The sequence below is a fragment of the Nymphaea colorata genome, chromosome 11 (genome assembly GCF_008831285.2).
Source record: "Nymphaea colorata isolate Beijing-Zhang1983 chromosome 11, ASM883128v2, whole genome shotgun sequence".
Taxonomy (NCBI): Eukaryota; Viridiplantae; Streptophyta; class Magnoliopsida; order Nymphaeales; family Nymphaeaceae; genus Nymphaea; species Nymphaea colorata.
This window is the reverse complement of record NC_045148.1, coordinates 14,122,735-14,244,660: the sequence shown is the minus strand read 5'-3', so window position 1 is coordinate 14,244,660 and position 121,926 is coordinate 14,122,735. Positions and strand designations below refer to the sequence as shown.

At 38.7% G+C, this 121,926-nt stretch overlaps 9 protein-coding genes and 1 pseudogene across 15 annotated transcripts; 7 read left to right on the top strand and 3 right to left on the bottom strand.

The window, feature by feature from the left end:
* The first annotated feature begins 14,091 nt into the window (after positions 1–14,091).
* On the top strand, positions 14,092–48,601 carry LOC116264385 (nuclear pore complex protein NUP107). 3 transcript variants are annotated; one of them, XR_004174833.2, is made up of 26 exons: positions 14,092–14,280; positions 15,237–15,616; positions 16,508–16,577; positions 17,867–17,982; positions 18,181–18,212; positions 18,295–18,420; positions 20,252–20,410; positions 28,020–28,112; positions 28,200–28,367; positions 30,101–30,199; positions 30,521–30,756; positions 30,837–30,894; positions 31,297–31,388; positions 31,562–31,693; positions 33,736–33,858; positions 34,499–34,597; positions 34,683–34,874; positions 35,115–35,289; positions 35,694–35,850; positions 36,325–36,527; positions 38,116–38,257; positions 38,353–38,513; positions 46,026–46,142; positions 47,382–47,505; positions 47,642–47,704; positions 48,178–48,601. XR_004174833.2 is itself a non-coding variant. In XM_031644554.2 (25 exons), exons 1-24 carry the CDS (start codon positions 14,201–14,203, stop codon positions 47,454–47,456), a joined length of 3,285 nt encoding a protein of 1,094 aa, XP_031500414.1. In that variant the 5' UTR covers positions 14,092–14,200; the 3' UTR covers positions 47,457–47,505; positions 48,178–48,601. The 3 variants fall into 3 exon arrangements, 1 of the variants encoding a protein (XP_031500414.1); XR_004174832.2 differs by having other exon boundaries at positions 47,642–48,062; XM_031644554.2 differs by lacking the exon at positions 47,642–47,704.
* Positions 43,751–44,620, bottom strand: LOC116264386 (uncharacterized). The gene is made up of 2 exons (XM_031644555.2): positions 44,148–44,620; positions 43,751–43,860 (listed from the first exon to the last, which is right to left on the bottom strand). Exons 1-2 carry the CDS (start codon positions 44,530–44,532, stop codon positions 43,832–43,834), a joined length of 414 nt encoding a protein of 137 aa, XP_031500415.1. The 5' UTR covers positions 44,533–44,620; the 3' UTR covers positions 43,751–43,831.
* A 1,539-nt stretch (positions 48,602–50,140) lies between the features above and the next one.
* LOC116264119 (protein PHYTOCHROME-DEPENDENT LATE-FLOWERING) lies at positions 50,141–57,874 on the top strand. 2 transcript variants are annotated; one of them, XM_031644128.2, is made up of 12 exons: positions 50,141–50,483; positions 50,752–50,833; positions 50,915–50,979; positions 51,079–51,159; positions 51,651–51,731; positions 53,112–53,270; positions 53,351–53,449; positions 53,540–54,867; positions 55,105–55,331; positions 55,415–55,572; positions 55,656–55,694; positions 55,795–57,874. In XM_031644128.2, exons 1-12 carry the CDS (start codon positions 50,340–50,342, stop codon positions 57,268–57,270), a joined length of 3,939 nt encoding a protein of 1,312 aa, XP_031499988.1. In that variant the 5' UTR covers positions 50,141–50,339; the 3' UTR covers positions 57,271–57,874. The 2 variants fall into 2 exon arrangements, with proteins under 2 accessions (XP_031499988.1, XP_031499989.1); XM_031644129.2 differs by lacking the exons at positions 50,141–50,483; positions 50,752–50,833; positions 50,915–50,979; ... (1 more) ...; positions 51,651–51,731; positions 53,351–53,449 and having other exon boundaries at positions 53,135–53,270; positions 53,495–54,867.
* A 2,207-nt stretch (positions 57,875–60,081) lies between these two features.
* LOC116264520 (peroxisomal (S)-2-hydroxyacid oxidase GLO4-like) lies at positions 60,082–67,265 on the top strand. Of its 3 annotated transcripts, none has more exons than XM_031644797.1 (13): positions 60,082–60,236; positions 60,373–60,462; positions 62,739–62,883; positions 62,978–63,102; positions 63,175–63,221; positions 63,301–63,378; positions 63,746–63,870; positions 64,754–64,811; positions 65,172–65,234; positions 65,473–65,542; positions 66,003–66,103; positions 66,298–66,402; positions 66,920–67,265. In XM_031644797.1, exons 3-13 carry the CDS (start codon positions 62,741–62,743, stop codon positions 67,097–67,099), a joined length of 1,095 nt encoding a protein of 364 aa, XP_031500657.1. In that variant the 5' UTR covers positions 60,082–60,236; positions 60,373–60,462; positions 62,739–62,740; the 3' UTR covers positions 67,100–67,265. The 3 variants fall into 3 exon arrangements, with proteins under 3 accessions (XP_031500657.1, XP_031500656.1, XP_031500658.1); XM_031644796.1 differs by having other exon boundaries at positions 62,711–62,883; XM_031644798.2 differs by having other exon boundaries at positions 62,711–62,883; positions 66,924–67,067.
* A 1,820-nt stretch (positions 67,266–69,085) lies between these two features.
* LOC116264651 (uncharacterized) lies at positions 69,086–78,482 on the top strand. Its single transcript, XM_031644985.2, has 10 exons — positions 69,086–69,381; positions 69,495–69,556; positions 70,353–70,496; positions 72,041–72,151; positions 72,285–72,486; positions 74,286–74,344; positions 75,719–75,777; positions 75,873–76,098; positions 77,367–77,475; positions 77,802–78,482. Exons 1-10 carry the CDS (start codon positions 69,171–69,173, stop codon positions 78,062–78,064), a joined length of 1,446 nt encoding a protein of 481 aa, XP_031500845.1. The 5' UTR covers positions 69,086–69,170; the 3' UTR covers positions 78,065–78,482.
* A 1,330-nt stretch (positions 78,483–79,812) lies between these two features.
* Positions 79,813–88,210, top strand: LOC116265029 (proteasome subunit beta type-5-like). The gene is made up of 8 exons (XM_031645544.2): positions 79,813–79,971; positions 80,578–80,696; positions 80,838–80,967; positions 86,083–86,189; positions 86,316–86,450; positions 86,541–86,644; positions 86,723–86,823; positions 87,739–88,210. The coding sequence occupies exons 2-8, from the start codon at positions 80,586–80,588 to the stop codon at positions 87,855–87,857; spliced, it is 807 nt and encodes a 268-aa protein (XP_031501404.1). The 5' UTR covers positions 79,813–79,971; positions 80,578–80,585; the 3' UTR covers positions 87,858–88,210.
* Positions 88,211–89,010: 800 nt separating this feature from the next.
* LOC116264038 (uncharacterized) lies at positions 89,011–90,110 on the bottom strand (annotated as a pseudogene).
* Positions 89,592–105,437, top strand: LOC116264033 (DEAD-box ATP-dependent RNA helicase 17). Of its 2 annotated transcripts, XM_031643936.2 has the most exons (11): positions 89,592–89,716; positions 90,561–90,977; positions 92,447–92,519; positions 92,737–92,846; positions 93,688–93,831; positions 99,157–99,265; positions 100,841–101,205; positions 101,304–101,377; positions 103,349–103,650; positions 103,798–104,041; positions 104,783–105,437. In XM_031643936.2, exons 2-11 carry the CDS (start codon positions 90,815–90,817, stop codon positions 105,029–105,031), a joined length of 1,833 nt encoding a protein of 610 aa, XP_031499796.1. In that variant the 5' UTR covers positions 89,592–89,716; positions 90,561–90,814; the 3' UTR covers positions 105,032–105,437. The 2 variants fall into 2 exon arrangements, with proteins under 2 accessions (XP_031499796.1, XP_031499797.1); XM_031643937.2 differs by lacking the exon at positions 89,592–89,716 and having other exon boundaries at positions 90,346–90,977; positions 103,499–103,650.
* Positions 105,438–107,509: 2,072 nt separating this feature from the next.
* Positions 107,510–112,148, bottom strand: LOC116264034 (zinc finger CCCH domain-containing protein 62). The gene is made up of 9 exons (XM_031643938.2): positions 111,840–112,148; positions 111,604–111,716; positions 110,509–110,623; positions 109,930–109,991; positions 109,731–109,782; positions 109,353–109,464; positions 109,057–109,155; positions 108,718–108,848; positions 107,510–108,212 (listed from the first exon to the last, which is right to left on the bottom strand). The coding sequence occupies exons 1-9, from the start codon at positions 112,049–112,051 to the stop codon at positions 107,675–107,677; spliced, it is 1,434 nt and encodes a 477-aa protein (XP_031499798.1). The 5' UTR covers positions 112,052–112,148; the 3' UTR covers positions 107,510–107,674.
* Positions 112,149–113,089: 941 nt separating this feature from the next.
* On the top strand, positions 113,090–119,209 carry LOC116264039 (DNA repair protein RAD51 homolog). Its single transcript, XM_031643945.2, has 11 exons — positions 113,090–113,328; positions 113,806–113,880; positions 114,972–115,107; positions 115,257–115,340; positions 115,461–115,552; positions 116,102–116,196; positions 116,268–116,381; positions 116,993–117,122; positions 117,576–117,679; positions 117,919–118,047; positions 118,302–119,209. Exons 1-10 carry the CDS (start codon positions 113,227–113,229, stop codon positions 118,040–118,042), a joined length of 1,056 nt encoding a protein of 351 aa, XP_031499805.1. The 5' UTR covers positions 113,090–113,226; the 3' UTR covers positions 118,043–118,047; positions 118,302–119,209.
* The last annotated feature ends 2,717 nt before the right edge of the window (positions 119,210–121,926 follow it).

Here is a 121,926-nt window from a genome sequence, read left to right as displayed (position 1 = left end):
ATGTAAGTTTGTTGCTTAAGCTTTGTAAAGCTTGACTATCACAGCTTATCTTTGCTTTACAACTAAAAAAGTATAATTAGATTGTACATTTTAGTTAAACATTGCGAGGTAATCATGAACTAAAACAGAATACAGCTTTGCCCTTACATAATATCCACACTAAGAACGTATATTCTACCATCCATTAACAAAGCATAATTGCCATTCAAACAAGGGTTAGATCCACATATCTTGGTGTTGAACAATGAGTCTTAGTCTTTGCACTCATGACTCAAAATTTCTTTGCCAAGCCACGTGATAAAAGGCCGTTAAAAGTTTGAGTTGAAAATTTTTATGGGTCAATGTTGTTAGATGGTTAAAAATTATTGTATAATAATAAAAAAAAAAGAAGTTAAGGTACCATAACCATATATAAAATAGTTCCCTATAATCGTTAGTGAAAAATAAAATGACCAAAATACCCTTTTTCTTTTTTGTAAAAAGAAACCTTTTGAGAAAAGTTTTTAAAATGACTAAAGTAGTTTCTTTTTTGAAAAGGAAAAAAGGAAGATGAAATCGAAGATGCAAGTGGGTGGTTTGAGCACAGACATGATGGAAAAATAATTCACTCAATAATGTGACGAGGGTGGAAAACACAGTTTTTACATGAGAAAAGTGGGTTGGTTTCTGCACAGAGGGCCCACAAACTGTCCTAAAATTACCGTTTAGCGTTCAATTTCTTTTTTTTTTTTCTTATTTGGGACCCACCATTTTTTTTTGTTTCTGTCCGCCTCCCCTTCCCTCGAGAAACTAAAATTAGTTTTTCTTTTTTCTTTTTATCTATAAAGATAAGGGAGTGTAGAATTACCGTGGAGCTGTCGAATTTTACATTATTTATTGGAGATCCCCATTTTTTTCTTCTTTGTTTATTTCTCTTTTTCATTCTGTAAAACTGCGGATTCTTCTTTTTAGTTTTTTTTTTTTTCTAATGAGTCGTGGGACCCGCGACTGATCCGTTGATCTTGTGGAATTGACAAAAATTGCATCCCATGAAGATGGGGACCCAACCCCTCATGCACTTGTCTCCTTTGACCACAATAACAAATGCTGTCTCTGGATATAATGTGTTCTTCGCATCACGCTTACGTGATGATCATTCTTTCCTCTCTTTTTTTTTTCGGGTAATTCAATCTACAAAAACCCTTTCTATCGCCAGCCACATGTTTTCCTGCCGCTGCCCTTCATATAAGTCTTACCACTGGTGAGTAAACTTTGAATTTAATTTCTTTATATATATATATATATAACTAAAATCTTTTAACCATTGTGACCTCCGTTTGATCTTCTCATGCAATGTATTGGGCAGGTGTGACACTGATTAATGCGTTTGTATCATCATGCCTTGCATGTGCAGTGATAGGTTGAAGAATTTTTCTGTCTGATTCTGAATAGAGAAATTTGCATATCATCGATCGATTGCGTGGCGGCAGAATGTATCTTTTAAGCTCCTCTGCAAGCCGGCCGGGGAAGCACTCGCGTTTTATTAACAAAAATTGGTTATGTATCTTTTAACTGGTTTTCATCTATCTGAAAAAAAAAAAAAACAACCATCTGACCAACAGAAGCAACATCCTTTTCTGTTTCTTACATTTTTTTTTCTGCACAATCATGTTAAAAGTGGTAAATCTCCTACAAAATGTGATAACATATGTATATAATTCGAGAGAGAGAGAGAAAATAATACGGTCAAAGCGAACGATGAACTTGAAGAATGGCGGTGATCCATACTGTCAGATACATTTGACCACCTTAGAGAGAGAGAAGAAACAGTGATGGCTTGACAGACATGATTGAGGGGTGGTGGATTTTAATGTCGACAGGCCATATGTGATGAAGAAGGATTTGGGAGATGGAAGCCGATGGCGTTGAGGGGTACCTGCAGCTTCTGTGGGTTCCATGCACGCAGCTGTTTATGATCGATCAGCCAAAAAAAGACAGCAATAACTCAGTCACAGAGAGAGAGAGAGAGAGAGAGAAGTAAGGTGGATCGATCTCTCTCCTTCTCCACCGCCAACCACGAAACACCAGCTGATCAATCGGCCTCTCATATCACAAGATGAAGTGCTTGGGAGGGCTCCCCCTCTGCCACCAGTCCTGCCATGACGCAATCAACAGTGCACTTTGTCTCCCTGTTTATTGCTCATTCGAGGGAGAAAAAGTGAGAAGAGGGAGGGAGAGATTACACTTACATAGATAAGCGTCGATGGCAGCTTCTTTCCACAACAATTGTACAGAAACCAAGCAATAATAGTTTGAAGATCAAAGCTTTTACTTTTCTGTGGTTAATTATATAACCCTGCTGTAGCTGTGATCTTTACTGTTCAAAACCCACAAAGTTCAATCTAAGGTTTGCTTTGTGAAGGTGTCGCTGGGTCTTCTCTAATGACAATTGAACGATGCCTCTAATTAAGTTCTTAGAATCTACTTGTTCAAATAAGTACAGCTGCGAGGAGTGAATCTGCAAGTTTTGTACCAAGAAGATCGCACCTAAGTGGACAGAAAAACATGAAAGAGACTTCAAAAGCTGTCCTTTTAGAGTGCGAGTTAATGCACACTCTTATTGCGACGTCCTAATCCAATCGTTGCTCGTCACGACCTTCATCTTCGTTCAACTGATCAATAGAGAGAGAGGGAGAATTTGAACCAAGCAATCACATTGATATCGAAATTGCCAGCTTTTTGTTCTTCGGGGCTCAAAAGGAGAAAACAAGATCTTCCATTAAACTGCCACTGCTGCATGCCTGATAGAGACAGCATCAGGAGAAAGCTCAGGCAAAGAATTACAGGCACGATAGATTTGGAAGAATCATTTCAATGATTTCACATCAGGGGCTAATCACATAAGTAAAATGTACCCCTGGCATAAATTTCATGATTTCTTTAATATACTAAGTTACTGTGACTTGCATAGAAATTAAAGAACAAATGTAAATTAAATAGGTTTTTTAAGACATGAAAATCTAAAAATATGCAAAACCAATAATTGTATGTTATTATAAGCATGTTCTATCGAACACGTCAAACAACTCATATCTTGTAACAAAAAGTAAGTATGAGTTATTAGTTCTTGATTTCTGAGGAATATTATTATTTATAATATTAGTACAACTATGACATCATTCGATCAGCTTGAGCGGCTACCAATATTTTTCCAATTTGTATGTTTCAATTCCAAAAAATTGAATTCGCGGCCTTCAATAGAGACTATATATTGAGATAGAAAAGAAATCAGGGTGTGATAATCATGATCGCATCCATAGGACCCACGCAGTCGATCCATGTTTCTTATTGATGCCACACACCATTGCAATTTGGGACGTAAATTAAAAAGCAAAAAGAGGTAAGGTCTTTTCAAAGCATAGGAGAACGAAAGTGGCCTAATGCCATAGTGGGAAAGCACATATAACGCCGAAGACTTTCTTCTTTTTCTTGTTCGTGCATCCCTTGGTTATGAATATTCCACCTTGGTTGGTGGTCGGACCCATGAAGAAGTCTTAGCTATCCTCAGCCTAACTATGAATTATTGGATTTATATCTTGATTTTGTAAGTTGGCCGGATTGATATGCTGAACATTTAGTTTCCTTTTTCAATAGTTCATCTTTTGACCAGCTAATTGTGGGTTGTTGGTGTAACGCTCCTCCTATATTGAAGATTGTGAAAGATCTTCAAGGGCTTATAAAGGAGGGTTGAGATGATTGTTAGGGTTCATAGCCTTTTGAGGCTGGAGCCGAAACTGATAGGAGGCAGGTTGGGATCCGTCGAATCAGGGGCCCAATCACAAGAGTGAGTTGGGTTGTTATAGTGATATCAAAGCAGTTTCCACACTCGGACCTGGGATCCCACACGCGCAGACGCGTGTGCTTTAATAAGGGGAGTGGATTGTAACGCCTCATAAGTTTAGTCATGTATTGAAAATTGTGAAGGATCTTCAAGAGCTTATAAAGGAGAGTCATTAATGAGATGATTGTTCTGGTTCCTAGCCTTTTGAGGCTGGAGCCAAAACTGCTAGGGAACGCGTTGGGATCCATTGAATCAAGAACCCGATCACAAGAGTGGGTTTGAGTTGTTATAGTTGGTGAATCTTTTTCCCATGTAATTGTAATTAACAGTTTTAGCTTTTGTTTGAGAACAAATTCATCCACTCCTTTTGTTATATCTTATCTTGGTAATGTTGCATGTGAATAAAACGAGTTTATAAATGTAATATAAATTTCATGACCGAATCACATTCCATTTAGTTCTTTGTCCTCCGTGAATGTCTGTATATATGCCAAGTATGGCATATCAGTCTACCGTCTTGTGGTTATAAGATAGGAATAAATATGTCATTTTCCCATGAGGTAAGGATGATGAATAGGAGAAAAAGGAAACATTGAGGAAGAATTTATGTGTAAATGATTCACTAAGTGGTCCGTGTGAATCTTACTTTCTTGTTGGGGGAAACACGTTGTCCTTTTAGTGTTTTTCGGTAAAAGTTCTTGTGTTTTATAACTATTGAAAAGTACGGGCACTTGCTTTTCACTTTCGAATTTCCACCTTTACCGTATGCATGCAAGTGGTCCTAACTCCTAAGTGTCGGTAATACTTTTTAATGAAGGTGGCCGTCAAATGACAGTTTTAATTGTCTACTGGTAGGTCTGTTTGTGTAATATGCCATAAGCTTCACTTCTCTAAGTAACCAAATATATATATATATATATATATATATATATATATTCTCCATCCCCAACAGAAAGAGCTCTACAACTATAATACACTCTATTTAGTTGGTTGTCACTTATTTATTTATTTATATATATATATATATATATATAGAGAGAGAGAGAGCCGATAAAATAGAAATTCATAACAAAATTTAAAGACAAGAAGTCTCTTAAATACAAAACCAAACCGTAAAAACAAATATACAAGACAATCACACAGTAAAACGAAAATAAAAAGAGGTGGAGAGAGAGTGGAAAGATAGCGCAGCATAGTCACCCAGTTGCAGACGAAAGACGGTGTCGTAACCAAAAAGCAAAATGGACATCCCCATACACCAGACGAGCCACAATATCCGGTGAAGAGAAAGTGCCCTTGAAAACTCTGTTGTTGCGTTCTTCTTAAATACGCCACCACACAACCTCCAGACTCGCCCTTAAGAAACACACAGGTGGGTAAAGGTGAAGAGAGAGAGAAAAAGAGGGAGAGAAAGGGAACTCATGAGTGAATGAGTGAAAAAATGGGCATGTGCAAAGGTTGTTGTGGCAAAACCTAGAAATCGACGCTCATATCAGTACAGTGGAGCCCATCTGGGGCGTACCTCTGGGCGAGTAATTAAGATTCAACCTGCTTCTTACGCCAAAGTCTGGATCTCCTGACCACATGGTCCTGGCCAGATGGCTAGTTCTGACCCAGCATGATAGCCCATCCCCACAACCGCTGCACCACCATTCCTCTGAATATCTTGCCCAATTATCCCACCAACTTGCAAGGACATGAATTCTTGCATTTAATAATTCGATAATGTTTACACGAACCACAATATCTCGCCTTTGGTATTGTCCCTGTCACCTTGCCCTTGAAGTGTCAGCGTTTCTCTTTTGGCAGCTTTACCCAAAAGACGATTTCTTTAAGGGAGGGTGCTCATCTCTCCCTGGTGACGAGAACCACTTAGATTTTATGTAGTTGACAAAGATTGCCACAATGGAAAAGCTAAAAAGAGGGCGAACGGAGAGGAGAGAATTTTGATATGATAGAAACCCTAGAAGGAATCAAGCTCCAAAACAAAATGGAAAGCCAAGAAATGACCAAGCAGTTTTAAAACAATATATATGACTAGAAATTTCCATCTTATAAGTGTAGGATTGGTCGTCCCTAAGTATTTAGGAGTGTATTTTATAACCTTGGAAAATTTTATAACATGTGAAACTTAGGCAAGGCAAGGTCGATCGCCTTGTCCGGGTCAATCTATTTTAGCTGAAAACTTTTCAGTTTCATGCTATCAAATGCCCTGACTAATTAACAAAATAAAAGTTAAGGTAAAGACAGTAAAGTGTTGTTTGAAGATATGAGCTCTTCATTTCTTTAGAGAAATGAGGAACTAGGACAAACGTGTCTCACTATAAAATCAAGTGAACGACTGCACTTGATGATATGATCTGCAACAACTCTTGTTTGGATTATACCTGATCAAATTCGGCTTTCGTGTTTGTAAGACAGAAGCTAAAAGACTGATCAAAAGATTCTGGATTTTGTTCCTGAACAAGCTACTAGCTAAGCTAGTTCATGTCTGTTCTCTAAGTGCATGAATCAGAAGTTCATAAATAGCGATGCTGTCAGCAACATAGAGGAGGACATTCAGATGCCCAATAACTTCTCAATTTCATAGCAGGTTGTGTGGCTCCCAAGTTGTTGTAGCAGAGAATTTCTTCAAGATATAGGTATCTCTCCTCTCCACAGGTGCTCAAAGGGTACTTGTTCCTTGTTCTGTGACAAGTATAGTGATCCCGTGCACAAAAAAGGGGTTTTAGGGCATGTCATAGGTTCCCTCGGCCATTTGCAGCTTTTGGGGCATCCACATCCAATTGTCATTTTGTGAGACAAGTGCTAGGACCCTTGTTTCCCTTGTCTGCCAATAACAAAGGGCCCCATGATCCAAAAACCCAAAAATCCTTTGCAACAAAAGCTGGTGCCCATGTCCACTGCAATGGGGAAGATGTATTTTTGTGCATCATGAAGCCCTGATTCAGTGTCAATCAACAGTTTATTGCATGATTCTAGAAAAGTTATAGCATTATTATATATGAGATGTTCTCATTGTTCTAAATAAGAGAAAAAAATATTTATTTTGTGATGATATCGATAAGCCAATATAATGCTAACCGAATCATGGCACTTTCAATTCTGTACTTATTCTAAGAGTATTGTGTTTCTATCCATTCCCACTATTAGCCAACTGTAAAACTCTTTTTCTATATGCTTTCTATCATTAAAGAAAAATATTTCTTTCTAAACTTTCAAATGGTGTACCATATCAATGTCTTCTACATTTGCTACATATGCTCACAGTCTATGTCACAGGGACACGGCAAAATGGGCCACATACCGGTGTCGACACCTGGATATGTTTTGGATTCGGCCTAGGTCAGACTCGATCGGAACCACTTTACTAACCCGACATTCTTTGTTTTGTTTGAGACTTTCTTTCTTATAACTTATGAGATTGGTGGTGAACAATGTTTTGTTTGAGAATCTGAGACTTTCTTTCTTATGAATTATGAGATCGTAAGAGTGAATTATTAATTTAATATTTTTTTATTTTATTTTATTATCCTTTTTAACTTTTTAGAATATAAAAATTCGCCTTGCCATGTCTGCGTACCCATACCCTTATCGTACCCGTACTCGTGTGACATAGTCACATTACATTTTGCTACATCATCTTCAAATGCCAAAATCAAACTTTGACTGATCCACAACTCTCAGTTCAACTAATTCGGACCAACTTTAGTCTGCGAAATCCATTTCTTTGACATTATAGTGTTAATTTTTTGGTAGCCCATTTCACTTATTCATTTGTAATAATTTAAAATATGCATGGCTTGAAGAAGTCGTGCTATTGCATCATATCGGAGCTGCCTTCATTGAGATGAATCCATGTATCAAGGAACTTGTCTCAACCCAACCAGCAATTCAGATACAATACCAAGTGAAGGTTCAACTGTCCGCACCGTTGATGCTTAAATTAATTGTCCGTACCTTTTAGGACTAGAAATCTAATAAATATTATAAAGCTTCGTTCAATGAATAAAAATATAAATTAGTTGTAACGTTTGCTTGATAACAGGTTACCTAATTTAGGGAAGACCTGCGAATAGAATAAGGTAAACAATTTATTTGGCTAACTTTATTTACATATGACCATTAAACAATTGTTGCGATCAACATGAAGCCCTCTCTCTCTCTCTCACTTTATCTAAGAAGTGAGCAATAAGAAAATTGGTGCTTTAATTAAAGTGCGACAAAGTGCATATGGGAGACCATTAAATATAACGGAAAGAATTATTATTGTGTTACATAAAGCAGCCAATCTAAATTACATATAAAATCACTCCGTAGCACATCGTTTGATCAAAAGGAATGTGAAAAAGAGTTGAAAAGTACCGGTAGGCGGTAGATTTTCTTTCTTTTTTTCTTTTTTTTTTTGGTGTGTGTGTGGTGGCGTGCGTGTGAGATAGTTGGCTACCTCTTGAGTTGGCTCGAGAATCGCCGAGTCCACTCGAATTGTTAAAAAAACCTGGTCACAAGTCAAGGTTGGCCTGGCTCACCCCTGGCTCGGCCAGGCTCACCACCCACAAGTCAACAAACTGATCCGGCGACCGGTGAGTCGGGCAGGTCAAGGACTAAGAATTGGACTATGGACATGTAACCGAGTTACCAAAATGTAGCTCTCTCTTCCTTTCTAATTTTTCTCCAAATGATCAAATTAACTGCTCAATGCTTAAAAACTAGGTAAAAGTATTAAAATGTAAAAAATAAAAAAATGTATGTTCTAGTGTAGGGAGGTCACCGATGGCCGGCCCAACTGACCATTTTAGAGGCATCACAGAGAGAGAAAGCGAGAGAGAGATCAAGGCTGAGGTTGGGGGTTTCAAGCTTAAGGGTTGCTGGAAAGGCAATATATATATATATATACATATATATATATATATATATATATATATAGAGAGAGAGAGAGAGAGAGAACCAACCAATTCTTCTTCCTTCTTTTGGTCTTTCCATACAGATTCAAGAAAAAAAAAAACTGGATCAAAATCAAATTTTATCATTAATTTAGCTTTCTATCGCCAAAACTCATATTGTGCACGACTAGGCCTAGTCAAACGAATATTGGCTGAGTCAACTGAGTCAGCCGAGTCTTGGTGTGGATCGCTTGGATCATAATTCGTAACCCAATAAGAAAAAGAACCTGATCCGACTCAGGCGATTTCCAAGTTAAATCGCTGGATTTGCCAATTATGAGAAATGAAATGGTAAACAGTTCAAAGTTTCTTTCCCAACAAATAATTGCATCATTTCCACTTCTAACTAGGTAAACTTCTGGTATTCCCATTATTGCGGTTCCTGTGATTATATGTTCTTGAGAATATCGACAAAAACTATAGATGTTACTACCAACCATGTCATCTTGTCCACAAAGTTGTTTTCTTACGCACGTCGTGTTCATCAATTGCCTTATCTAAAAGGTTTCTTCGCTCATGGATATGTGAAATTAAATGCTATTATATATACGAAGCTGGACCAATCGACGTTGCTGTCGTAGCATCGATGTCCCCGAGGGCTAGGGATGTCAGTGTTCCTCCTTTGTTCTGGCAGCTTTAAACAAGTTTGGAGAATGTGGGCACATGCGAAGAGCCTGTACTCAACTTTTTCATTGTCACGAAGAGCATGTTTGTTTAGGTTAGCCTTTATTTATATATATATATATATATATATATATAATCTAAGTGTCACATCTATAAGTATCCTTTTTCATCCAACGTAGCTCTTTTATTTTACACATGATGATTTTCCGGCCGATATGTCACCGGAAAATAATAAAAAAAGATATATATATATTATATATAATCTAAGTATCCTTCTTCATCCAACGTAACTCTTTTATTTTACACATGACGATTTTCCGACTATTTTCCGACTGATATCACTGGAAAATAATAAAAAAGATATATATATATATATATATATATATATATATATATATATATATATATATATATATATATATATATATATATATATATATATATATATATATATATATATATATATATATAGAGAGAGAGAGAGAGAGAGAGAGAGAGAGAGAGATTATCATGGACACTCCCTATGCTGCATGGCAATTGTACACATCTTGATGCAAATGACGTTTTGGTTGCTAACAAGCGCTGTCCTTGTCCGTTTCGGTTGAGCTATACCTGTCTACTTGGCTAGAGTGGTCGGCTGAAGACTTTGAAGGCGAAAGAGGTCAAGAATTTGAAATAGAAAATGCATTTTTGACATGATCTTGTACAAATTTGTCTGCACCCTGTTTGCTTGTAAGACAAATTGATTCACTATTTACTCAAATGTATCAATTCAAAAAGTTGTCGAGGAGCAGCCAATTTTCAATTAGAATCAGAATGTTCAAGTTCCAATTTGTTGTTCTATTATTAATATATATAGCATTAATGTATTTTTTAAAACATTTTAAGTAAGTTTTAAAACAAATATTGGGCATTCGAAATAAAGGCGAACTTCTAGATCCCTCAGTATTTGGCAGAAGTCGAGTCACTGGTGAGATTCTTTGTGGGTCTCGACCTGCTGCATAAGCCTGAGCAAGCATAGGCTCTAAAGGTAGACCAAGTTACTTTTAGTCGGTTTCAATGCTTCTGACGCTGTCGGTCAAATTTTTTAAACTTCTTCTTCAACATCATTTTCACTTTATTTTCAGTCGACGTAGACTATTTTAGAAGCACAACGAGACAAAAAATATAATTAGAGTATTAACCATTATGTTAGACATCACACGTTCTTGTTCACTTTTCACATTTCTATTTTTTAAAATATCCGTGGTATATGCCGCTGCACTTTGAATGATATGACATGACATAAAATACAAGCGGAATAAGAGGGCAGCAAAAATGTGTTCATTGGTGCCAGAGGGTTATATTTATTTGCACAAGATGGAGAACTTATATTTGATCCTACACCAACCTGCGTCCATGGCCCATGGTCTTCACTATAAAAAACAACACACACAGGCACACACACACAATATGTATCTGTGTGTGTGTTTGATATTGACTATAATGTTGTTAGGATAACTTTCTTTTATATATTTTTTCCTTATATATATATAAGTGTTCACTTTAGCATTTAATGAGGACAGTGACGGACAAAGTTGTTCCAACTAATAGTTGTTGGAATTTCACGCGCAAACAGCTCATGATGAATGGACTTTAGGTGTTAAAAAAATTGTAATTGTGATGAGAAGAAAAATGACTTAGGCAAAACCTGCAGCATTTAGTAATATTTCTACACAAGCAACTGGATCGTGATCATTATAGGCACAAGGCATACTCATATTTTCATTTGGAACACAATTCCATCGCTATGACATATGCATGAGAGTGATCTTGTAATGTTAATGGCTTGAGCAAAGGTTAATGGAGCTAGCTAGCTAGCCATGATTGTTTAGGTTTTTAGATTTTGGGTTTTGAATTTGAATGTCTAAAGTTCTTATATTATTTGAATCCAAACTATTTACATTAGGGTTGGGCATCGAGTCAGGTACTTGACGGATACGTGGTACCCTGCCCTATCAGGTCTGGGTTCATGCCTCAAAAAACCAACTTGATGAGGCTCGATTCTACCAGATAAGTTATTTAATATTATTTTTGTTTTATTAATATTATATGTTTTATTAATAAAAATATATTTTATATTCAATGAATTTTATTATATGTTTAAAATATATATACATTAACTGGGCTGGCTCCAATAGTTTTGGGTGTTGGGTTAGGTTCGGGCTCGGGTTTCAAGTGTTGGGCTGGCCCGTTCGCGACTTTTATTGAGTCAGGCCAACCCGATGCCCAGACTCAATTTACAGCATTCATCCAATAGATGCAAAGTAGACTCAATTTACATACATAAGCATTCATCCAATAGAAGCAAACGCGAACTTAGTAAGTTCAGACCTTCCTCTAAGAATCCCAACCCGTGTTCCTTCTCATAATCAAAGTAACTTCATCTATTTTTGACATCCATATACGGTTTTAACATTTTGATGTCCTTGAAAATATTTTTCTGTTTAAACCATTGTCACCAATATCATTCCATGGTTTTTAATGATGATATTTTTTTTAAGATTTTTAATGGCAAAGTTGTTTTTAAGGAAAATTTGGGGAAAAAATCGAAAATGTTAAAATTAAAAATATTAGGTGCAAATGAAATAAATAAGAAGTCAATAAGGAAACATAAATAAAACCATATAAAGTGATGAAAGAAATGTTTTAATGACAAAAAAAATGATGAAAATAATTTAGTTTGAGTTATATTTAAATCCATAATAATATCAATGCTAAAAAATAAAAAATGAAAAAAATTTGCAAAAAAATGTGATAGTAATGTGATAGATATTTACCCTCTTTTCAAAATATAGCGATCTTTTTTATGTTAATATTGCGATATTTTAAAAAATATCGCGATATGTATGGCACTGGAACTTTAAACAGTTGGTCAACAAGTTTGCCTCTCTTGTGTAAAAGCCTTTGAATGACTTCCTCGAATGGTCATTTTGTCAAAATCAAGATTCGGTAAAACTTGGTGGCATTTTATTTTAAAACCTTTTTTTTTAAAGGGATGAGTGCCGCTTTGTTAAACTTAAACATCTCTTTTGTTGAAATTGAGTTTTTCTCAAATCCAGTTTTGATTATCATCTAAAAGCACTTTAAATTGGTGTTTTAAAGGCAAAACAAACCTTTTTCCTTTAAAAGACTCTATGTGAAGGGGTCACCAAACATGCCCTTCTCTTAATTTGGGATTCAACTCTTCCCTTCGTCATTTGGACGGTTCCTTCGCTTGCTGAATTCCTTCACAAGTATCCATATATCTCAAAATGTGGTTATGCTACGGGTCCCGTAGATTTTGTTTCTTCTCTAGACTGACTAGCATGTGCCTTCATTTTATATTTTGGTGTAGCCTCAGGTGTTGCTACCTATGTCACACGGGTGCGGATGCGATACGGGTGTGGATACAAAGATACGGGTGCGGATGCGATACGGGTGTGGATACAAAGATACGGGTGTGGATACGGCAACTTTCAAAATTTTCGGATACACAGACACGACTATATTAAATATTCTAAAAAATGATAAGATTAAAAAAAACATTAAATTAATAGTTCACTCTTACAATCTTGTGAGAAAATATGTTTTATCACAAAAGTACTGAATATTTGAAAGGATTGTTTATGGAAATAATTGGATGCATCACAAAAAATTGATAAAATGAAAAAAAAAACATTAAATTTGTATTTTTTATTTTTTGTGGTGTCCTTGCCGAGTCCCGTGTCGGAATCGTCGTGTCGGCGAGTCGACACGGGTACGCGGCCTCTTTAGCTGCGTCCGTGTGACATAGGTTGCTACCGAACTTTGTAGATGGTTTCAGTAGAGAGTCGGCTCTTCATTTTCTTTACCTTTGTGCACCTCATTCTTTGTTAATAAAGGTTCGAGAGACCTCTCTCTTTCTCTAAAGTAGGTTTGCGTTCGAACCTTGATATAAGACCTCCTGAGTGGCGATCCACTATTCAATTCAAGTGTCACACAATCACCATTTACCGTCTATAAAAATACCACTCATGAAAATCGAATTCAGATACATTATCATCATGAATCCAAACCAACCAACAAAGTAATGCCTTCTCAGCAATATTTAGGCAGTGTTTGTGTATGGTGACTTGAAAATGTGTTCGATGATAAAGAAACATATTTTTAGATTTTTAAAAATATATTTTTTAATTTGATATAAGAAACACATTTCTAAATTTTCCACAAAAAAAGAGATATTTTTAGAAGCACATACAACAACAACAAAAAAGGGTAAACACATAAAACAAGCTATCTTAAGCTTTGTTTGGTTGGAGGGAATGAGAGGGAATGAAATGGATGGAAAGGAAGGAAAATGAAAGGAACTAAGAAAAATGAATTGAAAGAGTTGATTAAGAAAAAGAAAGATAAGAAAAGACTAAATAACTAGTAGATTAAAAAGAAGGAAAAAGAAATGAGGGGAAGTGTAGGAATAATTTTTTTTTTTACTTAACCTTTTTTCATTTCCTTCATAATTCGTTTGAGATTTACACTATATACAATCCGTTTGAGATTTACACTATATACAATCCTTTCCTTTTATTTTTCTTTCCATGCATGCTATCCTTTTTCTCTCTTTTCTTCCTTTTTAATTAGCGGCGTCGCTGGCGGGCTTGCTTTTTAGGCTCAATCTGGGGTCACCAACCAATTTAGCGTCTGCTACTTGTAAAAGAGGCGCCAAATTTGTAAACCTCTGGGAACGAGCTCTGTCGCAGAATTAGGGTTTAACAGATCATCATCACTATCGTCTTCTTCTCTCTCGATCTGGACGATGGAGTGCGAGATGGAGGATGATCTCCCTGAGTTTGACCCCCACGACCTCCGCGTTCGGGAGAGGTTTCGACGTTACGGGTACTCTCTCTCTCTATCTCTTTCACTCTCTCTTTGTGCGCTAATCCTTTTCATTCGGACATGCAATACTTTTTGTGACCTCCTGGTGTTGCTATCGGTTGCTCTGCTAGGAATTAAAGATCGACGGGTGATTCTTTTAGAAGTTCGGAAAATAGCGTAAGTTAGGTTTTTTCCGGTACCAGAGGCTCACATCTTGTAGTCTACCGCTTTTAGTTGGCGGGATAGTTCTAATTGCGAGCCGTCAGGGAAAAGCTTAACTCAGGCAGGATGGACAAAGGTGGATTCGTGGAGTAAATGTGAACAGGTCGGGTAGGGGAGGGCGTGGCACATGTTTCTTGTTGGAAAGGTTTACTATATCTCGCAATGTGTAGAGAATTTTTGAACCGTTTGTTTTCAGATAGGTGTAAGGACACCATGCACGTGGCGGTTCCTCCGCGAGAAAAAGCCGGAGGGAGAGATGGTTCAACTAGCCGCTTTCCTGGCCTTGGAGGGAGGGGGAGCGTCAGCGGGAGGGAGAGATGGATATCCAATAGAGAAAGCTTCAAGGAATTAGTAAGGATAATTGGTCCGTCGATATCATGGGAAAGAAATAATCAGACCGCAAGTTCTAGAAAAAGGAAAATAACCTTCCGCCTAGTGCTATTTGATAGTTTCTCTTTGCTCATGCATCTCTATTTCTATCAAATAGTAGGTTACTTTCAGTGACAAAGAAAACAAAAAAGAAAAACCATCCGGCCACAGAGGTAGCGGATATATATATATATATATATGTATATAATGTATGGTTATATTTACATAGATATAGATATCTGAAAGTGCCACAGTCCATCCCCACCTAGCACATGCGTGTCACCGAACTAAGGTTATTTTGTGTACGGTTATTTTATGTATGTATGTATTATGTGGATTGCGTTTAGCGTTATTAGGTGATAACTCTGAATGAAATTTATATGCAGGAAAAGGCAGGCATTTTCTGGCATTTCTCAACACGAAGATAATTCAAGTTCAAAATCTGCTGAAGCAAGGTTATTTTTCAACGGACTTGATATCCAAAGACGGCCTAATGCTGCACTTTTTCTAGAGGAAATTAAACAGGAGATTGAGAATTATGAAGTTGATGACATTGAAACGACTCCTGGAAGAGTGATATCCTCATCCAGAAGAAGATTGCCAGCTGATGGGCAGAGTTTGTCTGAACTGGATGATGGATATAGGTCAGTTAATCTACTGGCTACTCCTTCCTCGAAGCCCTACAAGCATGAAGATGATGCTTCAGCTGATACTGGAGGAACGACATTCACTTTATTTGCATCACTTCTTGAATCTGCACTCCAAGGTAGTCCTCTAATCATCAGAAAATTATATCCTGCCCTCTGAGGGGAACATCATACTGTTGAACCACTCCTTTGATCTCGTGCACTTGGTGGAATATTTGGTTAGATAAGCTCTTTTTTTAACCATTTGTTTTCACCAAGGTGATGCTTAGCTAATGATTTTTGCAAATAATCTGACATTAGTGCTTGCACGATGCTTATAAGAAGGGCTGAAAATTGATTCTACTTGGTAATTACAAGTACTTTTTTGTATTCATATCTGGTCTGAATCACGATGCATTTAGATGATCTATATCTGAACTGTTTGCAGCCGTATCCATAAGAATTTTAGTGGATAACAGGTTTTTAAACACTTCCATATTATTTTATGATTCTTGATTTAAATGTGCATTCCAAGTGAAGTTTCTTTTTAGGCTTGATATGTTCATCTGTTGCCTTGTTGGTGGAGCTTGATAATATATATGTTATTCTGCTTAAAATCAAACTGTGTGCATGAGTTTGGCATTGGGTTCTATTGTGTGTTTCTTAATCTTTCATATTGAATGTTTCTTTCCAGATCGATTTTCAACCTTCCTGTTATAGCTGTAATAATATGCCTAGGCTACCTCAATAATATCCTTGCTTGTAATTTGTAATATTCATGTCATGGAATGCATTGCTATACATACTACAAATTTTCCTTAGCAATTAGCATATACCTTCCTGTCACTTATGGACTTCTTTTGTGTCTAACAGGAGTTACAGGACCATCTAGTAATGTACATCCTGTCTTTTGGTGTTCTATTTCTTTGTTTCTTTGGTTCCACAGGCTATGACTAGGAAATATTATAGATGCCAAGTTGGACAAAGACATACCTTGGTCTTATTTTTTTTTTTTGCTGCACATTTTGCAGGACTAATTCCCTTCCCGGATCTGATTCTACAATTTGAGAACACATGCAGGAACATGTCTGAAACAATAAGGTGCAACATAGACACAGTTGTTTTTTGTTGCATGGAAGATTCAATGCATGAAATCCATAATATGATTCTTTTTGTATTTTTTTGTGGTTTTTCTTTTTCATTTTTGGTGCTTGCCTGATATTTGTTCTTCCAGTTCCTACTGAGCACTTGTGAATCACAGTTTCTGGTTCAAAAATTTCTTTGTGATACTGTGCTGCCCGTTTTATTCCTTGGTAGGAAAAAATATCTGAAACGGAATTGGATCTGACAGGGGAAGCTTGTCCAGGAGCTTCACAGTGGCTATTTTCTGTGCATGTTTTTTAAAAAAGAACAATCTATATTTTTCCAGGTGGCACTTGTTTTCTGTTTTCTGCTTTATCTTAATGAATGTCTTTGGCACCTAACATTCTTGTATTTTTGATTTGTTAATCCATGCTTTATAGGTTTCATTTTTTGCATGAACTTAATTAAAATTTTACCTTTGAATTGAATGTCTTTAAAAATAAGGGAAACAAAATAAACTATTCATGTAGCTACATGATGTATACCAATTGCAAGTGTTGGCCAGGATGAGGTTAGAAAAGTAATGTAATAGTGCAAAGTTAATCTGTATAATTTTGTCATGGGCTTGAAACTGGCTCAACCGCTGAAATTCCCACATGCATGAGATCATTCATCCATTTTTTTTCCCGATACAGTTATAGTGTGCCTTCTCTTGTTCTTGCATATTGTTGACATTTAGGAGGCACTCAGTACCCTGAAATAAATTTTAAGGTTGTCCTTTTGCCTCAATGTATGGGGAGGGGGGCATGAAATAGTGAGACCTCCCCAGGGCGACCTTTTTCCTGAAATTGAATGAACTGAAGGCATAACACTTGTGAAAGGTTGGAATGGTGTATTGGCTGCCTGAACTTTCACCCTCCCAGCACACCCTGAAAAAAGCTTTAGGATCATCGAACATCGAACATCAAACACACCCTTAGTTTTATACATGCTGATAACAATTTGAGAAATAACTTTGTAGCAAGTGTACTTTGAAAACTTTGGGTGATGGTCAATTGGATGACATTGAAGTTCTTGGATGATACTTTGCAGAGCAGGTTAATTTTGAGAACTTGAACATCCTAATTAATCCCAACTTTTATGGCTGGGTTCTGAGGAGTTGCTTAGTCAGAAAGATATATTATTTTTGTCTTTGTTGCCTCTTGCTGCATTATTCTTGAAAATGATGCGGGTATGGTACTTTTTAATTTCTGAAATTGTTTTGGATTTGATGTGCTATGCCTTTCAACATTTTGTTGGTTGGATAGGGATGAGGCCACTGGACGGCACCGGATTGTAGAGGATAAATTAATGCGGCAAAAATCTAAGCTGTTGAATGATGAGGCAGCTACTTGGTCACTTTTATGGTATCTTTTTGGAAAAGGTACATTTTGCTTGTCCTGGAAGACATAAGATATAATAATATATCACATACCCTAAGGGCCTAATGGTGCCCGACTCGTTTAACCTATAAAAGGTTGCTCTCGGTTACTGTCATGACATGTAGAAAAAAAAAAGGAACATTCTGTGAATCTGTAGTATGTACCTTGCTTTTGTCTGAAAGTTGAATTGTTATTTGTAGGAAATGAAGAAATTCCAGAAAGCTTGATTTTGGTAAGTTTTTGTAGGTGTCTTCTTTTAAATGTGCTTAGAGTGGTTATATATGCATTTTAAGTATACCTTAATGTTATGACAGTCTCCTTCAACATCACATCAAGAAGCATGCCTGTTTGTTATGGACGATCATACAACACAACTGTGTCTTCGAATTGTTCAGTGGCTTGAAGGTTTGGCATCAAAAGCACTTGATTTGGAAAAGAAGGTATGCTTCCTATATGCTTGTTTCTCAGTTAGAAGTTCCTTATATTTCATGCAAAATACTGATTATATGATTGATATTGTTGAGTAAGGTGTTGTTGGCAATTGGCATATCATAGGCATACATTGATATTCTTGTTTGTGACTTTGAGCTTCTGCACTCTATCTATCTCTTGATTCTGGCAGCCCCAACTTATAGCTGCAAGGGTTGCTGTGTGATCAACTATGCACTTTGCAGTTTGCACTATGTGATCTGTGAAGCTGCTTAATTTGTAAAAGCAATTCATTTTGATGTTAATTTTATTGGTGCTGCTTCCTGAGTTCAACCAGGAATTATTTTGTTGTGATTCTTGTTGAAACATCGCCCTCATTAGAGTTGACTGCAAATATGGTAGTATTTACTTAGGTTTAATACGTTTTCCATTTTCTTTTTCATGTGCCATTTGACTTCCTTCCAAAAAGTTTTGGGTATCAGTTTCCTAAATGCGAGGGATGATAAGGTATGCCAATGCTTGCAATTTCTAACAGCATATGAAGCAAAAGAAGTGAATTAAATCAAATCCCATTAAGCTTGATGCAGACTAGAGTTCAGCCATCTCTTATTGTCACAAGCTAATATGTCCTTCAAAATAGTGATATGAGTGGCCATGGTTATATAGACCGATGGAAAGTCTGTTTCCTTCTCACCTTTGCAAGCTTGTCTTGGAAATCTAGTGCTTCCATATGTAACTCTATTGCAACTAAACCCCATGAGTGTTGTATGCTGCAGCAATGAACTTTTCATGCAGTTGACTGGCTGAGGCAAAGACTCAAAATCTTGCCAAATCTGATTGAGGTCTGGAAGAAAGTATGGTATCTATGCAAGCGCTTGAAGGACTGTTGTTCTGATTGTCTAAATGCTGAATAATTTTTCCTTTTCTATTATTTTCTATTGTAGTTCTATCCACGGATATCAGCCACAAAAAAGTTTCATGTGTAGGTAATGGACTTGTCAGGGATATTTGGGTCACACCCTTATGAGACACAATGGCGTTTTGCCTCCAGCGCCGTTGTAGGCGTGTGTGGGTAATGGTCGAATCTGGGTTTTTGACAAGCCCTGTTTTGACAAAACAGTGTTTTCAAAAGGGAGTGGATAGCCTGGCTCTCCCTAGGTTTTTAGAAAATGTCATTTTGGGCATGCCACCCAAATAGATAAACCGGGCTTCAGAAACTAGTTGGAAAACCAAGTTTTAGAAAATTTTGATTTTTACAAAACATTCTTTGAGGGTGTCATCCAAATCCTATCCTAGTTCTTTGAGACCTTTAAGTGTTTGCATAATGTAATCTTTCTATGTACATACAGTCTCTGTTATTGAGGAGTACTACTGAATTATATACATTGCTGAATTTGCATGTGCGTATGTCATTTTCCATACAAAAAATTGGTTTCAACTTAGCGTGTTTTTTGACTTTTTTGCACTTTAAGCTTTTGTTTGGATGTAACATAGTATTTTCCTAAAAGGGTGTCAGCTTCATATTTTGGCAATTCTTGTGTGTTAGTAAGAAATGTGTTCTCAGAGAGTTTCTGATAATGTTTATGAGAATGCTATTAATCAACTCTGTGCATGTGTATGTTGGGGGATGGAGGTGAGGCTTGTTTAGAATTTATATCACAATCCTTGCTGGGATGCTGTATACTTATTTATGTTGTTGAAGGCCATGCTATGAGTGATGTTTGGCTTTGTAAGATCTTGTTTGTAGAATGGATAGTTCATAATCCTTTCTTTCTTTCTCCTTTTTTGGCATCTCTTCTGGTGTTTATTTCAATTAACTTGCTTTTAATGTTTCTTCTTCAGATTAGGGGTTGGCATGTTGGTTCGTATCTTCATAATTCAGGTTTATGGCAACGGACACAGAGGTTTCTTAAGAAAGGAGTGTGTGATTCTACTCTTGTACAACATTTGGATTTTGACGCCCCAACTCGGGAAGATGCGTTGTTGCTCTCTGAAGACAAGGTATGATTTCATGATTAACAAGAATGTGATTTATATGTGTGACATGGGGTGCTGCACCCTCACCACATGTACTCAGTACGCACCATAGTCTCAAGTATAGTCACAAAAAACACGTTTTTTTTTTGGAAAAAAATGTGATAAATAAAATTGCCATTTAAAACTAAAAAAATGCGTTAAAAATGTTAGAAAAAGAAAAAAAACACATTTTTAGTTCATTTTTTCATGTTTTTTTAATGCCAAACAGTTTTTTTTTTCATTTTCTAATTTTTATTTGTTGCAAATCTACTTATTTTTTGATGTTTGTGTTATTAGTGTCTTAATAAACAAATCTACTTATTGATTTTTAGTTTTTTTAAAATTTTTAAAATTTACCACATTTGTCCCTTTTTTTCCTATTTTTTTCAAGCTCGCCATACCCAAGAAAAACCTCGGCGTTTAAAACTTTGAAACGTTATTTGTGACTATGGTCTCAACTTGTTTTTTAGGAAAATTTAGGCAATGGATGATCTTACTAAATTTTAACACTTTGAGTACTTTTGGGCATATCAAACTTTGTGTTTGCAAAATATAAAACCTTGTTTTTTGGGTAAAAATTTAGGAGAGGAAGATCCTACTAAATTTTAAAATTGGAATATTTTTGAGGAAAACCTTTGGAATAATGGCATATCAATTTTTTATGAATATAAAATATATAAAGTCTTGCAAAAACTTGGCTATCAAAATGATAAGGACATGAATGGAAAATAATTATGTGCGAGAGAGAGGAGATATGATCTTGTACATACACATATGTATTTATTGGTGTGCCATTATATGAAAATGGTGGAACTGCACCATTTTCTAGACCAGTTTTAATTGAGTTAAAAATTATTGGAGGTAAAAAAGTGGGCGTAGTTATTTTAACATGATCCTCTTACTTTTTGGCTTCTTATCTTTACCAGGGCAGCAATCTAGCCATGACTTGGCAATTTTTTATGACAAAATTGTGAACTTTGTAGTTTGAACAATTTGGAAGAACTTTAAATGTATTTCTTTCCCAGAAATTTTAAAAAGAGCCTGTTCTTGTTACTATGGTTAATGGTGTACACCATATTCACAGATCTGGATGATAGTTTAAAGATATCATGAATTTTTTTGGCTAAAAAATGAAAAAAAATGGAAAAGCAACGTTATCTGGAAAATATCATGACATTTTCCTCATATTTCCAAAAGAAAAGTACAAGGATTATTGCAAGAACGTTAAGATAATTTGAATCTATTGCCACTGTTTGTTTCTTGTAAAATTTTAAAAATTATTTTGAATATCTGTTGATGCTTCGATGGGAAAAATATCTGAAAACTCACTAGCTCTTAAATTGTCAATTATCTTTTATATATGTTTTACTTTTTTGAATTCCCGAGGTTATCCCAAGTGTAGAGATACGAACAAGAAGAAGAGGAAGAGAAACAATGATCACGATGTAACGTGGAAAACCCTCAACACGAGGGAGAAAAAACCACGAATGAGGAGGAGTTGGTGCCCACTAGCAGCCAGACTCTCTCTCTCTTAAGATTATCATTAACAGATAAGGATTAGGGTTACATGACTTAAGTAGAGCCCAAAAACGGGCTACAAGGCGGGTCGGGTATGGATCCGGACCCGAACCACACAATCTATCAACACTCCCCCTCAAGTTGAGCATACATATCAAACATGCCCAACTTGGATACATTCCTCTCAAATGAAGCTGAAGGAAGAGCCTTCGTCAGAACATCAGCAGTTTGGTCTTCAGACTTCATGTAAGGTAAGATCAACTCTTTCGCATCAATTCTTTCCCGAATGAAGTGACGATCAATTTCAACATGTTTTGTTCTGTCGTGAAGAACAGGATTGTTGGCTAAGTTGATTGCAGACTTGTTATCACAGTACATCTTCATATGTCCTTCAATCTCTATTCCAATGTCAGTCAACAATATCTTCAACCATAATAACTCTGACACTCCCATAGCAATTGCCCTATATTCTGCCTCTGCACTGGATCTAGAGCAAACATTCTGTCTCTTGCTCCTCCATACAACAAGGTTTCCTCCCAAGTAGACACAGTACCCTGTAGTGGATCGTCTGGTATCACCACAACCTGCCCAATCCGCATCAGAGTAGCCCTCGATTTCCACAGTCTCTTGTTTCACATACAGGAGTCCCTTGCCAGGATTTTTCTTCAGGTAGCATAGCACTCTGTCCACAGCCTTCAGATGTGCATCGGTTGGCGCATGCATGAATTGGCTCAAAACATTCACCGCAAAGGTGATATCAGGTCTCGTGAGGGTAAGATAAATTAGCTTCCCAACCAAACGTTGATATCTTCCCTTGTCTTCTTCACATAGAGGCTCTCCATCTCTAAGACTCAACTTGTGCCCAGTGTCAAAAGGGGTAGGTGTAGGTCTACATTCCAATTTACCAGTTTCTTCCAGCAGATCCAAAGTATATTTCCTTTGGTTTAGTACAAGACCAGTACTAGACCTAGCAACCTCCATACCAAGAAAATACCTTAGCTTGCCAAGATCTTTGAGGTCGAATTCTGTAGCCAGTAACCCTTTTAGCTTGATAATCTCCTCCTCATCATCTCCAGTAACAATCATGTCATCTACGTAGACGAGCAGGATAGTAACCCTGCTCTCATTCTTCTTCACAAACAGAGTGTGATCTCCATTTCCTTGTTTGTATCCATGACGTAGCATTACTCTTCTCAGTCGTTCAAACCACGCTCTGGGCGATTGCTTAAGGCCATACAAGGCTTTTTTCAGCTTACAACATTTTTCTGGTTCTTCATATCCTGGAGGCATATGCATATATACTTCTTCTTCGAGGTCACCATTTATGAATGCATTCTTAACATCCAATTGATACATCTTCCATTCCTTCATCACAGCAAGGGATATAACCACCCTCACAGTCTTCATTTTCGCAACAGGAGCAAATGTTTCCAAGTAATCAATTCCATATTTCTGACTAAACCCCTTGGCCACAAGTCGAGCTTTATATCTTTCAACACTCCCATCTGGTTTGTACTTGATGGTATACACCCATTTGGATCCAACTAAGTGAGCGGCTTCAGGAATCTTCACCACTTCCCATGTCAAGTTTCTTCTTAGGGCATCTATTTCTTCTTTCATTGCATCAGCTCACTTGGAGTCACTTTGAGCTTCAGCGACAGTCCTGGGAATCACAGCCAAAGAAAGAGTAGAAACAAAACACTTGTAATCTTTCCCAAGTCTGGAATAAGAAACAAAATTACCAATGGGGTGTTGAGTACATGACCTGACACCCTTTCTCAGGGCAATGGGAAGATCGTCATTCTTCTTTTCAACCTCATCATGAGTCTCCACGGTAGGACTTGGTTCATCCAGGGAAGGAGTGGCATTGGGATTGGAAGTAGATCTAGCATCACAAGTCATCATCTCTGTCCGAGTACCTCGTCTAGAATAGAACTGTCCAAACAACTGAGGGCCTTCCTTCTCAATGCTATTGTCACACCTTTCCTCCTTCTCAGGCACATCAACATTATTAAGTGATTCTGCTTTCTTGTAGTCCAAAAAATCTATAAACTGAAGTTCCTGTCTCTGAGAATACTCTTCCCTGCCCACAGACTGCTCCCCCTGAAGAGGATTCGCACCAAAGTAAGAGGCATGTTCCAAGAAGGTAACATCTCTCGTAACATAGGCTCGACCAGTAATAGGATCAATACATTTGTATCCTTTTTGCGTAGGGGAGTATCCAACAAAGACACCTTTGATAGACCTAGGATCAAGTTTCTTGACATTTGGACTGTGATCATGGATAAAACATACACAACCAAAAACACGAGGAGGAAGAGGAAATGGTGGACGACTGCCAGGAAGCAACGAGTGGGGAGTCTTACCATTCAAAACACGACTGGGCATGCGGTTAATAAGATAGGCACTAGTAAGAACGGCATCACCCCAATAGTGTTTAGGAAGATTTCTTTGAAACAAAAGAGCCCTGGTGACATTAAGAAGTTGACGATTTTTCCTTTCAGCTACCCCATTTTGAGGGGGGTATAACTACAGGATGTCTCGTGAACAATCCCCCGTTGTCTAAAAAACTCCTCAACAGGCTGACACATGTACTCACGGGCATTATCGGACCTGAAAGTTTTAACATTCGCACCATACTGGGTATGCACAAGAAGAATAAATGTCTCGATGATGCGAGGAACCTCGCTGCGGTCTTTTAACAAGTATATAAATGTAGCACGAGAGAAATCATCAATGAAAGTGATAAAATACTGGAAACCTTGACGGGTATGAATGCCCGAAGGTATACATCAGAGTGAATCAGGGAAAAAGCTTCATTAGCACAACTAGAAGAAAGAGGGTACGACGCCCTCACATGTTTGGCAAACTGACAAACATCACAAGAAATGGAAGACACATCAAAGGAGGAACACAAGTCTGGAAACAAATGTTTCAAAATCCCAAAAGGTAAATGCCCAAAACGTTCATGCCAGTACATAAAAGACTGAAGACAATCTTCTCTTCTCTTATCTGTCTTGCGGATCGCTGTCAACAGAGCAGTAGCCACACGTATGGGAAGACGATATAATCCATCAGAAGCTAAACCAATCCCAATCCTCTTCCCTGTCACCAAGTCCTGCAAAACACAACGATCGGCAGAGAATATAAGTTCACAATTCAATTCTTTAGTAAGTCTACTGACTGATAAGAGATTTAAAGGAAACTGGGAAACATGTAAAGCGCCCTGCACATGAAATTTGTCCAACAAGGATAGAGTGCCTTCGCCTGCCACACAGGTAGAGGAACCATCTGCAAGAGAAACACGTTCCCTTCCCGAGGACAACTTATACTCATGAAACAATTTTGGATTACCTGTCATGTGATGAGTAGCACCACTATCGACAATCCATTCCCCCACAGAAGAGTTACCTTGATTGCCAATAACTGCAAGAGCATGATTAGCTGTAGTTTCCTCTGAGGTCTCAGTCTTGTTGACATCGATCCTGCCCAAATAAGCCCTAAGTTCACGAAGCTGGTCAGCAGAAATGGAGACTTTTTCTCCACTAGAGGCTTGCACCTCAGACACAGGCGTTCTCCCAGTCAAAGATCTCCCTCTGTTTCCTTTCTTTTCTGGATGAAGATCCCAGCAATAATCCACAGTGTGACCTGTCTTCTTGCAGTGAGTGCACCGGCGAAGAGATCTAGATGGGCCGCCAGGACCACGACTCACGAGAGCAGATCTCTCGTTATAGGGCACAAGTTCCCTCTTCCCTTCGTTTGTAACAAGCCTTCTCTGTTCTTCCGCTTCAACACAGGAGTACACATCTTCAATACTGGACACCTCCCCTGAATTCAGAATCTGGCTTCGAACACCTTCAAACTCATCATTTAAACCTGCTAAAAATAGGAACACCCTGTTTTCCCATTCATGAGCAACATAGAGCGCCTGATCATGGGGACAATGCCAAGGAATATCAGAATGATAGTCAAGCTCTTTCCACTTGGCTTTCAAAGCCCCATAGTACTCTGCAACAGACGAGTTCCCTTGTCGAATGCCATAGACTGTCTTCATAACTTGGTAAGTACGAATTGCCGTTTTCTTTTGGCCATACATTTGCTCGAGGACCACCCACATGTCTCTAGCAGTCTTCTTCCGAAGGATAAGGGGCTGAATATCGGCAGAAACGGAGTTGACAATCCAAGTTTTCACTTGATTATCCTCAAGAAACCAAGTATGCCACACATCACTTGTTCTTGCTGGTTCGGGGTTGCTCCCATCAATATAGGCCATGCGACCACGGCTAGCAATCCCCATAGTCATAGCAGGTGACCACGAGAAATAGTTTTCCTTGGTGAGGCGAAGAGTGATGACCTGCATGGGAACATTCTCAGTTCTAGAAGCCCCTATTTCAGTCGGATTGGTGTTGACGGTGGACGAGGAAGAGGCTGCCATAATCACAGACCAGTAGGCAGCAAGGGCAGCATGAAGCAACCACACGATACAACACCAAACAAACGGACAAAGAGCAGGAAACAGAACCAAGCAAAGCGGCGCTGGGCGGAAACAGACCAGGCAGTCGGCGCGGCGCTGGGCAGAAATAGACCGCCGGAACCAGGCAGAGCGGCGCGGCGCCGGAAAAGGACACGCCGTTGGGCGGAAAAAGACCGCCGCTGGACAGGTCGTCGTTTGGGCAGGCCGACGCTGGGCGGAAGCAGCTGAACGGTAACGCCGCTGGCCAGGGCGTCGCTGGGCGGAAGTGGCGGACTCCTGAGCGGCGCTAATCAGAGCGTCGCTGGGCCGGTTGTCGCTAGGCGGAGACGGCGGAATCCTGAGCGGCGCTGATCAGGGCGGCGCTGGGCGGAGACGACGGCGGGATGACAGACGACGCTCGGGCACGAGCGTCGGGCACGGGCGAGACGATGAACAGTGCCGGGCGATTCTCCTCCAACACGGGCAAAAGACAACCAGAAACGCCGGAACTTCACGGCTCTGATACCATGTAGAGATACGAACAAGAAAAAGAGGAAGAGAAACAATGATCACGATGTAACGTGGAAAACCCTCAACACGAGGGAGAAAAAACCACGAATGAGGAGGAGTTGGTGCCCACTAGCAGCCAGACTCTCTCTCTCTTAAGATTATCATTAACACATAAGGATTAGGGTTACATGACTTAAGTAGAGCCCAAAAACGGGCTACAAGGCGGGTCGGGTATGGATCCGGACCCGAACCACACAATCTATCAACACCAAGAAATGGGAGCCTGGGGCAGGTGTATATGCATCGCAGGGACATATGCAGGAACAGTTGGATACATACATGTGAGTAGGGCTGGTGCATGGTCACCACATGCCTGCCAGGCCGCCACCAATTCAGGCCATCTGAGTGGTTGCACATGCACATACACATTAACTGTGGAGTACTATAAGATGGCTAATTTTTGTACTTTTGTCCAGGAAAAATTTTCTTTGGAATGTGGTACTATCAATCTGGTGTATTTGACATTAATCATGAACTTCTTACTGTGTACATTTTGATATTGTGTGATATTAATGTCAAAAATAAGAAAAACAAACAAGAAGGGAAAAAATCTTGATATTTGAAAAAAAGGGGAAAAACTATTTATTGCTTTATTATCATGCTTTTTTTGTGATTTTTCATTTTTCTATTTTTTAGCATTGATATTATCATTTGAAATATAACTTAAAATAAATTATTTTCGTCATTTTTATTATCATTAAAACATTCCTTTTATCACTGCTATATAGTTTTATTTATGTTTTCCTATTAGTTTCTCATTTATTTCATTTATATCTTTTTTTTTGTTTTTTAAAAATTTTCGAGTTTTTCCCGAGATTTCCAAAAAAAAAAAAACAATTTTGCCGTTAAAAACCTGAGAAAAATCTCGCCTGTTAAAAACTCGAGAACGATATTTGTGACAATGTTCGTCTTTTAGAAAGTTTCCATGTTGGATTTTCTATCTTTTGCGAGTTTGTGTTTCTTTCTTGTATAAGATATACATGCTATTGTGTTCTATCATCAAAGCATTAATAAGAATAGTGATATTATGCTGTTATTCTTTTTTGACATTAGAAACAAGAAGATTCTCTTTTAGAAGACATATGGATTTTACTAAGAGCAGGTCGATTGGAAGAGGCATGTGAGCTTTGTCGTTCTGCTGGACAGGTACTTTTCATAATTTAGCTTTTTGTGTTTCTCTTCTCTTTTCTGTAGTGGACTTAAAATTGAGATTTTATCTTTTCATGTTTCAAGCCATGGAGAGCAGGAACTCTATGTCCATTCGGTGGATTGGATCAGTTTCCCTCTGTTGAGGCACTAAACAGAAATGGGAAAAACCGATCATTGCAAGCCACTGAACTTGAAAGCGGTATTGGATTTCAGCGCCGCCTCTGGAAATGGGCTTGTTTTTGTGCTTCTGAGGTACAGACAGTTCGTGCAATTATCTTCTCAGTTAATGTTATAACCTTAGCATCAGGTTTCATGCTTGGTTTTTGTTGTTAATTGTTAGATGCCTGCCGCTGCAATGCGATTTTGACATTCTCAATGACTGTTTGAATGGAATCTGTTTTTCTGATTGAATGTCTCACTTTTAGGACTGTAAATGCGATTGCAGGTGGGTGGAGAATGGTCAAGATTGTCTGTTCGATATTTGTTCACTGTCCAGAGAATCCTACTAAAATCAATTTGTGCTATTGTGTGGTTTGTGAACAAAGATAAAGCGAAAAGCCTGTTGAGAATCTCTGGTCATGTAGTCATTTGCACATCAATGCCTACTTAGCAGATGTCCGTAGCTAGATTTCTAAATCTTCTTCTCATTTGTTTGACATTATAGCATTGTTACCTGTGATGTTCCAATGGAGCTTGTACAAAAAATTAGTATAATGTTTGAGAACAGAAGATAATGAATTTGTTGGAACCTTTGCTACTATCTACTGCTTGAAAAATCAACACTGTCAAGTGTGATGTACTGTTTTACATATTATTTGGGCCACTGCTAGTTTAATATTTTTATAACTAACAGAAGTGGATTTGGAGGGAGATAATCACATATTTTTTTTATCTGGTTTACTATTATGAGGGAAAAGGAATGAAAGAAAATCACCTGGTCCTAGTTCTAACTTGTGGAAAGCAGTGTTTGAAGGTTCTTGGAAGTTTGTTTCAGGGAAAAATGTTGTATTTTTTTGAGTTAAATAATTAAAATTGTTTCTAGTGGTTGTTCACAAGTATTTGAAATTTAATGCATATTGTAACTACACAGGGTTTCTCTTTGTTTAGCTTTGTCTCTATTAATGTGGGAACGTACCAAGAATTAAAATATTCTTACGGGAGTTGGTAATTTAAGTTCACTGGCAATCAGTAAGTACCTTTGCTACTTTTGCGTCACTGAAACTTCCAGCAGCCTGTTTGGTATGGGTTGGGTTTGGGCCCTTGACACCATTAAATAGATATGCCTGTCTTTCAAGTGAGAGTGCATGCATGCATAAACACGTGATAGACAATTTCTTTTTTCTCAAAAAGAAGGGAAATTTCTAGAGTAGGATCCATATATAGTTATAAGTACTCAAAGCAGACTAGCGTGATTGCAGAAGTGAAGGTAAAAGCATGTCTTACTGTGTGTGATTTTATGTTCTTTGAGTATTTTTTTCTTTCTGAGTGTTGTGGAAGTATTATGTACATTTCCAGTATTATGTGGTAGAGTAGTTTCACCATTCTCTTCTACATCTATTATTGGTGTCAATCATAATTTGCTGTATAATGGTATGATCATGTGTCCTTCTGAATGTGTTAATGCTGAAACCTTTGCTTATGCTATTCAATCTAATCTGGGATGATGTTAAAAATAGTTTATTTTATGCATTATGTTTTGATATTTAGTTGAGCACTTGTTTTATGATGTAAAAGGGGAAAAAAGATTTCAAACTTCAATGATTTCCTGATTTTGTTGTTACAGTTGCTGTCAGTGTTCTACATGCACCATTCGTGTTTATCTGTCTATGCTTATACGTTAAGTTCAAATTCTGTTTCACAATTTCATGATTTTTATTTTAAAAGAACTCTCTTGAAGCTTAGTGAAGTTCTGGTGAAAGAAGCTTATTGAAGTTCATTCTATGCCTGAGACTGTTGATCCATGAATGTTCTTATGGTTGATGCAGAAAGTTGCTGAACAAGAGGGCGGGAAGTTTGAAGCTGCTGTTTTTGCTATTCAGTGCAGCAATGTGAAGCGTGTTCTTCCTGTTTGTAAAGACTGGGAGGTACTTGTTATTTGGTCTCATGGCTGGTCCTTTGCTTGGCATAGTGAAGTTCTGCAGCTTAAGAAATTAGATTATCTCCGACACATAAAAAGGGTGTCTGTTTCTCACCATTTGTATGTTCTATTTCCTTTTTCCTTTCGTTCTTTTGGTGAGTGGGGGAGGGGGATGTAAGGTGATGTCGTCGTGTCACCTGTGGGAAAATTGCTGTTTCTAATTAGAAATTGGAGATTTGTCTCCCTTTTGAATTTATTAGACCAACATTCGTGGATATGTTTTGACCACTTTGCTGCTGATCGGCTTCCCTTTTCTTGGCATTCTTAGTCTGCATGTTGGGTGATGACAAAGTCATGGCTTGACAGTCAGATTGATTTAGAGTTGGCTCGTCTTCTGCAAAGCAAATCAGGCCAAACAAAGAGTAACGAGGATTCCTTTTGTGGTGTGAGTAGACAAGGTGATCAGAGCATGAATGTTTATGTTGGCACAGAAACATGGCCATCCCAAGTTCTTGACCAGCAGCCCCATGACCTTCGGGCTCTTCTTCAGAAGCTTCATTCAGGGTGCGTCTCTTTGGCATGGTTTTTTCCCCTCTTCTTTAATAGAACATTTATTTAAGTGACTCTGTTTTCTACTATGGCAGTGAAATGGTACATGAAGCTGTGTCCCGTGATTGCAGGGATCAGCACCGTCAGATCCAGGTGTGGGATACTCGTAACTCCAATGAACAAAATACTTCATTCTTTCTTCCATTTTTCTAAAATGATGGTTATTTCATCTAAATAAAGTTCTGCCTCTGCACATTTTGTCATAATCATGACTGGCTTCAGTGGTCTGTCCTTTAGTAGAAATTTGATCTTAGACTTGTAGATTAACATGCTATAATTTTCATACTTTGTTCTAGGAAAACCTGTGCTTACATGTTGGCTGAGAATGTGAATTAATTTGAGTTGGTATTTTCATAATTCATTACAGTTGCACTTGTACTAACTCTAGTAATTGTTTTACTGTCTGCTTTCATGGCTAGCCTTCTTTGAGTTTGCATGTACTGTAGCCAATACCTTGTACATTTCCTGATTTTCTCTGACACTGTTGTTGGATAGATGGACCTCATGTTAGGTGATGTTGCTCACCTCTTGGACCTTCTGAAGTTTTGGATAACTCCCTCAGAGGATGACAATGACATGGTTTTCAGGTTAGCAGTAGTAACCCTCTGTGCCTCCTCCCTTTCCCGGCCAACCCCCAAGATCGCCCACTCTCCCCCAACCACTCCCCATCCAACACACACACACGCACACACACACACACAAAAGGAAGGGAATTGTTTAGCTTTATTGCTCTTCTATTAATTGAACACTTATTACACAGGCCTTGTGGTGATCCTCAGTTGGTTCGCTTTGGCGCACATCTGGTATTGGTGCTGAGATATCTATTAGCTGACGACATGAAAGATGCTTTTAAAGAGAAGCTTGTTATTGTTGGTAATTTTATACTGTACATGTGAGTATGTTTCTGTTCAGAATTTTATTGAATTTATTGATGGATATAAACAATTATGGTAATTGGTTTGACTTTGTGAGAAAATAACATGAATTTCTATCAGCTCACAAACGGTTAAAAGTAATCCTGGATCCATCATGAAGCTTCATAAATGGAAATAGTAGCCAATAGCCATAAGTGGAACTAAGCCGATGTTTCGACAATCAACCTGGAGTCCTGGACTCAAGATAGTGAAATAAGAACAATTACAGTTTGGTTGAAGTACTGAATTTGGTTGAGCAAGACTGCAAGTGAACAAAGAAATATTTGCTCCAAAGATAACTGAACAAATGTCGATCTTGGCCAACAACTAATGTACAGTGTGGTTGCTAAAAGGTTCCCCATCTGTTGCTGAGAAGTAGGCATTGCCTCAATGGCCGTGAGAACATGTTTGCCATCTCCAGCTAACCTAGTTTAGATTATATTTATACTAATGGACTTATGCCTATTTTAAGAAACAAGATATCCTTGACTGAGAGTGTAAGCTCAAGCCTTGACAAGTAATGATGCCCATGTAAGTCTATCTCAAAAAACTAGTGCCCATGTTAGGCATCTGTTCTGAGCAGAGTCGTTTGCTTTAGTTGAGTCAGAGTGAAGTTACGAAGTCTTAGGGAGTTGGTTAGTGGGTCGGTAAATGGACCCAGTACACGGGTCGAAGGTAATTAGAGAGCCTAACCCACCCCACTTATTGGTTGTATAAAGCTGAGCAGGGATTAAAACCCTAATACATAATGAAATCTCCCTGTTTCTAAGTGAAGACTGGCTTTCATCAAGATTTAGTGTGCATGAGTTGCTTGTTGGCGTGAAGTCTCACATCCCACCATGTGAACATCATCCATTATAGTGATCAAGTTGCCTACAATATGACAGGATTGAACACACACACACACACACACACACACACACACATATATATATATATATATATATATATATATATATATATATATATATCCAAATTAACATGACTCATGAATCAGCACATCCACTTAGTTAACACAATTTAGTTATTAATGTGATATTTTCACTCACAGCGTACTTGCATACTTGTAATCGTTAGCATATCCTACAAATCTGCTGCGTGTGGCTGTATTTTGTAGGGGAATGTTCAACATGCACATATACTACAAACCAAAAACTTTCAAGTCATTGTAATAAGGATGAACACTGAAAAAGGTAAAATAAGGGGATTGATTTCCCAAAAGCACCATATCTGCTGTTGAATAAAAAACTTTTTGTCCTTAGGCCAATGTGAATGTGACTATCATGTAACCTACTCAAGGCATCCTCATTAATATGGTGATGTTTCTTTTCAGCAACACTATTTTGTTTTGGGTGAATGTGTGGAAGGCACTTTGTGACATTAAGCCTCACTAGTTGAAATGTTTAATGAGAGTCCTTGCAAGAAGTAGTTTCTCCCTGCATGACATTGGAAATGTATAATATTAAAGGGAAATTGATTTTGGACTATGGCATGGAAAGAACAAATAATTTAGAAACTTCACACTTGCGTTTCATGAAAAGTATCGAAGTATGACTTGAATATTTATCTATAAAAATAACATAATATCAAATTCTATAAAAGGAGCATTATGGGGCAGGATCTTAATATCACAATAAATAATTTAAAAGGGTCTTGACGCTCTTTGGTTTATTGAAATTAAAATGAAGAACATGACCATTATAAACTGGTCTGATCCTGTTGGATCCATATCCAGATCCGCTGGCCTCTAATGTCACATGCACCTGAGGCATATCCCCTCCTATCAGACTACGATTAATACAAGTAAAATGAACTGGTGGGTCAATTTTACAATTATTTTGCCTGTTCCTTTATGAATAGTACAGTCTGTGTCCTGTATATAGCTGTGTTCATTTGAGTCCTTATTTTGTGTTTCGTGTCTTACTGTCTTTTTTCAAAATTTTCCTTGTTACTGTTTCTGATAGTTGATTCTTATTCGTGAAATTGATCTGTTTATTGTTGTGGTCAAATGTGATTGCAGGTATGCTGTATATTTATTTTCTCAGAACCATGAGGAACTTGTTGGAGTTTATGCATCTCAACTTGCTCCTCATCTTTGTGTTGACCTTTTTGTACATATAATGGAAATAAGATTGATGGCCAGGTGATTTTATAATTTCTTGTTCTTTCTTGTTGCTAGTTAAATGGTACTATTTTACAATATGATCTATCTGAAGATTCTGAATGCTTATAATTTCCCTTCGTATGATTGATGGTACATGTCCATATGTAGAGCTTATATGTGAGTATCTGTTGCAAAATATTTTGTTGTTCACCTGTTGCGTATCAGTTGATTTTTAAATATTTGTATTGCAGTGTGATGCAGGAGAAATTCATTTAATATTATATTTAGGCTGGATCCATATTGGATCCATTTACTTGGTTTATTTATGTGGTTCCTTATCTGTTTTGGATTATTAAGTAGAGCTTGAACTTTTATTTGGATAGTGGATCTGAGATCCAATATGTTTAGGAAAGCCTATTTAAGATGGACGTGTGGTTCATTTGGAGAGAAGTTGATTAATGAAACCCTAATTTCTTATTCATTTCTTGGTTTTCCTTCATTGTTTCCTTCCCTTGTTTCCATGCTTTCTTGCGTTCCTTTAATTTGCCTGCTTACTTGTCATTTAGATTGTAGTTTGCCGTGAGGATTGGAGCTAACCCTCTAACCATTGTGTCAGGTTGTCAAATAAATGTGGTTAGTAGGTATATTTTGCCTGATTTTTTTGTATGGTTGTAAACAGTGTTCATGTCAAGTACAAGATCTTCCGGTCTGCGATGGAGTACTTGCCTTTCTTATCCACGGATGCTTCCAAAGGCTGCTTTGGGGATATTCTTGAAAGGTTATATATATATGAACCATTTCCGCATGTTATGAAATCTTTGAATTTTCTGTCATGCATGCTCAATATAGTGGTCTTTGTACAGGGTTTTATCTAGGTCTCGCCAAATCATTTGTAATAAAAGTGATGAAAATTCACACAATGCAATGGAGCAACATCAACTACAAACCATTAGGAAGGCTATGGTTGTCCAATGGCTTTGTTTTACTCCACCGTCGACAATCAATGGTTGTGAAGAGATCAAAGCAAAACTTCTCAAACTGGCGTTGGCACATAGGTACAATAATTATTTTATTATTTCCGTTTTACATTTAAAATCTACACTAAAGATGTCAAGTTTCATAGACCATTCATGATTTGTACTTTCTTTACAGAAGTGAGTACTACCGCACGTGAATGTTATTTTTGAAACACAAAGTGACACACAAGTGAAGTCTTGTCTACATGCTTTCGTTTGATTGGCATATAGGCGTGCTTTCCATCCTTTTTCTGAATTTGCAATCTTGTGCTGTTTCAGCAACATGCTGTTTAGAGAGTTTGCTCTGATATCCATGCGGAGAACTCCTGAACTGCCTGCAGGAGCACATTTGCTGCTAAGCTTCTTAGCTGAGCCTTTACAACAGCCTATAGATAGTTTATTTATGGAGGAAGAGGATGACATTTCTGAGGACATGGTTGAATTCAAAGATTGGGTGGGTATTAGCTGGTATATGAAAAGTTTACTAGTTTACTAATTGTTTCATGGTGTCCTGTCACGCAATTTATTGTATTTGATCTTGGTTATGAAATGTTGAGACATGATCATAATGTTGTCTTCTATCTTGTGAAACTAATAAAGAGGGAATACAATACTTTTTTGGAATTTCCAGCTGGAGAAAGTGTTGAAAAAGTACCTATTGTTTATGAGGTTGTAAAGAAAGTAAACCTTTTTGAGGATGTATATTTAAAAACTGATGATTATCCTGGGAAAAAGCGCATTCACTTTTCAATCGAAGCTTCCTGTTAAGGACCCTAAGAGTTGCTAATAGAATTGGTGACCATGATTTGCAGTTTGAATATGTCTTGCGGAATAATTAAAACTGTTATTTTCTCTCAGCAAGAATTCTACTCCTGTGATGCTACTTACCGGCGTTGGCTCAAAATAGAGCTGGAGAATGCAGTTGTTCCTCCTCATGAACTTGCTGAAGAAGAAAGAGAAAAAGCACATATTGCCGCTAGAGAGATGCTTGATACATCACTGGGTCTTCTGCTAAGTAAGTATTTCTGGATCCTGGTTCCTGCTTGCAATAAGCCTAATAATCCTATCTGTATTTACACTAATTTTCCAACGGCAAGCTTAACATGACTTACTCCTAATGGACAGTGAACTGCTGTTATTAAAGTATTTTCCAAAGCTTGGCATAATTGCATGAAAAATGTTGATAGTTTTCCCCTTTTGCAACAAAAGGTGATTCTTCAAAAGGGCAATACTTAAAACCTGCAAGTTGAGGATTTGACTTGTCTCAACTGGGTAAGATAGGCAGACTTTGTAACTTTTTTGGTGTCTTACATAATCTGTTTGTGTGTGTGTATATGTGTGTGCATTTGGTTCTTTTGGGTTGTCCTAGCTTGGGCTTGCTAAGGCTTTGCATTTGATATTGGTTTATATCTCCTTTCTGTGCAAGTGCATTTTTATTTCTGTAGATTAGACGTTGCAACTTATTCATGATACTATGTTCGCATTGCAGAGAGAGAAGCACCTTGGTTCGTTGAAGGTTCAACTGCTTATAATGATCCTTCTGATTGCATGTTTCTTGAGTTACATGCAACTTTGATGCTTTGTCTACCAACAGGAGAGTCGGTGTCACCAGATCCTACTCTTTGCACTACATTGATGAGTGCTTTATATTCTTCTGTTAGTGAAGACATTGCATTGGAACGCCAGCTGCAGGTATGGTGCAGTTCTTCTGCTTTAGCATGAGGAAATTGTAATGTTATTTTGTTCATTGATGCAAGTACATGGAGACTTTCTCTAATGCATGCATGATTAGTTGGCATGATTTCTTTTAGGTTTTGTCTTTTTGTCCAATCATTGTTCTCTTTGGGAAATTTGTTTAAAGAGATCCTGATGTATTATATGGGCCTTCATGTGTGTGTTTTGTGCATAAGGTTTAAATAGTATTGACCCTTGTGTGCACTCATGTCAGACGTTTGGTTGTAATAGATTAATGCCATGGGTACTGGCATCTCTAGTGAAGAATGGCTTCTTTTGAAGAAAGAGTACTTCTGTGTCTCTGACATGATATCTGCAATTTCCATTGAGATGGATTATCTACCAATGGGTGATTTGATAGGTCCTGCTTCTGGCAAGACATTTGAATATTTAAATGGTAGTGCTGTATTATCAAGGATTCAAGAGGATTAATTGTCAACGTTATCTATCCAGCAATAAGCTGGGATTACGTCTCTTGTGGCAGATTGTCAAGCAGTTTGAACGGTTCCTTGTCATCCTAGGAAAAGCATTCTACATTGGCAGTGGTCTGACAATTGAAATTGAGGAAGAATATCAACAACATGACAAAGTATTTATATGCAAGAGTTGCAGGCTTCAGTATATTACAACTTAAAAGAACTTGAGGACATTATGACTGGTTCTGGACTAAATGAATTGCCTAAAAAGAATCATTTAATTTTGTAATAAGAGCATGACAACTGAATGTTCTTATTGTAATAAGAGCATGACAACTGAATGTTCTGTAAAATTTGTTGATTACGAATTAGGTGGAGGGTTTAAACTTTGAACTGATCTTCTATGGAGAATTGAATTGCTTTCCTGAGAAGCTGTTTATTGGATAGGGCTAAATGTCATGGTCATGGGCTGCACATCTAAGTGCTCTACATCTGGTTGTTCTTACACGATACTTATGGGAGTACAATCTTTATCTGGGGATTAAAAAAGCTTGGTAAAGCAACCTCCTGAAATTTGTCACACGGGCATGCAGCATTGGAATCTCATTATAGGTACTTCCAGCTATATAGTTTCCACTTCCTTTTAACTGATGGTTGTGAGAAGGCATACAAGTTACAAGGTTGACCTTAACCGACTTCTCAATAGGTGCTTGGCCATCCTGCTTTCCAGTTTCCAGGCTTACTGTGGTATGGCACCTGAAGCTGAAGCTTCCTTGATGAAAACGAGATTCCAAATTTGATAGCTAAATGATCCACATTTCCAGAACCTATTTTCCATGTTGTAGATAATTTTTTTTGGGAGAGAGATCCATTCCTTTGGAGATGTCTATTGGCTGTAAACATAGTTATGTCAACTTGTACAAAATGCTCTATATATGAAAATTTGAAAGCTTGTCAAAGTCATATTCAATAGTAAGAAATGGTGATTGACTCATATTCACAGTAGAAACTTGTGTTTCAGTGAATCATACATTATACATATTTATCAGATCTCAAGGTTAATAAAATGGTTCTAGTGCAGTCTGCAACTTGTTTCTCTTAAACTGTTGCTTTTTTATCTTCATGATTAGGTTGATGTTGCTCCCTCATCAAAGGACCAGAGCTGTTTTGAAGCTGTAATTCGATGCCTGGCAGCTGATAGGGATGGGTTGAAGCAGCATAAAGCAAATGATGGTGGCCTTTTAGCTGAGGTCATAGCTGCAGGATTTAAAGGTACCTTTGTATAGCTTTCTATCTGTGAGTTTTTGCGGAATGTGATGATTCTGCAATGCTGATGAACCGTTAATTTGATCTTTTGTTCTCCATAGGTGAACTCCCTCGATTTCAAGCCAAAGTAACGTTAGAAATTTCGCAGCTTGATGCTTGGTATACAGATGATATGGGTTCTTCTAGAACTCCAGCTCCTTACATTGTCCGAGGCCTCTGCCGTCGCTGTTGCCTTCCAGAGACTATTCTTCGCTGTATGCAGGTGCTGATCTTAATTCCATGGTGCACTCCTTTTGTTCTGTAAGAGCTGCATTCCATTATGCACTTTGTGCCATGGGACGTTGGCAATAGTTCTGCCCCTTTTTAAAAGCTTATGAAAAGGAGCCCAAAATTTTATAGATGAAACAAAACACACTCAAATTTGAAGGATTTTCATTTAAGTTCTTAACTGCATTTCTCTTATCGAATTTAAGTGGGTAAAATGCTAAATGTAGGTTATTTAGATTTCAGATGTGAGCTTTGTATCAGCCAGCAGCCTTAGAGAGAGAAACGTTACTTCATTCATTAACCCTAATCTCCGTAATAAAGAGATTAGGGTTGAAGAAAGATTTACAAAGTACATCAACAAAAAATAGAGGAATGTTTAAAGACACCTCATAACTATTAAATATTGCAAAGAACCACCTAGAAACATACACTCTTCTAATTCAACACTCCCCCTCAAGCTGGAGCATACATATTAATCATGCTCAGCTTGTCACAACATCTAAAATGGTCACCAATAGGAAGAGCTTTAGTGAAGACATCTGCAGCTTGATCTTCTGATGATACATGAGTGGTTATGGTTCCTCCTTGAACGGGATACCGAATGTAATGACAGTCCACTTTAATATGTTTAGTTCTCTCATGAAAAACTGGATTATTCGCAATGTATGTGGCTGCTCGATTGTCACAGTACATCTTCATGGGAAGCAGAATCGACACACTTAGGCTAGATAGCATGGATTTAGCCCAAGTCATTTCAGCGACAGTTTGAACCATAGCTCTGTATTCAGATTCTACACTAGATCTTGACACCACACCTTGCTTTTTGCTTCTCCAGGATATAAGGTTGCCTCCCACAAATACACAAAATCATGTGGTAGATTTCCTGTCTTCGATTGAGCCAACATAGTCAGCATCACTATAGGCTTCCACTTCCAGGGTCTTGCCTTTTGTGTATAAAAGTCCTTTGCCAGGAGATGATTTCAGATATTTGACCACCATTAAAGCAACATCCCAATGAACATTCCTGGGTCTTTCCATAAATTGACTTAGTTTCTCCACTGCAAAGCTAATGTCTAGTCTGGTCACAATAACATAGAGGAGTTTTCCAATAAGAGACCTATATGATCGAGAATCCACTAATTCTGATTGGTCATCATGAAGATGTATGCGTGGATTCACAGGTAGATTGGCCGGTTTAGCTCCTAGCATCCCAGTGTCTTGCAATAAATCCAGAACATACTTTTGTTGAGAGAGAACTACACCTTGTTGCGAGCCATCTCTATTCCCAAGAAATATCGTAGTTGACCAAGATCTTTCGTCACAAAGTGTTTTTGAAGGAACAACTTTGTATCAGAAATTTCTTGATCGAAGTCACCTGTCAGGATAATATCATCAACATAAACTATTAGAACGGTCATACCCCTGGAATTCTTCTTGATAAACAGAGAATGATCAAAAGGGGATCTCGCAAAGCCACACTTTGAGACTACCTCAGAGAACTTTGTGAAACCACGCACGAGGACTCTGCTTGAGTCCATAAATAGCTTTCTTCAGTTTGCGCACTTTTCCACACTTCTCCTGTCGTTCAAACCTTGGTGGTTGTTGCATATAGACAGTCTCATTAAGATCACCGTACAACATAGCATTTTTGACATCAAGCTGATACATAGGCCAGTCATGGTGTACAACCACAGAGATGATAAGACGAATGGTCCCCAACCGAGCAACAGGAGAAAAAGTTTCGAAGAAATCAACCCCGTGAGTCTACGTGTAGCCCTTAGCAACCAACTGAACTTTGTATCTTTCCATAGAACCATCAGAATTATATTTCACTATGAATACCCACTTGGAGCTAACAATGTCACAACCAGGAGGTGGATCAATAAGTTCCCAAGTGTCTCGCTAAACTAATTCATCCATCTCATCTTGCATAGCTTGTCTTCATTGGGTATCTAATATGGCCTGTTGGTGACAAGTAGGAACTGCATGAGCCGCCAGAGCTTGAATAAACTGTTGCATACTTTTACCAACATTGTCAGTATAAACAAAATGAGATATAAGATGCAGAGTACATTGTCACTTGTCTTTGCGAAGAGCAATAGGTAAGTCCTGACAGAGATCAGATGGACAAGGTATACTCTCTTCAGATGTACTTACCTCCTGAGAAGCGGTTGGGGAAGGATCATGAGAAGGGTCCTGTGGACGTGTGTAGACCAGCGGATGATCACGAAACTTGGACACTACAACGGGAGAATCCCTAGAAGCTATGTCACCAAGGTGCGGGATGCAGGTGCCGGTACGGCACATCTTAAAAATTTTAGGTGCGGTGGTGCGGGAAGACTATTTATTATTATTATTATTAATTTATAATAATAATTAAATGATAATATATATGACAAAATTATTTCTAAATCACAAAATTATTAAATATCAAAATCAAAATTTCAATTTTCCCCTTCCTTTCTTTCTTAATAAGGAGGTTAGGTTCGGGGTCGGAGGGAGGGGTCGAAGCGCTCCGTTAGTCCGTTGTTCACGAAGGGTATTCCTATAACTATTTTGGTTTTGGGTAAGTTGAATTGGATCAGAATCCAAATTCGGACCCGAACTCTATCGCTCGAAGAGGAAGCCCGACGGGTTCCCCTTCCTTATCTTCCTCTTCCTCTTCCTCTTCCTCGTCTTCCTCTCTATCTCCCTCTTTGTTGCCCTCTCAATCTCTCATTCCGCAGGTGAGCATCAACACAGAGAAGAAGAAGGAAGGAGAAGTGGCGGCGGCAGCGGTGCAGCACGGCGGCGATTTGGGTAACTAGCTCTTCCTCCCGTCCTCACCTCTCTTCCTCCCGTCCTCACCTCTCTTCCTTAGGGGTGCACAACGAGTCGAGTTACTCGAACTCGACTCGTTAGTTTAAACGAGCTGCTCATTTTGTTAAACGAGTCGAGCTTGAGTTGACGAGTCGACTCGTTTAACTAATCGAGTTCGAGTTGCATGAACTCGACTCGTATAAACTTGACTCGACTCGTACAAACCGGTTCATGAAACCGGTTCACCGGTTTAAGGTTAAAAGTAAAAACGAAACGTCGAAAGCCTTTCTCTCTATTCTCGATTTCTCCTCTTCCATCGACCGCAAAATGTCTTCCCTCTTCCGTTTCCGTCGACCACCAGACCAGACGAGGTCACGAGAGAAGCGCCCTTGTGATTCGACCATGTTCCATCTAGAAGGGGAAGGCCGATGGGGTGAAGCCGCGAAGCGCAGCAGCCGGCAGGGCGGCGGGCGATAGGTTTTCTTCTTCTTCTTCTTCTTCTTCTTCTTGAATCGGTTCTTCTTCTGTTGGGTTTTCATTTTTTTCCCCCTTCTTCAAGCGCCTGGGTCTCGCTTGCGTGGTCGGTGATTTTCCCCCTTCTTCAAGCGCCTGGGTCTCCTTTGCGTGGTCGGTGATTTCCCCCTTCTTCAAGCACCTGGGTCTCGTTTGCATGGTCAGTGACGCGCGACCTTTGTCCCAGACTCCTCGGTTAGGGTTTATCTTCTCCCTCGTTTTTTTTTTTTGGTTTATTGCTTTGAATCTTGTGGTGTTTTCTATTTTGTTGTTATTGATAGTAAATTTGTTCTTCTCGTTTTCGTGTGTTGTTTTTACATGTAATGTGGACTGATTACATCTCTGTTTTTACATGTAATGTTGTTTTTGGTGTTTTCATCTCTGTTTTTCATCTTTGTTTTGCTGTTATTGTCGTGTGATTTTTTTTCATCTCTGTTTTGCTGTTACTCTGTTTTGCTGTTACGCGAGTCGAGCTCGAGCTAAACGAGCTAAAGTTAAATGAGCTTAAATGGTAAACAAGTTGTCGAGCTAAATCGGGTTAATCGAGTCGAGCTCGAGCTTGCTGTAAGAAGCTTGACTCGAGCTTGAGTCGAGTTCGAGCTCGAGTAATTTTAGTCGAGTCGAGCTCGAGCTGGCCAAGCTCGGCTCGAACTCGCTCATGAACAGCCCTGCTCTTCCTCCCTCTCCCAACTGTTTCCCCCTCGCTCGAGCCCTCTCTTCCTCCCGTCCTCACCTCTCTTCCTCCCATCCTCACTTACCCTCTCTTCCTTTGGCGTTCATCCCCCCTCAACCTTGCTCTCCCGCTCCCTTTCCCCCAATTCGTGTCTCTTTCCCACACTCTCTCCCTCTCCATACCGCTGCCCTCTCTTTTTACGGTGCGGTTTGGGTGCGAATCTAGGTTGCACCCACACCCGAATCAGCACCCACGTCACGCGGGTGCGGGTCCATTTCTGCCGCACCCTGGTGACACAGCCTAGAAGGAGACTCGTAAGGAAATGACTCCAAAGAAATATGAGGAATAGGTAGTGGGTCAGATGACAATGGCAGCTCAGGTGAGGTAGGTGAGGAACTATAATAAGGCTGAGACTTAAAGAATGTCACATCCGCACTGATATACTCTTTTTGAGTGGTCAAAGCATTTGTAACCTTTATGATTTCTGGAATAGCCAATAAAGACACACTTAATGGCTTGGGCACCTAATTTATCACGTGTGAGTCCAAGTATGTGAACGAAGCATGTGCAACCAAATACTTTGGGAGCTACTGGAAACAAGGATCGTTGTGGGTGCACAAGTTTAATGGGAACCTTGTTGTCAATGGAGGATGAGGGTAAACAGTTGGTCAAGTAACAGACAGTGAGGATGACATCTCCCAAAAAATATGCAGGTAGATTAGTATGAAGCATTAGGGAGCGTGCCACATTTAAAAGTTGGCGATGTTTCCGCTCAGCTACTCCATTTTGCTGAGAGGTGTGAGGACAAGTAAATTGAGGAGAAATGCCATGAGTAAAATTTCATTAAGGTAGATGCCTTGAACTCAAGAGCATTATCAATGCGAACACTTTTAACAAGAATACCAAACTGGGTCTTTATTTCAATAATAAGGTTCTTGAGTGTACATATGACCTCAGACCTTTCTTTCAAAAGAAAAACCCAAGTGACTCGAGAATAATCATCAACAATGACAAGGAAATAACAAAATCTAGACCTACTAGCAACTCTGCGAGGACCCCACACATCAACGTGAAGAAGATCAAATAGTCCACAACTGGACGGACTAAGACTCGATGAATAACTGCTACGGGTGTGCTTGCCAAGTTGACAGGCCTCACACTGGAATGACTCTGGAACTGATAGATGAGGAAGTATGTGACGGAGCTTGGAGACAGATGGATGACCAAGTCTGAGATGCCACTGGAAGGAGGAGGACAATGAAGAAGTCGAGACAATTGCAATACCCACAGAATCAGACGGAAAGTAGATGCCCCCTTTCTCTTAGCCTTCACCAATCGTCTTCCCAATTTGCAAGTCCTGAAATGAACATACACCAGAGTCAAATGTAACACAACAATGTAAATCATTAATCAATTGTCCAACTGATAAAAGAAGATTGGTGCAAAACTTAGGAGCATATAACACATTAGGAATTGTCATAGACTGAAAAATCTTAATATCTCCATAACCCGTAATAGGAGACCATCTACCACCATCTGCATGTCTCACATGACGTGTCTGAGGTAATGAGTGTAGCACGATAAACATACAAGGCCTACTACAAAAGTGTCTCGATGCTTTTGAATCAATAATCCAAGTAGTACCTGTATCATGTGGAGCAGTATCAACAGACATAGCACTGTCTATCATAACTATAGAGGCTGACGATTGAGTAGATCTGTGTGCTAAGAACTCCTCATACTCTGAGTTGTTGATATTCACAGTCACAGTCTCAGGATTGGAAGAAGGTAAAGACCCCTCTACTACTGATGAAGCTGCTTGGATAGATCCAATAGGAGACTGTAATGAATTCTTGCCCTGCTCAGATGCAACACCTTTTCCTAGGGGTATAGCGGAAGGACGACCAAGCTTATCCCAATATCTGTCTTCCAACTTGGGAGCATCTAACTTTACAGTAGAGCCATAAGAAAAGAGATTGCCTGTGTTCTTATGCTCATACTGCGTCTCTGTCTTGCCTTCAGCGGCCATAGTGCACGACTTGACAATGTGATCTTAATCTGGTTGCACTATGATACAATCAAGAGTATAGCGTGCAGCAATCAACTTGAGAAAACTTAGGCAGATATACATATATATTTTCTCGCACCAAAAGCAGTCCTTAAAAAGAATTTTTGTGAACATGTTGCTCAGTAAATCAGTCCACCAATCACAACAATCAATAAATGAACAAGAATATGTGAACTTCTTGTTCAAAACAGGCCACCAGGCTTCTACTTATCCACATATGCATATAAAAAAAAACTTTGTTGTTCAAATCAGTCAACCAATCACAACAATCAAAAAATGAACAGGAATATATGAACCTGCTGTTCAAAACAGTCTACCAAGCTTCCAAATCAGTCCACCAGATTATAAAACAGACATTCAATCTAATAAAAAAAATATACCCAATGTGCAGCTACTCCACTTGCCGCCACTTTTCCACAGTCATTAAAAATATGATAAGAATATGGTCCACGTGCATTTAATCTTCCACGAGCCCAGATCTGAACTGAATCCACATGCAGCTACTTTTCCATGAGCCTAGATCTGAATAATAATGGAGTCCATGTGCTGCTATTCATCCACGAAGCTAGATCTGACTTACAACTTTCCACTGCAACTCCCACGTAGTTGCGTACGCTCCACTACATCCACGTTGGGGACCTAATCACAAATACCTCTCACATGTGATTAGGTTCCCCTTTCACGCTGCTTCACTGTCTTTCGATCAACAGAGAGAAGAGAGAAAGGAAGGATAGAGGAAGAGAAGAAGTGGGAAGAGATGAGAGAGGAAGAGAGAAGGGGTCGCCGGCGGAGAAGGGTGGAGATCGCCGGCTCTGATACCATGTCACAGCTGGCAGCCTTAGAGAGAGAAACGTTACTTCATTCATTAACCCTAATCTCCGTAATAAAGAGATTAGGGTTGAAGAGAGATTTACAAAGTACATCAACAGAAAATAGAGGAATGTTTAAAGACACCTCATAACTATTAAATATTGCAAAGAACCACCTAGAAACATAAACTCTTCTAATTCAACAAGCTTGATATTATTATTCCCTCAAAAGGGTAGCATGTTTTTTAAAATGCTCCTTTTCTTTTGTGTAGACAATCTGCAGTGCTGGCTAAGATTTTACTTTAGCAGCAAGAACAGGAAGCAAATTTCTTTTTAGCTACAAGCGCTGAGAGGTTTCTTCTTTTGATGTAATGCATGTTTATTTTTCTAAAAAGTCATGCTTTCACATCTTCTACTTATTCAAGCTTACTTGGAAATGTCTTCTTCAGATGTGTCCTGGTTTATCTGCAAGTTGCTTTTTGCTAATGGGCTTGCACTTAACTCCTATTGCACTTATTGCACATTGGCTTCCTGCTTCACTTTCTCCTTTTTTTTTTTGTTTAGATACACATTCTTTCAGTTCTTTAACCTTGGAAGTTTGAGTGATATTGGTGAACTCTTTATTGACAATCCTTTTTTCTGCAGGTTTATGTATCACTTGCTGAATCAGGAAAATTTTTATCGAGCCATGATGAATTAATTGATCTAGTTGCCTCATCTCAGTCAGCATTGCTTCCGTTGTTCAGCCCCCTTCAATTGCAGGTCTGTTTGTAGCATGCCATTTGATCTCCAGAAGAAGTTTATTTTTTTCTTCCCTACTGTTTCGGTCATTCCAATTGTTGATTATGTAACTTAGATTCCTCTAATCATATGCAGTAATTTGTTTTTTCTTTTGGAAAGTCCATCTACCCTGTTTTTTTCAACTTATTTTTATTTTCTACGAGTGATTCGTTTCATTTTATGGCTACTTGCATGTTTGAAGATGCCCGTTGTCTATACTACTTTCTTTTGTATGAGAAATTAGAACAAATCATCTTAACTTCTATTAACAAGTTCACCTAATTTTAGGTCTTCATTTGAATAATATAATTGTTGGGCGATGTGGGCTTTTTGCATATGCAGCCCTGACTGATGAGAAGTACTTCCATCCAAAAACAGAAAGTGCACGATCTTCTCTGTTTGGCTGAACCAAACTGTACTTCAAAAGTTAAATCATGTTAAAGGTCACATAGCTACACACTCTAGCATTGTTATTGAACTTGACCTGCGCTCAGTTGATCAGTTTTCAAGCTTGAACTGTTGAGGAAAAATTGATTCTTTTTTTTTTTTTGTTAATAACGTCACTGGAGAAGGAAGAGAAGCTGCCTTGTCTAAGTCAAAGATACCTCTCTCTTATTTTTGTTTAAAAAGCATTATTTGCCATGAGGATAAAGATCACCATTTGAAACCTTAGTTGGCTACTTGATAATAATGACTATGGTACACATGCATGCGGTGGCTCATTGATGTTTGATCTACTGGTGTTGCTTGTTAGCTAGTTCATCTGCTTTGCTGTCCGATTCTTGGTTAAGTTTAAAAATGTATAAGATGCCACAAGATAAAGACAAAGATGCCATTTTAATTCTGATTTGGCCACTTTATATTGATATGATATACAAGCATCTAATGGGTCTTTGATGTTGCTCTGCTAGTGGTGCTTGTGAACTAGTCCATCTCATGCACTACCCTATTCTTGGTTGGAATGATCAATCTGGTGTTAAGATGTCTTCCATCCCATTTAGCTGTACTTTATTACAGTTACTATTTCTTGTACCAGCACCATCTTCTTTTACTATTTTTCTTTCGTCATATAGTCAAAACTGCTTTCTAATTAATTTCTATAATATAAATGATCATGCAACTTGAATGGTGGAAATATGGGAATTCCATTACAATTTTTTTTCTACTGTGTAACTTCAGATTGTTCAGGTTATTTTACTGATAAATGTATTGTTTGTCCAGGAATTTCTATTGTTTGAAAGGGAGTATGCAATATTGCAAATGGAAGCTCAAGAAGAGCCATTGACAAGTCCTTGATAACTTATGACATTTATAGTTATGTGTTATCATGAAGTGCCCAGTTGAGGTAATGTTTGATGCCCTAACCTTTCTTTTCGTATGAAGAATATTTAATTTCAAATTTATTAGTTATATAAAAACATAATGTACACCTTAAAACAGATACCATAGTTTGGTGATGTGTGGTTTTGGCTGTCTGGCAGGAATTCTGGCCAATATTTTCAGATCTGATTCTATGGATGAGCTTGGACGGCCAAATTTTAGAGGTTGAATATAATATCAAAATCTGATGCGCAGTGTGTATTTAACAACTCCCCTAGTTTTCACTGAATTGATCTGTTGATTTTAAAACCTTCCTATTGATCCATGTGTCAAGTTTGAATGTTCTTTTCCAATCCTATAGGTTTAGGCCCTCCTAGCTCATTTCTTTGGTTGAAGGCTGGACAAACACCAGATGGCTATGCAATTTAGTTGTATATTTTAAGCAGACATGTTTGTTCATTTGTATATTTATAAAATACAAATTGCTAAAGAAAATAATAGCAAGATAGGCTAAAAAGTGTAAAACAGTGCCATGTCCTGCACCTGTGTCCATATGTTCCCACGGGGGTGGTGTCCTTTCAGGTATGTCCATGTGATGTAAGATTACAACCTTCTTTCTGTGTGATAATGCCCGACTGATATTACTCTAAATTCCATTCTGGCATTCACTTGGAAAGTACTTCCTTTTGTGTTGTAGGAACTCATTCGTAACCTGGTTGGTAACTTCAGATTGCTTTGGAAATAGCTGCAATATTTCCGTTTTGTCTCCAATACAGCAAATCTTCGTCCGCTTGAATTTCAATTTTAGCTTCGAGGGATGTTGCTGTTAGTTTTCTTTGAGAATAACTGTCCAAAGTAATATATATGCCATTTACGGGCATCACTGGAAGGTGAAAACCCCTGGGTTTACCCCTGGCAGCTATGCATTACGAACGAACGCCGTGTGGAAGCTCATGGGGCGGAGTGGCAGGGAAGAAAATTATGTTACTCTTTTTTTTTTTTTTTGGTGCTTGCTTCTCATGAGGTTTGTATATATTTGGTCAAACATTAGTTTGAATTGGTTTTCATACAATGTTTCCTTGTAAATGTATTGTAATATTCGGGTAATCATTTCTGCATTACTGCATGAGCATCACCATCACCGATGGTTCTCTCGTGGCAACTTTTGGAGTCTAGTTTTGCGTATCGAGGAATGACTTCGCTATTTCTATCTTTGTTAACTGGTAAAACAATTCTTAATTTTTTCTTTCCCATGATAAAACGACGCTGGAGCCTGGATGTAAATGGTTTCGGGTTCTCAGCTCAGTTGCCGAGTCTCTCATGAGTGATGCATTGCCCTATCAGGGTCCCATCCGATCTGGCATTCTAGCTCAATCAACTCAACTCATATATTTCTCAGCTCGAGCTTGAGTCAGGTTTTACAAGGTCGGCTCCCACTTGTTTAAACCTGTGGTTCACTGTTTGCACAGTAAACCTTACCTGAACGAAGATTCTTTGTGTCAGCCTCAAGGACACCCTAGGCAGCATGCTGGGTTCTCCGAGGCACGGGTGGCCTCACCGGAAAGGGTTGTAGGTGGTCATCGTTTCACTGGACGTTGTAACCTGTTTGTGTTTGCCAAAAGGCAAAAGTCGAGAGAAAGTTAAAAAAAAATAAATAAATAAATAAATAAAGGAAATAAACATACCTTCGGTCGGACGTTGTGATACTAGCGTGTTAGATTGCTGGCCATTGGGGCGGCCGATGGCTTTCTGGAGGCCGGAGAGAGAAACTCGAAAGAAAATGAGGGTTTGGGAGAAGCAGGCGTGAAAATTTCGAAGCCACCCCAGGATTTTACGTCCAGCCATCAAAATAGCAAACTAGTTCTCTTGTCAATTATGACATTATCAATGTACTGTTTTGATGCATTGAACGATGATTCAGGAGCTTGTCCTAGAACGCGAGTCGTGGGCAACTATCGTTAGCAGTTGGAATCTTATGGTGTATTTTTTAAGGCTGCAAACTCTAAGCCATACGGATATTAACCATTCTAAGCCTAATCCTGTACATGCGTCAGGCAGTGCCGGCCTATACGGTAGTCTAGACAAGCCTTTTGATCATTGGAAAAATTGATTTCGTGATACATGTAAAAACTATTTATAAAGTCCATCCGTCTAAAATTCTAACGTATCATATGGCGCAAGGAGATGGAGTATGTACTTTTATTTTGGAACATAATACAACCTTTTGTGACACCGTTATGTTACCAATGCAACACGCAGACCTGCAGCTCTTTTTTTTTTTTTTTTTTTTTTTGAAATTGGACACGATGAACCGAGTAGTTTTAAATTTTGTTAATATAATTTATAGACTTTACGTATTTCAATATTTTATAGAATGGGGAATTGAACTAAGCCGGTTGCTGGACGGTTTTAGACAGCAAAATAATTAAAATCAGTTACTAAAGCATTATAAACCATTGTTAAAAGTAACATAAATGATTGCTACACCGCATATTTAGCAGCGGGAACTTAGTAGTTATGTAGCCATCCAACAGCGTCCGGTCATTTCTGTTAACTTTTATAAAGGATTATTACATTTTGTGGATTATTGGTCGCGTGTCTTCTAGTCTTGAAATTGTACCTTCACCGCAAGGGCGCTACCGGTAATATATCGACTTCAGGCTAAAACCTTTCGTCCCGGGCCCTCTTTCCCCATGGTCATTGGTCGTCCTCGAGCCTTTGAGGAACCTGCTCGTTCTCCCTGTCTTGGCGAAACCCTAGAACACCTCTCTCTATCTATTTCTCTATCCGATGTAAAGATGGTCGGGGTCTGACGCTTTTGATCTGTTCAATTCAATCCTTCTTTCTCCATTGTTGGAAATGGGGATTTCCTTCAAAGTGTCGAAGAAGGGAACTCGGTTCCGGCCAAAGCCGGCTCCATTGGGAACTTCGGGCGGAGACGTAAGCGACCACTCGAAGGAGGGTGATGATCCGTACGTTCCTGAGAAAAGGCTGAAGACCGAGGTAACTACTCGGGTTTTGGTGAATTCCGTCTTAATTTTCTTCGTTTTGCACGCTGGATCGTTTCTGTTGTCTGGTTGTGTGCCCTCGAGTGTTGAGCTGCTTGCGATGTCCCTTAATTCTTTCAGACTTTGTGCATCAGATGCTGAGATGTTTCTGTTTCTTTTTGGGGCATGTTTTACGAATCTTATTTAGAATATCAGTTTTGAAAATTAGTTTAGCGGCACGCTCTAACTATCACGAACGATCGAACGATGTCCCCTTTTTGCAGCTTCGTGCTTCTGATGTAAATGTTCCGAATTCTGCCCAATCAATTTTATCCAATGGTTCTGAAATCTGCCCAGCTGATCCAGGTGAATTTCTTTTATTTTAATACCAATTATTCCCAATCTTTCTTGTGGTCCACTAACTTTGTCATTGTTTTCCCTCTCTAGAGCAAGAAGTATCCTTCTCCCTGAACCTTTTCCCAAATGGATTTTCCATGGGGACACCATCTGAGGTTAGATGAATGCTTACTGTAGTTTTGTTGTTTGATTGGTAGAATTGTGTCTGTTACCTGTTATTAGATTGGAAGGTACTGACGTATCATCAATTTCAGAAGGGAAAGCCTCTGCCCCTGCTTCAAGATGCACCGAAATTGCTTTATCCTTATAATAGGGTCTGCGAGACTCTTTTCTCGGTAAGTGGGTTATCATTACTGCATGCATACTACCATGGTAAATTTCCGCTTTCTAATGTTTTTCCATATTTTGAATAAATAAGAGAGGCAAACCGCGGCTAGACTAAATTATTGCCCGAGTCATCTGTTAAAGAATTCTGGATGTCTCGTTTATGTTTTCAAGTTGAGTTTGCTCTTGTCTGCTTTTCTTGTTCGTCTTGCTTTTCATTTTTATCTGATATTCATCTTTTTCTTAAATGCATAACTTTGCCATTTGCATGGTATTAAGAATCTCTTTGTAGCAAACATTACTTCTCTCATTGCGGACACTAGAGAAACCAAAAAGACATGAAACATTTTGTGCGTTGAAATAGTTTTTGTAATTTTGCAACAATGAATGTCACCCAACAATGCAAGGCTCGTGTATTCTTCCTTTTAACTCTAGTTCAAGGATTCTGCTAATTTTGGACAGAGTTTTAATGTATAGTTCAATTTTTTTCTTGCCCTTGCAGGCAATTGAGTGTGGATTTTTGCCAGGTGACATTTTGGACGACATACCCTGCAAGTATCTTGACGGAAAGCTTCTTTGTGAGGTGAGTTATGGATATAACCTCTTCAGGAAACTTACTTCATATTGTTCACTGTTTTAGCTTCACTTTTGATGGTGTTTCTGGAATGTAATCTGAGAAGGCAAAATGTGCCTTGTTTCTCGTGTAGGCACTAGTGCCCACCTTTTCCATTGGACTGGACCATCTAGGCACCTAAAGAGAGAAAATGCTCTAATTTTCTTTCTTCCTCTTATCTTCTTCTTGTACTTTGACCCGTTTTCATTATTTTTCTTCTACGTTTTCCCTTCTTTTGTTGTTTTTACTTTTTATCCTTCTCCTTATCACCCTTGTCCCTTCTCATGTTTTTCCTTTTGCATCCTCTTTTGGCCCTCATAGGAGCCCTCCCGGGCACGCCTTCATGGAGAACCACCAGCTCGGCTAGCCTAGCACTTTTAATTACTAAGAATGTCATTGACAACTTTACCCATAGATGATCAGTGAAGAAATTTGAATGGCTTGAGACCTTGTTATTTGGATCTGTAACTCTTATCGTGTCAGCGAACCAGCCACAAGCTACGTATTTTTTTTCGTTTTGATGACTGTACAACTGATCTTTCGGATAGCTGTAGGTTTAAGTAGTATTACCCTGTGCAAACTGCTTTTGCTATGAGACTATGAATGATAATGTTGTTTACTGGATTGGAGTCCTTTTCCTCTTTCTACTTCTCCTAGGAAGCAAATGGTATTTAATTTAGACCTTGGACTAGTTAGGAAAGTTGTGAATCTTTTGATCCCTGGTACACTAACGATAAGTTTTATCACTTATAAATACTTTATTACTTATAAGTGATCCATTTATCACTAGGTACTGACTCACAAGATTCATAACTTTCCTAACTAGTCCAAGGTCCGTTCATCCAACTTAATTGAGGTTTGTAACTGCTGAAAACAGCATCATCGACTCTTTGGAGTGAGGTATTCCCTATTGATCATCTTCGAAGAGATGGATTGGTATTAACCTGGTTCTTTTCAAATGGCTTTCACCGATTATGTTTTGTCTCACCCCTGTGCGGAACAAAATTCTGTTTTGAAGTCCTGGAGTTAATCTTAAATATTAAATCTGAAGTTGTGGGATATATGTGTCAATTCTTTGAAATGATGAATAATTGAATAGCCACATATTGATTACTATATGCTGCTATAAAGTTGACATTCTTCTATTTACCATACCATTTCTTTCTCCGTGCCTCCATCCATCCATCAGAATCATCAAAATATTCCTTGACTGAATGAAGTCATGAACAACTTGTTTTGACTTGCCATCTGTAAAAGAACAAGCACAAAATGTTTGGTTGTAATAATGGGCCTTTTGAGATGGTGGTCCTTTATCATTGTTTGGTAATTAATAGAGAAGCTGTATTTCAGGTACGAGATTACCGTAAATGTGTGACAACACCAGGAAATTTTGTCTCTGGTGATGGTTCTCCAATTGTTCGGAGAGTGTGTCTGCGGATGTCAACAGAAAATGTTGTGAAGGACATGCCATCCATCACAGCCACCTCGTGGAGTTATGGTGATCTACTGGTTAGTATTTATAAATGGTAGATTAATACTACACCCTAAACACTTGAATCTTGAATATAACTCTTTGATTGTGGACATAGGAAGTCGAGTCTCGAATAGTGAAAGCATTGCAACCAGAACTCCATCTGGATCCTGTTCCATTGTTGGACAGACTTAGTGCAGACCCAGCGAAAAACAAGGTATAGCTCTGATGTCTGATACTTTATTTTTTCCCTGCCTTTCAGGTACAATAATGATTGCCTAAATCCTTACGTTTAAGCTATTTCCAGCTGAATCTAGGTATGAGTTTGCATCGGAAGAGAACACGGCAAGCACCTTCAGTTCAGGTTCTGTCTAACAATCTATCTCATGGAAAGAAAGTATCAATAGAAAGGGTAGGCGAGAATGATAAAAATCAGCTGGTACTGCCTTCAGTTGATGCAGCTATTCAACGTCCTCCCTACAATGTTGCTGCACAATCTCTTCCATCACCTTCCTTTAGAATCCAAAGCACTGGACAGGATTTCTCTAGGCAGGCAATGGGTGCGGCTTTGCAACCCAAGTACCAAACAATGATTAACAACTCCAAGAGTGGTCATGATCAGGCTTCAAATGTTACTTCTCCAAATGCCTCGGCAATTAATACTAATTTCATTCCAGGAACTGCACAGGACTTACAAAATTCATACAAAGATCCAAGACCGTCTCTTGCAAAGAGGGAGGGTCAAGGTATGCAGATGCCATCTAACTTTGAGATAAAACGGCCAAGGCAGGAGCAACTTGGCTTAGATGGGATCCATCCACAGCATGCTGGTTTACAGATGGACTACTCCCTGCTTGGGGCTGATTCTTCATGGAAGAGCACACTTCTGCAGCAACAGTTTGAGAGCAAAAGAAATGCCAATGTCACTAATCAGAAGCATCACCAACAGGCAGAAAATGATGCAAGACAAACAGTTCAAGGAATTTCAAAGTCTGACGCGGGGCTCCCTTATGTTGATGATAGGGGCCTGAGGTATAATGTGAAAGTGGAGCAACCTGAAGTTGTCAAGTTAGAAAAGCAAGATGCTTTGATGACTAAAGATGATCAAAGTACACTTGGAATGTCACCTAGTCATACAGACTCGCTGATGCAGCCACAGCAGCAAGCGCAGCAATCATTCATGAGATTCTCTTCACAGTCACAGTGGCATAATCTTGGTAATTTTATAGAAAAAGACCAGAAAAAAGAGGATGCTTTACAGAAGAGAAAGCAAGCACCAACTTCTCGTGTTTCTGGTGGTACAATGGAAAACTCACCGGTGTCATCTAAATCTGGAGAAATGTCTAGTGGTTCCTTAGGAGCACACTATAACATGAACACACAAAAGGAGAAAGCGTCGGATACTGCAACTGGTGCAACCTCTGTCAGTTCTTGTCTTACTGATGCTGGTAGACATCAAAATCCCATGTCTGGGAAGAGAAAACAGGTTCCCCTTACACGAACCCCTGCAGTTGGGTCTCCTCCTTTTAATGCAAATAGTCCTTCTATTGGGACTCCTCCTATACCACCGTCAGGGCCAAAGCCTGATCCAACATTTATAGAAAGATTCTCAAAGCTTGAAGCGGTGGTTCAAAGGTATGGTCGTGTTCAAACTCACAGTTCTTGTGTATGTTGTCTTGAAGGTTATATATGGCTATGATCTCTAGGACTAGACTTGGTCTTACTTGCATGGAGTTCTCAACAGCTGGCATACAGAAACCTGAATGTCAGGGATGTACTGATTGGAGCTCCATGTTTGAGCATAGTTACAAAATAGTTTTCTGGTTCCTCTTGTCAAGACTCATTCTTACTGTGCCTATGTTGCATTTCCAGATACGGACTCCATTGCAAAAAGAATAAGGTTGATGAAATTCATGAGAGGAAACCACTGTCACATTCAGCGGATCTTATTGTTATGCATCTTTCAACGGCACAAAACATCGATGATGTCAACGATCCTATGTGTACCAAGTCATTGTCAAAATCTCTGCTTGGAGGTAGCATGAACTTATGTAAAACAAGGATCCTGGATTGTGTTCGTCCTAAGCAGATAGTTCACGGTACTTGTCTGCACTTGAAGACAGTGCTTGTTTACTCGATGAACCTTCTATTAATAAATTCCTGCTATCACATATTTTTGCAGCAAATGGTATGACTGTTGTTACAGTTCGAAACAAATTACTCATGTCCGAGAGGCACAAGGATGGCATGGTAGAAGCAGTGATACAATATGGTAATGAAGAGGAAAGCAGCGATCTCCTCTCATGTCCCCAGGATGCTCTTCCCACATTGCCCAACACGGTGAGTCTGCAAATTATCAACCTCAAGCCATCTCCATTGACCTTATTTTACCTATTTCCTCATGATCATTTCTTTGTCAACAGCATTATGCAGATTTGTTTGCTGAACAATATGCTAAACTGGTGAGTTTTCATGTTAATTGTTCAGATGCTCATAAGGTTTACTTTATATTTTTGTTTTTTTTTTCAGTTTTGTTAATGCCTAGAATGGTTTTTCATATAGATGACTCATGATGGATATGAAGTCAGTGATCAAATACAAAACCGACCTGGAGGAACTCCATCTGGTTCAACATCTTCTGCTTCTCTGGGTGGTCCTGCACATGATATGCCATATCAACAGCCTGTCTCAGGCCACACAGTGCCTTCAACGGGTATAGTGGCTGGCAGCGTCCAGCCTATGAACCCTTTACAAATGCCCTCTCAGAACCTGCTACCAGGCTCAAGGATGCAGCATCCTGGAGTCGTCCAGCCCCCTCCATCCCACATGCAATCGGGCTATTTGCCATCACAAGCAAGACAACAGCACTTGGACCCAACATCACATCTTGCTGCCGTTCAACCTCCCCAGTCACCTTTACAGCAGCAGCAGCACCAGTACTCACAACTGCAGAGAGCTGCTCTTGGCCAAAACAGTCCATTGACACAGCTAAATGCAGTTGGTTCACCTGTTGGTAATCAAATGGTCAGCAGTTCCAGCAATCTGCAGCTTCAATTGCTTCAGCAGCAACATCAACAACAACAGCAGCAGCCACAACAACAGCAGCAGCAGCAGCCACAGATGAGGAAGGTGATGGGAGCGCTTCCTGGTATGGGCATGCCAAACATGGGAAGTGGCATGGTTAGTGGTCCTATGCAACCAACTGGTGCCACTGGTGGCCTTGGAAATTTTGTTGGACTTGGCGGAATAGGCATGGGCATGGGGCATATGGGACCTAACATGTCGGCACCAATGGGCACCATATCTGGTTTGAGCAATATAAGTCAGATGGGCTTAAATCCTGCTTCCAATGTCAGCAACGTCATAAGCCAACAAATGCGCTTAAACCCTGCCCAGGCCAGTACAATGGTTGCAAAACTTAGGATGATGCATCAGAATAGAGGTCGAGGCATGCTGGGGCCAACATCCATGAGGAGCCCTATTGACAGTTTGGGTGGGATTCCTGGCACCGGACCAATGTCCGTGCTGGGGCAAACACTGAACAGAACCAGCATGGGTTCCATGCAACGAGCACCGATGGCAGCTATGGGCCCTCCAAAGATGCCTGGGGCAAACTTTTACATGAACCAGCAGCAGCAATTTCAGCAGCAGCAGCAGCAACTGAGCTCACCCCTTCAACAGTCGCTAGTGGGTAGTGTTCAGCAGCAAGTTAGCTCGCCATCGGGGCTTACCGTACAGCAGCAAATAAACCCCCAGTCACAGCTCCAGCCACAGACACAGTCACACTCGCAACCTCAGCAGCAGATTAGTCCTCAGCAGTTGAGCCAGCAGACTCCGTTGAGCCCACCACAGCAGCTGAGTACGGGAGCTGTCCAGCAGCTGGTTACTCAGCAGCAGATGAATGTGGCGGGACCTGGTACTGGCCCCGCAAGCCCGCAGCTGAGCTCACAGACCATGGGATCGGTGGGTAGTATTACAAGTTCTCCTATGGATCTCCAAGGAGGGAGCAAAAGTAATTCTAATATCAATACTAATTAGCTAGAGAGAGATCTAGGACCAGAGCGATACACTTCCTCAAGGCAGCTAATGGTTGGTTTCTAGATTCTATGTAGACGAAGACATTTTATAGATGTGGGATAAGTAGGCTGTAAATACGAGGCACGCATTGTTTCGGTGATCTATAATGCCAAAGCCAAAGCCAGGTGTACAGCTTCTCTCAGTTTTTTGAGATTGAAATGTGATATTGTAATGTGAGGGAACTCCTCTGCGGTCATGCAAATGTTGTGATTTGGTGTGGCCCAGAGCATGCCCGGTTCCGTTTTCTGGTTCGGTGATCGAAGCGGATAACTGAGGGGCGATGCCAATCTGTCCAAGTCTCAGCCGCTCTCACTTTCGACCATCTTTTCTGTGCTGGGGTCGGCGGTCCCTCCCCTTCTGTGACAGAGGACTTGTTTTGGTAATGAATACAATAAAATAAACAAAAGGGGAGATGTTGGGCAGAAACTATCCTCGTAGGCCTCTTACGATCTTGATCTTGTTAGCTATCTTTGGCTGCTGGAGCCACACAATTGCCCTCTACATGTACATATGTCGTAGCTTATACCGAAGATGGTGAATCATTACCATCAACTCAAGTTATTGACAGCCTGTTTTCAACTGACTTTTTTTTTTTTGTGGAAAAGCTTAGGTGTGCTTTTGACGCTGCGAAAAACTCAGGTGCAATTTTTAATATTATTAAAAGCCGATTTTCTTCCCTGAGTGCAGCCCAATTTGGATCTAAACTAGTTTACTTCATGTTCATTGCTGGTCGATCATATTAGCAACGGATGCTGTATGTTAGACCCAGATCCTATTAGCAGCGGAAACCTAATTTACTTTGCCGGACGTAATCAAATTCAGATAAAATATCCAATCAAATTGTTTTGTAAAAAATAGACATAGAAGAGAAATTGACATCATGTATAAAAATCGGATCAGATTCAAACATAAGGCATAACCTGATAGGAACTTAAGACATAACGCCCGTTTGGGTTCAAATGAGAATTGATTTTTAAATAAATATCTGTTTGGAACAGATTCAAATTCGAATTTGATTTCAAATAAAGATCATATATATAATGTCCATTCATTTTGAAAGTCAGTTCTTAATATATCATAACGTGGCTCATATTCGATTGTGCATCTAAAAGTCGGCATCGGAAGTGAAAACAAACTCTGAATTTATTGATGCAGATATAAAAGGAATCTTTCTCCGTTTGGAAATGAATTTGTATATAATAAATCTGAATATGTGAACATTTGGTAAACTAAGTTAGATTTGAACCAGCATTCAATCAATTTGATTGAATGAATATGCGAATATCTGATCAATCAGATATCGTATTCCAATTCCGTCTATTGACAACATCCTAGCTCGACTCATGCAACAGGATTTAGAGTTCGGTAAACAACCCGACAACTAAACGAAAGACCCCACAGGCGCAAAGCGACAACCTTTGGGATCAACCTTCAACCCGTTACAGTCTGCTACGTTGACCCTTCATGAAGACTCATTTGTCATCGGAGCGGCTGTTGAACATTTTTGCGTCACAAAAGCTTCATGCCGCGAAGAAACGGGCAATGAACAGTTGAACACTGCCTGATGCAACTCCATGCATTGGATCGGGGACACTGTATATATATATATATATATATATATATATATATATATATATATATATATATATATATATATATATATATATATATATATATATATATATATATATATATATATATATAAAATTTATACAGTAATTGCATGCGATTTTAGTTTGATATTAGTGTGTGGAATATGTGGAATATAAAGCGTGTGGATTGATTTATTGGGGAGTTTGATGTGCATAGTTATTAATCAAAGTCAAGGTATAATTGTCGTATTTATCAAAATTTGCCAATTTGAGTGGTTTTGATGACAAATTGATTTGATCCAGTGGCTGATTTTCATGATGTAATTTGAATTTTTAAATATATATTTATATATGTATATATATTTCTTGAAAAAATTAACTTGTAATGTCTTTGTTGATTCGGAACTGACTTAGCTGAATCACTAAGTCGGTAGTTTGGCGGGGCTTGATTAAAAATTAATCTTTTATGATACTATCAATTACTGCGATTTTTGTAATATTTTAAGAACTTTTACAGCAGTTACCTATAATCAGTATATACAACCATCATATTTATTTAGCTTATACATTCTACGGATGTTGATGTATTATATGAATTTTAAATACAATTCTAATTGCACCTGTCCCTTTCTTATCGTTGCAGATTTAGCTTGAATGGCCTGATTGACACTTCCCCTTGCATGCGGTAGAAATGCCTGGTTGGTAAAAACTAAGAATTCACTGATCTCTGCATAGGTAAATATGTATCAACATTGTTGGGTATAAATAAAGAAGTTAATGCAAACGAATAGACATGTGATAATTTATATTGATGATAGTTTAAGCATTTCATTATCAACTCAAGTTATCGATAACCTAGGTTTAGCTGACATTTATTTTCTAGAAATAGTACAGAAAATCAAGCGCACTTGTAACACACTAAAAAACTTAGGTGTATTTCTTAGAAAAACCTCAGATGTATTAGCAATGGGAGATTTGTGTTAGACCCATCTCCTATTGACAATGGAAACTTGATCGTTTTCGGGATCATCTGACAGGATCTGGAGTTGGGTTGTGCATTAGGAAAATCCGAACCGTTTGTATCTGTATCAGAACTGAGAGAAGGGGCCCACGAGAGGAAAGAAACAAACTGTTGAAGAGACAGAAACCAGCTAAAAAGTCTCTCTCTCGGGTGCATGGCTCCAAAGTTCTTTTTATTTGTGTGCCAGGACTTCATCTGTAGTACTCTCTCTCTCTCTCTCGGTTTCTCTCTCGATAGGGTTTCTATTCTTCACTCTCCTCGTCCTTCCGATTGTTTCATATTAGATCTCAATCATCCCCGGGATCCTTTGGCAGGTATTCGATCTCTCAATCAGTACTTTTCTCGGTTCCTTTGTGTTACGCCCTATCAGTAGTTTTTTCCTCTTATGTGCGATTTTGTGTTAAACTAATTCGTAGCAATTTCTTTTTTTTCTTTACCGTGATTTTGTAGGTTTTTTTGGCGATCGCCTTTGAAAGAGCCGAAAGGAACGTCGATCTCTAGGTTCGAAGGACAGAGCTCACACACAATATATCGTTGCTTGTGAGTGTTGTTCTTTCGTGCTGGCCTCTTTGTTTTCTCTCTTCAATGGTTGATTAACTTATTAACTATTTCAAAAGCATTCTCGGGTGATTTTTGCGTTTTCTTCCTCTTAGTTACATAATCGATGCTCTTGCTAAAGGGATCCTGTTGACCGCCATTTTCGGAATTATTGCTTTTTTCATAAATGTTTCTCAAGTTCATGCTTATCTTAGACAAGTTCACGTATTCATCACTACCTTACGCGACAAATGCACCGATCCTCTTGCGCGTTTCAGTTTGGTCCTGAAAAGTCAGGGCTGGGAGCCGCCAGCCCAGAGCTCCACAAAATGGGGATCAGGCAGGCCCAATGCCTTCGCCGACAGCCTCGGCAGCCTGAGCCCAGCACGATAATTAATCAGGCTGGCCCTACTGTCAACTTCGCATCTCAGAGGCATACCGTGCTCGGTAGTCGGGATTAAGTTTCAATAACCGCTGGCCAAACCCTTGCGACCTCCAAACGTTTGTACATATATCATAAAAGGAATCACGTACCTTATGGCAGAGATGGTGGTTGAGAGAGGAAGCCGGCCACCACTGTTGCGCGGAGAAAGACAATAAAGGAAGGTAGACAGGTGCGGTTTAAGAGGGTGCATTGGGGCCTGCAGTACCCGTCCAGGGCCGGCGAGACCTCGCCTTCTCTTTCTTTTATTTATGTATCTGTTTACCGGGCCGGTCTATAGTTACAGCAGGCCCCGCCCAGCCTATCACAGGCTAGGCAACAGACTATCCATCGGGTTCAATGCCACCCTTGTTAAAACTTTGATATTTCTTTGCCTTCTAATGAATCGGTATCTGAAAAGGAAGAATGATTTAAAACAAGTGGAGTGTTTTTTTTATTATTATTAAGTTGGCATAACCTTATTTTGCATGTTTGTGAATTACGATAGTTACTACGAACATTCAGTAGCTAGGATGCAATATATATACGAGACTATCTATGTCTATGTGGAATTTATGCATTTTACATGAGAAATTGCATCCAACGAGATTTTTATCAAATCTACGTTGTAATATTTAGCCACTGAAATCCAATCATTCCAACTTAATGATTTAAAAAAATTGTTCGATTAACTCTGCTAGATTCTAGGAATTTGAAATATGCTGGTTGCCACAATGTGCAGCCTAGAGTTTCCTTGTGTGAAGGGCGAACAATAAGGATATGTAACACACACACACACACACATATATATATATATATATATATATATATATATATATATATATATATATATATATATATATATATATATATATATATATATATATATATATATATATATATAGAGAGAGAGAGAGAGAGAGAGAGAGAGAGAGACATTGGTAAAAACCATTTGATCAGGGATTTAAAAATTAGACCCATTGACTTTTTGTTAAAACACTGCTTTAAATAAAAATATAAACATCGTAAAGACTATTTTGGATATAAAACATGCTTTAATTCAAATTGTTTTAATGAAAAATGTTGATTTTTTCATTATCACGTCATTGGGGCTGTCCATTTTTTCTTATTATAAAAACACCATTAAAGTGTAACAAATGACCAGCTTAGTATATGTTTTGCATCAATCCATTCTTAAAACCATATAAATAAGGTTAGATTGCAAAAAAAAAAAACATTTTAAAAATAAAAATCAAAAGGGTCTGGTTTTAATCCCTGACCTAAGTGTTGGTTTCTACCAACCACCTATATATAATTCAATGCACTGCAGATGGTTAAAATTTAAACATTTGTTAATAATTAGCCACGATTTAATAGTACCACATGATTTTGAATGACAACTTATGATTTTTTTAATATTATTCATCCAGCAACTATGCAGCAGTTCAGAGAAAGGGAGAGATGAAATTCATTTAGTTCGCTTCATTTTGAGAGAGGGAGGGGGAGACAGAGACGAAATATGAAAAAAGCAAGGGAAAAACAACCAACAATCTCAGCTCGAAAACTAGAGGATATCCCCTTATCCTTCACTCTCAACACCAACTGGAGAGTAAGGCTTAGCAGAATCCAACATGAGATGCGTTAAAAACATACCTTTTCTTTTTCGGCGAGAGCGCATTGTTTGGGACACGTTGCCATCTATAGTGATGTGCATAATTATGCCTCTTATTCAAATCTTCTGTTGCGTTGGAGAATTTTTTGGGTAAATATGTAGACATCGATTCACAGCTTACACTGTCATGAACAAGTTTCTCTTGTAATGATTGTCAGCATCGTTGTCCTTGTTATTTGAACGAAGGAATGGCAATAGACCCCGTAAATGTCAGTGAGTTTCGGGAATTGGCAAGGAGGACGCTGCCAAAAATGTACTTTGACTTCTTTGACGGGGGTGCAGAAGACGAGGTCACGCTGAGAGAAAACATTGAAGCTTTCAAGAGAATCACGTACTTATGTTTGTCTCTTTTTTTTCTATTCCTTTTTTCTCACTCAATGGGAATGGATTCTTTGGGATTTAACTTGGATTAAATGGTCTCCTAGGTTCCGGCCGAGGGTTCTTGTTGATGTTACCAATGTTAACATGTCAACAACTATTCTGGGACACCGCGTTTCAGCGCCAATAATGCTAGCGCCATCTGCAATGCATCAGTGGGCGCATCCCCAAGGCTAGCTATTATGAATGTGCTTGAATTAGGTTTTGCGAGTGATACGGTTTAACTATTTCCCCCCTTTTTCAGGAGAATTGGCTACAGCGAGAGCTGCTGCAACTTGTGGCATAATTATGGTACTTTACTGGCCTTGTGACTCGATTTAAGATTCTCTGTTTATTCAAACTTGTTGAAAATCGTTCTTCATTCTTTCAGGTAGTATCGACTTTCTCATCCATTCCCCATGAGGAGATCACCGCCGACTGCAATGGGACTCTTTTTTTTCAGTTGTATGTATGTACTCTGCCCACACGTTCCGCAAACTGCTTTCTGCTCCAGCCAAAGCTGGATTTGTTTTGATTCAGATAACCATCGTGCACGGTGCAACGCATTCGGTGCCAAAACAGTACTCTTGCTTTGGCGACTCAGTCAATGCCAATTGAAGCGGTCCATGTTTTGTAATTTGATCCGATCGTCGAGTTCGATATGAGATCTTCATTTCTGATTGCTGAACCTAAGTAATAGTTTAATTCTGGTCACCAAAATGTGCGAGCTGTTTCTTTTGGCTGCAAAGCCATCACCTGTCAATTTACTATATGCAACGAGCAACCTATCCCCTAAATAATGGTAAGTCTTAGCTTCGAGATGTTGATTCGTTCAGGTGTTTAAAAATCGTGAAATTACAACACGACTAGTACAAAAGGCTGAGAAATGTGGCTACAAGGCTCTTGTGCTGACAGTTGATGTTCCTAAGCTTGGTAGAAGGGAAGCAGACATAAGGAACGGGTAAACATTATTTACTTCTTCGTTTTATTTTTCCCTTCTCTGGACCTACTTGAATGGTGGTTGCATGTATTTTATTTTACTTGTTCTCGATATATGATTCGACAATTTGTTGGCCAATTGAAAGTTACCTAGTTATTCACTTAAAACTTCTCAAGAAATTCATAGGTGATCAAGACTCATTTGAGAAAGACTGCGTTTACTATTTCAGTATCAGCATGTATGCAGTCCATGCTCCTAAGTATAATAATGTAGTTCATAGAAAATTAGTCGCTGTTGCTGTTCTCAGAATGTCTTATATCTGAAAAGGTTGGTTCCTATCTAAGGTGGAGTTATAAAATGTATATATTATTCTTGGAGAACCGTTAGCCTAACCCAACTTAGAAATAAGATAATAACAAACGATTGAACGCCATAATATGATAATTTTATGTATCTTATATTTCCATCAAGAAATGTTTAGATGGTTTTCAACTTGCAATCTATTGATCGTCAAGTTCTTGATGGCAGCAGGGTTATACTACGGATTCGTGTGGAAATTGATTTAGCTCTTATATTTTTTTCCTACTTATGAAAAATACTATTGTGCATCCACTTAGCTTGAACTATCCCTAGCTTCTTGTAATGTACAAGTAGGAGCACGATGGTCCTCAACAGGTAAATAGTCTACATATCTACCATTTCATTCCTCGTGTTGGGCTTTCTGCCATGCCATATGGACTTAATGTGCTCTCGCATGGGTCTGCGTGGATCTACTCTTTTCTTGTTTGCTTTGTTTCTGGAATGGCTGGTCTTAACTGCCTATTCGGGCTATCGCTTCTGTTGTCATAGAAATTGGGTTCCTGGAAAAGGAAAGCTAACAGATACTTTATTCATATTTCTGCAGGCTGGTAGCAGTTGTACCAATGCACTTCAGAAGCCTTTTGACGGAAGATGTTGTGCATGTGAGTGCGCGTATACTTTGACTCAGTTTTTCGAGATAACATTATACACCTGAAGACACGTGCCCACGGACTCAGACACGTAACATAAGCATTCTCTCCTGCAAATTAAAATTTGATTTTTTTTCCCCAAAGTATACAACATGCGCTTGCTTGTGGACTAGTAAAATAAATTTGGTCTTTCTCAAGCAATATAACAGACCTTGCGGGTGGAACTGTGGAGCTATATTTCGATTATACGTTATATATCTAATTGAGTTCATTTGGAAGCGTTCCAGCAATTGCCCTTCTGTGTCTTAAGTATATTTGAAACGTTTGGTTTGTGCACATGGTATTTGACTTCTCGGTACCTTTTTTTTTCAGGCAAGTGGCTCCAAAGCAGAAGCTTTTGCATCTCATGTACTTGATGCTTCTCTTTGTTGGAAGGTCACAAAACTAAAAATCAGCTCTCATCTACTATCTCCTTCTCTCTCTCTCTGCGTTTGTTCCTTTTTGGACATGGATTGGATTGAGGATACCATCATCTCAATCTCATTGATAGTGTAACCTTTTTCAACATTACTTCATAAGGTGTTCCTTAAAAATGGAGCATAACCTAGACGCAAAACCTTATTTTATCTAAACTTTATCTCATCTTTTTCGAAAATTCAACTTGTGCATGCAGGATGTGGAATGGCTACGTTCAATAACCACATTGCCTGTTTTCATTAAGGGGCTACTCACTGCAGAAGATGGTACCTCTACCTCTACTTCTACTCTTTTGCATTTCCTTCAAGCATGTTCGAACGCTGAAGAGCTTTCTTTAGTTGATTGTGTCCATCTGCATTATCTCATTTTCCGGGATTAGAATAATCATTTAATCTGTTGTTATCATGTTGCACTTGCTTGGCCTTGGTCCGACGGTAACATTGATGAACAGAGTTGATGATCGAGTCCAAAATGATCCTATAAACCATTTCACATAAATTGTTTTGCCAACAAAATAACCACTAAAGGAGTAGTTAGATGCTGCATCCAATGCACCAAAAGAGGATGTTATGAGCGAATTGATGTAGGCAACTGACATAGCTTATGAAAGAAGTTGATCTTTTCATCCGTCTAACAAGCAACTTTCACAGAGATGGCTTTATGAATATTAACAATAGGATGGAAATGGTTCTCTCCTGTCTGATGTGCTTGCTTTCCTTCCTGCAGCTGGGAAAGCTATGGAGGTTGGTGTGGATGGAATAATTGTTTCAAATCATGGTGGTCGCCAACTTGACTGTGCACCAGCTGCAATTTCTGCCCTTGAGGAGGTAACGTCGATTCACCTTCAATGAGTCTGAAATTGTTATTTCTTAACAAAACAATTTTCTTTCCTTTTTTTTTTCTCCTCAAAACGAAGTGCAAGAAAACTTCTTTTCTTTTTGTCCTTCCCCTGACAAGCTGTTGACACATTTGAAAGACGCATGATTCCCATCCCCGTTTGGTGTTTCTGTTTGAAGTATAGGTTGTCAAAGTAGTCGCGGGTAAAGTTCCTGTTCTGCTTGATGGAGGAATTAGGCGTGGGACAGACGTGTTCAAAGCCTTGGCTCTTGGTGCCCAAGCTATTCTGGTCATCTCTCACTTTCTCTCTGTATACACATGCTCAATGAGGTTGCCTGTTTGCAAATACGAATTTGATTTCCTTTCATATTTTCAAAAAACATACCAGGAACATGGAGTAATATTTTGGAATTTTCATTCCCGAAACAGAATCATAAAGGGTGGCACAGCCTTGGTCATAACCTGGTTTTCTAAGATGTGCTTGTGTATGGTTTCCTTTTTACTGCTAATCTTGCCAAAGAATTTACCACCAAGGGGAACCCTCTACGCTTTGCAGTTGAAAGGATTCTGCAATTCGTTTTTGGAACAGGTGGAAATCTAACAGCAGATGCATCACAAGGGTGTTGATACGGTTTCCAATGTCGTCTTATAATCCATTTTATAGGCACTCATCCTCGCTGTGAAGTTTGAAAAATTCCCCAGTGAATTGTTAATTCACGTCGTTATGGTGCCTGTTCTGTATGATGACGTATATGGGCGTAAGAATCATATCAGAAAATAAACTTTTATCTCCTTTTTCTGGACAGATAGGAAGGCCGGTAGTGTTTGGCTTGGCAGCAAAAGGAGAAGAGGGAGTAAGAAAAGTGATTGAAATTCTGAAGTCTGAACTTGAGCTCTCCATGGCCCTCAATGGTTGCTGCTCTACGGAGGGCATAACTCGGGCTCATGTCCAAACACTTCGTGACAGGTTAAGATCCATGCTGTAACGCTCGAAAACGTTCTACATTGTCTGATGACTGATGTTGCGGATCTTCAACATGTCTGGTTCTTGTTACTAAATAATTTTTATATGTTGTACAACTCTTCTCAACTTGTTTATGTTCTTTTCTAGATTGGTTTTTCAGAAATGTTAGAAAACTTAAATCTTCACTATGTTGAAGATCCCAATCAAAACAGCAAAATCAATATTTCCGATCGCCGACTAAGAAATTACCCACCTCACCGTGAATGTTCTCAGGAACATTGATGTTTTGAGTTGTTCTAATTCAGGTCGTAAAATTGTGGTCAGACATGTCGATGCTACATCATCATCAACATGGGAGATCAGGGCAATTATTAGATCACAACTGACTGAGCAGTCAAAGGCGACAATGGACTAATTAGTCATGTTTCCTATGTTACCCACTACGCCCCACTACCTGATCATGCGTTTTCTACCTTTGATATGTAGAGGCAAGATGAAGTTACAAAAACCTTTGTCAGTTTATGCTAAACACTCATTTAACTCGATCTTCTTCAAGGTCTTAGATCCCAACACGCTAGCCAGGTGGAGAGAGGTCCTTTGGCTTCTCCATCGCTTGCATCCCAGTAGGATTTTGTGTTTAATGCTAGCTTAAGGGGATGGGAAATCAAGGGATACCTTGGTTTGGTCAATGAATTTTAATAAAATAAATGTAATAAATAAACCATATATATATATATATATATATATATATATATATATATATGTAATGGTGACACTTTATGATGACCTAGACGTCATATGAGCCAACGCACAACAACAACAGTGGTGACTGGATTCTGCCTTGAAGGGTCTTCCAAAGATATTTTCATCCGTTGGAATTATAGATAAGCGGCATCAAAAAAAAAAAAAAAAGAGAAATGGGTGCCAATAATATTGCAAAAAAGAAACCGCTATTCAAAAATCGTGCAAACCATAGAAATGCAGTTTGCATACTCATCATATGTAGGCATCACATCCAAATCCAATTCAAATTGAAAAGTAAATTCATATCTGCCGTCCTGTAAACCATCAATTGACATAGTTCTATGTTTACTTATTATTATTGTTTCTTTATTTTATTGTTTAACTTAAAAAATAAATTTACATTAATTTAAAAAGTAAGCAAAAAATTTTAAAATCATATGGATAAAGGGTATAAAAGGGATGTCAATTAATCGCATTCTATTCAGATGTAATTTTAACCATCTGTATTTTTTAAGGATGTTCATATATTTGTATTCAAATTCATATATTGGAGGCGCCCTTGTCGCTCAGGACTCTCTCTCTCTCTCTCTATGTGTGCTTTGTGAGTAATGCTTCTACATTTTTATCATTTAGTTATATATGTGTGTAGTATATATGTATAATACGTATACATATTTTTTATAATTTTATTCTCTTAGATTCTTCAACATAAAGATCACATTTGAAAAAGGCCTATTTCAAGCCGTCACGCGCGCCTATGAGGAGTAGTAACAAGTCTTTAGCCTATTGAGAGACCGACTCAATGCATGAGATCCGGATGCTTGACTTGTAACTAATCACAGCTCTTTTAAAGGCCGTTTGATAGCCTGAAAATGTGGAATTGAAAATATATTTTTAGAAATATATTTCTTAAAAAAAATGAATGGAAAAAATCTTTCTCATTGAAGTTGCTTCAACACACAGAATGAATTCTTAAGTACAAGGTTTTAGAATAATTAGAAAAAACTGCAATATTGTGTGTTTTTTCTGCAATTTTGTAAAAAGACCCTTTTGAGATTATTTAGCTCGAACTATGTAAAAGCCTGAAAAACACGAAATAAACAAACACTAGTTAACTTGAACAATCAAAAAGAAAAATTTAATTGCATGCTTAAATTTTATTTTACACTAAATTTCATTGTTTTATTTGTCAAGATAAAAATGTGATACAGCGGTAAAGGTTAATCTGAAAACCCATAAACAATGCGAATACGTTTGCTCGAAAATTAAAATTTCTGTGTGTAGAAGTAAAACGAGCTTCGTTCGAGTGGAGCACCGAGTGGCGCAGGAGGGCTCCGAAGATCGAGAGAATGATGCTTAGGCGGTGCCTTACCCCTCTGCTTCGGCTTCGCAGTCCCTCTTCTCGAGTTTCTTCGCTCCTCCGGAACGCCTCCGCCTCCCTTTCCTCCGACCCTTCCGTCGAGAACTTGCGTCCAAACGATGGCAAGGAAGAGAAGGAGCCGCCGTCTCTTAATGCCAGGAAGATCTCGGTTGATCGCTCTGGATTATGCAATCCGCCTGGTCATCTCTAGAACCGCTATGAAATTGCCTTTTATTGAAAATTTGCTTCTTTGTGGTCGACGGAGATCTTTTTTAGTTCTTCTGTCGCTTCATGTTTGGATTTTAATTTGCAGAGCATTTCCACAAGCCCTCCACGGATCCTCCCCTAGTTAAGCATCTGAAGAGCATCATCAAGGTCTGAAAATTGTGTGTACTTGTTTTCTAGTGGTACTTCGTTTTTCTTTTTCAAGAGTTCGTCGAGCATCTTGTTTTCTCTTTTCGACTGGAGGGGTTTCCTTTTAGAAATGAGAAATTGATTATTGTAGGTTTTGGTCCTTCGTGTCTTGTCATCTTAACTAATTATCATTCTATACGCTGTTGAATGCCTGTTAGCTGAATGACGGCCACTTTTTGCCAAGGGCACCTTGTGCCCCATTTACATGTTCATTCCTGCCTTATAACTGTCGAGAAATTCACCCCTACCTTAAGAACTCGGAAGTAGTATTTTAAGCTTAAACTTTGTGGAACATAATTACTTTTTTCTTCCTAGTGGAACTACACAAATACCTTAAAAAGAGAAAGATTAGTTACTTGAAAAGAATACCGTACAAGTGCGTGTGAGTAACATAACTGGTTTGTTTGGAGTAAAGCCGTAAACTATTGTAAGCTGCTAATCGTGATCAAATTAACAAAAGGATAGACTGAATTAAAGTGCGAATGTCTGGGATTGGTATGTCATTCTGAATCAGGCATGGTTGGATTCCTGGGTTCCTTATAAATAAATCGGATGAGTTTGAAGAAAGAAAACCAATTTGTTAAATTTTACACCCCTTTATTGAAAATAGGTTTTGATTTATATGGTGATTAGCATTCATTATCATGTTTTGCAGTAAGATGTTGCCATGATGCTTTATTTATGTTTTTGATGCATTGGTGATTCCCCACCTTTTCTCTTTTATCTATGCAACTGAATGTTTGACAATCCTGTGTAGTTCCGTGGGGGTCCTATCTCAGTTGCTGAGTATATGGAAGAGGTCTTGACTAATCCTACTGCTGGCTTCTACATAAATCGCGATGTCTTTGGTGCAGCAGGGGACTTTATTACTTCACCTGAAGTCAGCCAGATGTTCGGGGAGGTATAGTAGTGCAAATATTATCCAATCATTTTTGTTTTCAACTTATGACTTATAAGTGATTGTTGAGCTTCCTAGGTTTGAGTATTGTTAGTTTGATCAGCTTTTGTTTTGATTAAAGGACAATGGTTTTATTCTACAAAGTCGGACATGAATATATTAGACACTGTCTTATGGTTTCTATGTACTTTTGGGTATCACGTAAACAAGGAACTGACACTTTTCTTACTGGAGAAAAGTCTGATTTTGAAACTCATTGAGAGCTTTTGCTGAAACATTTGTTCTTATTTCACAAACAGAATCTCTGTTGCCTTGGTATGCTGTATCATGAAGTCACAACCATTGTTGCTGTTATTTGAGACTTGAAACATTAATTTTTTACTCAAAATCAGCTTTGGTTTTCACTCTTTTGCATTGAAAATTGACTTTACAGTCTGGGCATAAAATGCAATGGAATATGGTACTTATTTTGTTTTATTTAATTTTTCTTCTGGCTCTTCTGAGTTAATCATCTAAAAACTTTGCCTCCCTCGGAATGAATTGAGATGAGGAGCTTGTTTCAACTCTTTGTCCTCATCCTACTGAAATTCGTAAAATCTCTTAATGTTTGAATGCAGAATCAAAGCCTACAGAATGACATGATGACCACAAGCCATGGTAGAGTTGGCTGACAATGTTGATTTTAATTGTCTTTTCTGTCAATTAAGTTGGTTTGAAATTTAAATTTGTCTTTTTCGCTTCAATGAAATGGTTCAAACTTCAAAGTTTATACATATCAGTTTGCTGTTATAGGTCAGTTGACTCAGTTGCAATCATGGAATGAATTTACTACAGAATCACAGATGAAATGTTCATCTTTAAGAAAAATAATATAACCACAATATCATGTAGAAGATAATAGTCATCCTCTAATGATCAGAGGTATTTGCTAATTCTCATGCTCATTGTTTATAAGTACCTTCTCAATGACTTAAGTCATAGACTTAAAGTTGGCTTGTAGTGCATCTAAGTTTACCTAACTTAGTTTACTTGTCGATTCTTTGGAATATCGAAGTTCACCCAGACTGATGGGAATATTAATATCATAAATTATGTTGTACTTTTCATAGTATGAGTAAATTTTCTTATTTACATTTTTTTTTAAATTTTTGGCAGAGTATTAGTTTCTATGTATTTTGGATTTATAAATTTATGTTTGCTTCTTCTAGAATGAATGTCAAATTTGCCAGTTAATGATCATATTAGTAACTGACAAAGCTCTAGTGTATAACAATGGAATGGTTTGTTTAATAGAGGGAAAGGTTTTGTCTTGGTAGTTCTGGGTGAAATGGGAATCATTACTGATAGTTCTACTTCCGGTTTTTTCCCCTTTTTTGTAATTAAAACACGAAATGTGACATAGTGGTCAGATATGTAGAAATCGTAAATGTGATTATTGTATTGTCCTACTAGGAGACTGGATGGATTGGTGTCCTGGTTTTGACATGTGTGAATTAGAACTTGTTAGTGGAACTCCTGAAAATTTATTAGTGAGACTTTTGATGTAGATGATTGGCGTATGGAGTGTATGCCTTTGGGAACAGATGGGCCAACCAGAGAAAGTGAACCTTATTGAACTTGGTCCTGGACGTGGAACTCTCATGGCAGATCTTCTCCGTGTACCATCTCATGCCTTCATTTTCTTCTACTTTGTTTAGATTTTAAAGACACTTCCATCAATGATTATTTTGTACTTGCTTTTGTCATTGTTACTTTAATTTTTCAGGCTCAAAGTATGTGGTTTTACTGCAGGGCACATCAAAATTTGATAAATTCAAACGATCATTGGATATACACATGGTTGAATGCAGCCCTGCACTTCAGAAAATTCAGCATAGTACACTAAAGTGTGTGGATGAGGAGGTCCCTGGAAGTGGTAGCAAGCAGACCCTAAGCATGTTGTCTGGAGCTACTGTATCTTGGCATGCTGCTTTGGAGCAGGTTCCACTTGGATGTATGGGCATGGAGTCTTCTTTCTTCACTTCTCTATTCTGCATGACATAATCTGTAAGAAGTATTTTCAGCATAGAATAACGTTGGTTTGCTTGAATAACATGCATCAGTAGCTGTTTACTTTCCACCAACTGTTTGTTTTGAAGAAGGCCTAAGACAACAAAAACTTGCTTGGTATATTTTGTGATGATGCCAATTTTTTGTGCTTGCCATGCCATATGCTATGTAACCAAGCTACATGCTTTTTTTTTTGTGCTTTTGATATGCTTATTTGTGGGCTTTCATTTTTCAGGTTCAACTTTTTGTATTGTTTATCTCACAGCAAAAAAGTTTCCTTTTAGGGATTTTCCTCCCTTTTGAACCATAAACGTTCTACAAAGTCATTGTCACATCTATAGTGCACATGGAACTACTAATCTATGCATTTGTACCAAGTTGCAAAATTAGATTTTTTGAATGCATCTCTTTAAGTGAAAATGTTGAATTTGAGTTAAATTGGTGACCTTTGAAATGGTGACCAAGAGAATTCGAGCTTTATATTAATAAGGTGGGCATTGAAATTTACATCTTGTAATCTTAGAAGGATTAAGAAAGAATAGTTGGCAATTGCCGACAAACTTCCTTGGTCACGTGATCTTGTGAACTACCTTAGTTTACAAAAGGATTGTTTGCTGCTTTCATCGTACTTGGTTTGCATGGTTCAAAAATTTTGAAAAGTTACCAATACTTCACCTTCTTGAATTTTTTGCAAAATATGGCTGGTCCTCTTACAATCTATGTATGTTTTCTGGTTTCACCTGTTTGTTTGTCATGCTCTTTGTGGACATATTTGTGCGGTTTATGATGAAGGATTCACATTGTTTCTTTTATAGATTTCCAGTTGTCAAATGGAGGAGCCAAGCTTTGGAGTAGGGGAGTGGAGAGAGTGTGCTAGACCTTTGTGGAAATTTTGGAATATATAACAATAATGTGATGCAACTCTGAATTACAATGTGCTTTTTATAAGGTCTCTGGTGCTTTTGTCAAACAAACATAGCAAAAAAGGATAAATAGAGAAATGTTTAAAACTATCACTATACTATAGTGATACCGAAATTCTAATTCTACGTAAAAATAATCCTTGACAGAGTTCCTCGTGATTGCCTAAATGGGTTTCCTTTCCCATTTTACAATGTTCATGTGCAAAATGTTATGACAAGGTTAACAAGAAACACAGAAGGAGCAACTTATAGATGCATCTTCTGCATGTTGGTCAGATTTCTTAAGTAATACATGACAGGATAATGCTTTTATGTTCTTGGATCTTGAGATGATAGTTGCGAGTTCATCAATTCCTTTGCAGCTTTGCTACTGGTTTGGAAATGGTTAAAGATTTTATTCTTGGAAATAAAAGGCTATGCATTTAGTAATAGTGTTTCCTGCTCTTGTGTTCTAATTCTTTCAAATTTGTGGAAGAACTTTTTTGAGTTTTTTTTCCTTAATTTTTCAGGAAATTAGTAGCTCAATCTTGTTTTAACACAAAGAAATGGAATTCTTTTAGAACAAAATGAATGGGAGGGATTGTAGCTAAGTTTACCTTTTTTCTTTTTGCTGGTGATTTTCTCCAAATAATAATTTGGGAAGTTAAAACCATCAAGTTCTATTTTTTCTGATAAAGATTTGGTCTCTTTCCTGCTTATTTATATAGCAGTTTGTTGCATATGATTTGTTTTGTATCTAACTTGTGAAGTTTCTTGAAGTATGTTACTTTTCAGCTTTTCAATCATGGTCTCATCTTTATTTTTTCCTTTTTCTTTTCAGTGCCAACGATCATCATGGCTCATGAATTTTATGATGCACTTCCAGTACATCAGTTTCAGGTTTGTGTACATCTATTTCATCTTAACTTTATTCTTCAGTCTTCTCCTCTTTGATCCTCTTTGTAACATAATTGGCTTATTCTCTTACTTTTAGATGTATAAACTACAAACAATAAATCATGTTATATGGCTGTAGGATGGAATATAACTTTTTTGCATTCTCCTATTAGGGATACAACATGTGGGACCAACACTCTGCCAGTATGGTAGAGGTAACTTGTGGATGTAACCAAGTTGATGTGATATCACAAGTTCGAAACCCACTGAGGATATCCTTTGCCTCAACGTGAAGTTGAATTTCCATCGCCTTTTCCTGTGGGTAGAAGGGAGGAAGAGAAATATAAAAACTTTCAAACTTCATGACTGCAAAAGATGCTCAACTCTGAATTACCAATGTTGTTTATATATCACTTTCTCTTTTGTCTTTCTTGGATCATACGATGGACCTTGATTTGCGCTGTCTGCTGGATAGCGGCTTGCTACCGACTATACAATAAAATAAATAAATTGACCCAACTATTAATGGCCCAAAGTGGGTCTAACTTTTATAAGGCTCCTAGCTAACATCTTGCCTGATGGCCACCTATTCAATTAAATCATTCATGGCGGGAACTGTATTTAGCGTTAAAGTATCTAACAGGAACAAGATGACAAGGGCATGGCAAATAAACTCCCTCCTTAGGCGCTGAACAGAAAAAATGAGAAACTAATAGTTGACCAACGAAATAAACAAAAAAGATCAAATCAAAACAAAATATGTCAGTAAATTGCTTTTGCAAAGCATAAGCATATTTCAACTTGGCTACCAACTGAAAAAACCTTTTGGTAGTTTCAAGTGAGCATGTGAATAAGAATGTTTTTTTTCCTTGTAATAATAAAGAAAGCTGCTTCTGCAAAGCAATTAGCGGATGTCCAAAGCGATCAGTTCCTTTTCTATCACCATGAGATCCATTACAACAAAGAGATTTAAGGAATCATGTAAATTTAGAAAAAGAAAATCAAAAGAAAAAAACCTAAGGAAAAACGAAGGGACAAAGACCTCTTACCAAAATTAAGAAATTGTTAGTCAAAGACGAAAAAAGAAAGAAAAAAAACCTACCATAGAGAGAGCAAGTCTGCCCTTAACCCAATTTTTGGGCGTAAGGGGTACGATGGATCTCCACTGGCCTCCCCTGCCTGTTGCCTGTGGAGTTCTGCAGTGAGAGGCTGTCGCCTCCCCTGGGCAGCTCTGGCGACGCCCAGTGGGACCTTGCTGGACCCCCCCCCCCACCACCACCTTATGCCAATTTTTTAGTGCAAGGGGAATGTGTATATATATATATATAAGGTTGTTCTCAAATTTGCCATTATAAGTCTTTTCATTTAATTTTTCAGAAAGTTCCGCAGGGCTGGTGTGAGAAAATGATTGATGTTGCAGAAGATTCAACTAAGGAGTATGTCTTCTGATCTAGTATCATTGCCTGGTATGTTTATATTAACATAGGAAAAGCAATGTCTGTGTGCTGACTTTTTAATTGTACCTGGATAGGTTTCGTTTTGTTTTGTCACCATCTCCTACAGCTGCTACCATGCTTTACTTGAAAAAGCGATTCATGTGGGCTTCTGCAGAAGAAAGGGAAAAGTTGGAACATGTTGAAATTTGCCCTAAAGCAATGGAATTAAGTCATGCTATTGCAAAAAGAATAGGATCTGATGGTGGTGGGGCATTAATAATTGATTATGGTCAGAATCAACTTGTCTCTGACAGCTTACAGGTATATATGCTTTATTTACTCTGCTTTGTTGAAGAGCTGGTCGTTTTGATAACACCCTGATCTAACCCAGTTTTGTGAAAGCTTGGTTTTTGGAAACCAAGTTGAATTTTGAAAACTTGGTTTATTTGTTTGGGTGACACACTCAAAACCTGGTTTTTATGAATAACAAGCGTGAATCAGGTTTTTCACTCCCTTTTACAAAACCAGGTTTTGTCAAAACTAGTTTTTTCTAAAAACCCTGTTTTGTTGGCTTCCAAACACTCCAAAAACATGGTTTTGGGGTGTCATCCAAACACCCTGTTTATTGGATTACGTTGGGAAACTACAAAGGGTCTTTGAGGCAAAAAATGTTCCGGCTGTAAAATACTACGTATAAATCCAAATAGAATGGTTCTTGTATTAATGTTTGCGCTGCTGATGAAAATTGAAGATCAGTTGCGTACTTACAATGAAAAAAACACTTGAAATTTATTTTTCTAAGGGATGGTCAGACCAACCAAATGATTGCTACAGAGAGTTGTTTCTGTGCCCACCTTGATAATGCTTCTATAAATGTTAAGACCAACCAAAGGTCATGCTGGACAGCTAGTATTTCTTTTAACAATATCCTTGTAATAAAATTAGTAGACAATTAATTTGATAAAATGTTATATTATTTTGTATACATTTTTTATCTATTGATTTCTGAGATTTTCCCCAGCAAAACAATGTCTTTAATTAGTACCCAACAAGGCTCACCAAATGGGGGGGGGGAGAGAGAGAGAGAGAGAGAGAACATGTGTCCCTTCTACACCTGATGTTTCTGCTGTCCCAGTGAACTTGGTTTGCTTTTCTTCTATTTCATTTTTTATTTTTTGGCAAATCAAAACCTCTAGATGTGATTTATATGGTTGGTTTAGTTGAGATAGACTTTTGAATCACCAGAATTGGTGTGTGAAGGTTTTTTTAGCAACAAAGTCAATGATAGGAAGCGCATCTAATTTTGTGGACTAAGGAAAAAGATTGGTTGATTAAGAAAAACCACCAATAAAGAATTGATATATATGTCGATGATGTTAAAATCTAGGTGAGCAGATCAGGTAAAAACAACTTGAATTGTGAGATCTTAGCAGATTGTATGTACGAACAATAGCACCAAATATAATCTACGTGTGTATATTAAAAATGGGTACCAATATACGTGCTTGTTCTGAATCGTTGTTTCACATTTTTCGTACGGATTTGCCATGTTGGTTCAGTTTGAAACTTCTTATTTGCTGCATGAACAGGCCATCCGGAAGCATAAGTTTGTGGATGTGCTTGAAGAACCTGGATCTGCTGACCTGAGTGCTTATGTTGATTTCCCTTCTATCAAACACTCCGCTGAAGAAGCATCAGGTTCTGCTATTTCTTAAAGTTAATTGTGCCCCATTATTTGTGAACATTTAACATGATTAAGGCAATGCAATTGTTTCAGTTCCATGACTTGGGTTCTGAAGTTAGATTTTCGGGTGAATCCAGAAGATTTGATTCATCTAAATAATTATTCAAATTATGTACGCAAGAATTTGCCCAATTCATTAATGTGCTTTAAGACCGTAATACTCCCATGATTGAAACTGTTGCAGCCTTTCTGTTCAACCAATTAACTTTAGTATGATTAGGTTTTGGCTCTTTTGAAACCAGACTTTTTAAGTTTCTCCTTTGCCATTTATGTGATGCAGAGAATGTGTCCGTTCACGGTCCAATTTCTCAATCTCAGTTCTTGGGTTCTCTTGGCATAAATTTCCGGGTAGAAGCCCTGTTGCAGAACTGCACGGAAGAACAAGTGGATGCTCTAAGGACAGGGTACTGGAGGCTTGTTGGTGATGGTGAAGCTCCATTCTGGGAAGGACCTGAGGAGCAGACACCGATCGGCATGGGCACCAGATACCAGGTTATGGCAATTGTAAACAAGAGACAAGGTGTACCAGCTCCATTCCATTGATGTGGCGGAGGTGTCAAAGCCGAGTGAATTCAAGTGTCGATACAGTCTTTTTCATTATGCAGTTCCTGTCTTACAAAATTTCTCTGTTATAGAAATCTAATGCATTCATAGAACAAGATAGATTAAAACCCGTGGAAAATGACTACGGTGAATGTCATTACTTATGGAAGCGAAAGTTCTTGTCCTTGAAAATATGTATGAATTGTATTTGGTTATGAATTGAAAGGGATGGTTGAGAAAACTCTTAGGTGTTGTAGCAGATCGTGCGAAAAGGTGCACAGGATTTAGGACCAGTTTATCACCTCTGGTTCAATCCAAGTTCACCACAAGCTTGAATGACTATTTGACATAGTTGCAAGTTTGTGATGTAAAATGTACTATTAAGAGAAAAAAACAAGAGGGGATATGATGTGATTATGTCCAACATTCTTCTGTTGGATTTTAGAACTTGTATAATCACATCCTGTTTACTGGAACAAGAAAGTGTTGTTTTTGAATCATATGTTTGAAGAATATGTTCTAGAAACACAATATTCCTCTCACCAAACATCCTTCAAAAGGTGAAATAATCAACAATGTGAAACACATTTAAGATGACAATTTTTTTTTTCTTTTAGTGGGACTCAAAAAAAACAGAGCCACTAACGAAAAAAGCAATACCCCTCGTGTGGGCTTTTTTTGTTGGAATTTTCAATGGAACCAGAAAAAATGAATTGATTCTCTAAGTGAGTTTTGAATTGTTTGAGGTGCTTGGGACATTACGAGAAGCTGGTTCGTTATGCAACTTAACGGTGCAAAACTACAACATAGGCCGGGTTTTGTCTAACTGAAAATGGATCCAGGATAGCTAAACAATGGACTGTGGGTTTGTTCAAAACTTGGATTTCGGAAAACAAATATGGTAAGGCTGGCAATGGGGTGGAGCTAGAATTTTTTTTGTTTCGGGAGCCGAACTAATAGTTTCAAAATTTTAACATGAACAAAAATTGAATTTTTCAAATTTTTTATATATGTTAAACTTGAACTAATAATTTCAGAGCATTTTCACTCACTGTGACCTCGTCACATTCGATAAAGCCCTGCGGGCGTGGCGGTGATTTTGGGCAAAATCATAGAGGCCACATTTTCTCGTTGCCCTCTTGCTTAGGTTCGATGCTTTAAAACCTGCCGATTTGACTTAATGCTGTGAATCATGTGATGAGTTACGAGTATGAATTTTGTTATCTTATTTTATTTTTTGAAATCAAATATATATAAGCTTTTCATATTACTAAAATCATGGTATTATCTTTGCCCTATCCGAACTCATACTTTTGTGATGAATGACCGAGCCTTTGCAAATTTTTCAATGTTTTTTTTAAAAAAATTTCATTTACTTTATTTTTATATAATTATCAAGATTGTTTATTTATTTTTTAAAAATTTACCTTTTTTTCCGTTTTATTCTCGAAATATATAACTAAGCCGTGTATATATATATATATATGAAAATTAATCTACCTAAAAATTACATTCAAATTGAGTGTCGATTTGGATTTGAATTTAAACTAACTTAAAACGTTGGTAAAAAAAAACAATCACTTGGATCATAGGGTGGTCGATCTGCCGAGTCTCAATTTCGGTCTGCTTGGCTGCATGAGTGGCGGGGCCCCCGTTGCTTAGAGGCCATGCGGACTTGGATGCCGGATCGAACCGATGGATTTAATCCATTTGGTTTAGACAAATTCGACATGGCTGAAAAACAGTCACTAGGCTTTTCCTAACGTCTGGTAAGTGTTGGGGCTAATAAGTTCGTGCTGCTTATTTTTCTTTTCTTGGCCATCAAGGTTTCAGGGGGGCAGAGAGAGAGAGAGCGGGAGTCTTTGTCGTTCGAGGGATCTTCCGCCATTTTCTGATTCCTCATCGAGGTTATTTGTTTTCCATTTCTGCGCTATCGATTAGAAGTTTTTTGTTCATTTTCAGGTTTTCTTGGTTATTTTCTTCTTTCGTTCTTGCTTGCTACTCTTTTTGTAGTTTTCTGGTTTCCGGATCCAAGATCCAGCGGATTGTTTTCTCCTTGTTTTTTAAGGATACCTTCCTCGCAACATCTACTGTCATACTGTTCCCAAATTTTATGGTGTCTCGTTTCGAAGGTGCTGCCCAGGTTCTGCTCTTGAGAACCCTTTCTTTTGGAGTCATAATGGTGGTTGTTGTTTCGTTTTGGAAAATTGTTAATTGCTGGAGAAAATATCCGAAGCTTCTCATGCGAGGAAGGAACCGTTTTCGCTCCCAGTTTGAATGTTTTTCCTTCCGAGAATCAGAAATTGATCCTGCTTACTGGGAAGTTTAATTTTGGGGACTTCATTGGCTGTTTAGGGGCATGTTCTTGAACAAGTATCTGCGGCTTCTAGAACGTGGCTGCATTGGTAATGGGTATAGATAATATCATAATACCTTTGTGGAACATAAAAACGAACACGTCTTAGTTCCTTTGCAAGTTAATTTATCCTTTTTTCTCTTTCATTGTGTTACAGGTTTAATCATGAAGCTTGATACAAGTGGTCTTGAGTCATTTGCTCCGCATCAAGGAGTTGACGCTGAATTTAAAGAACTTTCGCCAGTTGCATCGTTCGAATTCCCCAATGTTACAAATGTGAGTCGAGCCTCCATCCTGTTCTCCTATTTAACTCATGCCGTTTCCTTTCTTCACGTTCGTGATTTTTGCTTGTACGTTCAATCATAACTCATTGTCTTTTGCACTGAAAGATGTTCTGAAGCCATTTCCCTTGTGCAGTTTGATGATTTTCAGAAAAAAGCAGTTCAGATGGTGAAGCCTGCAAAAGGGACAACGACACTAGCATTTATATTCAAAGATGGAGTTATGGTTGCTGCTGATTCTCGTGCTAGCATGGGAGCGTATATATGTAAGGTTCCTGTTCTTTTTAGCTGTTTACATTAATAGCAACTACTTATCTCGACTTTCTTGTTAACGAACATGGTGGTTTTATGTTCATCGTTAAATTTTAACAATGTTAAAATTTGTTAACTTATCTGGTTGTGATCATGCAATTCATCAGGCCTAGTATAATTCGTGCTTCTCCTGTGATAAAAGAGTACCTACTTTGCTGCTTTTTACTTGTTTTCTGACCTACCATGGAGTTGCTACTAATAGCGTAGGAAGCTCAAGCATTCTTTGATCTGTAGGTTTATGCAAGAATCAAGTTCTTTTACCAGTGTGTGTCCTTCCAGGATCTGCATACAGGATGTACTGCTAAACACTGTCTTCAAACATGTAGTAATGATGTTCTATTAGATTCCATCTTTATGAAGTGGTTCCAAACCACAGTTTGGAATTTTCACTTAAATGATGTTTGTCAATGGTTCAAAGAGACCGCCAAATAGCAAATGAATTGGGTCTTTATTGATAAAGAAGCCATTTGAGCTTGCACTGGGATTGAGAAGGTTACGTAGTGAGAAATGAAAAGTAGATCAAAAGTTCCATCACTATGTAATTACTGAAAGTCTAATTATCTATAGATTGGTTCGAAGAAAATTGCAAACTGATGCTCATATTTTCATTCTTATAATGTCCTGATTTGTCCTAAAAACATTTCTTGCCCTCAGTACTTTGTTGGTATTTAGTATATACGATATAAATCACATTCAAAATATGAAATTTCTAAGCAGCTGATTATACAGCAATTGTATTTACTGCTTAATTTGTTCTTTCATCTTTGCATTATTTATCTTGAATTCTATATGCATTTGTACACATAAGACATCATTGAGAGAGAAAAAGAGTGATACTTTATGTCAGTCATGTTTGACACAACATTTAATATGCTATGCCTGGTGTCTTCGTTGTTATCCTGTCACCATCCTAATTGTGTCATTCGGCTGGGTGTTTTTTCTAATGCCCATGCCTGAAGCTGCTCCCTAAACTTCTTTTATTAGGTTTGGGGTTAGGTGGAGAGAGACCATTAAGTGGTGTTGAATACAACACTCCATTACATGTTTCTGACATGTGGCAAGTCTAGAACTCATAACTATTGGAAAATTGACTTGATTTTATGCTAGCATCAGGTGAAAGGGTTATAACTTTAAGGTTGTCATTAGGGTGGTTAAGTCACACTAATTTTTGGCATGAAGTTGTAGCTGACGTGTATTTATGGATGGAATTATGAACTCAAACTTGTGTAGTTTCATGCCTCATTTGGTGATATTTGAAGCAACATAGTTCACATTTGAACTATCTGAAATACAATAATGCTGTTAGTTCAATACAATATGCTATCTCAAATTTACAGCAACATGAGATATTAGTCATCACATATTTGATATGAAAGTGTGTAGGATTTATAGGACTAGACCACAAGGACATGAATGACATCTTGTGTTGCCTGAAAAAAGGGAAAATGCTCTGGCGATTTGTGTACGAATGTTTAAGTTAGAGTTCTTACTCTAAAATCTAAACTAGTAATGACGCATAGATACTATTGCAATTGAAATTTTAGGAGCGACAAAACTGAGCTGCGTATTAGTAAGCCGTAAGTATGCAACTATGAATATTATATAATCGCAAATACTAAACAACCCTAATTTTTCATGATTTATAAGCATTGCCCATTAAATCCAAGTCAAAAGTAAACTTCATTTATCAATTAGGATTCTGGAAATAGGAAATTACAACAACTAGAAACTGAATAAGATCATAGAGTATGTTGGTGGAATTAGGGACATATTATTAGCTGCGTCTGACAAAGGTTTGATTGCCTATGAACTGTCCTGCCATATCTACTGTAGTGCTGACTTGGTGTGGTAACTTTAACCACAAATATTCTTGAAATTTTGAATGCATTGCAATAATTTTCTGTATTTTGAATCTAGCCAATCTTATTTGTAAAGCATTGCTATGTTTCAAAATATCCCACCAGAATAAATATTATAATAGTATGACGTTGGTTTCATAATATTTTCATTTCTTTCTAAAATATGCGTATATTTGGAATGGGTACCTTTTTATTTTTTCTTTCTTTTGCACTTTTTAGAAAAAAATTTTAAGTATATTTGGAATGGGTACCTTTTTATTTTTTCTTTCTTTTGCACTTTTTAGAAATAAATTTTAAGTGTTTGTCAGTGTCATCGTAAGAAAATAGTAGATAACGCGTATTTTCATGAATTTTCTATTATCCTATATGTTTTCTATATTTCTTGGAATTCTGAGATTTCAAAAAGATTTAAGAAAACTTTCAAGAAAAAACTCCTTGGGACTAGGATTTAGGACAATGTGTGTTCCTGTGATAGGAAGTACTCACAATAATGTTTCAGAGTTTTAAGCAGAGAGGTTTTTCTTGGGTATAATACGGTGACCTTGAAAAAAAGGGAAAAATATAGTAAATTTTTAAAAATTAAACAAAAACTAAAAATGAGGAAAAATCAAATAAGTGAGAAACTAATAATAATACAAACATAAAAAAATAAGAAGATTTGCAATAAATAAAAAATAGAGCATGAAAAAAAAACTTTTTGGCGTTAAAAAATGAAAAAACGAAAAAAAGGAAAACACAAGAAAAAACATTAAAAATGTGTGTGATTGTGAAGGAACCATAGTCACAATAACGTTTCAGAGTTTTAAACGGAGGAATTTTTCTTGGGTTTAATACGGCGACCTTGAAAAAAGGGAAAGATATAGTAAATTTTTAAAAATTAAAAAAAAAAAACTAAAAATGAGGGGAAAATCAAATAAGTGAGAAACTAATAATAATACAAACATCAAAAAATAAGTAGATTTGCAATAAATAAAAAATAGAACATGAAAAAAACTTTTTGGCGTTAAAAAATGAAAAAACGAAAAAAAGGAAAACACACGAAAAAGCATTAAAAATGCATTTTTTTCGTTTTCAAAGTTTTTTTTCAAAAAAAAAAACTCGTTCTTTTTAGTTTTAAAAAGCAATTTTATTGATCAGGTTTTTTCTGCTTTTTTAAAAGAAAACGTGTTTTTTTTTTCTATGATAGGAACCAATTTCAAGGGAAGTTCCATAAGAATCTGTGGCTATAATGGGAACCAATTTCAAGTGAAGTTCCTTAAGACTTAAGACGTGATAGGGGGAACCAATTTCAAGTGAAGTTCCTTAAGACTTAAGACGTGATAGGGGGAACCAATTTCAAGTGAAGTTCCTTCATCATATGGGGACATTGAACATCTGATCAATCTAATAAAATAGCTCATGTAATATGAAATAATTGCTGTTGTATTTCAACAAGAATATATCAATAATCATGTTTGGTTTTGGGGCTCCTTTTACTGAAGATGCTTTTTGGATGTTGTAACCAAAAACAAAAAGATGACGTAAGCAAGCCAAAGAGGGCCTGCAAAACCGTGTGTTGCTTATGCCTTTAATGTTTTTCTCTGGGCGTAGTTGACAACCTAGCAAGTACGTGGTTGGCAAACGTTAATAACCGTTGGTAGCAGTTGATGAAGCTAAATGTGTTTTTGACCAACAGTAAACTAGACAAAAATATTCAACGTGCTGATAGTTGGATAGCCTGGTATTTAGCCTTTATCTAGCTCTTCCATAAGGTCAACCAGAAAGGTGTGGATAATGTTATTTATTGAGCCAGATCTGAAACATGAACCTCTATTGTGTTGGGCTGTGTAGGAATGATCTTCATTGAGCACCCACAGTTTTCTTATTACATGATGAAGTTTGAAAAAAAAAAAGCAAAAAAGATATAAATTATAATATCGGATAACATCTTGTGGATCTTCAAGTAGGTATCAGAAGTGCTGAATAACAAGTTATTGGGAGCTGAAAATTTGGTCTGGATATCCTAAATAGATCTGTGCTCCTTCCTGAACATCTCTTACTGCATATGGTTTTCGTAAGTATAAAGTTGACCATTTTGGCACTTGAAAATTGTAGATGATATAGTCTTGGGAATTGCACATGCTTACTGCAAGAATAACTAGACAAATTGGTAACTAAGTAAATGTAGATTGGTTTGCTTTGTTTGTCAGTTTAACAAAGTGTAAGATTTTGACTCAAGCTCAGGCCTATCTTTGAGCTTGAGCAAGCAGTCATTTGTCACATACTTACAGGTGAAAAACACAACACAGAAATTTCTAAAACAAGAGTGATTGCCTGTTTGTCTGTCTGTAGGGTGTATTTGTAGATACAGATTAAAATATTCATATTATGGCAATAATAAACCTAATGTTTCTTTTAACAGGTGTAGGTCATTGCAAGTCATCTGGAACATCTGGTTATGCTATTGTAGTAAGGGTCTCACCATCTTTGTGCAAACCCCATGAGGAATATCCCTTTACTTTCCTGTGAAAAAGGAAAGTGCATCGATAATCATTGTATAGTTTACCACCTAATTATGTTAGGTAGATGGACAAAAAAATGTTGTGTACTCAAGTGCACTGTGTCCCCTGAAACTTATATGTGCAGGTATTTTGTATGAAAACTAATTTAATAGTTGTGATCTCTATATCCAAAAATCTAATTGAATAAGTATCTGTTCTTTTCTATATGTAGATCAAAATATCTGACTTACAAATATTGTTAAATAAATAGACAAAGATTCATTTCTCCTTTTCCCAAAAAGCTTGCTGCGTGGGGGTAGTCAGTGGTGTTTAAGCTGCTGCTTCTCATTCTTTTGCCACGAGTGAAAGATATACTGAAAGATATGACTGTAAATACATGGTTTGTATATCGTCGAAGGTGCTGCTGCCTTGTAAAAGTGTGATTTTACATGGGCTGCTCATTTTTTTTAGGAGATGTATGGCGGGGATATTATTTCATATATTAGTATACTTGTTTCTTGGATTTTGTTTGGGGAAAGCATAGTGAGATGCTGCTTCATGAATTCTTTGAGGAAGGTGGATTGTCATGCTCTAAAAACAGCTTCCTTCATAATTTTAGTGTTGCATGTACACTGTACAGTTCGCATCCATCATGTTCTTTTACCATCATCCATGTAGTTAGACTTGTTTGGATCTCGTCATGTCCAATATTTTCTTCTGCTCATTTCAGCTTCACAATCTGTCAAGAAAATCATTGAGATCAATCCATATATGCTTGGCACAATGGCTGGTGGAGCAGCTGATTGCCAATTTTGGCACAGGAATTTGGGCATCAAGGTTAGCTTTATCTATCACATGCCGTGGTTTATGGGTGCTAGTTTTTTTACTGGTATTTGCTGAGCTACGACAATACCACAATGTCTCTGCTTCTTTTACTATTTGTCATTTTCCATTCATTTTCAGTGCCGTTTGCATGAGCTGGCAAACAAGCGGAGGATTTCAGTTACTGGCGCTTCTAAATTGCTTGCAAATATTCTTTATTCTTATCGTGGAATGGGCCTGTCCGTTGGTACAATGATTGCTGGATGGGATGAAGCGGTATTTTGACTTGCCTTTTTTTTTTGGGTATGTAGATCTATATTTTAGTATGCTATATATCAATTTATGTATTTGTCATATGCATTTCAGGGCCCTGGTTTATATTATGTTGATAGCGAAGGTGGAAGACTTAAAGGGACACGTTTCTCAGTTGGATCAGGTTCACCATATGCATATGGTGTTTTGGACAGTGGGTGAGTAGACTTTCCTGCTATTGTGAACAGAGAAGCAAGCTTTTGTGCTCATGCTAATTTCTTGGTATCATCTGCCAGTTATCGTTGGGATTTATCAATTGAGGAGGCTGCTGAACTTGCACGCCGGGCAATTTATCATGCAACATTCCGAGATGGTGCTAGTGGAGGGGTTGCTAGCGGTTGGCTCTCTCTCTCTCTCTCTCTCTCTCTCTCTCATATATATATATATATATGTTGGGGTGTTTGTAATGAACAATTCCTTGAGGATGAGTTTTTTTTTTCAAAGATTTTGAGAATATCTCAGGAGCTGTGCTTTGAGAAATATGAAGAGCAAGAAGAAAAACAGGACAATTTTTTTTTAGCAATTTTTGTTGCAAAAAATATTTAGAAAGCTCGTAAAAATTTTCTGAGTGTAATAAGAGAAAATAGAAAGCAGCGCATAAAATGTATCAAAGAATATATTTCCTGGAAATTTTGCAAAAACGTCACCAACGTATTAAGATATTATCGTCACATTTTTCATATACCAGTTTTTATAAAAATGCAAATTTTCGAGGTATTATCTAAATGTTGAAGATATTGGTTATTGTTCCTGAAAAGGGTAGTGGTTACCCCAAGTGGATGGATGTAGATAATCTTAATCGAGTACTTGGTTTCATATTTTCTCCGTTTAAAGCTTCTTCTGTTGTATCACTTGAACTTTTTGGTAAAAGGATTTTGTAATAAGCCAAAATAAACAGCTGGCGTGGGATGGGTTTCTAGTTTCCGAATTTATTGGTCGTTGGCTTTCTAAGACAGTCTCAGTCTTCTATAAAAGAATATTAACCTCTTGATGCTAGCGCCATTTTGTGCTGCCACGGTTTCGCATGCATTTTGATCACTAGGGGATAAAAGAGACGGGCCTTCTAATTGATTTTATGTTAGTTGAAAATTCATAATGTTGAGTTCCATGTTCATTTTGTGCTCTGTTTTATTAGAAGGGATATCTTGCATGTATATAGCCAAAATTTCTAGAGAGCACGAATGGTTTATGGTCTCAGTTACCCAATGTTACTTTGGCTGCTTAATTTCCTTTTTACCATTCTTCCTTTCAGTTTATTACGTTGGGCGCGACGGCTGGAGGAAGCTCTCAGGAGATGACGTAGGTGATCTTCATTACAAATACTACCCGGTTGTTCAAGAAGAGGAAATGACAGAAGCTGCAGCAGCTTAAACCATTAAGTTTTCGTAGAAGCATAGCAGTTGGCCACTGAAACTTTGCGAAGAGGTGGATGAATTTTGCTGCAACAAATGCTTGGCATGCGTATGCAAGAAAATATTATGGCTGTGATTGACATCTGGTCGTAAACAGAGAATCACTGGGATGAACTCTTGCTTCAAGACAGTGAAGTTAACGCATTCTTGATGGTTCTTTCTTTGTTGAGTTGATGTTTAATGTGTTTTAACGAATCAACTATGGTCCCTTAACGTCGGATCGTTATGCTGGTACCTTGATTGGGATTAAGACTCAGTTAGGCTTTAGCTTCTTTTTGTAGAAGCAATTGGATTACGTGTGATCTTTGACAAGTTTGGATTCAGCCTGGCTTGTAGCCAAGGTACAAGTCTTGAGCATTGCAGTGACCAAAGTACCACAAAAATGTTGACGCCAATTAGTGAAATTTCCTGAGACACTTATTTGTTTCAGCAAGTTCGCCACTAAAAGGAGACGTAGTTCCTGGTCTTGCATACACCCGGGATTTTAATAAACCGATGCCTTAGTTACTTAGGCTAGACTAGTCCTTTCTCAAGTGAAAACTGAAAATGCATATTTTTCTCTTTTCACACTGACAGAAGCCACGGATATTAATCAAGCAGTGAACTGCTGGTATGTTTGAGGAGGAAAAGAGAAACTAAATCGAGCGATTAATCCTTCCAGCCAGAGTTGATCCTCGAGAGTTGAGTTCTGACTAGGCTACACTTTATACAACTAAATGCGGTCTTACATGCAACTATCAACTCGGATGAATTTAGGGCTTGCTCCAGCAATTTCTTGGGGTGATGTTCTACAGATCAATCTTAAAATTTGAACCATCCGATCCAATTATGAGAAACTAATCTAATGGGTAGAAAATCTATTTCTAGATGTAATTAGCTACTCTACGATCAGTTCAGCTGTATGTTGGAACTAGAAAACAACCAGTTTCATACTGAAAGCACTTGAACAAAATCTGAGTGCAATTGTTAATTGGAATCAAATTCCTTTGACGAAGGCAAACTAATCCTTGTGGGGCTTGGATTGTTGGCAAACGAATATCCAAACTATTCATACCATACCCGAGGGTCCTAACCTTACGCCGACATTCACCTGAAATTGGGCAAAGAGAGAATTTACTGCAAGAAAGCACCCGATTTTTTTCGTCTCCTTAGTCCTTCGTTTCTAATTAAACAATTCAGTCCTTGTAAAATGTACAAACTTTCACCTCCCACCGTAACGGGTTCTCGACACGGAGCCGGACTTCTCAACGAAAGACACGACCCTTATCAGCCGTGCCGTCTCGAGTCGGCAACACCATCCATGTGGAGTCGTGGACTTTCCCATTGCCTCACCCTTCCAACGCCGGGTCGGCTAATCCGACTCCTGAAGGCCACCGAGCACAACCGACCCGACGAACAAGCCGGCGGCGCCGGCGCCCAGCAGGGCCGCGAGCGTTGTCTGGAGGCGACGAGGGCGAAGGAGTCATCGGGGATGGCGACGAGACAAGCGACGGCGAGAACGGCGAGAGGGAGTGAAACGGAAGCGAGGGCGGCAGGGGAGAAGGCGGCGGCCCTCTCGACGAGGCCGAGCAGGCCGAGCTCCTCTGCCTTGGAGAGGAACCCGAGCTTCTCGATGGAGGAGAGGGTGAGGCCGAGGTCCTCCGCCTTGGATAGGAGCCCTGCCTTTTCAACGCCACTGAGCACCTTCCCCTTTTCGATTTTCTTAACCACGTCCACCTCCATCTCCTCGCTCCCCTCCGCGAAGATCCCCGCCCCGTACCACTGCTTCTCCCAATCAGGATCGTATCTGTTCACCTGCCAGCAACGAGGAAGGAAATGGTAAAAAATAGTTTAGCCTTCCTTCTCCGTCTCCTTCTCCATCGGCGGATGATTACATCTCATAATTCGGGGCAAAAAAAAAAAGGAAAAATCAGCGGGAGAGGAACTGAGAAAGTCATCGCTCACCTTCTTCTTAGGGGCCATGGCGACGACTCTCGACGGGCTTCGCCTGCGAGAGAGGAGATCAGGAGAGGAGCGCGAGGGCTTTTTCTCAGAGAGAAACTTCGAGGAGAAGGACGGGATGGAGACCGCCATGGCTAAACGAACGAGAAGCTCTCTCTATCTCTTTCGATTGGCCGAAGGGAACCAGGAATTTGCGCGGCTCCTGGTCGTCCTTCTTTCACACTGGTCCTTCCTTTTTCGTTTCTTCCAATTTTTTTAATTTCTTTTTAATTTTATTTTGAATGGAAGGTGGACGAGAGTGGTTCGGACCTGGGGCCGTCTGCCCCTTCCGGAAGGTCGTTAGCGGCGGCCAATCAGCACAGAGAATGCCCTATCCTAATCTCCCTCCCTCCACCTGCCCTCTTCTTTTTCTCTCTCTACCTCGAAATATGCCGATATTATTTGATTGTCCAACTCACAAATAATTTTAATGTACAAAATTTTGTTTTTCAAAACCTGGTCCCTGGTTCTTCCCATATTATAGATACGAGATTTAAATATTTTATTAAAATTCAAATTCCCAATTTATTGTTAAAATTCATTTATTTAACCGACCCGATTTTATGAGTTAAATTTGTTAGTCGCAAGTTTTTGTTTTCATGATAAAGAAATAACTGCTACTTTTCCTCCTTTCGGAGACTTGTAATTTCCTTTTTCTTGTTTTCCTTTTTCTTTGGTTTAGGGTACTTTCGTCTTTTAGTCTCCACCATTGGATCTACCCGTGTATCTAGTTGGACCCGGTTCTAGCATGCGGTTTTCTTCGATTCGATCCAGATTTGTATCAATCCTTATGTATACCACACGACCGGTGCGGTTCCGGATCGAACTCCCGCCTTTTGGCCCGATCCAAGCCTTCAAGTGTTCGTGGGCTTCATTTGTAGTCTTCAGCGCGGCGGGAAAAGCCCTAGCAAAATCGAACGAGGGAAAAAGGCTGCCATGGGAGAAGAGGGGGAGAAGCAGCAGAAGAACAAGAAGAATGAGCAAGAGAAGAACAAACTCCATGAACGGGAAGGAAGCCTTAATGCGAACGTTAACCTCTTTGCTTCGTGCTCCTTCGAAGACCTTGGCCTCCACACTTCGGTTTGTGATCAACTCCGAGGTTGCCTCCTTCTTTCCTTCCGTCGTGAATGAATTATGTATTTATCTGTTCCGATGTGCGAGCTTTTGTTTCTGTCCATATAGTGAATATGATAGTTTTTGTTGATCGAGGGCGCAATTGCGGTGATTTGGATTTGGTGGGTAGCGAAGACTTGCACATTTTGGTGCTAATCCAACTGATATCTTTCATAAATAAATTCTCCTTTTTTGGAAGAGAATTATGAATGGGTTCATAAAAATTTGAAACTCTGTCAGTGTTCGTATTCATTTATGTATCAGATTTACGTAGATTCGCTAGATTTTTCAGCAAGACCAGGGTTTTTTCATTCGAAAAGGTGGCCCGGCGACGCCATGCATTCCTTCCCTGACAACGCTGGGTATGAACCTCTAGCAGCGTTGAGGGTTCCATTTGATAGGGGATTTTTGTCAAATGGGAACCCCCGTGTCGCCGAGGGTTCTGTCTGACAGCAGACCCCTGGCTTTAGAAACTCCTCGTCTCTTCGGGGGTTTCTGTGCATCGTCGAAAGAAGGGGAGACAGAGGGGGAGAGAGATGTATCTAGGGATCCGGATGTCGACGAGGTGCTGATCACCAATGAGATGCACGTCGAAGTCTAATGGAGCATGAATGTGAGAGACAGGAAGAGAGAATGCGAGAGTGAGAGGCAGGCGGAGTTTTCCACTTTCGCAAGTTGCGACACGTCAGGGTGGGTCAGATCACTGGTACCCGGCCCAAGAAAAGCCGGTTGATGCAAATTTTTTTACAGGCCAACCCTTGAACCGTACTTGCAGGCTTGCAGCCTGTGCCCAGCCCATTATGGGCCGGGTATTTGGCAGCCAGTCTGGTACCTGGCCTAGCTATAGAATATAAACCTGAGCTGCTGACTGAGATATTTGAAGAATAAAAACATGATATATGGCTTCATCACCTTAAAAAAATTAAAGGGCTTGTAACTTGCAAGTAAGTTAAGAGAGTTTGAAGTCGTTGTTGCAAGAGCTTCTTTTAAGATTAAGATTTTTGGAATCCTTGTATCAAGTGTTTGTTTGTTAATGTTGAAAGAAAAGGAGTTGGATGTTTATCAATGCAGTATATAAAAGAAAACAGAATGGTGGGTGTATAAAACAATATAAATATTCATCAGAGAGTCAGTTTTGGTTCATTTATATTACATGAATAACTTACACTCCTTGAGTCCTCTTCCTTTAAATGGCCACATCAACATTTATATTTTAAAATTAGGTAAACTACTACACCTGCCACTCGTTGTTTGACTAATCCTGTGATGCAATGTTTCAGATTGTTTATAGAAGTCATTATCATCTCTTAAGTTGAAAAAGATTATATGGTTTTCTATCATAATTTGATGTTTTATGAATCATGAATTCGTGGTCCATTATAAATTATATCTTGTTTGGATCGTTCTTATTTAATGAAGTGACATGAATCTCATTGTTAAAGTGATGTTTAACAGATCGGATGGGCTTTAAAGTTCCGACCATTATTCAGGGTCAAGCAATTCCTGTGGTTATGTCAGGACGTCATGTGTATCCTTCTTTGTTTCACCTAAGCTCCATTCCTACTCGACTACTCCATATCTGTTTCTTTCAAAATGGTGTAGGGGGTTTTGCTGACCCTTGTGGAATTGCCAATTTATGTGTGCTTAACATGCTTTATTTCACAAACTAACTAGCTCCATTCCTTTTTACTTTTCAATTCCTGTTCAACTCTTTTTTATTGTCATTCTTTTAACTTGCAACATAGACTCGTTAATGCGGCTACAGGAACGGGCAAGACAATTGTCTATCTTGCTCCTGTAGTTCATCACTTGCAAAAATTTTGTCCACGGATCAATCGCGCTGATGGAACATTTGGTAAGTGCTAAGCTTTACATGTATGCATGATAAAGGAAGTTTGACATTTTTCTTATACTCACGTGGTTGTATGGACTGGAACCCAATACAGAAGTAGATGTTTTGCTACATATGTGTTGTTGTTTTAATAGGGTTTCATGGATCATAGGGATGGAACTTGGAAGTTATGATGTAGTTTGCAATTTACTTTTTTTTGCTGTACCAAGTTCAATTTGCATTGTGTTTAGGACTATCTGAATGCAGATCATTTATGTTCCTAATGCATCATGACTGTTTACATGCATGGAAAAACTTGCAATTATTTCTCTGTTTTTTTTTGGTTTGTGCCTTGTATTTGTAACTGTTAGTCGTGGTGACCTGAGTTAAGCTCACGGCAATAGTTAATATTCAGATAGAAATTGAAGTATTTTTGTTACACCAATTTGGACGTTGTTTTCATAAGTCATAACTATTCACAAGAGTCCTTGTTCTTGTTTTCTAAATTTTTCCTATTATATACCTTTTCTTTGTCAAACCATTGGAATCGACACTAATGTTTGTTCACAGAACATGTATGATTTTGTCTCCTGATTTTTTGTTTGATTCTTTTGTAAAAATGACAGAAACCGTCATACTTTTTGGTGTTAAATTTCTGTTTGTAGCATTTATGAATTTGCTGTTACTTTTCGTGGAACTTTTGAGTTGGAAAGCTTTTTCCATAGAAGCAATTCTTCTCTTATGATAGAATGGAGGAGGGGAAAGAACTATCTCTGGCTTATCTTGCTAATTAAAATATTAAACTAATATTCTTTTCTGTGTCATGTCCTTGAATTTTGCTTTGACTCATTTCAGCAGTGAACAGCGTTGGTGCTTGTGCCAACGCGTGAGTTGTGCATGCAGGTTTATGAAATTCTGCAGAACTTATTGCACCGTTTCCATTGGATCGTTCCTGGATATGTTATGGGTGGTGAAAATCGATCAAAGGAGAAGGCTAGGCTGCGCAAAGGTCTGATTTTCTTGACTTATTTATCTTAATTAGATCCCATTTTATTTACATTATTTGTGCAACTGAGTGTTGCACTGTTGTCATTTTATGAAAACTGGCACATGATTCTTTTTTTTAGGATTTGATAATCAGAGTCGCTCCAACCTGTTTATTTTGAATGGTCAGCAGATATTTTTTGTTTGTGTGATATTGGGTATGCAATTAAAGGTTAATTTCTTGATTGTCATGATAAAGTTTTCTGTTAAGCACTATAGCATGCATGTAATTGAAATTGCCAACTGTAGAAACACGAACAAGAAGAGGAAGAGAAACAACGATCACGATGTAACGTGGAAAAACCCTCAACAAGAGGAAAAAAACCACGAATGAGGAGGAGCCGGTGCCCACTAGCCGCCAGACTCTCTCTCTCCTTTGTCTTTCATTCACACCATAAGGATTAGGGTTACACAACTTAAATAATGCCCAACAAGGGCTACAAGTTGGATCGGATACGGATCCGGACCCGGTCCCGAGACCCATCTAACATACTTCAACACTCCCCCTCAAGTTGGGCATACATATCAAACATGCCCAACTTGGATACATTTCTCTCAAATGAGGTCGAAGATAAAGCCTTCGTCAGAACATCAGCCGTTTGGTCTTCAGATCTCATGTAAGGAAGTATAAGTTCTTTAGCATCAATTCTCTCTCGAATGAAATGTCGGTCAATCTCAACATGCTTTGTTCTGTCATGAAGCACAGGGTTGTTGGCCAAGTTAATTGCAGACTTGTTATCGCAATACATCTTCATTGGTTCTTCAACTTTTATACCAATATCAGTCAACAATACTTTCAGCCACAAAAGCTCAGAAACTCCCATAGCAACAGCTCTGTATTCTGCTTCAGCACTGGAACGCGAACAAACATCTTGCCTTTTACTTCTCCACACTATGAGATTCCCTCCCAAATAAATACAATAGCCAGAGGTGGACCTCCTAGTGTCAATACAGCCTGCCCAGTCTGCATCTGAATAACCTTCAATCCCAAGAGTGTCTTGCTTGACATATAAGAGACCTTTGCCAGGATTCCTCTTCAAGTAGCACAAGATCCTGTCAACAACCTTCAAGTGGGCATCCGTGGGAGCATGCATGAAATGGCTCATCACATTCACAGCAAAGGTAATATCAGGTCTAGTGAGAGTAAGATAAATTAACTTCCCTACAAGACATTGATATCTTCTTTTTGCCTCTTCACAGAGTGGCTCCCCGTCTCTCAGACTTAGCTTATGGCCAGCATCTAGAGGAGTAGAAGCTGGTCTACACCCTAGTTTCCCAGTCTCCTTTAACAAATCTAGAGTGTACTTCCGTTGATTTAACACAAGGCTAGTCCCAGACCTAGCAATTTCTATGCCAAGGAAGTATTTCAACTTACCAAGGTCCTTAAGATCAAACTCGATCGCCAACAGTTTCTTTAACTTCATTATTTCATCTTCATCATCACCTGTGACAATCATATCATCAACATATACCAACAGAATAGTAACCTTTTGCTTATTTCTCTTCACAAAAAGTGTATGATCTCCATTCCCTTGATGGTATCCACATTGTCTCATGACAAGTCTGAGTCGTTCAAACCATGCTCGAGGAGATTGCTTGAGCCCATATAAAGCTTTCCTTAGCTTGCAACATTTTCCAGGTTCCTCATATCCTGGAGGCATACACATATATACTTCCTCTTCAAGGTCTCCATTGAGAAATGCGTTCTTGACATCAAGTTGGTACATCTTCCACTCCTTCATCACAGCTAAAGAGATAATGACTCTGACCGTCTTCATCTTCGCAACAGGAGCAAAGGTCTCCAAATAATCAATCCCATATTTCTGACTAAACCCCTTGGCCACAAGACGAGCTTTGTATCTTTCAACACTCCCATCTGGTTTGTACTTGATGGTGTAGACCCACTTAGATCCAACCAAGTGAGCCGCCTCAGGAATCTTTACAACTTCCCATGTCATGTTTCTTCGCAAGGCTTCCATCTCTTCTTGCATAGCATAGGTCCACTTAGGATCACTCTGAGCCTCAGCAACATTCCTGGGAATCATAGTCAAAGAAAGAGAAGATACAAAGCATTTGTAGTCCTTGCTCAGTCTAGAATATGAAACAAAGTTACCAATAGGATGTTGAGTACATGACCTGACACCCTTTCGCAGGGCGATGGGAAGCTCTTCACTAGCAGCAACAGTCTGAATCTCTTCTTCAACAGGTTGCTTCTGCGCACGACTTGGGTCATCCAGGGAAGGACTAATTGGATTGGGAGTAGAATTCTCACCACCTGTCATCTCATCTGTACAAACTCTTTGCCTAGAGTAAACTTGCCCAAATAAACGATTGCACTTCTCTTCTGCCTCAGTGGAACACTCTCCATTTTTCTCCTGTTCATGCACCTCACTAGATGGACCAACAGAGTCACGCCTGTAGTCCAAAAAATCTGTAAACTGAATTTCCTGACTCGGAGAATACTCTTCCCGTGACATAGAGTACTCCCCCTGAAGAGGATTCTCACCAAAATAGGAAACATGTTCAAGGAAAGTGACATCTTTGGTAACATAGGCCCGACCAGTGGAAGGGTCTCGACACTTGTACCCTTTTTGAGTGGGAGAATACCCTAAAAAATGCCCTTAATAGATCTTGGATCAAGCTTTTTAATGTGAGGACTATGGTTGTGAATAAAGCAAACACAACCAAAAACTCTGAGTGGAAGAGAGAAAGGTTCACGAGTCCCCGGTAACAGAGAGTGAGGCGTCTGCCCATTCAACACGCGACTAGGCAACCGGTTTATAAGATACGCACTGGTCAACACAGCATCCCCCCAATACTTTTTTGGAACATGACGTTGAAAAAGAAGAGCCCGAGTCATATTCAATAACTGACGATTTTTTCGTTCAGCAACTCCATTTTGAGGAGGGGTATAACTACAGGAAGTCTCATGAACAATTCCCTTTTTTCGAAAGAAGCTATCAACAGACTGGCACATATACTCTCGAGCATTGTCAGATCGAAATGTCTTAACAGATGCTCCATATTGAGTTTCCACATAGGCAATGAAAGTCTCTATGACAGTAGGAACTTCACTACGGTCTTTCAGCAAGTAGACAATAGTGTTACGAGAATAATCATCTATAAAGGTGATAAAATATTGAAAACCATGACAAGAAGGAATCCCTGCAGGCCCCCACACATCAGAATGAATCATGGCAAATACCTCATTAGACCGATGGCTAGACAATGGGTACGAAGCCCTAACATGTTTGGCCAGGTGACAGACATCACAAGACACCATAGTCATATCTAACCTGGAACATATATCAGGAAACAACTGTCTAAGAAGGCCAAAAGGCAAGTGTCCAAGGCGCTCATGCCACCGTAGAAGCAACTGAAGGGAGTCCTCTCTATTCTTCGTGGCTTGGCTGACTGCCGTCATGAGAGCCTGAGCAGCACGCATAGGTAAACGATAGAGCCCGTCAGAAGCTAGGCCAATCCCAATCCTCTTCCCTGTCACCAAGTCCTGCATAACACAGCGATCAGCGGAAAATATAAGTTCGCAATTTAACTCCTTCGTGATCTTGCTAACCGACAAGAGATTCAAGGGAATATGAGGAACATGTAGAGCATTGTGGACTAAGAACTTGTTCAAAAGTGGGAGACTCCCTTTTCCAGCCACAGAGATAGATGAACCATCGGCAAGGGAAACACGATCCTTTCCTGATGAAAGCTTATACCCATGAAAGACCTTAGGATCGCCGGTCATGTAGTGAGTAGCGCCACTATCAATGATCCACTCTCCCATACGGCAATCCGCCATAACGTCTATAGATGAAGAAGCTGCCATAATCACAGATAGTCCAACAGGAGGCAACAAGAGATGCACCGATGACAACAGAGAGCACCAACGGGCAGTAATATCCGGATTCCCAATCAGCCCCAAGAGTGAACAGAATGTCGATTGGGGGAAACGATCGTCGATGCGGTGCCTTCTCTCTCTCGGGCTGCAATCTCCCACGGGTAGAGGTTTCGCCACACGTTCTCCTTGCTGGAAACAAGATCCAAGAGCCAAAACCCAACAAGTATCAAGGTATAGAAGTGAATAGGAAATCAACTTCGAGACGAGGAAAGCCTTCACCCGTAAGACCAATTTAACCCCGGTCTTTTGTAAGGAAAGGGGGATGCGATCGCCGGAGCGCCGGCAAACGTTGAGGCAATCCTCAAGTTACGCTCCTCTCCTCCTTTACGTCCTCTACCAAGTCACGGACCAGCCACCTCTTCTTGCACGGTGGGCGCCAAACAAAAACAAGAAGATGGAATCAAAGATCAACCAAGCAATATATTGCAGGTAAGAGGCGGATGCACTTCACCGGATTTGCAAAAGACCCCTAGGAAGTGACATGAATAGGGGGAGGCAAGCTTAGGAAGCGCCTAAGCACGCATATCTTCTTTCTTCTTCGGGAAGCAAGACTACGGCGCAAAAGGCAGTGGCGCAAGGGACAACGGTGACGGCGACGGTCAACAACACAAGAGCGACGGCGCAAGAGCGACCCCGCAAGAGTGGCTGCGATGGCGCAAAGAGTGACACCGGCGGCGGCGGAAACAGCGACAGTGGTATTGGGTACACTGGCGGCGGTGGCTGCTGCAGCAACGGCGGCGGCAGCGGCGGTGGCTGCTGCAGCAACGGCGGCTGCGGCGGCGGCAGCGGCGGCGGCGGCAGTGGCAGCAGCGGCGGCGGCGGCGGCGGTAGTGGCAGCGGCAGCGGCGGCGGTGACTGCAGTGGTGGCGATGGTAGCGGTGAGAGATATTAGGGTTGGAACTTCACAAACCCTAAAAATTTCCCAAACTCGTCGGCTCTGATACCATGTAGAAACACGAACAAGAAGAGGAAGAGAAACAACGATCACGATGTAACGTGGAAAAACCCTCAACAAGAGGAAAAAAACCACGAATGAGGAGGAGCCGGTGCCCACTAGCCGCCAGACTCTCTCTCTCCTTTGTCTTTCATTCACACCATAAGGATTAGGGTTACACAACTTAAATAATGCCCAACAAGGGCTACAAGTTGGATCGGATACGGATCCGGACCCGGTCCCGAGACCCATCTAACATACTTCAACACCAACTAAAGTTTCCATGAAAGAATTTCATTGAGAAGCTAATGTTTCAGTTTTCCTTTTTGGTCATTTGCCAATTGCCAAATATCTTACTGAAACTGAGTTCCATATTTGTTTGAGTTGATATTTCTGAGTTCTGATGATTTATTTTCTTTCTTTTTCATTTATGCGCTTATGTCTTGCCACAGGAATATCAATTCTTATTGCAACGCCTGGCCGACTTCTTGATCACTTGAAACATACGTCATCTTTCTTATATAAGAACTTGCGTTGGCTAATTTTTGATGAAGCTGATAGGTATATGCTCTCATCGCTGCTACAGAATTTTTTTTAGATAAATTCTGCGTGTTATAGAGTTGATAATTGGTACTACCATTGTTTTATGAAGGCATTGCATCATTAATATAGAGTCATGGGCATCTCGAGTCTGGTAAAAACATCCTTATATTACGACAATTCTTTTGTTATTTGTTAGAAAAATTGGTCTTGTTGCTAGGGCTGCACACAAGCCGAGTCGAGCTCGAGCTTGCCCAACTCGAGCTCGACTCGGCTCAAAGAGCTCGAGCTCTCTAACACAAGCTCGAGCTCGACTCGATTATACAATGTCAAGCTCAAGCTTGACTCCCTTAACTTGCTTAACTCGTTTATGTCTTAACTTGTTTTTTTTTTTAACTTCAAACTCGTTTAACTCATTTAATCACAAAACTGCACATCAGCAAGAACAAATTCTAAGGTACAACCATGAAAACAAGGGGTTCAACACAAAAAATGCGAACAAGATTGGGGAACAGTTTAAGCAAACTATTTCAACAATCAAACTAATTGTAACACCATATTTTTCTCAAAGAAGCAAAGTTGGCTTCAGTCAAACACGCCGATAGCATGCTTCAGAACTTGGATCTGGGGAGACTTTAAAGCAAATGTTAAGCAAAATAAATCATGACGTCACCAACCAAACATGTGAAAACTACCGCATCATTATAAGCTTCCAATCACAATCCACATACTGCAAATACGGACCTCAAGAGGCACATAAGAGAGGGAAAGTGTGAGATGGTGAGAAAGAAAGAGAAAGGCTAAGGCATACGGGCGGCAACAAAGTGTGTTGGTTGACTGAAGCATACCAGCGGCAGCAAAGTGTGTTGTTTCCATTGGGTCAGAGTGTTGTTGCGTTGCAGCATTGGGTCCTTCCAAAACCGACAGAAAGCACCGCCCTTGGTCCATCCGAAACCTGAAAAAAATGAGACAAAGAGGCGATGGCTAAGAGTTTGTGTGAGAGAGAGGCAATAGGCATAAATACTAGTAGGCAGCAGTCCGGCAAAGACCTGAAAGTAGCAGTGGCTGGACGGATGGTGGTGGTCATGGTTTGTGCGGCAGTGAGTCGGCATGGGCAGAAGAGAGGGGAGAGAGAAACAAAAGAACGTAAAGGTTAAAAATGAACAGTAAACAAAAACATTTAACCTAAGGTTTTGGTGGTGAACCGGTTTATATAATTAATTGAAACGATTTTCAGTAGTCTAGCCGAGCCGAGCATAAACAAGTCGAGTTTTTACAACTCAAACTCAACTCGTTTAATGTTTTGAGTATAAGTTTAAACTTGAGCTCGGCTCGTTTATAAATGAGTTGAGCCTGAGTTGGCTCGACTCGTTGCGCAGCCCTACTTGTGGCTGTTTTTTGTTTTTTAAATCATTATTTCTGTTCTTTTGTTTTGCAAAAGTGTCAACCTTTTCAGAAGATTTGTTAATACTTAATATTTGGACTATATTGTTCTGTGTGGATTGTCAAATAGAGAATTCCCAATGATTGATAGTTATCCAAAGCTGTTTGTGGTTGTGTATTTCTAAGATATATAGTTTTGATAAACATCTGTAGGATTTTGGAGCTTGGTTTTGGCAAGGATATCGAAGAAATACTTAATATTCTAGGGACAAGAGAGTCGGGTTCGGGTAATGATAACAACAAAGTGACAATGCTCCACACAGCCAGTTTCTCAAGGCAAAATCTGTTATTATCAGCTACTTTGAATGAAAAAGTGAACAATCTTGCTAAGATAAGTCTAGAAAATCCTGCTATGATAGGCTTGGAAGGAAATACAAGCAATGACCTGAAGAAATTTTCGGCTAAGGATACCAAGACACTTGCTGATAGTATACAAATTACAAATTTAGTCCAGCAACCTGATTGTTCTGCTGGAGACTATAGGCTTCCCATACAGTTAGTCCAAAGATATGTGAAAGGTCAGACTTTGATTTGCTTGGTCGTTATAGTATTGTCAATTCAAAGTGCATCTTTTCTATGCAAGACATTTCTGATGTTCTGTTGGTTTTATGTCTAGTGACCTGTGGATCACGGCTTGTTGCGCTTCTATCTACTTTGAGGTTTCTTTATGAAAGGGAAACTTCCCAGAAGGTGAGTCTAAAGCTTCTGTGCTATATGCTATGTTAAATGGAGATTTTCTCTCAGATAGATTTGATATTTTAGGTGTGTTTCAGTATCTTTGTTTGTCTTCTTTGGCATGTTGGTTTTTATGGAATTATGTCTTTACATCTATTACTTGTGAACCATTGGATGGTGGTGGCACCACACTTCCAAATTTTTCTTACAGTTATCTTATTTCCATAGAGTGAGTAGCTAAGTCACATGGGTGCGCCAACTATGGTGGCGCACTCGCACCGATGCGGGTGTGGTTGCAGCCCGACACGGCACTTGAATCGGTCAAACCGAATCGGGTCCTGCTGACCGCACTGGTTCTTTTCTCGTGTTTTTTTTTTCATTTTTTTTCCTTCTCCTATCTTTCCTTCTTCTCTCTCTCTCTCTCTATATATATATATATATATATATATATATATATATATATATATATATTATTTATATGCTCTCACTGCACCTGCACCCAAATTTTTTTGGAACTTGCCGCATCTCACACCCAAACTTTTTGGAACTTGCCACATCCCGCACCAGCACCAGCACTCGTACTCTGCACCCTTGTGACATAGGTGAGTAGCCATGATTTGATCTGCATTTGTTTGAGAACTTCAATCATTTGTCCTAGCTGGCATTAGTATACAGCTAACACATCGACATTTATCTTAGTGGTTTTCATGTCAACCCTCCTGATCACGTTATATTAGTCCCATCAAAAGAATGACTGTTATCCTTCTGTTTGAATATAGAAAAAGTACTGGAGTACAAACAGCTGTATATGACAGCCAATGCATTGACCAGTTCAGTCATCTGATGTGCAATTCCAAATAAATTATGCAATTCATAGCTAGGGCTGCACAAGGAGTCAAGCAACTCAGAGCTCAGCTTGATCTCGACTCCAATAGTGAAACTTAACAGAGTAAACAAGTTGAGTTTGAATTATATGTGCTCGATTTGACTCATTAAGAGAATATATAATATATATGCATATTAAGAGAATATATAATATATCTGCATACTTTTCTTCACTTATCATATAAGATGCCTTTGGTGTAGTGGGCATCCTTTTTAGTTTTCAAAGAGAAGGATCAGCTTTCACAATTCACATTGCTGTCCTTTTGAAAAATGCATTTCTTTTTAAAAGAAAATCTTTTATATTGATCCCATACCTGGCTTTTTGCTTGAGCTGAGCCGAGCTGAGTTTGAGGTTTGTTGGGCTCAACTGAGCCAGGTTCAAGCTGGCAGGCTATACCTTAAGTCAAGTTCATGCTGCCACAGCTTGGTCAAAATTAGCTCTGCTCATTTATGTCCTATTCATAGTTGGTCTTACCATCAACATTTGGCTGAGTGTTTTTTAAGAGAAATGAGAACTCTTTAAAATGTGTTTGTTCATGATTATATCTTAAGTTCTTAATATATTAGGACAATATTGGACACTAATGTGTAATAGGATTGGGAAATAGAGACGTTTATAATTTAGAATGTATTAAGGGAGAACCTTTAGAACTGTCAAATAAAACTCTTGTACCGTGCAATATATACCCTGAGTTCTAATTAGTCCATAGGTACCAGTGAACATATGACCGACTCCTCAGTATTCTTGCTAGTTACTTCATTCAATTTGGAATGAAGGTCAACTGGTTTGTTTGGATAAAAATTCCAATGCAAGGGACCGTGCAATCCTTGTTATGTAGTACTTCAAAGTCAAGTAAACTCTATTGCATGATTTTCAAATGTTAGAAAAGCTAAAATTTGTTTTTTCTGTTATTTGAGTAGGATATGTTTTCTCTGCAACTGTTCTTTAATTTAAAAATGTATGTTGCATTACAAGGATTTCATACTTGAGGCCTATAGTTTCGGCTCTGTTATTGTCACTAGTGTATTTTTTGTAGTTTTTAGTTTGTACTTTGTACTATGTAAATCAAAGCTGAATAAATTGACATATCAGTTTGGCAGGTCGTAGTCTTTTTCTCGACCTGTGATGGTGTAGATTTCCATTTTTCATTTTTGAGGGAATTCCGGTGGTCCTTCAGTTCTCAAGAAAATGAACAAGTGCCAGCATTTATAGCTTGTAAAGTGCTTAAACTGCATGGGAACATGGAACAGGATGCCCGGAGGACATCATTTCAAGGGTTCAATGCTGAAAGATCTGCTGTTCTTTTGTGCACTGATGTCGCTGCAAGAGGATTAGATTTTCCAAAAGTTAAACATATTGTTCAGTATGATTCTCCTGGGGATGCTATTGAATATGTTCACAGGTATTTCTGTGGTAGCTTCTTCAGTCCTTGATAGTGTGTGTAAATTAGTTGACTTTCAGAATTGTTTTTTCCATATACGGAAAAGGGAAGCCATTTGTTCTTCAGAATATATTGTGTTCATAAGTTCCTAAGGTAGGGTTAACACAGGGTTGGAAGAACTGCTCGTCTGGGCGAAAAAGGAGATGCTCTACTGTTTCTGCTGGCAGTTGAACTGGATTATTTGCAAGAATTACAGAAGCATGGTGTCTCCTTGGATGAGTTTCCTCTTCAAAAGGTATTAGACAGCTTTCCTCTTCCTCGGGGCTGGAGCCGCAGGAAAGTAATTTCATTAGATCTGCATCCTTGGGTGACTAATTTACAGAAGGCCATTGAGTCCTTCATCTCATCTGAGGTACTGACTTCTGTTTATCCTAGCATTGACTTGCTGCTTGCTTAGCTTGCAACCTTTTCTATTGCTTTATTTCTGTGCTGTTTGTGATTTTTCCCGCTGCCATTCAGTGCTTGGTTATTATTTTCACTGGACAATATTACTTTGGCACCAAATTCTTGTAGTACAGAATTCTTTTGTATCATATGCAACTAGAACAGAATACCTAAACGTTTTGTGCCTAACAGACTTTAGTGTGTTTTTTGTCCTGCCATTAGTCTTTTCCATTTACTTGGGTCTTGAGATTGTGGTCTGGCGTAATGCAAACCTGAGGAAGCTGTGAATGGTGGTTTTAGAGTTTCTGGTAGATTCAGAGCCAGGAAGACAAAAATGAAGACAGTATATGCACTAGGTCTTATGAATTGGGTGGTAGTAATGAGCAGAGATTTTTTCAAGATGCTGTTTGCTGTCGACTTTAACAAAAATGAAGTTATTTTGGATGATATGATAGGATAATCTTCTGAGCCTGCTGTCATCTTTCTGTTCAGTTGCTTTCAACCAAAAATACCTACTACGAGAGTTGGGTCAGGGGGATCAAGATTGTCACTAGGAAATGAAGAAAATCACCTGAAGGGCTAGCTTAGCATAAAAACTAAATACAATTGTAAAATAAAGTGTTTTTTTATTTGTTGACTTGCTATGACTGGTCACTTCTCTTCCTGGTTCACTTTTATCCTGACCATTTCTGGCACACTTGTGGTCCAGCCTCAAATGAAGAAGCTAGCCAAGGATGCGTTTTGCTCTTGGGTTCGTGCTTACACAGCACATCGTGGTGAGCTAAAGAGGATTTTCATGGTGAAGAAACTTCATTTGGGTCATGTAGCCAAGAGCTTTGGTTTGAGAGAGCAGCCATCTTTGGTTGGGAGATCTTTTCAGATGCAATTGAAGAAGAGGAAGCGGGAACATAAAATGGATAATTCCTTTAAAAAAAGGAGGATGGCTAAGAAACGTTAAGCTGCTTCATTAGGCAGACAATAGTGGGTATATCTCAGCTTTGTTGATTGCCATTGTAAAATCAATCATAAGATCGTGAACCTGATCAGCGCTTCCAAGAAATTTGGCTTGGAGTTTCTGGTTGTTACTCCAAGCCGTGAGGTATGTTGAGATGAATCCTGGTTCCCCCCACCTCAGATGCGTCCAGTCTGATCTGCAAGTAGTGAAGAGCATGCTGCTGTTGCTGTCGCATGTCCTATCACTCTCTTGGTGGGTGTAACATGGTTTTCTGCAATTCAGTAAAAGGTGATGACTTGAACTCTTCTCTGAAGGTTTGTCTTACCTGGTTCGAAACTTGTAGAGAGAAGAAAAAAAGCAAGGAAAAAAACTCAAACAGCATTATTTTAATATAAATATTTGTTGACAATTAACTGATTTACTGTGGAGAGTGCATGCATGAGCGTGCGCGGACTAGTGCTTGGTGTATTTTAGTTTTGATTTGATCTTAGTCCTTGTAATTTGTAGGTTTTGCCAACAAAACCTTGGTCCATTTGGCCAGCGGATGGGTCTCGAGATTTCAAGATAGAGAGAGATAATGATGGTTAAAATTTGGTACCTGGGCGCCTCTCTTGTCTAAATATTTTGGCAGAAAGTCTGCCAACACTATCTCGTCTCGAGGAAAAAGCATGTTTTGCGTATGAAAGTGTCGCTTCTTCTACCTCGCTGCGGCCTGTGAGGGGTTGAGGTTCAACTTCGCGTACGCCTTTGCCTGCAACTGCAACTTCTATTGGATCTTAATCATAGACCATTCAAACCGGTTCCTGAATCTATATATGTCGACTCAAGGAGCCACAAGGTCTTGATTTTTGAATGGTCTGTGATCGTCTAGGCACAGGGCGTAATAGCCAATGAAATTGAATAAAGAATTTGATTTCTTTGCAGTTTTTTTTTAAGTCCCTAAAATTCAAGATTCAAGGCATTTAGAAAGGTCAATACCTGCAGTCTAAGGCTTTTGGCGTGATCTGTTTCGCCTAAACCCCAACTTATTAAACTTTTAACTATTGGGACAAAAATCGCATGTTCCGTTGAATCTCTGGGCAGTGCTCTCTGAGAATTGGCCCTTTATGAGAAATGGAAGCTAGTGACTTGGCTTGCTTGGCATCCTTGAAGGGGTTGGTGCAATGGTTAGGGTGGCTGTTGGTAGGTGGTTAAATTTTTGTTTTGAAACTTTGGGTTGTCAACTCTATGTGCTTTAAGCAGGGGATAAGGAGGGGTATATAAAGTTGAAGTGTGAGAGATGGTACTATCAAGGCTTGGAAAACAGACAATGTGTCATAAGGAAACGAAAGGTTGGGTGGGAGTTTGGTTTTTATCTAGATAGTATGATGAAATATTATTCTCACCTAAATTTTACTCGCTTGACTTTCAACTTTGCAATTAGTTTGTTAACGATAATCGTTGATCTTTTGACTGTGGAAAGTTCATGGTAATATGATTCAGAATATCACCTACTTTAGAAACAATTGGCCCTCTCAACCATCTACTGGCGTCCATAGGTCCCAGGGAAGTTTTGGAATTCCTCAAGGGGCGCCTCATTGGTGCTGAATTTTGCATATCCGCGGCAAAGATTTTAACGAGGTCTCAATTCGACTAATTCAACGCGACTGAGAGGCGTTTCTGAGTTACAATTTTAATTCCGACCAGGACGCCGTTGGCTAAAATTTGTAGCTTCATAACTTCTAAGCAACATTCAATTGGACAACTTGGTGCGAAGACTAGGATGACAAACGAAATGTTCGTTGCTACACTTGATCTTAGCCAAAAGGCTGAGAAAGGTATTCATGAAATGTTCTTCGGCTGGCTAATACAGCATCCAGTAATAACTCAAAGCCTTCGAATATAACAGGAATTTCATATTGCCTTTCCTGATAAACAAACATGTTTTTCCTGGCGCTTTGACTCGTGTAAAACTTCTATTAAAAAGTTTGGAATATCAAGGTGGTGTTCTGGGGGAATCTTCATTATATTGGATTTCATCCCCAGCAAGTCACAATTACTGATCCTAATGGTGGCTATTTACGAACAAAGAACAAGGGCACGACAGTCGGCAGATACAAAACATGTAAAGTCAGGCACGATCAACAAATTATGTACTCTTCACGTGTCAGTTACTTCATTCACCAGACCACAGGAAATTTTAAATTCACCACTGTGTGTCTATAATCACCACAATCGTCACAAGTCGTGGAAAGTGACATTTGGAACACCAGTACAACATTATCATAAAACTTCGTTTTGGTTGTTTAATTTGAAACTGCCATTTACTTCATATTTTTTACCATAGCTGCATCGATTGTAGTAAACTTATTGGATGAAAACATAATTATAGATTGTATGAACATGGGGGAAAACATACCTGCTTCATATGCTGGTAATAGCTAGAAACAGGAAAATGTTGATAGACATCTTTTGAAGGTAATCTGATTAACAACAACCATGTGAAGCAAGGAAATTTTGGGAAGAATTCAGCAAGAACAGATAACTTTCGATTGAGCAAGGAAGCTGAAATAGAAGCATTACAACAGGTTTTTCGGCCAACAAAATCAAAGGCCCCAATACACCAGCTTATAGGATGGCAGGCACTTGTGAACGACCACCTCTTCTTCATCTTCGGTCATGAACAAACTTGCATGAGTTTCCAAAATAGCAGCTCCCACGCACAAAATGTCGACACAACTGTCGTTTGTTCATTTGTTGCTGATTGCATGGTTGAGAGCAAGAGTTCAAACTGGTTAATGGCTGTCTTTGTTGACCATTTCCACAGAGATTGCGATGGTGGTGGGAAGGAAAGTGCTGGTTAGTGCAAAGGTTGGGAATGTTCTCTGCAGGTTGGACGTTACTAGCCCTTGACCTGAAGTTAGTATCTATGTGATACATGCCAGCCCCAGAAGACTCGGGCAGGAATGAAAGGCATGATGAATGTTGTGGGATTTGGCTGTTAACTGAGGGCAGAGCATACTGAGGACCACTAAGTGGTCGTTGCATCCCTCCTTGGCTGTTCATGTTGTGAGAGGCGAGCCAAGCATTTCCTTGAAATGGTCCATTTTTAGTAAAAGCTGGAGCGGCTGGAACTATTTCTGGAAATAACCGTGGCAGAACATTTTTCTGTTGATTGCTTGTAATACCACCCCATTTCTTTGTCCTGAAATTTTGGATAAGATGGAGCTTCAGATATCCAAGTAAAATATATATCATTGTCTAAAAAAATCCTTATTTTCTTCAGAAGGAACACTCTTAAGAATTTGTCCCCTCATCTTTGCACGTGGAGCAATGAGGTAAAAGAGAGGTGCATCAATTGCTGGTTAAGGATTCATCACAGTGAATGACATGGAAATGAAAAAGCAGTTCTAGACGAAAGTTAAAGTGAAATGTTGTATTGTAATGCTACTGAAAGTTAAAGTGAAATCTTTCTTTCAAGCAAGTTTCATCACAGTGATGAGCTATAGTTACAATGAAGCAGCAATTCTGATGGTCTTCGAGGTTGTACAGTCATGAATAGTACATGATATTATGAATCACAACAAATAGACCATGATGTTGTCATGTACACATTGATTTATGCTGCCATGGACCCATTGTAGTAGAAGTTACTAATAATAAAGGCAAAACTACACGTCCAATGTAGAAACTGGTAAAATTTGCAATACCTCTTTGATGTGGCAAGTTTTTTTCTCATCTCCTTCAGTTGCACCCTGGCTTCTCTTGAGAACCTGGCACGAGAACCCCTTAAGTGCTTCTCTTGAATGACGCTGCTCCTCTCCATTTCATTGGGCCACCTCTGAATTTAATCCACAAACACAAGGAGTAACTTTACAGTGAAAAATTTATTTGTATGATCCACCAATAAAGGTAGACAAAGCAGGTAATTTTGGTAGTGAAATTTGTGTATATAACCAAATTTAAATGTTAATGAATGGTGCTATCTCCACCAGCTTGGTTTACCTAAAAAACAAATACATGTTAATGCCACATTTTATGTTGCACACCTGTCTCATAGTCTTGAGCTTATAGAGATTGCGCCCCTTGATAAGCAGTGGGTGAAGAGCAGGAAGTGGCTTCACACCTTCACTCCACAAGACTTCAATCTGCCAACAACGTAGACAAATGTTACTCAAAATGACTGCTGGTACTACCCAGAAACAACAATCTATAGCCACCACCATAATAACCCATCAGCATATTGCATTCTTTCTCACAGTGGCATGCATATGTAGCACAGGCAAAACACACACACACACACACACATATATATATATATTAGAGGGAGACAGAGAGAGAGTACCGTAAATGTGTGTTGTTGCTTGGCTACACCATAGCTTTCTTTAACAATGCGACCAGCAACAAGCCTGGTTCCACATGGAGGTGCCGTGGCACTCCTGGACACTATGCTAAACCTAAAAGGTTCAAAATACAATCAAATCAACAACAATAGCAATTAAGTGTCATATACAACAAAAGTGCCAAGGATCAGCTAGCTGATTTTAAGATTCCAGAAACAAGAGACTTGAAAAGAAGCTTGTCAAGGTTATGTGAGTCATCTTAGGGTCCCAACTTCTTAATCTTAGAATTAATGATCTTAGCAGTTGCAAAAAAAAAAAAAAAAAAAAAAAAAAAGCAACCACACACTGAGAGATAGAGAGAGAGAGAGAGAGAAGATTACATGTCATAAACGTTTTGTTCAAACATCACCACATCTCCTGTACAGGCATCACCTGCAGATGTATAGTATCCTGTGTTAGGGATTGTTGAAAAGCCACCTCAATGAAAAGATTCTAGCTAGTTATAGGCATATAGGATGCCATAGTTGCTTTTAGAGAACGAATCAGGTTTTTCTCTTTGAAAAGTTTAGACAACCATACCTTTGCAATTTAACACAAAGCTAGATTTCGGGTACAATTTCTGGCCACCACCATCTTTGACCCTGAAATAGTTTAATGTAAGAAATCGATTTCATAGGCATACTGTATGAAAGCCCTACTCTTTTCTATTTTCAAACATGCAAGTTGAACACAGATTATGACAAATATAGATGGTTATCAAGTTACTACTGGACCATCCTGAAAAGAAAGAGGGAGGTCTGAAGACTCTGACCCATCTCAGTTCTAGTAGCTGGTAAGTTAGTTTTATGCAGTTTTCTACACATTGCTGGCATCGACATTGTCCAAAATACATCTCAGCTCCCAAATTGGTAACTCATCCATTAAAGTAGAATAGTTTAGAAACAGAAAGAGCAGGTAAGTCCTAATCAGTTTTTCCTTCTCAGCATCCTACGAACAGTTTGAGAAAACAGAGTTCGAAAGTCTTGTTGTTCGATTATGGTTCGAGAAATCAGAGTTGATCAAATAGGGAAATGGTAGCTGGACCGCTTGATCTTGGTGGCATTTACTTTTTCTCTGTGTTATATCATAGGAGAGGAGGAAGAAAATGAAAAGACGTACTCAAGATGCTCCTTGATGCGACCAACGAGTACATCCTTTTTGCCAGTTAGCCTCAATCCGTATTTTCTCAAGTATATCTTGCATTGGTCAACCTTTAGCTTATCTACCCCACCATCTGTAATTCAAAATAAAAGTAAAGTTTGAAAGGCTGGCACTGCTTAATCAATATAACAAATATTAATAACAATAACCAAGTTGAACCATATAAGATAGAATTTCATGCTCTCATTCACCAGTGCCTGATGTTGAAAATAACAAAGTTCTTACTCTCAGACCATCTGGCTCATTTTGCAGTTTCTAAGGAAAGGATGACAACATTTGCATTTATTTAATGAAACAGTCAAAACATACATTGAACTGATTGAAAAGATAATTATTGAAGATCAAAAGAAAAAATTGGAGTACGAGAGATTTAGCCAAAAAATATTAAAGATAAAAAAATGAAGCTCCATTTAGTGTTCGTTTTGCATAAAAAGATCCAAAAACAACTAGGCACTGGGACTGCGACTATAAATTATAAAGCTGGAAAGCAATTTTTAGTCAATATCCTTAGCGAATGCGTTAAAGCTTCACAAGACGGCTAAAAACAGATCACCCAAAAAACAAAGCAGTAATGAATTTCTCAACCTTCCCTAGGTCATTTTCTTCCAGTTCGAATCCAGAACGACAGGATGCAAAATCTTAGTTAGTTCTTCAATGCAGGATTTGGATTCCTAAGGGATTTGGAACATTTCGTAGGCTGTTAGGAGCTCCAAAGTTCGCAGCTAAATGGCTGCAAATATGCATATTACTTGAAAACTTTATAGCTAACACGTTCGGGAAAAACAAGGCGCCAAATCTCATCTCATCTCATCTCCATGTACGTGGGATGTCCTGACTATGGCAAAGGACATCAGAAGTTTCGAGTATCCCCTTCAAACCGGGTTGCTAATTTGAACCTCAACGGAGACAAATTAATCTCTCGTGGGAAATGTTCCACATCATCGGTTCCTTCTGATCAATCTAAAGAGTCCAAACGAAGGCGCATTTGTAGGGTAATAAGAAACTCGAAACAATTAATGGACGAAAAAACAGAAACGCAGGGGCCGATCTCACCATTAATGATCTTCTCAACCCTCTCAAAGCATTTCTCCTCGTTCACGTCCAACGGCGGTACGCCCACCTCCGAACAGCACGGTCCTTCCTCATCGCTCATGGAATCGTCGTCTCTGAAGTCAACATTTTTTCACAAAAGGAACCGAGAAAAAGATCAGGATCCAAAAGGGAAATGCACAAAATTCAGTTTCGTCACATTATCCTGGGTTCCTCTTTTGGCTTAATGGCGGAATCACCTCGCTGTTTTAATAGAAAGATTTGATAGTCGCAAACAAGCTTCTTTCCCGCGGACGTCGAAAGATGGGTCATCGTCCTCCGAATCGTCCGAGAGTTCAGAATCGTCGGAAACGCGAGCGATTTCTTCATCGTAATCGGAATCTTCTGGATCCATGCGTTCGTTCTGGGGTTCGATCTCCTTGGCGGTCGATCTTCTGGTGCGAGGCGCCATGGAAGGATGCGAATTCTGTCCGACCTGTTACACAGGGGTTTTCCTTTCTCCTTGATGACGGAGAGAAGTGGGGAAAGGGCCGTGCCCGTCAGGGACTCGGTTTTAACGGTCAGTATTTCAAAATTGTAAAAAGGGCGGACCGGCTCGACGATCGAGTCTCGTTGGATCCAACAACATACTTATACCCAAATCGTTTGGGTCCAACAAATGAATTTTGCTGGACTGGGTGAGCAACTGCCCACACAAGCTCACACCTGGCTCTTTAAGAGGTTTTATAAATAATGTTTGTTTGTCACTGGTACTATCTTGAAGCAAGTCAAATCAAATTTTGGGCAGTGTTTGGATGGCAGCTCAAAATCAGATTTTAGAGGCAAAGACTTCGTTTTGTCTTTAAAACTAGGGTTCTGAAGTGTTTTGCGGGCTGAAAAAAACCCAAATTTTGACAAAACCTAATTTTGTAAAAGCATGTTTTAACGTTGACATTCTGATTTAAAAGTTTTTTTTTTTTAATTTAAGCACCATATTGACCGGAAAATGCTGAATATATAACGTTCATAAATTGTTTATAACCAGTAATCGATTTTTATTTTTTATACATAAGCTGATCGGATCATCCTTTATTTTTTGATATTCTCAATCGATACGCGCTAAGTTTTTACTTTTTAGTATCCCTTTTGTTATGCCAATCTTACTTGATAAGCTCATTTTTGTAAAGCAATAAAAACTTTTTGTCAGACATTTAGATTTGATCTACCACATACTAATGAGGCCCTGGTTTGGGGTGGGAAGTCTTGAATTTGATGCGGCAAGAGAAGAGACTCAATCTTGGGGGTTCAAAGTTCATCGAACAACTCTCAAATCAGATCGTATATCGAACCGTTTTACCGGGTCTGATATGAGATCACAAAGCGGTGATCTGATCCCAACTTCACTGAAATCCAAGACCTAGTATCGGTTCACATATAAGAAACACCGACCCGAATCCGCTTCATTTGCCAGTGTATATTATTTGCGGGAGGAGGTCTCCAGCGTCTCCTATTAGGGTTTTGCACTCATTTTTCCGCGAGAGAGAGAGAGAGAGAGAGAGAGAGAGAGAGAGAGAGAGCAATGGCTTTGGCTCCCCCGCCACCGCTCCAGCTCGCCCGTTGGTGACCGTCCAATCTGTGGAGGGCGACATGGCAATGTACGACGCCGCTAGGAGGATGGCTCTGCTGTCTGAGGAGCAGAGGGTGAAGGCTAAGGTAGAGAAGCTCGAAAAAAAGAGGAAACTGCCGAAGGTCTAAACTCTTTTCTTTCCTCCTTAACTTTATTGTAGTTTGTCCTTACAGCTTCATGTTTGTTATCTTCTCTTGCTCTCCTTTGGTGTTGGTTACTTGGTTACCTCCGCTTGGTGTTAGGAGACAATATTATATGAGTTTATGCTTATGTTGTCAATGCTTTGCTCTCTCTAACTGTTCTTTTTTTTTTTTTTCCTTTCTTCTTCTTGTGATTTTGTGCTACTGGAATTACCTCTTCCTTTTCTTTCTGGTGCATGTTATGTAAAGCTAGTTGGGTGTTTTCAAACGAAAAAGAAATTCAAGTTCCCTGCCATAGCTGGCATTATTTCCCTTTTCTGATGGGTCATCAATTGGGTCTTTTCTGCTTTTAATTCTTGATTAGTTGGTGGTATAGCCGAAAGATGATTAGCTTCTCTATGTGGGTGCTGGGTTTGAAAATAATTGGAAATATTATTTCTGCTCATCCTCCGTTTGCAGGATGGGCACGAGGCTGATATGCAGCATCACGAGGCTGATATGCAGCATGGTCCCCTCCCCATGGATCAGCTTCAGGTGACGTCTCTTGCTTCATACATTCTTCACTAAGCAGATAAAATTCTAAGGATTCCCCGTTTTCATTCCGCTCCAGATTGTGTTGCTTGAATGGTTGGGGATCGCTTTCTGCAATTGTTTGGTTTTCTTTGGTATCTGAGTTGGACTTCGGAGGAAGCTAGTTTCGTGGGTTGTGCTTATCAGTAATTCTGACAAACTGCTTGGGGCTGGGTCTTGTAGATCGATGTTCTTTAGTGGTTTCATGTGCTTGCCTTCGGTAGTGACTTCATGTGGTTGCCCTCGTTTTCTGTGACTTTGGGCGCTGAATTGCTTCTTGGTGGTTTTGAGCATCACGTTCTTGATACACTTCACCTTTTGGATCAAAATGAGTTACTCTTACCAGTTGATTTTCACAATTAGTGTTTCTTGGGTGGTAGGTTCACGGATATTGAAGCCGTTGACGTTCTTAATGTGATTTTTTGAATTGTGAATTGGGTTTGCCCCACTGAATTAATGGCCTTTTTCTGTTTTTTTTTTTGTATTTCAATTTCATTCCGCCTTTAGGTAATATAGACCTTAATTAGTTTTGATCTGTTTGGTTTCAGGCAAATGAACTACAACGTTTTGATCCATTTCCTTTCTTAGATGCCTACGTCCTTTTTGTTGGTATTTTGCTTCCAGATGTTGGTTCTTTGTTTCTTGATCTGGGAATGATTTCATTACGATTTTGAATTTATCCAATGAACTTTTCACTTTTGTTATACTAATTTTTTGTTGTTATTTGGCCTAAATTTTGGTTCTACTGTAGCTGCTTAGTTGGTTTTTTCATCAACCATTAATAACCCATTAGTTTCAGGAACCATTATTTCTTTTATGTTGGTAAATTTTTCCTCTTCTCTTTTCCTCCTAGCTGTTCGTATATCCCCTTGTTTATCTACACAGAGAGAAGCTGCCACTAAGTGGATCACGAATCGTTCTTCTTTAATCCAGTTTGTGTTAGAGAAGTCTAATTTTGCCCGTTGTTGATTGATTTTTGTCCCTTTATATGATGTTATAATACATTTGATTTACCACCTCTTGGGCATTAATCATTTTAACTTTTCCTATTTAAGCCATCTGGAAGTGCTGCTGCTGAAATTCAAAAGCTAAAAGATGCAGACCTTTGTACAGTGCAAGTTGGGTACTATTCACTAAGGAAGGATCTCTTGCAGATCATTGAGAGAAAAGTTGACAAGATTGCCGAAGCAGGCACGTCATCGTGATTGATAATTACATTTCTCTGTGTTTAATGTCCTTTGTTCAGTTCTTTCTGAAGCATATTCCATCTTGACATGTTTTTATTATAATATTGTGAAAGTTTATTCTCTTTTGATTTTCTGTGTGTTTGTCTTGTGCAGCATCCAATTTGGTCCTGGGTGCTAGTCAACTGAAAATCATTCAGATAACTTCTGGTTCTAGAGAACTTGACAAGATTTTAGAGGGTATGTTCGTTGGTTTTACATTGAGAGTGTGAAATTTATCAGCTTAATAGATCTAAGAGCTGCCTATATTTTTATTATGAAAAAAAGGAAGACAAAGGTTTTACTTTGTAGTTTGTGCAGGTGGAATTAAAACTGGTTCAATTACTGAGATTTATAGGGAATCTTGTTCAGGAAAAACTCAGTTGTGTCACACATTGTGTGTCACTTGCCAAGTAACTGGTTGTGTTATCGTCCCATGTTTTTAATTGTAATTAGAAGGATTCAAGACGAAACTGGAGAACAACCATATAGGCCCCCGCTTCTTGGAATGGCGGGTCCTGCCAGTCTAGGCTCGAGTGTCTTCTTTTCTGACCAAAATGCATGCAGGAACCAATACTATGTCTTTGTTTGATATTTATAAGTTCTTAGTGTTTGGAACACTAGAAAGAAAGGTCTGCTGCTAAGTTCTTAAATCTTAAGTTCTTGTCTTTCATGGTCGTTGGCAGCACTCTTACCAATGAACTTGAAAAATTTGACAAAATCCAGTGGCAAGCTAGAAGTGACAAAACTGTAATGCACTCAGTATAAGAAATACAATGTAGTATTTTCAAAGTAAAGAATGGGTTTGCAACGTTTTCGGTATTATAAAAATGCTGAAGTAAAAAATGCTATAATCAACATCGAAGCACTTGAACTATTTGCATGCATTTCTCGGAACAATGTGTCTCACAATACTACATTGACTTTCAAAATGCATGTTGATCAATTATTTTCTTTTCCAGCTCCCTTTGGATCGAGGAGGTGGTGAGGGAAAAGCAATGTACGTTGATACACTAGGTACATTCAGGCTAGAGCGGCTCCTAGAGATTGCGGAAAGGTACAACATTTTTCATTTCAACCCCTGCCTGTCACAAGATATTCACTAACAAATTATCTTTGAAAGTGCAGATTTGGATTAAATGGTGCTGAGGTGTTGGAGAATGTCACTCATGCTAGAGTTTATAATACTGATCATCAATCAAGGCTTCTTCCAAATGCGGCCTCAATGATGGTCGAAACCAGGTGTGCTTAGCTTTGTTATGATAGTATTGCAATTATGGAACTGCATGTAATTAGGTTAAGGTTACAAGATAGTAGTGCAATCATGGAACTGCATATAATTAGGAACTTTTAAGATTACACATATTAGCAGAAAGGTTCCAAGTTGGCAGTTGCATGGCCTTAACTTGGTTATCTGCTTGTTGTGCTTGAGTTTTTGGCTGATTTAGTTTGTGCAAACCATAATGTCGGATAGAAACCTTCTGATCCAATCTATATAGAAATAATGCAGGTATTGGCTAGGCCATGGTGGAGTAGAACCAATTTTACTCAAAATAAGTAATTAGGTCCATGGTCCTTCAGGTGATTACCATGATTGATTGACATAAAAGGTGACCTTGTCATTGTTTGTAAGGTTCCAAGTCGGTAATTCTTCCTGCTGTTCATTTCTGTCTAATATTCTTCAAACATGTTGATTCTTAGGTTTTAGAAGCATCAACTTGCTAGTCTTGCAGGCCTTCCTATCATACTCTACTATTCACGTTACCATTGCTATATGGAAACCACTAATTGTGTTGGTCTTTTGTGTTCCTTTCATTATCTGCAGTTAATCTTTGGAGTAATTTGTTGAGCAGGTTTGCTCTCATGATTATGGATAGTGCCACGGCTCTATACGTGACAGATTTTTCAGGAAAAAAAGATCTCTCAGCAGGGCAAATTCATCTTGTTAAGTTTTTCAGAAGCCTGCAGAAGCTCGCTAAGGAGGTAGTCATTAGCTTCTTTCTTTGGCTAGGTTTCTTCTTTCATTCTTTATGACCATCTTTTTGTCATGTGTTGGTAGGTCATCCACCCTACTTGTCTTGAGGTCAGGGTTTAGGGATTGATAGTTGATGGTGGTAGTGATTCATGGAAAAAGAAAATAAAATGAAAAGGTTTTGAGTCGTTTCCTCTAATTGATGATTTATGTTGCATGTTGTCTTTGTTCATTGTGTTCGACACTTGAGTCAAGTCCATTTCACTTACTGAGGCATCTTATATTCTTGGCTCTATAATGAACTTCTGTAAAATGGCCCAATCTTTTGGTCACCTAAACTAAACCACAGAACTTGATATTCTGAATCGGAAGGAGAGTTAGCTCCTTCTATCAAGATCTAGCTAGGTTTACGAAGCTACAGTTGGATTGTGCTGTAGATTTCTTACGAATTTTCCTTGCTGCAGCTTGGTGTAGCAGTCGTGATAACTAATGAGATTGGGGATGGATCTGCGGGGTGCCAAATGAAGCCCATGTTTGGCAACATTATTGCACATGCTTCTACCACAAGGTTTAATCCCACCTCCAGTATTTGTTCTCTAAGTTCTCTTACTAGCTTTATTATTATGAAATTTATTGTAGTGAGGTTCAAATGAGCTAGGTCCACTTGATTCATTGGATTGTTTGTCTGAGCGTTCAATTTGGCCAATTTTTTGGCATATTTCATATCCAATAGGGGGTTTTATTTGACTTTCCTGTATGTGTATTTTTACTTTTCTTTTGGATTTTTATATACTTAATATGTGTTAGGCTTGCTCTTAGCAAGGGGAGTGGAGAAGAGCGCATCTGTGAAGTAGTAAGCTCACCATGCTTAGCTGAGGCCGTAGCACACTTTTGGATCTCCAGGGAAGGAGTGACTGATGTTAAGGACTGAGGGATCTCCAGGAGTGACTGATGTTAAGGACTGAGGGATGCAAGAAGACAAAGGACAACTGACATATATACGGTCTTATATTTCATCAGCTGCAAGTCACTATTATTGATCATAATGGCGACTATTTACGAACAGAGAACAAGGGCACGCAGTCGGCAGATATAAAACATATAAAGTCAGGCACGATCAACAAATTCTGTACTCTTTACTTTCAGTGGATCTCCAGGGAAGGAGTGACTGATGTTAAGGACTGAGGGATGCAAGAAGACAAGGACAACCGACATATATACGGTCTTATATTTCATCAACAACAACTTACTATTATTGATCCTAATGGCGACTATTTACGAACAGAGAACAAGGGCACGCAGTCGGCAAATATAAAACATATAAAGTCATACATGATCAACAAATTTTGTACTCTTCACTTATAGTGGATCTTCAGGGAAGGAGTGACTGATGTTAAGGACTGAGGGATGCAAGAAGACAAAGGACAACTGGCATATATACGGTCTTATATTTCATCAATTGCAAGTCACTATTATTGATCCTAATGGTGACTATTTACGAACAGAAAACAAGGGCATGCAGTCGGCAGATATAAAACATATAAAGTCAGACACGAGCAACAAATTCTGTACTCCACTTTCAGTGGATCTCCAGGGAAGGAGTGATTGATGTTAAGGACTGAGGGATGCAAGAAGATAAGGACAACGGACATATATACGGTCTTATATTTCATCAACAACAAGTCACTATTATTGATCCTAATGGCAACTATTTACGAACAGAGAACAAGGGCACGCAGTCGGCAGATATAAAACATATAAAGTCAGGCACGATCAACAAATTCTGTACTCTTCACTTTCAGTGGATCTTCAGGGAAGGAGTGACTGATGTTAAGGATTGAGGGATGCAAGAAGACAAGGACAACCGACATATACATGATATTATGAATCACAACAAATAAGATTCAAAATGGGAAAAATGACGTACAAATGGGAAAGCATGTTCACCAGTGATATGCTGGCATGGAATATCATGCTGTAACAAATAGGATGCAGATCAGTGTAATGCTACTGAAAGTTAAAGTGGAATCATTCTTCCAATCAAGTTTCATCACAGTGATGAGCTATAGTTACAAGGAAGCAGCAATTCTGATGGTCTTCGAGGTTGTGCGGTCATAATAGTACATGATATTATTGCATTCTTTCTCACAGTGCCATGCATATGTAGCACAGGCAAAACACACACACATATATATGTTAGAGAGACACAGAAAGAGAGGGTACTGTAAATGTGTGTTGTTGCTTGGCTACACCATATAGCTTTCTTTAACAATGCCACCAGCAACAAGCCTGGTTCCACATGGAGGTGCAGTGGCACTCCTGGACACTATGCTAAATCTAAAAGGTTCAAAATATAATCAAATCGACAAAAATAGCCAGGAATAAGAGACTTGAGAAGGAGCATGTCATGGGTAAAAAAAAAAAAAACCACACTGAGAGAGAGAGAAGATTACATGTCATAAACGTTTTGTTCAAACATCACCACATCTCCTGTACAGGCATCACCTGCAGATGTATAGTATCCTGTGTTAGGGATTGTTGAAAAGCCACCTCAATGAAAAAATTCTAGCTAGTTACAGGCATATAGGAAGCCATAGCTGCTTTTAGACAAGTGATCAGGTTTTTTTATTTGAAAAGTTTAGAGAACCATACCTTTGCAATTTAACACAAAGCTAGATTTCGGATACAATTTCTGGCCACCACCATCTTTGACCCTGAAATAGTTTAATGTATGAAACGATTTCACAGGCATGTTGTATGAAATCCCTTCTCTTTTCTATTGTCAAACATGCAAGTCGAACACAGATTATGACCAATATAGATGGTTATCAAGTTACTACTGGATCATCTTGAAAAGAGAGGGAGGTCAGAAGACTTTGACGCATCCCAATTCTAGTAGCCGCTAAGTCAGTTTTATGCAATTTTCTACACATTGCTGGAATCGACATTGTCCAAAATACATCTGAGCTCCCAAATTGGTAACTCATCCATAGAATGGTTTAGAAACAGAAAGAGCTGGTAAGTCCTAATCAGTTTTTCCTTCTCAGCATCCTACGAACAGTTTGAGAAAACAGAGTTGGAAAGTCTTGTCGTTCGATTGCAGTTTGAGAAATAAATCGGAGTTGATCAAGTAGGGAAATGGTAGGTGGTTCACTTGATCTTGGTGGCATTTACTTTTTCTCTGTGTTATATCATAGAAGACGAGGAAGAATATGAAAGACGTACTCAAAATGCTCCTTGATGCGACCAACGGGTACATCCTTTTTGCCAGTTAGCCTTAATCCGTATTTTCTCAAGTATATCTTGCATTGGTCAACCTTTAGCTTCTCTACCCAACCATCTGTAATTCAAAATAAAAGTGAAGTCTCAAAGGCTGGCACTGCTTAATTAATATAACAAATATTAGTAACAATAACCAAGTTGAACCGTATAAGATAGAATTTCATGCTCTTATTCACCAGTGCCTGCCTGCCTGCCTGCCTGGTGTTGGAAATCTGCCTGCCTGCCTGGTGTTGGAAATAACAAAGTTCTTACTCTCAGACCATCTGGCTCATTTTGCAGTTTCTAAGGAAAGGATGACAACATTTGCATTTATTTAATGAAACAGTCAAAACATACATTGAACTGATTGAAAAGATAATTATTGAAGATCAAAAGAAAAAAATAAAGATTTAGCCAAAAAATATTAAACATTAAAAAATAAAGCTCCATTTAGTGTTCATTTTACATAAAAACATCCAAAACAACTAGGCACTGGGAGTGCGACTATAAATTATAAAGCTGGAAAGCAATTTACTAGCCAATATCCTTAGCGAATGTGTTAAAGCTTCATAAGACGGCTAAAAACAGATCACCCAAAAAACAAAGCAGTACTGATTTCTCAACCTTCCCTAGGTCATTTTCTTCCATTTCGAATCCAGAACGACAGGATGCAAAATCTTGGTTAAATCCAGGATTTGGATTCCTAAGGGATTTGGAACATTTCGTAGGCTGTTAGGAGCTCTAAAATTCGCAGCTAATTGGCTGCAAATATGCAAACTTGATAGTTAACACGTTCGGGAAAAATATTTGGACTATATTGTTCTGTGTGGATTGTCAAATAGAGAATTCCCAATGATTGATAGTTATCCAAAGCTGTTTGTGGTTGTGTATTTCTAAGATATATAGTTTTGATAAACATCTGTAGGATTTTGGAGCTTGGTTTTGGCAAGGATATCGAAGAAATACTTAATATTCTAGGGACAAGAGAGTCGGGTTCGGATAATGATAACAACAAGGTGACAATGCTCCACACAGCCAGTTTTTCAAGGCAAAATCTGTTATTATCAGCTACTTTGAATGAAAAAGTGAACAATCTTGCTAAGATAAGTTTAGAAAATCCTGCTATGATAGGCTTGGAAGGAAATACAAGCAATGACCTGAAGAAATTTTCGGCTAAAGATACCAAGACACTTGCTGATAGTATACAAATTGCAAATTTAGTCCAGCAACCTGATTGTTCTGCTGGAGACTATACGCTCCCCGTACAGTTAGCCCAAAGATATGTGAAAGGTCAGACTTTGATTTGCTTGGTCGTTATAGTATTGTCAATTCAAAGTGCATTTTTTCTATGCAAGACAGGTTTTATGTCTAGTGACCTGTGGGTCACAGCTTGTTGCCCTTCTATCTACTTTGAGGTTTCTTTATGAAAGGGAAACTTCCCAGAAGGTGAGTCGAAAGCTTCTGTGCTATATGCAATTATGTAAGATTACATATATGTTAAATGGAGATTTTGTCTCAGATAGATTTGATATTTTAGGTGTGTTTCAGTATTTT

Coding starts and splice junctions, on each gene's coding strand:
- LOC116264033 (XM_031643936.2), top strand. CDS start 90,815: ATGGGAGAAGAGGGGGAGAAGCAGCAGAAGAACAAGAAGAATGAGCAA. Junction 92,847..93,687: donor TCGCGCTGATGGAACATTTG/GTAAGTGCTAAG, acceptor AGCAGTGAACAG/CGTTGGTGCTTGTGCCAACG. Junction 103,651..103,797: donor GCTATTGAATATGTTCACAG/GTATTTCTGTGG, acceptor GGGTTAACACAG/GGTTGGAAGAACTGCTCGTC.
- LOC116264119 (XM_031644128.2), top strand. CDS start 50,340: ATGGGGATTTCCTTCAAAGTGTCGAAGAAGGGAACTCGGTTCCGGCCA. Junction 53,271..53,350: donor GGAGTTATGGTGATCTACTG/GTTAGTATTTAT, acceptor TTGTGGACATAG/GAAGTCGAGTCTCGAATAGT. Junction 55,332..55,414: donor TCCTAAGCAGATAGTTCACG/GTACTTGTCTGC, acceptor ATATTTTTGCAG/CAAATGGTATGACTGTTGTT.
- LOC116264385 (XM_031644554.2), top strand. CDS start 14,201: ATGGAGTGCGAGATGGAGGATGATCTCCCTGAGTTTGACCCCCACGAC. Junction 30,200..30,520: donor CTGTTTGTAAAGACTGGGAG/GTACTTGTTATT, acceptor TGGCATTCTTAG/TCTGCATGTTGGGTGATGAC. Junction 35,851..36,324: donor ATCACTGGGTCTTCTGCTAA/GTAAGTATTTCT, acceptor TTCGCATTGCAG/AGAGAGAAGCACCTTGGTTC.
- LOC116264034 (XM_031643938.2), bottom strand. CDS start 112,051: ATGGCGCCTCGCACCAGAAGATCGACCGCCAAGGAGATCGAACCCCAG. Junction 110,624..111,603: donor GGTTGAGAAGATCATTAATG/GTGAGATCGGCC, acceptor TTTGAATTACAG/ATGGTGGGGTAGATAAGCTA. Junction 109,783..109,929: donor CTTTGTGTTAAATTGCAAAG/GTATGGTTGTCT, acceptor ATACATCTGCAG/GTGATGCCTGTACAGGAGAT.
- LOC116264039 (XM_031643945.2), top strand. CDS start 113,227: ATGGCAATGTACGACGCCGCTAGGAGGATGGCTCTGCTGTCTGAGGAG. Junction 115,108..115,256: donor TGACAAGATTGCCGAAGCAG/GCACGTCATCGT, acceptor TGTCTTGTGCAG/CATCCAATTTGGTCCTGGGT. Junction 116,197..116,267: donor CTCCTAGAGATTGCGGAAAG/GTACAACATTTT, acceptor TTGAAAGTGCAG/ATTTGGATTAAATGGTGCTG.
- LOC116264386 (XM_031644555.2), bottom strand. CDS start 44,532: ATGGCCGCTGAAGGCAAGACAGAGACGCAGTATGAGCATAAGAACACA. Junction 43,861..44,147: donor TACTGCTCCACATGATACAG/GTACTACTTGGA, acceptor TGTTCATTTCAG/GACTTGCAAATTGGGAAGAC.
- LOC116265029 (XM_031645544.2), top strand. CDS start 80,586: ATGAAGCTTGATACAAGTGGTCTTGAGTCATTTGCTCCGCATCAAGGA. Junction 86,190..86,315: donor ACAGGAATTTGGGCATCAAG/GTTAGCTTTATC, acceptor ATTCATTTTCAG/TGCCGTTTGCATGAGCTGGC. Junction 86,451..86,540: donor TTGCTGGATGGGATGAAGCG/GTATTTTGACTT, acceptor TATGCATTTCAG/GGCCCTGGTTTATATTATGT.
- LOC116264520 (XM_031644797.1), top strand. CDS start 62,741: ATGGCAATAGACCCCGTAAATGTCAGTGAGTTTCGGGAATTGGCAAGG. Junction 63,379..63,745: donor CTCTTTTTTTTCAGTTGTAT/GTATGTACTCTG, acceptor TGATTCGTTCAG/GTGTTTAAAAATCGTGAAAT. Junction 65,543..66,002: donor GCTACTCACTGCAGAAGATG/GTACCTCTACCT, acceptor TCCTTCCTGCAG/CTGGGAAAGCTATGGAGGTT.
- LOC116264651 (XM_031644985.2), top strand. CDS start 69,171: ATGATGCTTAGGCGGTGCCTTACCCCTCTGCTTCGGCTTCGCAGTCCC. Junction 70,497..72,040: donor TCAGCCAGATGTTCGGGGAG/GTATAGTAGTGC, acceptor CTTTTGATGTAG/ATGATTGGCGTATGGAGTGT. Junction 75,778..75,872: donor GCAGAAGATTCAACTAAGGA/GTATGTCTTCTG, acceptor GTACCTGGATAG/GTTTCGTTTTGTTTTGTCAC.